Here is a 144,179-nt window from a genome sequence, read left to right on the forward strand (position 1 = left end):
ATTTAGAGTGTATTTCACAACTGAGCAATGACAGAGAAGTACACTGAGAAGAAAAACAGGTTTGGAGTCAGCTATTGATTACAAAAAATTAAGGACAAATTTGTGAAAAATCATGTGTGCTGCCCTAAATTTTAGATGATTTAATTGCTTTTGTGTTGCTCATGACAATAGATAAAACATGCCTAAAAATTCACACTTATAAGACATTTAATTTTAATTATTTGCCCTGTTATAGGAATATTAGGACTGAAAAGCACTCTGATTTTGCCCATTCATCTCAAATGAGCACTGATAAGACAATAAGCAGTTAATTTCCTTCATCTTGTAGACTACACATTACGTTTGGAAATTAAATGCTTGATAAGATGACATATCTTGTTACATAATTTATTTTCTGAAATAATAGATACTTCAGCCCCAAAACTACTAGGAAAATGTGTGGTAAATAGAATATTTTAACTGAAAATTTCAAAAGTAAAGAAGAGTTTGCTTAGCCCTCAAACATGCTTAATTTATTACAAGGGTTTAGGGTTCACACTTGGAATATCTGACTCTGTTTACACCTGCAGAGTGTGACTTTTTGTAGACACTTCATTTCAAAGAAGCAGCTGCATAATTCCCTGGATTTGGGGGTAGAAGGAGAGATCTGCTTGCAAAAATTACATTCTACCTATGACCAGAAACTTTAGGAAGCTGTTTTAGAGTATAATATGGCACCCAAGTTATTTCTCCCCAAAATAGAACGTGTATATGTCTGTATGCGTGCATCCACTTGTGTGAGTTCTGTAAAAAAGTAAAATAGAAAATAAAGTACATATAGTTTACATATACACAGACTTATAAGGTAACGATTATTTTTCATTTGGTGTATTTGTGTATATTAGTGCATTTTATCTTTATATGATCTCTTTGAAGTAAGTTTTATTATTCAAAATCTCCCTCACCTTTGAGTTCCTCTGTTCCCTTTAAAAAAAATAAAAAGCAAACAAAAACACCCTCAAAAGCAAAAAATAAAAAATTGCTTCACACTTACTCTTCAAACAGCTTCTCTACTAGCTGTTACTTCATCATCTCTAAAGTTAAGTCAACTTTTTGTGACATGCAAAGCAAAAGCCAATATGTTACTGTATCAGTTAGTTTTTGCTGTGTAACAAATTGCTTCAAATTTTAGTGGCTTTAAACAATATTTATTAGGACACAATTCTATGGGTCACCAATTTAAGCCAGGTTTGGCCAAGCTGAGCTTCACCAAGGCTCACTCCTGAGGCTGTAGTCAACTAGCAGGTCAGTTAGAAATTGGTTATTTAAAAATGGCTTCGCTTGCATCACATACATGTCTGGCAGTGGGGTCTTTCTGGCTAGCAGTTTTTAATAGCTAGCCAGACCAACTGGTTATCAGCTGAAATAATGGGCTTAACACGTCTACAACAAGCTAGCCTGGTCTTAGCCTCCTGGTGATGGTCTCAAGGTATCCAGCATGAGCAAGAGGTGAAGCCTCAATGCATGAGTTCTTTCCAAGCCTCTGCTTGTATGGTTGCTAATAGCCAAGTTCAGAGGCAAGATAGGTGGGTATTACCAAAAGCATGGATGGAAGATGCATGAATCATTAGGGACCAATACTATACCAATCTACAGCAATCACCCTGTGTATATCCTCAAAATGTTCTTGAATCACTCCATTCTTTTCTATCTTCACCGTCATAGCCTAATCCAAGTCTTCGTTTTATCACTTGGTCTTTCTAACTTTCCTCCTCCACAATCCACTTACTTTTTATTATATTTTTCTTCCTAGTACCCCTCAGTGATTTGTTATTGTCCGTGTGATAAAGTTGTACACATTTCTTAGCTTGATCAAGCCCTCTCAAGATCTGACCTTAACTCATGGTCTTTCATGTCTCATGATGATCCTTTTCTGTAACTGGACCCAAATACCAACTCCTCCAACCAGCTGTACTCTTTATTGTCGCTGTGCCTCTGTACATTCTATTCCCTCTGTGTGGAATGTATTTTCCCCACAATTCCACCTGTGAATGCAAACAAATCCTTCAAGGCTGATTAAATGTTGCATTCTCCGTGAAGCCTTCTGCCTGCCCTTCATGGACCCTTGCTTCTGTATTCCTAGAGCATTTTGTACATACCACCATGTTGTATTCTAATATATCAGCCTCCTCCATTAGACTGAGTATTGAAAATGAAATAAAATGTCTTATTTATATTTGAATCACCAGGTCATGATAAACTATTTTTGGTTGATGAAAGTAAGGATGAAGGATGCCACCAATTTCCATTCACTTTTGTAACAAATATTTAATAGGTGTCCACTATGTGCCAGCTGCTGTTTAATATATACATTTAATATTAAATTTGAGTTGCAACTTATATTTTTGCCATTTACTATGTGTGCTTATTACAATAGTATGTAAGGAGCAGTTCTTAAATACACATAGAGCAATAAATTATTTACTTTTGTACACTGACTAATATAATCTATTTTCTTTCTTCACTATTGCAAACAAACAAGTAGTCTTACATTAATCTAAAAAAGAGCATTAGACTATCTTTTATTGGAAATGGAAAGAAATGTAAGTTGTTTATATGTGAAGAACAAAGGTTCCTGAAGATACTGGATGTTAAGGCTTAACAAAATAACTTTCAATAAAAAATAGAGTAATTTACATTAATTTAACTAAAGAAGTGAACATTGAAATATTTTAAATGTATTTTCTCTACATTTTAACTGTAACATTATAATAAACATACATTTCCCAAGCTTTAACATATTTTAAGATTATATTTGCATTCCTAGAATTATATAAATATCTTCTATTTACAAACAACCATAGGTTAACTTTTACTAACAATTAAAAAAAACTCAGCTTAAAAATTTTTATTTTGAAATAACTTTCTTAAAAAGAGAGTAATGTAACGTTCCCTTTCCTGTGTCCAAGTGTTCTCTGTTACCTGCACGTTGTGCACATGTACCCTAGAACTTAAAGTATAATAAAAAATATATATATATTAAAAAAAGAGAGTAATGTAATAAGATCCTTTATACTCTCTATCCTGACACTTTTACTTTTCAAAATCACATATCAAATAAGAAATGAGCCTATTTGAATCCATCACTCATTAGGGTTTATTGTATGAAGAGGTACAAGGGAAGAAGAATATCTCATCACAGCCCTAAGGAAAATCAAAGGAAACATTTACACACCTAAATGGGTTTCAACAGCACACATTGTCATTAAAGACACTTCTGGTTCAGGGTTAAATTGCCAGCTCTGGGCCCCAATTCAAGCTGAAGTTCCTGTCTTGGGCTTAAAAGACATGTCTATCTTTAGAATGATGGAGATAGAAGACATAGTTGTTCAGGAAATTGTCTGACAATTGTGATTGTCAGTGATGATAGTGAGTTCTGGTATAAAGTCAAAACAACCAACTGAGAAATTAATTACATAGAAAGTACTTTTTATTTTTCTTGATACTTCCTAAAAATTGCAATCTAGGAAATAACTTTTTCTTTCCATGCAAGACCTCCGCATTTGTCGCCAGGCTATACTGATTCTTCCTTTCAATAACATTAGTACCTGTCACTCTCCCCATTTCCAACCACATACTACCTTCCTGACTCCGATCCCTGACCAACTGGGATTCCTTTCCTGGATTTTCCCCAAATTAATTTGTCTTTTACATTGGTGTGCAGTTATGGAAAAAAGAATGGTTCTGCTCACACAGAAACTGGACCCATCAACTTGGTCTCCTAAATCATAACTAACTGAATATATTTTATTTATCTTTCTCTCTTTTTTAATTGACTCCCTCAATCCTCTCAGCCATTTATTGATCCTTCCTTTTCTTCATCTCTCCTCTTCATTTTCCATTTCCCCCGTTACTTCTCTATTATCCTACATGCAATAAGGAAAAACATATGGCACAACAAAGATCGAAGGAGGAGGAAATTAGACTTGAAGAAGGAATGCAGACCTAATCTGTTGATGTTTATAGGATAACAGGAAAACTGATAGTTCATATTTTAAGAACAAGCCTGGGAAATTTGTCGAAATTTTATAAATTTCTTCCACAGCAAAGTTTTGGACTAAGTAGTAATTCTTACCTGGTAAGAATATAGCAGATCCTTAATTTTTAAAAATAATCTGGTTGGGTGCAGTGGCTCACGCCTGTAATCCCAGCACTTTGGGAGGCCAAGTGGGGGTGGATAACTTGAGGTCAGGAGGTCAAGACCAGCCTGGCCAACATGGTGAAACCCCATCCTACTAAAAATACAAAATTAGCCGGGTGTGGGAGTGTGTGCCTGTAGTCTCAGCTACTCGGGAGGCTGAAGCAGGAGAATTGCTTGAACCCAGGAAGCAGAGGTTGCAGTGAGCCGAGATCTCACCACTGCACTCCAGCTTGGGCAGCAGAGCAAGACTCCATTGCAAAAAAATCTGACCTTTCTTATTTAAAAAAAATTTACTTTATTGAGGCAAAATTCACACAGAAGTCATCATTATAACCGTCTTGAAGTGTACAACTCAGTGGCTTCTAGTATAGTGATAATATTGTACAACCATCATCACTATCCAAAACATTTTTGTCATACAAAAAAGAAACCCCATACACATTAGGGAGTCACACCTCATTTCCCCTACTTCTAACCCCTAGCAAACCCATTACTCTACTTTCTGTCTCTATGGATGTCCTTATTCCGGACATTACATGTAAATGGATCACACAATATGTAGCCTTTTATATCTGGCTTATTTCACTTGACATGATGTTTTTAAGGTTCATACATATTGAAACATGTATCATTGCTTCACTGTTTTGTTTCGTTTTATTTTTTTGAAACAAAGTCTTGCTCTGTTGCCCAGGCTAGAGTGCAGTGGCTGCAATCTCAGCTCAGCCACCTGAGTAGCTGGGATTACAGGCATGCACCACCATGCCCAGCTAATTTTTGTATTTTTCAGTAGAGATGGGGTTTTCACATGTTGCCCAGGCTGGTCTCAAACTCCTGAGCTCAAGCAATCTGTCAGCGTCAGCTTCATTGTTTTTTAATGACTGCATAATATTCCCTTGTATGGATATACCACATTGTGTTTATGTATAGAACAGCTGATGAACATTTTGGTTGTGTTGACTTTTTAACTTTTATGCATAATGTTGCTATAAACATTTTTATACACGCTTTGTGTATGAATTTATGTTTCAATTCTCTTGAGGATCTACCTAGGAACAGAATTACTGGATCATATGTTTAACTTTTTGAGGAACTGTGAAACTATTTTCCACAGTGGTGGTATCATTTTACATTCCTACCAGCAAGGTATGAAGGTCCCAATTTCTCCACAACCTCAATATCATTTTTAAAAAATTATAGTGGGTGTGAAGTGATATCTTATTGTGGTTTTGATTTGCGTTTTCCTAATGAAAATGATATTGAGCATTTTATGTGCTTATTAGCCATTTATCTATCTTATCTGGAGAAATGTCTATTTAAATCTTTTACATGTTTTTAAATTGGGCTATTGTCTTTTGATTGTTGAGTTGTAAGAGTTCTTTATATATTCTGATGGACAATTTTAAAATATTTGTCCATTGTGTGTTGTCTTTTCATTTTCTTGATAGTGTTTTTTGATGCACGCATTTTGGTGGAGTTCAGTTTATCTACCTTTTTTCTTTTATTGCTTGTACTTTTTGTATCACATTCAATAAACCTTTGCCTAATCCCAGGTGATAAAGACTTAAGGCAAGGTTTTAGTCCAAGAGTTGTACAGTTTTAGCTCTTATATTTAGGTCTTTGAACCATTTTTATTTTTGTATATAGTGTGAAGTAGGGTTCCAAACTCATTCTTTTAGATATGGTTATATAATTGAAAAGGCTATATATCTTTTCCCGCTGAATGGTGTTAGTACCTTTATCAAAAAACGGTATTTATTGCTTTGTGTATTTTGGGGCTCTGTTGTTAGGTTCATAACCTCACTTTACTTTTATTTGAAAGAAACAAAATGAAATTCATTAACAGAAAGCAAAGTACTTGCTGTATTTATAAAATAATTTTGGTGAACAGAAAAACAAATTAGGAGAGACATGAACTTTCACAGAAGAAAATTTCATAGTATATGATCACTCCAGATAATACTATGCCCAGAAATAATCTAGGCAAGGAGGATGTTCCTCAAAATTCTTCTGCAATGAAAGAGAGAAATTTTTTTTCCTTGCTTATGTGAACTAAAAAAGATCTAAAGTTTCAGAATAAAAAGATTAGATATGTTTTATTGAAGGCTTACTCTGTTTCAGGCACTGGACTAGTTTCTTCTTTATAATGTTTCATTTGATGCTTATATCAACTCTATAATGTGATGTCTTATGTCAGCAGGACTTGAGTCAAGTATTTTTCTACAAAAGCAATTTAAAGAAAGTGTTGCCAGGAGAAACAGGAAAGGGAGTAGGGGTAGCAGGACAGAGGAGGGCAAGAAGCCAACACGGATGGGATTTTAGGAATGGTCTAGTGGGAGATGGTTTCAGCCCGATCCCATAGAGGAGCTCCGGGTTGTAAGTTGTACCTCAGATGTATCCAACATGAGATCAAGGTTCTCAACCATCAGTCATTGGCTAAGTGCTACTCAGGGGAACCTAGGCTCTATCTGCCTATGGGCAATGGTGGTCTGGTAGCTAAGGGCAGTTCCTCCAAAGAAAAGTCCCAGGAGCTCTCAGGTGGTGGTCTTGGGGCTGGTATTGGAAACCAAAGGAGGCAAAAACGGGGTGAGGGGTGCTCAGAAAATGTGGAAGAAATCCAAGGGGATCTGAGCAGAACACCCACAAAATCTACTATAGCTATGTACTATTTTTTTCCAATTTTGAGAGAAGGAAACAGGCACAGAAAGGTTAAATGCCCAGAAGCACAAAGAGAATGAGTGCAAATGTACCTGACTCCAAATTCCTTTTCCTTTCCCCTTTACTCTTTTGCCTCCAGTCATGAAGACACTGTAATTTGGGAACTTCAAAGAATCTTCTTTCAGACATCATGTGTTTTTTTTTTTTTTTTCCTTAAAACAGAATAAACTTTTTCAGGTTTTTTTACTTACAGTCTGTTAAACCGTAAGCAGAAATTTTTACATTAGCATATTCATGGGCATTTTTCCCCCTAGGAGACAGTTGATAGCTTACAAAAATTTCTTAAAGAGTATGTAAAAAATAAAAATCTTACAAATCACTATTTTAAAAGATCATTCTCCATTTTTACCTATTTTCCTGCCTAGAGCTGCTTTTCTAAAACACTAGTCTCATGAGCTCAGATTAGTTATAATAATTACAAATAGCAAATTTAGAATATTGACAGCTTTTCCCCTCCTCTGCTTTCACCACATACCATACGTTTGAGAAGAACTGGCATTTATTCTTCTTTAAACGTTTGGTATAAATCACTCATGAAGCTATCTCGTCTTGTGCTTTCTTTATGTCGGAAGTTTTTTTATTACTGATTAAATTTATTTACTTGCTATAGGCCTATTTAGACTTCCTATTTTTGAATAGAAGCACAAATAACTTTCACATTATTTTGTTAGGCAAACAGATTTACTTAAAATTAAGGCAAAAAGTTCACTTAGGGCCTTAACTGATCGTGGTTTTTGTTTCCAATGATCTGTTCAATTGGATAATTGCCAGATTTTCACGTAGTGTCTGTATGACTTACACACACACACACACACACACAAACACATTATCATATGGTATTTTAAAAAAGAAATTCCAGTAATTTTCCTGAACATTTTTCTTCTTATCATTTCATATAAGTAGACACAGTTAATCACTGGGACTCCCTTTACAGAATGAATCTGAGGGTATCTCTGTAAAGAGGCAACATTCTAAACTTTAGTACTGTACATACAGCTAAGCCCTCTGGTCTGAGCAGGCTCTGAGGCTTTCGGAGGACTGGGTAGAGAAAACTGGCAAAGTTGTCCTGAGGCAGTGGAGGGGTATACCCACTTTAGGAGTGTGGAGGGGTGGGAAGTCCCATCCTGGATCTAGCTGCTGGAGGTACCAGATAAGGTGAAAACCTTTGACAAAGAGTTGCTGCCTTTCCCAACAAGTGGTACTAAAAATGGGGAGATTCAAATCCACTCATAATTTTAGCTGCTTTTGCTGTATTACTTAGACTGTATCGCTCCTTCCCATAATTCACCCTTCAGCCACCCACCACCTTGGATCCCATTCTGTTTGTTCTATGTTAAATTTCAATGTAATGTAGTTTAATATTGTCAAAGTCGAAGGCTGATTTCTCTCTCTAATGCTGCAAGAGAAGATGACATGCTGTAGATTGTGATGAGGCAATGTGATCCAAAGCAGAATCCTTGCTTTTGTTGGAGAGCACTGGACATATAAAGACACTGGGCGTATTTGTCAAAAGAACAGAAGGTGGAAGGAAAGGAAGATGATCTGGCAGTCAGGTAACACCAATCCCAAGTCTCCACTAACCGCTCCCATCTAAAGAGAGCACAGATTATAGTTTGCCCCCATGAGATTGCCATTTTGGGTTGGAAGATGGTCGCAATTTCATTTTTCACTTAAGCAAACGTCCGTTGCCGTACTGCTAGGTATGAGATGAGTAATCGTCAGGGACGCGTTTAAATTACAAAATAACGGTAAATGGGAGAGAAAGAATCTTTCCTCGGGGTTGAGGCCAGATCCTCTAGGGCTGGGAGACCCAGGAGTGCGGGCCACTGTGCACCCTCGAGCAAAGCAGTGTGTGACGAGATGGGATGTTCCCTCAAATGCTGAGAAGAGCCCTCGCCAATCCCTCGGAAGGTTCCCAGAATAAAAAGCCCGGTCCCTGCTGTGCAAAGACTGAGCGGTACTCCGGCGTACTTTTTCCCTGTCCCAGGCGTGCAGAGTCCACGCCGCGCGGCCAGATGCCCCAATAGTGTACCTGAAAGTAGGGATGGGGCCAGTTACAGCTGCACTTTCCCTGCAGAAGACAGTGAGCCTTCCCGGGATCTTTCTGGGAGCTCTGAGTGTGAAAACGGTCCTCCGGCCAGCGCAGGTTGAGAGAACGGGAGGGAGGGGGAAGCTGTGGGCGCCCAGGGCGTGACGGGCGCAGGTGAGAAAGTGAGTTTCGCGGAAGCATCTGCCGGAACCGCAGACGGGGAGAAACGCAGTCCCACCGCGGCTCCCGGGCGGCCTGGGCTGTACCTGTGCGCGGCGTCCTTTCTCCGCTGAGCCAGGGCAACCCGGAGCCTACGGCCTCCTTCCCCGCCCCTGCGGCCCGCGGTCCCAGCCCCGCCCCGCCCCGCCCCGGGCTGGGGCTCCGCTGGGGAACCGGCCGAGCGGCGCGCGCGGAGGTGTCCGGCGGCCAGGAGGATGGCCAAGATCCCGGAGCTGGAAGACACCTTCCTGCAGGCGCAGCCTGCGCCCCAACTGTCCCCGGGGATCCAGGAAGACTGCTGTGTGCAGCTCCTGGGCAAGGGCTTGCTAGTCTATCCGGAAGAAACAGTGTACCTGGCGGCCGAAGGGCAGCCCGGGGGCGAGCAGGGCGGCGGGGAGAAAGGCGAAGACCCGGAGCTGCCGGGGGCAGTGAAATCAGGTGAGTGCTCTGCCGCATCCGGAGCTGGGAAGGGGACGGGGACGTATTCTAAGAAGGGCACCCAATAATAATAATGCATCCCGAACAAACATAAGGCAGATGTAGAATGTTCTGTCCAAATCTTTGTATTTCCTCAGTAAAATGTCAAGTAGAGACTTGACATTTTGCATAGCCCCCCTTTCCTCCCCTCCGCCCCCACCCCAGTAGGCTACTACTTTGAAGTTAAGGTACACTTAAAGGCGACTTAGTTGATTTTATATTCTGTTCTTCTTTATCATCCCTTCAACTGGCAATCAGAAATGCACTTAAACAATGGTAACTTTTCCTCTGAAGAAGAGGATGCCGACAACCACGACAGCAAAACCAAAGCAGCGGATCAATACCTGTCTCAGAAGAAAACCATCACGCAGATTGTGAAGGATAAAAAGAAGCAGACACAGCTCACGCTGCAGTGGTGAGACTCGCCCGCAGGGTACACTGAAGCACCTGTTGACGTTTTAACATCCAGCGTCTTCAGGATCTTTGATTTTCACAATTTACTTCTTCCTCAAACTTTTTGGGAAAGTTTAAAAAACCAATTAGAATTTAACCCAGAATTTTTTTCACTGAGTTTTTAGTATAGAGACGTATACAAGTACTGATGAAGGATTTGCAATACAAATGAAAACCACATTACGTTGTTCCTTATTGACTAAAACCATATTTTCTTCAAATGTAAGCATTAATGAACGTTTTTATGACTTACTGGCTTAATATGCAATCAGTTCAGTCCTTACATATTTGTTGTTTGATAGTTTTTGAGATTATAAAATATGATTCTTAAAAACAACTTAAAATGAGGAAGGATCTTAACACTGCCTTTATTCAAAAGAGGGCAAATTAAAAATAGTGTATACTCTATAAGATGAAATGTGTTTGAAGTAGAAGACATAGAAAAAATCGGTTAAGATATCTGTACTAAAATAGAAGTTCAACTATTTTTATAGCATCTATCATATATGATTTATAATAATAAAATATTACAAATTGGATTTTGTGGAAAATCTTTTAAAACCAAGAATTTATCAGTAGGATTTCCACATAGAGTGAACATTTTGTAATATCTATCTAAAAGAAAGACGGCTCTAAAGTAAAAGCATTATATTAAACTTTCCTACATAGTAGGAAGAAATAGGAGCATAAATTTCCTCACGAATTCCAAGTAAAAAACAAACTAATAAAAAGGACTGTATATTTACTGATTAGTTACATAACCTAATTTTATGTAAAGTATGATCTAAGGAGCCTTAGAAAAATACAAGATAAAGAACTAGTAAATTTTATTTTTATTATTTATTTAAAGATTAAATTACAATTTACATATAGTAGTTTTTTTGTGATTATATGCTTGAACCCTTTCAAATATTTGAAATATAAGCCAAATATTCATCTAAAGTTGGAGTTTAACTATTGAAGTTGATGTCGTGGTTACTAGTTAAGAATATACTAGAGCAGTTAAGTAATTGAGTTAAATATCTGGGATATTTAGGATACAACTATTTGCAGCAGGATAACTGGGGCAAAAGTGTTTTAATTTCAGATATATTATTGAGCTGTTTCGAATGATTACTCCATTTTTTCCATTTAAATTGAGTGTGTGGAAATATATGTTTCTTTTACGAATAAATGTATACATAAATATATATAAGTTAAGATCAAAGAAAAACTTGTACCCCAAATGAACATCATACTTATGTCTAGGATGATTCAATATTTTGAAGACAAAGACAATGCCAACTACAACAGTATCAAAATAGCAAGATGAAATGTGAACATTGTGTACATGTAATTAAAATATAATTTTTAAATAGATAAACTAGAACTGAAAATCAAAGTGAAAAAGCTGGCTGATTAATTCCAGTTTTCACTATCAACTAGTATGTCAACTGATTTTATGTATATATATTGATTTCATATTTTGAAACACTAGATCTTAGTTTTTGGTCTTTTTTTGTTCTTCATTAAAAAAATGAGTGATATTTTACCTGTTCAGGGAATACTTTCTTTAGCCTTTATCTTGTACACATTAGGATATTTTAAATCAAATCTTCGAAGGGTTTCATCCAATTTTAATCTGCAGACTCTATATTGCATCGTTTCTGCATTATAATAAATATTATCTTACTATACATAAAATTGGTATAAGTAAATTTTAGTCAAAATCACCTACTGAACTGTTAGGAAAACTGGGAATGGAATCTAAAAGTTTAATTTCTACATTGCTGTTTAGAAAGTTGTAACACAAATATGTATTTATTACATTTATATAAGTTATGCTTAGTTACAAATTAAATGGAATTACTCCAAATTTTCAAAGGTTATATAGTTATTTTTATAATATAAAGTTGAAGGTATATATGTTATGTTTGGAGATATCTATAGGGAATTACATTATCTTTTAAGTGTATAGGATGTTTTAGATAATTATAGTACTGATGACAGTAGTAAAAAGCATAGGAATAGAAATATATCAGTGTCATTTCAGACTTAAGTAAAATGAGTTTATCCTCATGTGTTTTGCAAATAAATGCATCATTGTCCTTCCCTAATTATTCAGGGCTGAGAAATAGGTTTTGAATGAAAGTGAGAGAATGTAAGCATTTGCCAACCTGAAGCTTGACAGCCCTTTAGTACTAAGAATGTTTTAAAAAATACCCATCATCTTCAATTTCACCATTCATATTTATATGTCACAGAGCAAATCATGATGAACCATGAGGTTTATATAGAAGACCTAATATTTGTGATGTGGACCAGGCATGGTTTTATGTTAGCTATGATATTTTAACTGTACTAGCAGATTTTTCACTGGGGTTTTGTACTTCTAACATTAATCCTTATAATTTGATTTTTAAAAAATATCCAGAATAAACGAAGTCTACTTATGTCTACTCATTACCTCATTTATAGAGTCCATATTCAAAATGGGTAATAAGTCAATGAGAAAGTTGAAGGAAAAGGAAATAAAATATTTGACTTAATTTTTGTTCCTTTTTCTTAGGCTTGAAGAGAATTACATTGTATGTGAAGGAGTTTGCTTACCACGGTGCATTCTTTATGCACACTACTTAGATTTCTGTAGGAAAGAGAAATTAGAGCCAGCCTGTGCAGCCACCTTTGGAAAGGTAAATGACACATATTGGCTATAGTGACTTATAACTAAAGTCATGTCAGGCAGATAGCATGAAAACGAATTCATCTGTGCAAGTTCTCTTAGAGAATATTGAGACATTTGTTTTGCAGGCATAAATTGTCTTAAGGACTCTGTTTGGAATTGCTATATGTTTATAACTTGATTTTGAATATTAGAACCCTAACTATTAGAAGATCTAATGTGAATTTAAAGCAAGCTTTGTTTAAGCAGTAGCATTTGCCTTCAAAGAGGGATGCATTAAAGTGTATAGTATGGCCTGTGTTAAGAAGCAAAATTAAGTGGAGGTGACAAGTCTCTTGCTAATGCAATTAGTGGTTAGTGGTTATCCATACTATTTAGCTAGTCCAAATATATGAGTTTTTAATAGGTTTTAAAATGTATTAAAAGTTCTCCTAATTCTCCATTTCACTCTATGTTTACATTCCAAATCCCGAGATTTTATGATGGGATGGGTTAGAATTCTCTCATTTAAAAATATTTCTTTCTACCCAACCTGTGTGGTTAGGATGGGAATCTATATAACTGACATTATTATGCTTATATATATAGAGAGAGACATCACTTTGAGAATCAATATGAATCTCTTAAGAAAGCCTTGTTCTTTAAGATTCATGTCATGCTGTGTTTGAGAACCTAGGATTTCCCAGAAAAACTTTAGGAAGCTCGGGTCTCAAATATTGTATCTTATACAAATTGAAATCCAGATTCTAACCTGTAGAGGGACTCATTGTCCAGAAAATAATGAATACTATAGTCCAGCTTCTCATTTAAAAAATAATGTTATTTATTTCAAAAACCTATCTATTTACAGAGAGAGTGTGATATTATACATTGTAATCAGGTAACCTAGGTTCTAGCCTAGACTGGACTAATTTATTGTGAGACCTTCTGAAAAGCACTTAATCTCTTTAAAAATCTGTTTACTCATTCTATTAAATGAGGAGTTTGGATAAGACAACTTCTAATATCCATATTAACATTACCATTTTGTGAGTCTACCTTATGGGAATAATTCTTAACTGCTTGGCAGTCATGAAGCACCTTGAAAACCTGGTAAAACTATAGAGCCAGCCTCCAAGAAATTAATACATACATAGTTTGCCATGGAGCTCTTTAAAGTTCATGTATGGATCTTCAAAGATTGAGGTTAAAATTGTTTTATGTAGAAGACTTTTTAAAAAATGTGTAATCAGATCCTAATTTTAGCAAATTTAGAGAAAGGAACATACAAAACAAAAAATTTATAACATTATAATGGAGATACAGTAAGGCAGAGAAAGTTTTATATGTCCTTTGGGGTTGGGAATAGATTTTTAATTGTGGGTAAATCTCTGTATGGAATTATATGAAGAGACCCAAATCTTCTCACTCCATACATAAATAAAGTAATAATTGCTTTGGTAGTACCATCAAGCAAAAGCAGATATTGGTATGATCTGCCTTAGAAATCAAGACAAGGTCAGTAGAGCACTTCAATCAAAAAAGTACCTCCCTGCCTCTGCTGATGTATTGCTTATCAATATGTGTAAGTTATTACTTTTTCCAGACTAAGTATTCACTCACAGTTCATTCAGAGTTCAACATTTACTTTCCCCAAGTAATTGGCTATGAGTGGCTTGCATTAGGACCGTATACTTTCTAAAGCCTAAAGTAATCATCTTTCTTTTTAGACAATTCGCCAGAAGTTTCCCCTCCTAACAACAAGGCGGCTTGGAACAAGAGGCCATTCAAAGTAAGATACCAGTGAACATATTCAGGTTCTGCTCTTGTGCATGAAGATTGACACAGATGTAAAATAAGTATTGTCTTTGTCAGTACAAAGAGAACCAGGTATTCTCTTGATGAAGCAGACTTTTATCAACTGTGAGAACTGAAAAAAAAAAGTAGATTTTAGAATAATGTTTAAAAAGCAAATTTTACATATGAAAATAATAATGTATTATTATTTCTGCTGAAATAATTTAAATGAGTCATTTTCATAATCTTAAAGCTGTTACTGAAGGCACCAGTGTTATGAGGAGGAATGCAACGCTCCCAAAGAGCAAAGGCCCAAACCAGGGGGTAAAGAGCTTTGAGTAGGAAGGAAGTGCCTTAGCATGCTTCAGGTTCTTCCTCTAGTTTTCTTTCTGAGACAATAATTTCTTGATATCTCCTTCTTTTCTCTTTAAGACAAATGACATGCACAGATGACCTGTTTGGTCATCTCTTAAGGTAAATATAAACATAAACTAAGCTGTCACACATTCCCCCTCTTTATGTCTTTAAATTTTCCTCTCTGTTGTGGCAGTCTCTGGAGAACTCCCAGGTACAGTTTCTCATTCAACAGCTATTTTCTATGCGTACTGTGTTTTCAGTTTCTCCTTTCCTTCTGCCTATGAGCATGTCCAGATCTCCTTTATGCTGAGAAAGAAAAAAGTTCCAGCCTTCATGATTGCTCTAGTATTTCCCCCTTTGAGTTGTTGCTTCCCTTACCACTGATCACATCCCTCTGACCTAGTCCATTTCTCTACCTGGGCAAAAATCCAATGGCTGGTTTTTACTGTTACTCATCTTCCTTGGCTCCTGCTTAGCATTTGAACCAACTGATAATGCCCTCTTAAAATAAACACAGAAAACTACCTCTATAGCTTCTCTGTCATAGTACTATCTAGGCCCTCTTCCCTCTTCTACCACTCCTTTTCTGGCTTGTCCACTGCCTCCTTCTGCCCTGGCATCACATCCAGCACTGATCAATGAAAGTATAATGTGGCCACATATTTAATTCAAAAATTTCTGGAAGCCACGTTTAAAAAGTAAAAAGGAACAAGTGAAATTAATTTTAATGTTTTATGTAATCCAATTTATCCAAAACATTATTATCTCACTATGGAATCAATATAAAAATTATTAATTGGATATTTTACATTCTTCTTTTCATACTACGTTTTTGAAATCTAGTGTGTATTTTACACTTACATCACATCTCAGTTTAGACTAGCCACATTTCCTGTGCTTACCCCCACATACGGCCAGTGGCTTTATTGCTTTATTGGATAGCTCAGCTTTAGACACTTGCAAAAACATAAGTCCTACTTTTTGAATTCTTTTGAATATGACTCTCCTCATTGCTACTTTCATAGCCTGGCCTTGACTCTGTCTTTCTTGTCCATTCATGCAGTTTTTCCAAACTGACCTTTTAAAGTTGAGATTCAATCATATCTCTTCCATGTTCAAAACCTCCACTGGCTCATAATTTCTACTATTAACAACAAACTTTCCTCAACTTGACATTCAAGGTCCATCATGATTTAGTCCAAGTTCATTTTACTATGTCACCTATTTCTTACTTTCTAGCATGTAGTCTATGTGCTCACCAAATAATCATCCCAGTAACCTTTGATTCACTCCAACTGCCAGTCTTCTGTTTAAGTTTATGCTGTCTTCCCCTGGAGAATGCCTTTTCCCATATATGTGTGTTGAAATTTTACCCATTTGAAAGAATGTCTCTTGAACTTCTTCCTTTAGATCTTTTTTTAGTCCATTGATTTATTGTAGGCTCCTTCTCTGCACCCTGTGGCAGTTTGCTGGTACCTATCTTAATGTGAAATTAACTTATCTCCTCCTCTAAACAGATAATACATATTTTGAGGACAGAAACTTTGTCTCATTCACTTTTATATTCTTTCTGTTGGTCGATATATAATAGATTATCAATTAATACTTATTTAATTGATTGCAATTAATGTTAACATTATTGTGGCCTGGAAAGAATAAATAAAGTGCCAGATTCAAAAAGGCAAAATAGGTCCCTTCCTTCTAACCAAGTCAACTTTATTTCAAAGTTTGATCAGTTTAACTGACTGATTTCTACTGAATTTGATTCCTACTGAATTGTGTAGGTTGAGGAAAGATAATGTTTAAAGTAAATAGATAGGGGGAAAAGAGGCAGAGCAATGAAGAGAAACCCTCTTGACAGGATCTACAAGAGGGTGGGCTGGCAGGCTGCAGGGAAAGTCAATTAATCTTTGAAGGAGCCTTTAGGAATCGGGATGAATCATTAACCCTGTCCATTGTGTCACAGTGGGGCTCTAGTACTTAGGTTGATGTAACAACATGGGGTGACTTCGGGCAATTTATTTGAATCCAAGAGCCATAGATGTGCCCAATAGCAAGGCATTAACAATTTGAATTTTTTTCTGCTGTGCTGATATGCCATTTGATTTTTGTGACATGACTTTTTTGATATGTTTATATCATAGAGAAAAATTAATTTTCCATATTTAAACTACGTATGGTAAAAAATATAGCAAAATGTAGTTTGTATATCTTGTAAATAGTAATTTTTTTGACATAATTATTCTTAGCTAGGTATGTTTCTGCCTTTATTTCCAAGAAATATCCTTAGCTTTTATCTTGGAAGATAGAATATCAAAAGGCATTATAGCCTAATGGTTAGGGACATAGGCTTTAAAGTTGGACAACTTTAAACATGAATCTGATGTTTCCATGTATAGCTGTGTGACACCAGCTTTCCAGCTAGTGATTTGTTGTAAGGTTATTCAGCTTTTCACCAGTAAAGTGGGTATACAATATCTTATAGGATTGTTGTGAGAGTTAAATGAGATAAAGTATAGGAATGAATATAGTAGTGAATATGCTTTCAACCCCACTATCCTTAATAATAAAAAATTAATGACTCAATATAAAATATCTGCAATACAATTAAAAGTTATTTACTGAGTATTATACACACACACAGATACATGCACTCATCTCTAATCCTTGCAATAATGATAGAAGATAGGAATTACTGTATTACAAATGAGGAAATTGCATTTCAAAGGTTATTGGCTTGCCCAAGGCCACATAGATAATACATAATAACAATCCTGGCATTTGAATCGAAGTATATCTGACTCTAAAGTTTATGTTTTATCTGCTAGTAAAAGTAGGGAAGCCTACTACTTTTTTTCCAATATCAATCGTATCAACAAATAATTGTTCAATTGAATGTTTGATTTTTGACATATAAGTTTTATTAAGTTTTTTTTAACAGATCTAACAGTTCTTAAACTTTATTAACATATTAGATTCTTCTTCAGAGAACAAACAACACTTTACCATGCCACAATTGTAAGGCATTTAATTTAGAGGTATTTGTGTTTTATATAACAGCAAATTTGTAGCACAAACACAATTTTATTTTCTGCCTTTTAATTTTAGTCCTAAACATGTCTCTGTTATATATTATCTTTGCAAACATTTCTAATGGCTATTATTTCATAAACTTACATTTTATAAAAATATTTTTATGTTTCTATGGAAATATGAACAACTGAATGAAAGACAGAAATATAAAGTAAGTATACCTTAGAAAATCAGGGAATCATAATTTCTCCCAATTTTACTAGTAATTTTGCAAAACATATTTTATTGTTATTGTAGTGTTTAATACAGTACTTTTAGCATAGTATTACTAAATATTTATTGAATTATTTAAAAAATATAAATAAATGTGATATTTATTTTAACTTCCTTGGATTGCATACTAATACATACAAACATTGTGAAACTGTTCTGATGATGATTACTTAAAAAATGAGTTCTCAGTTTGGCCAAATTATTATAGGATAGCTAGAGTATGTCCAGTCATCTCACTGGGGACTATCAGAATTTATTTTAGATTATGATTGACTCAAAAGGTTCTCCTGTACTCTGGGCATGAGATAGCACCCTCTTTTTAAAAATTGTTCTTAGATGTCTTTGAGGTTCATGAAGCAATGTCACTCTCTAAATTTTACTGGTCCCTATATAAAACCCAAAGTTTGGAAAACACTAATCTATGTGACAAAGAGATGACTAGTAGGGCCTAAAAATCATGAATGAATGTGATGTCTATTTTCAAGTTCTATTTTCCTAAGTTTTGAAATAACTGGCTATTAATTACAGTAATGTCTTCACAGCTCTCACATTTGTGCATGTGCTACTTCTTTCCCTCACTGAAGAGTGAAAGATGAAAAAGTTTGACTGTATAAAATGAGCCCAAAATTTATTCAATTAAATGGAAGAGATAAAATATTTAAAACAGATATATTAAAACAAAAAAAAATAGGCTGGATGTGGTGGGTCACACCTGTAATCCCAGCACTTTGGGAGGCTGAGACAGGAGGATCATGAGGTCAAGAGATTGAGACCATCCTGGCCGACATGGTGAAACCCTGTCTTTACTAAAAATACAAAAATTAGCTGGGCGTGGTGGTGTGCACCTGTAGTCCCAGCTACTCAGGAAGCTGAGGCAGGAGAATCACTTGAACCTGAGAGGCGGAGGTTGCAGTGAGCTGAGATCGCACCACTGCACTCCAGCCTGGTGACCGAGCGAGACTCCATCTTAAAACATAACAAAACAAAACAAAAATAAAAAAATAACCAAAAAAAAAATCTAAACAGACAGGATCACTGTGTAGGGCCAGATATCATCCACTGTCAAAATTAGGAACAATTAAAAATGGAATAATTTATTTTCAGTGGCAAGTTCAACATTCCACATGAGAGGCCACTGCTGCTGATGGTTATGGAAAAAAAAAAATCTCTAAAGATGAACATGAGGGGTCAGGAAGCATCACTCTAGGGCACCTAACAAGTGTGCTTTGGGGACAAAGCCAGTCAATTTGCAGGTCCATTAGCAGCTCAGCTCTCTATCCAGTTCCTTCACGCTTACCATCCCCTGCCAGCCAAGAAAACCAGCAACCCCAACGGCAGACACTGTACATTCCCAATACCAAGATAAAAATTGACTTTACTTTCATGTTTCTTCTTTTCTTCCCTTTAGTTTTACTACCAATTCCAAAAGTATACACCTGGTTTTATTATCTGTGATATTTTTTAATTGAGGTTTTGAATAAATAAAAAATGAAACAAAGTTCTATAAGGATAATAATGAAGAATAATTCTTGCATATTTTATGGTTATGAATACGTTGAGAATAATCAGTCCATTCCTACTGACATGGATGTACAAAGCGTGATGCTAAAGAGTTTTTGAGATGCAAAGAATTGTAAAACAGGGTACCTGCTGGCAAAGAACTTTCGCTATTCATCTTAATTATTTAATAAGCATTTTATTGAGGGTCCTATTGCTAACTAGGCCCTCGGATACAATGATAAGCAAAAACCTTGTATCCTACCCTTGCTCAGAATGGCTTGGCTAAGTAAAGGAGAACATAATTGAGCCCACAAATAGATTTTACACACATGGTAGACTGTTTGATTTTAAGTTACATTTTAATTTTTTGTAGACTTTGATCAGCCAAATCTTGGTTTTCAGACGTGATGGACAAAAGCTATTATCTTATTTATTAGTAGTGATTTAGTGGGTTAATAAAACTGATATGGCAGCTGCTCTTATCATAGCAAGTTATTGCAAGTCCCTGAACAGCTTAATCCCATCATTTCCTTATCAGTTATCATTTGTGTAGTGTAAACTAACATCAGGGCTACTAGCTCAGTGGGAACATATGTTTCAGGAATTCTATATAAAGACTGAAATGGAAAAGAAGAAATATAGATGCAAGTACAAATTGCTCAGCAAATGAAGAAAAGTATTAGGCACAAAGTAAATATTTTAGTAGTAAAAAAGAACAGCAATAATTTCATTTGTCATATTAAAAGTCTGTTATATTTTATAACATGTTCACATTAAAATGTGGTTACAAGCATTAATTATTCTTCTTTTTTCATAAATTTTAAATCAGATCTGTCATTTGACATAAGACTGAGGAAAGTTGCTAATAAATGAACACAATTTTCTTAGCTAATCATAGAAGGTGCTTTCATGACACATTTTCTTGAAGAGATTAGCTAATCATCCCCAGGATTTTTGAGCATTTATCATATATCTTCTTTAATAGAAATGGATAATAATCATATAGGGAGAAGGAACTGTGAAATGTTTGGGAACCTTTATTCAGAGTAACCTACAGGATAAGCATCAGGTAGTGTTATATAAATTTAAACAACTATTTCTTCCACAGTGAGACAAACATCACTTTTTATTTAACATACACCAGCATATCTTCTTGTTATATTACAGTATGCATGGTAAATACTCCCTAGCAAGATTTATTTTAGGGTCATCTATTAACCACAAAATAATGCTATAAAATATTGCAAGTGAGATGAAAAATTTATGTACACTTTGCATGAACTCTCTCTCCCCAGTTTTATGAGGTTTATCTTTAGTGACTGGGAAGACAGAAAGCTGCTCATTTATTATCTCTTCTCTGTTCTCAGAGACACTAAATCACTCAGATGACAACATGTACCTAGTTAGACTAAAAGGAAGATTAAAGGGGAAAGGTTATTTTGTTGGCTCCAGAAGAAACTGGGTATGAAATGTGCTAAAGCATTACAGTGGTCATTGCAAAATACTGAGGTTTGTATTGCTAGCAACAGTCTTTCCACCAAAGTACACCAATTTCATGCCCTTTATATATATTGTTTACGTATGCAACTTTTGTTCAATCTCAGTGTTTTACTGATGACCTGGAAATGCAGTGTCAGAAGGTGGTTATTGAAAACTATCAGCTTTAAGAAAATTTGTTTTATTGTTTTCTAAATTCCTAGAAGAACACATTGATTTAACCAGTAAATATATGAGGATTTTTCTTCGTACTAATTTTTAATGAGGAATACAGTGAAGGGAAAGATAAAATTCTCATCCTCGAAATCTTAGGGTTTAGTATGGGAGGTAAGCCATGTATACAAATGCCAGTGATACAAGGACAAAGCTTTATAGGGTAAATGACCAAGGGAGGAGTTCAGGGGAGTTCAGGAGTTTTGCCTGAGATATCAGGCAAAGCTTCATGTGTTAAAATATGCCTTAAACTATGATTAAGAAACGAGGACCTGATGGAAGAAGGGTATTCCCAATGGAGAGTTCAAAAAACCAAAGGTACCACCATGGCTATGGCAAGCTATTTATGAAGAGCAAGTCATCCTGATAGTAATAGTCAAGTTTCTACAGTTCCTGTGATAGGGTTAAAGGAGTTAGTAGACTTCCTTACATCATGTTAGATAAGAGATTCTTTAATTTCTACCAAATTTTAAATTGTGGTGATATGTTTAAGTATATGATATTATATGAAATCTCTTAACTGGCAAATTTTTTTATGGTTTTGTGACACATTGTTATTTTTAATTTTTCAAGTTATTCATTCATTTATCTAATAAATGTTTATTAATTTCCTATTACAGGGAGCTTACATTCTGGGAGTTTATATATGAAATGTCAAATATGAAACATCCAGATCAGTGGTGTGGGTCTTAATAATTCATGTTAGTTATCTATGCTTACATTACTCCTGCCAAACAAGAATAAAGAGTGTGTGTGTGTGAATGCAGACATATTTGAACTGTATTTCACTAGAACTTTCTAATTGTAAATAAAATTGCGATACAAAAGAGAGATATCTTTTGCATCTTGAGTGTGGAGGCAATATGGTTTGTGGAATCATGGGTTTAAATTTTGCCTTCAAACCCATAACATTTTTAAACAAATCACATAATTTTTGAATGTCTGTTTTGGAATGGGGATAATGCTCTACTTGCCGGCTGCTGTGAAAATTTGAGATCATGTACACATATAATTCTTTGCATGTAATAGATGCTCAAAAATGGTAATTATTTCTATCATGACTCACTATCACCTGCTTCAATGGTAGCAAATATTAATTTGATATTACAATTCTCTGTTTGCATTATTTGTTCCCTCACAAGACTGTTAACTCCTCCAGAGACTCTCCTCTACCTCTCTTTCAATCCTCAGCACATGGCACACAGTGAGCACTGAATACATGTAGGAAAAAAAAGAGTGTACTCTTTCACTGGTTCTGTATCTCCTGGCATGTATATAAGATTGTATGATAGAATATGCTCAGCTACATCAACATATCTAAAATCTAAGGCATTGCTAATAAGAAAAGGACATGCCATTTCTCTCTTGTAGAGCTGAATGTAGCTGACCAAGTAATTTTCTTCAGGTGTCAGTTTGTGTATGGGTTTATAGTGTTATTTACATTTGACTTATGCATAAAATACATACATTAATTAAAAAGCACGTTTTTTTGAGTATATATAAAATAGTTACTTTTGGAATGTAAATATTTTGGATGTAGGTAGAGGCATTAAATATTTCTATTTGTAAAGATATTCTGTCCTAATGACTGGGGACGGGAATAAGGGGGCCAAATAATATAATCATTTATAACAATAAGAAACAAATAAATTGCATAATAAAACATTCTATCCTTAAAAGTCGTAAGAAAAAAGTTACACATCTGTATTAGTTAGAATTTATTTAGTCTTAAAATGTAGCAATTTTTTAAAAATGTGAATATCAAATGGTTTTAAAAACTGCAAGTAAAATGTACCTCGGTGCTGGTCAGTGTAGTCACTTTTCCATGACAGCAGGCATCAGAAGGCCATAGACTATAGAGGAATTTGGAAACATGGATATTCCTGATCAGATTTTCAATGTCTGTTTTGTTCATCATTGTACTGACAACTAGCACAGTGGTCAGGGCACAGTATCTGCTCTAATATTTTTTGAACTAATGGTCATCCCTTTGACTTGTCTTGTGATTTTTGTGTACCACCTGTGAAGACAATGTAGTTTGTTCTCAACCTGCATGGCAAACCATTTTACCACACTGAAAAGAGGATTAGAGTTGAGAAACAAGAAAATTGAAGTTATAATAAAAGAAGTTTATCAATTTTTAAGCCAACGTTTAACATGTATTGCTTTAGCAAGTGGCTAAAATGTAGTATTTAAACTATAAAGCTTATGGAACAAACAGCAAGCTTTGCAAAAAGAACATGAAATTACAACATCTTTCCATTCTAATGGATCTCTGTTTTCAAACATTATTTGATTTATTTCTTCTAATATATAAACATTTCTTTTGGTATCTTAGTTCTAAAATCTAACAAATGAAATATTAGTAATTATTTCAGACTCTGGCTTATTAACTAATTCTACTAATATATGTGACTATCATCTAAATCTGCTAATTTTTTCACAGTTTTAAATATTTCTCTTACCTATATCTATTAATATAGCTCCTTTGGTAAAGTCTTTATGACTTAAGTAAGCTTCTTTCTTTTCGTTTCTAATTAGAGACATACTCAGTTTAGTATTTTGAAGTTTCCATTAAGTTTTCCATTTTCTTCATTTCTCCCTTTGTTCCATTATACCTTAGAGGTTCTTTTTTTAATCTACCATAGGATTTCTTTTTCTGTACTGTAAAAATGAGCAGTTATGATGGTCCTTTTTTCAGGTTAACAGACTATAATTGTATGTTTACCAAAATTGAGGACTTGAAAACATCTTCCCAGTCTTCCAGAATCATAAAATAGCTTCATTTACCTTGACCACCATATATTATTGTTTCCCAAATATGACAACTCTTTCTGAAAACATTAGTTATAATGTTTGTTGCTGCTGTTGTTGTTTTGATGTTTAAAAATCCTTTTTCCTTCATCTCAAATGACCTTGAATCAGTAGAGGCAAGTTTGCTGCCACAGTCCTGCCCTTAGCACCTGAGAAGAGAGAAGCCATTTCTGGGCCTCCCACTTTGGGGGGCTCATTCTGGCTGTCATCCAACTGCTGTCCTCCCATGAGGCAGGGAGTCCATAGCCTGAGTGAATGTGTCCATCCAAAAACCACATCCCACTTCTGGGTCCCTGGGGCCCTGGGGCCCTGGAATTCCCTGTTCAAACTCCCCCAGGCCCACTTCTTGGGCCTGTATTGGGCATGTCCCAAGTCCATCCTCAGAAGGCCACATTGCTTCACTGGTGTTCATAACCCTAGACTGAGGTGTGGTCAGTGGGTAGCTGTTAGTAGGTGATGCAGATGCAGCTGGATCTTGGATGTGCAGTCCAGTTCCCTCACAGTGAACAAAGGAGCCAGAGCTGAAAAATGGGGTGAAAGTGGGTCTTTCCCCACCACCATGTTCCCGTATGGAACTCCAGGAGTCTAAGAATGCTAAATTCATATTTACCTACTAGATCATTATGGAGGTAACTTGTCAATGTAAGAGGACAGGAATATTTTTGTTAGCTGTTCATTAGCTCGATTTATAGTTTTCAAATAGCTATTCATATGGTAGGTAGGCTTCCATTTGTACTCCTGTCCTGGATCCTGAAAATGCTTAGGAGTGGAACTTCTTGGCCGAGTAGTTCTTTATTGCTGAGGCCAGAGATAGGGCCCTTGATGGATGAACGGAAGATTCATCCATTCAACCAGATGGATGAACTGAGGATTCAGATGGTGGCTCCTCAGTTTAAAGGATCCACTTTAAACTCAGATGGTGGTGCTCGGAAACAACGTTTTAAAATATAATTAGGCTGAAGTCCACTGGAAATCCCCTCATTCTCTTTTTTTCATTTCTTTCCTGATCCTAGATGAATGCAAATTGAAGGAGTTGGTAAACAGTAGGTAGTGGTGCTTCATGGGGGATGGATGGTGGAGAGTGGAGACTGACCACAGAAAGCAGATGCTAGAGGACTCTGACTATCCTCACTAAATGCCCACTATTCCACTAGCATGTGTATAATATTTGTAGTGTTTGTATATGGATGTGTAATATGTCAAGAGTTTGTGGCGTAGGAGAATAAGCTATAATTTGAGAATCAGTGAGTTGCTATACTTGTATTGTGTCTCATGATCCACTGGCATATTTAAAACAAATTATGTACGGCACTGTTACTTTCCACATGTCATTTTCATTGATTTGCAACATAGCCTTCTCCCCATTGTTGCATGAAATTTTGAAGTGAAAATAGTAGTGAATTGGACTTTTGATTACTCATGAGGAAAATAATGTGTAAAGGGTCACATGCTTCATACATATTCCCATGTGTGAGATTGGTCTTCCCTACAGATATGGTAAAGAAAACCATAGCATTTTCTTGTCCAATTGACTAAATTCATGTTGAATCACTCAATTTGTAAACACATACAGTACATATACTTAGAGCCAAAGCCTACATTTATACATTCTTGGGATTTGGAACCTAATGTTTTAGGGGATGTAAGAGGATTGTCAGTAGGTAATTCTCCTATCTTTTTCAAGCCTAGAGTCAGAAATAACAACAATAAGTAGGAGTAGTGACTATCAAAGAGGGATATAGCACATTAAGATGCTGCCTACCTGAAAAATGTCAGCAAGGAAAGGTCATCAGGGTTTGCAGTTCTTATTCATGGTTACGTCAGTTATACCTTAGTCTCTTTTTCCCCTCCAAAAATCTCCTTCATTAACACAGAGCTGGTTCCTGTCTTTGCTCTAGGTATCATTACTATGGGATTGGCATCAAAGAGAGCAGTGCATATTACCACTCCGTTTATTCTGGAAAGGGCTTGACAAGGTAGAGTTACACCATCTTCAAGACAAATTCTCTGTGTTTCTTTAAATATGCATGATACCTATTGAATAAAATGATTTCTTAATTTTGCTTATCAAGATGTTTCCATTTAAGCATCAGACCTTAATGTCCACTTTGTATGGATGATTATATAATCTAGATTACTGGGAAAATATATAACTTGTCATAATTATTGAGAAATTAATTGTGAACTAGTGTTCCAGAGAGATGAAGAGGAGAAATCAAGGAAGCAGAATTGCTTTTAAATTAGTATTTACTAATAAAGCAAAGTCTATTTTCAGGTTGGATTCCATAAAATAAAGGCAGTAAATGTAAATGTAACTTTTTTCTGAGACAACCTGTTTTAAAGATCTATGTGCTTGACTAGTACCTTACCAAGATAGAAAGTTTATTGTAATAATCTCTAATCACATATACTTTGACCATCATCTTACCTTATGAAGGTGAAATTACTGACCTGTTTGGGTTTCTATGAAAGGTAAAACATGAATGAAAATAAACAGCACATTGCTCTAAGCCACTGTTAACTATCATGGGGATATTAGTAAGTGAGGTTACATCTAATGAAACCAGTGATAACACATCATTCATTTTTTAAACTGAAACTCTGAATAATTAGATGTGTATCTGAGATTGCTTTATGGTACGATTTACCAAGAATTGCTCTTAGCTCTTAAAAGAAGAAATTATTTTTAAAAGTAAAGTATCTTGTGGAAAAAAAAAGTTTAGTCACTGAGTCATACTAAGATAAATTTAGATATTACAAGGAACATAAGGCTGCTTACTAGCCACCACCCCACTATAAAATGTAAATATAGGCTGGAACACACACAAATGTTTAATAGTGAGTGTCCTTTACTTGTCTCAAATCTCACCTGACTTTTAAAAATATTATTCATTTACTTTTTTTCTAAAGAACTTATTTTGTTTTAGTAAGTTGAGAAAGATGCTTGATTTCTTTAAAAAAAGCAAATTTCTCCAGCTTATTTCTCTAATCATGGTATGAAATTACTGCTTCTTTAGGTTGTCTACATATCATTGAATGCTATAGCTGTAATTTTGTTTGAACTAATGGAAAATGTACTAATTTTTTAAGGTTTTCTGGAAGCAAGCTAAAGAATGAGGTAAGAATTCTTTTCATCTCTATTTTACATCTGCTATGATATGTCTTACAAGCTGAGCAATACATGTTAATTGTTCCCTTTGGCAAATGTAGAAATAAATGTTATTTATTAGGAATTCCTTGACAAAGGACTTCAGATACAGCTCAATTAGATTTGGGACAACAAATGAATCTTTGCATGGATCTACCAAACAACTTTCAGTTAACCCAGGAGAGATACATTTTAAGTTATCTTTACCTAATATCAGATACTTACAAGACTGTAAAAAAAAACACTATCATTTATCCAAAAAGTTTTCACTTAAATATAAACAAAAAGCTTAAGCTGAGGATATGGAAAGAATTGGTCTTTGGACTGTACCCATTTAGACAAAACATTTATTAGTTATCAAGGAACCCAAATGCTATGCTACACTATGGTTTGTTTTACTACTTTGTGTACACACACACACACACACACACACACACACACGTATACAGTCTTTCTCCCTAGGCTTCCTCTCCACCCCCTTCTTCAAGAACAGACTTTATCTAAATGAGTTAGACTACCATTAGGGACTGCATGGCTAATTAGACACATGATAAGGCCTTCATTATTCTCAAGTTAACTAATCATTAAGAAGAGGTGCTGCCAAGCTAAGGGCACATGACAATGTGTTGTGTAGTAAATCTGGACCTGAGGTAAAGTGTAACTCCATTAGTTTGGTGAAATGATGCAAGCATATTTTAAGAAATAATATAAGGCCCCCAACCCACTAAATGGCCAATTTCTTTCCACCAGTGCTTTTAATACAGTTAATGGCTAATTACATAATATAAATCCTCCAGATTGCCCTTTTTATCAATGAAATAATAGCTCTTTATTAGATAAACAATTGTGAAACTGCAAAAATATTGACTTAGAGATACACTTTGGTTGAGTAAAGTTTATGTCAATAGGGAATTTAAGTAATTTCTCTCAGGTGTTCTTTCTACTAGTTTGATGAGGCTGGTGGTATTAGCAAGCCCTCTGCTGATAAATGGCAAGCCTTGTTTCATGGAATAAAAGAAAAATATTTCTCAAGTCTACTTTTTCCTCCTTAGAAGAGGACACTACAAATACTGTTGTAGATTTTGTTACTAAAATTAAAATATTCTGATTAAGCTCTATAGCCTAACCATTTTCTGTGGATACCTGAAGGCAATAATAGTGTACCATTACTTTGATGATTATAGAAATTAACACAACTAAGAGCTTTCTAAAGGCTCAGAACTACTCTAAATAAGTTTAAAATGATAATAAAATATTTTTATAACACAATTGAAATTTTAAAAAATTATTTTATTTGGGAGGCTGAGGTGGGTGGATCACTTGAGCCCAGGAGTTCAAGACCAGCCTGGCCAACATAGCAAAACCTTGTCTCTACTAAAAATACAAAAAATTAGTTGGGCATGGTGGTGTATACCTGTAATCCCAGCTACTCTGGAGGCTGAGGCAGCAGAATCACTTGAGCCCTAGAGGCTCGGAGGTTGCAGTGAGCCATGATTGTGCCACTGTACTCTAGCCTAAGCAACAGTGTGAGACCCTATCTCAAAAAAAAAATTGTATTTAGGGCGACCAACCATCGTTGGTGTGCTCAGACATGACTTTCAGTGCAAATCTTCATATACATCAGTTCATTTGAACATTCATAACTGTGAGGTATGGTGTCAGCATATTTACAGCTAAGAAAAATGAGGCTGAGAGATGTATTTGCTTTTTTAAGAGGTCAGAGAAAGATTCTATTTTTTTAAAGCCATGGTCAAGATATTAATTAACAGGTGTATTACATCACAGGTACTAGGAGACAAAATGGTGAATGAAGAGATTTGGTCCTGCCCTTCCAGAGCTTTACAGTATAGCAGGAAAGCATATCTTGAACAAGTAATTATAAGAAATTCTAGAGGGTGTCATGGGAGTAACTAGGTTTAGGGAGTTAAGGACATTTTACACAGGAAGTGATATTAAGGAAATAACTGAGAATATAGTGGTAGTTTGGAGGAGGAGTGGAGTAGGGGAAGAGGGAAGAAGAGTGGTTAAGACAGATGGAATAGCATAGGCCAGGGTTTCTCAGCCTCCATACTATGGAAATTGTGGTTCAGATAATAATGTTTATGGAAGATATCAAGTATATTGTAGGATGCTTAGTAGTATCACAGCATCTCTGGCCTCTACCCATTACATTCCAGTAGCAGACCCCCACTCCCTTGTCGTGACAACCAAAAACGTCTCTGACATTGCCAAATGTCAACTACTGGCATATGTGAAGGCAAGCAAGAGGTGTATCATGTTGTAGAAAAAAATAAAAAAAATTCTGCGTAGCTATAGTGTAGAATGAGGTAGAGAGTAATATAATAGGTAGAGGCTGGATTGTGTGTAGTCTCATTAGGTTAAGAATTCTGTAATGGGAAGCCACTAAAGGGGAATTATGCCATCAGACTTGTGTTTTATAAAACTCATTCTGACCATGACATGGAGAATATATTAGAAGAGTGTAAGGCAGGAAGCCAGTAGATCCATTGGAGGCTGTCTGGATAGTCTGTGTAAGAGAAGATCTGGACCAGAATAATAGCCCAAGGGATGGAGAGAAGTAACTGATTTTAGTTGGGAAATATTGAAGGAGAAGCAGTAAGAAAGAGTAAAAAGATAAGGGGTTTAATTTGGGACTTGTCATATTTGATGTGTTTGTGAAACATTTAACACAAATCTTAAGTGGGAAGTTGGATATATGTGATTGGAAAGGAGGACTTCAAGATTTAGTTTTATGGTGATTGAAGCCATGGTAATGGATAAAAATGCTTAGGGAAAAAATGAATGAGAAGACAAGAGGTTACCAAAAAAAAGTTGTGAAAAGTGAGAGAGAGGAAGAGTCGGTGAGATAACAGAGGAGAGTCTAGAGTGGTAGGAAGAGAAGGAGGAGAATACAGTGTCACAGGATTCAGGAGGAAAAAATGCTTCCTACAGAAGGGAATGCTCAGATGGTGCTGAAAAGTCATCAAGATAAGGAGTGGAAAGGATCCATGGAATTAGTTAAGTGGAGATAACTAATGATTTCAGGGAGAGCCTTTTCAGTGGTGAGCTGGGGTTTGGTTTGTGAAACGAGTGGGAAGTAGCATTGAATGTAGAACATTTAGTCAAGTTCAGGGTGATAATTGGAAAGGACTTGGGATTTGGGATTTTTTGTTTTTGTTTTTGAGACAGGGTCTCACTCTGTCACCCAGGCTGGTGTGCAGTGGCACAATCTTGACTCACTGCAGCCTCAACCTCCTGGGCTCAAGTGATCCTCCCACCTCAGCTTCCCAAGTAGCTGGGACTACAGGCACACACCACCACACCCAGCTAATTTTTTGGAATTTAGTTTTGAAGGATGATTAGACTAATGTCTAATGCTAATAAAACAGAAACAGTAAAGAATGAAGACTGAAAATATTAAAGAAAGGAAAGTTGAGAGCACAAGGTCACTGAGGAGGTCAGTGTAGAGGAATTGGCCCTAGAGAGGAGGAGCAGTTCTTCCACTAAAACTAGAAAGAGAAAGGGTAAGTTCGGATGCAAGTAGATTCATAGATTTTTGTGGCAGAAAGTTGAGGTAGCTTCTGTTTGGTAGTTTTGCATTTCTCTCAGGAATGGTAGTGTAGGTCATGTGCTGTGGCAAAAATCATGGAAAGAAAGTAGGAGTTTGAGGAACTTAAAAGAAAGTCCGAGCTATTCTCAACCAGGTTTTCTAGAGAGAATATAGCCCTAATGCCCTAAGACACCCACTGAATATAAGGAATAAACTCTGTCGTGCATGACGGTTTAGAATGGTATTGATTAAGCACCATCCTTGAGAGAATTGAAAAATGGTTGTTCAAATCATTTTCTGTAGGACTTAATTTTCTCACAGATTTATTGAGATGGTAGCAACAGTCTTTGTGGAAGACAAGAAAGTGAGAAGATTGTAAAATTTAAATGGCATGAGCCAGAAGAAATGCAAAATATTCAGGAAGAGTTATAATAAGAGAAGCATACTGCCTATTTGGAAAAAAAAAATACAGGCATAAAAGAAAACTACAAGTGAAATGACATACCATGTGCCTGGATTAGGAATGCTAGATATTATAAATATTCCAATTCTTCCTAAATTAATTTAGACATTTTATATTATAATGAAAATTTGAGTGGGTAATTAATTTTTGGAGATGGATATGTTACGAGCTTAATCTAGAATAATATACAGGAAGTAATAGTTAAGAGAAATATAAACAAGAAGAGTGAAAAGGGGATTTGTCTGCCACATATCAAAATATTATGACATGATACTGAGTCAACTGTAGATAGAACAAATCTGCAGCGGAGATTAGGTACCTGACAAAAGACCCTAGTATTTATAAGGTTTTAGTATATGACCAAACAGAAATTACAACAAATGGAGGAAGAAAATATTTTTCCATGTCCTTTTTGGAGAAAGGTGGAGTACTATATAAATAAAATTATTCAGGAGATGTTAGAAAAATTGACCATTTTGCAAAATAATTTCTATACCTCACAACTTATGTGAATTTCATATAAACAATTAAATATAAAAATAATACTTAGGAGGAAATATATGTCTACCCCACTTCTGGAAGGAGTTATTCACTTTCTAAGCATAAAAGCAGTTTAAGACATTTCATAGGAAAAAGAAAAACACAGACACTGGAAACTTCTTCATATCAAAAGCATCATATGCAAAATTTGAAGTCAAAGGAAAAACTGGGGGAAATATTTTCAGCAAACATGACAATAAAATTATATCCATAGTACATAAAAAATCCTATACAAATATGAAGACCACAATAAGTAGTAGAAGATGCGAATAGATGATTCACAGTAGAAAGAAAAAGCTAATAAACGCATGAAGAAAGGAGTACCAAATAAACAAAAATTAAGATAACATTTTACAATATGAAACTATGAAGTATTTAAAAATTATTGGGAAGTTGGTGAAGGTAGGATGAGATAAACTCTTTCATATCTTGCTGAAGGCAGAATGAATTTTTGGAAAATGTTTGGAAGATCTGCACCAAGTCTTTAAAGTATTTATATCCTTTCCTGCTAATTCTACTTTTGTATGGATTTTGTATGAATCTTTTTTTTTCTTTTTTTTTGAGATGGAGTCTTGCTCTGTCACCCAGGTCGGAGTGCAGTGGCGTGATATGGCTCATTGCAACCTGCGTCTCCAGTGTTCAAGTGATTCTCCTGCCTCAGCTTCCCGAGTAGCTGTGATTACAGGCATGCGCTGCCACACCTGGCTAATTTTTGTATTTTTAGTAGAGTCGGGGTTTTGTCATGTTGGCCAGGTTGGTCTCGAACTCCTGACCTCAGGTGATCTGCCTACCTCGGCCTTCCAAAGTGTTGGGATTACAGGCGTGAGCCACCGTGCCCGGCCTTGAATCTATTTTTATTTCATAGTGAAATAAATCTATTTTTATTTCATAGTGAAATAAATCTATTTTTATTTAAAAAAATTTTTACTTCACTATGAAATAAAAATAGAAATAAAAATAAAATAGGTAAATTTCATAGTGAAATAAAATAGAAAATGCAGACAGAAAATTATGCACAAAATTTTTATTGATTATAGCTGGAAACTATATGTAACCTAAATGACTAATATCAAAGAAATGGTTACATAATTTATTGTACTTTTGTGTGGCTGAATATTATTTATTAAAAGGCTCTTTTAATGATATAGAGAAATGTTAATTATGAAAGAAAGGACCCAAAAGCAAATATATGTGAAATATGTAAAGCATAACTGGGTATTTATAAATTATATACAGTTGGTCCCTGGCTTAAAATGGTTTGACTTACAATTTTTCGACTTTGTGATGGTGTGAAAGGGATGTGCATTCAGTAGAAACTGTACTTTGAGTACCCATACAGCCATTCCACTTCTCACTTTCAATACAGTATTTAATAAATTATGAGTTATTTAACACTTCATTATAAAATAAGCTTTGTGTTAGATGATTTTGCCCTACTGTAACCTAATGTAAATGTTCCAAGCACGTTTAAGGTAGGCTAGGCTAAGTTATAATGTTCAGTAAGTTGGGTATATTAAATGCATTTTTGACTTAAAATATTTTCCAATTGTAATGGTTTTACTGGGATGTAACCCCATTGTAAATTGAGAGGCACTGTATGACAGAGAATTAATATCTGTTACTATGTTGTAAAATATTGTAGCTGCTAGCCACATGTGACTATTAATTAAGTAAAGCAAAAAATTTAGTTGCTCAGTCACGTTAGCTACATTTCAAGTGCTTACTGTATTGGACAGGAAAGATACAGAACATTTCCATAATAACAGAAAGCTCTATTGGACAGCACTGTTCTAGAATATGTATAGAATTCAAGTCAATAATGAAAAGACAACCCAACAGAATTATAGCAAAGTATATGAAGAGGCAATTAATTCAGGATAAACAAAGAATGACTAACAGTGCTAGTTGGCATTCTGGTTGACCAGTGTCCATAACGTATGTTGAATACCACCCCTTGCCAATAAAAAAGTGCTCAATCTAAATATTAATCAGGGAAATGAAAATTAAAACCCTAATGTGTGATTGTCTCACATATATTACATTAGCAATAACTAAAATGTCTAAAGACACACTGTTGACAGGAATATGGACCAAAGGAACTCTCAAATAGAGTAGAAGGGACAATATCTAGTGAAGTTGAAGATTTACACACTTTATGACTGCATTCCTAAAGAAACCTTCACATTGTGCACAAGGAGGTGTGTATGAGGATGTTCACTGGGACATGGTTTATAATTGCAGAATACTCGAAAATAATCTAAGTGTTCATTATGATATAATGGGAAATAAGTTTTTATACATTTATACAATGGAGTGCTATACTGCTTTGGGTATGAGCGAATGAATGATAGTTATAATAATCAAATTAGGGTCATCTCAAAAACCTAAAGTTGTGTGAAAAAAGCACATTGAAAATACAAGGATACATAGTGTATAGTACTAGTTTTAAAGAACAGTATAATATTAAGAACATTTACATACTAGGTAAATTTTTTAATGTTTGAGTAGAAATGATCTAAACCAAGCCCAGAACACTATTTCTTGTGGGAGAAGAAGGGAATGAAATTAGGCAAGGCTGCTTTAGTATTGGAAATGTCTCATGTCTTAATCAGGATGGTAAGTGGGTATTTATTATTTTTTTCTCTATATCTTTTAAAAAGTTTTAGATAGTTCAAAATATAAAAGCAAACAACAACAACAAAAAACAACAAAAACAAAATAAAAAACAGGAAAAAGATGGTAAGAGCGTTACTATTTAGTATTAATAATTGTTACTGTTTTAAAATTTTTATTCATAAATGGAGTGGTTTAAATTTCAGAAATGTCTTAGAGATTGTCTCAGAATCTGTTAATTCACAGGAATAAAACGAATGAACAAAACTTAATTATAATATTTTCTCCCCATCAAAGAAAGCTTTTCTTTTCCTGTGGGTCTTCTAATGTGGGCCAAATTTTTGTTTCAAGCAGCTAGTGAAGTTGACATGATTTCTTAGGGAATGGGTCCATTGATTTCATACATTTCTACCAGGAAGTTTCCTTGATAGCCTGAGTTTTCTTCTCCTTAACATCAACCATTCACAGCCAGTTGAACAACTTTGTACCAAGATAAATATCAAATCCTCCCTCCTTGGTATATGCTTTTCAAATATTTGTAGACTGTTATCATACTCTCCTTTGTCATCACTTAGCCAAGCCATGCAGCTTAAGTCCTTTAATCTTTCCTCATAAATCAGACCCTCTTGCCTTCTAGTCATATTTGTTTCTTTTCTGTAGGGTCCTTCTTGTTTTCTTTTAGAAATACGATTCTTAATAGTTCACCCAAGAGTACCAAAGTTATCAATTGAGAAAGGAAAAAACAAAACAAACCCAGACCTCTGTAGCTGGCCTATGATCTGGCACCTCTTTTAGTACGATTGTAATAGCAAATATATTAGTGGAATTAGAATGAACATATTTTACTATTTTAAAGATGATCACTCTTCTCTTTTTGTGTTACACTTACTGGATATTATTCAATTTATGCAATTTATATCATCTTTGTATCCAGTTGTTAACATCCAAAACAAAATTAATTTTAAGGTTTTTTGGGGCCCTTTTGCCCCTTCTTGATGTTGCACATATTGCTAGCTTTGATTACACAAAATTATTATTTACCAATATGAGAGTTTTTAAAAGTATTAGAATTAAAGTTACATACTTTATTTCTTAATATGTGTTTCTTTAGCATGCTAACATTTTTTATTGGGAAATGTGTTATTCACAGCACCCACCCAAACACACAAACACATGCATAGAATTTTTAAAATAATCATAGTATGAAAACTCAAGCCCTTTCTCATAACTTAAAAGAGAGAAGTCCTCTGTGCACCCACTTCAATCACTTTTTCCTTCCTACTCATCAGAAGTTACCACTCTCCAGAATATGGTGTTACTGTTTGTTTTTCTGTAAAGTTTGCCACTTACAAATAGATCTCTCAACAACATATTGTTTATTATTTGCCCAGTTGTATCCTACATAAAAATAGGCTCCTTGTTTTCCCTGTGACTTTCTGTTTTCATTCAGTGCTAGGTTTTGTGATTCTTTAATGCTGATATATGAAGTTCTAATTTATTTGTACTGCTGTATAATATTCCATTGTAGGAAACTATCCCAATGCGTTTATTCATTCCATTGTGGATGGGAATTTTTTTTTTTGCCTGAAAAACAATATTGACGCAAACAATTCTCCAGGTAGACATCTATAGGAGTTGAATTCCAGGTCCTAAGATATACTCATCTTTAACTTTACTAGTAAAGGTGAAATTATTTTCCAGAGTGGTTGTATCAACTTCTGTCTCTCCAGCTGTGTGTGATCATTACTTTTGTACCTTATTCTTATGCTTGGTATTAAATGACATTTTAGTTTTTGCCAGTCTTGTGGGTGTAAAATCATGTCTGTGTTTTTTATTTGGAAATTGTTTTTAACAACTGATGAGCTAGAATATATTTTTGGATTTTTATTGGTCAATTATTTTCTGTGAAATGTTTGTTCAGATCATATCGTTTTTTATTTTGAAATTTTAATCTTAAGAGTTCTTTATATGTTCTGGATACTAATATCCTGTAAGTTATGTGTTGTAAATAACTTCTTCCTGTTAGTAGCATGACTCAATATTCTATTGTATCTTTTGATGAAGATTTTTATTTTATGGTTAGTACTTTTTATATCTTGTTTTTAAAAAATTTGTGTATATTCCAAGATTATAACAATATTCTCTATAAATTACTTTGAAAGCATAAAGTTGCTCTGAACATTTATTTCATTTGTAATTGGTTTTTGTTCCTATTTTTATTGTGGTAAACTACATATAAAATATACTATCTCAGCCATTTTTGAGTGTACAGTTTTGTGGTATTAAGTACATTGGTATCATTGTGTAACCATCACCACCATCCACCTTCAGAACTCTTTCATCTTGCAAGACTGAAACTCTCTACTCATTGAACAATAACTCCCATCTTCCCTCTACCATGTCCCTGGCCACTACCATTCTACTTTCTGTCTCTATGATTTTTACTACTCTAGAATCCTCTTTAAGTAGAGCCATACAGTATTTGTCTTCTGGTGACTGACTTATTTTACTTACCATAATGTCCTCAAGGTTCATCCATGTTGTAGCATATGTCAGAACATCATTCCCTTTTAAAGATGAATGATATTTCATTGTATGTATATACAGTACCACATTTTGCTAATCCATTCATCTGTCGATGGACATGTGGGTTGCTTCCACATTTAAGCTATAGTGACTAATGCTGCTATGAATGTGGATGTACAAATATCTCTTTGAGATCCTGCTATAATTGTTTTGGGTATATACCCAGAAGCGGAATTACTGGGTCATATAATAATTCTATTTTTAATTTTGGGGGGAACTACCAAACTGTTTTACATAGCAGCTGTACTATTTTACATTCTCACCAACAATGCACAAGGATTCCAATTTTTTCACATCCTTGACAACACTTGTTATTTTTGCTGTGTGTGTTTGTGTGTGTTTTTGTGTTTATAGTAGCCATCCCAGTGGGTGTGATGTGGTATCTCATTGAGGGTTTGATTTGCATTTCCCTAATGATTGTAACATTGAGCATATTTTAATGTATGTACTAGTCATTCATATATCTTCTCTAGAGAAGTGTATATCAAGTCCTTTGCCCATTATGAATCATTTTGTTTACTTTTATGTTGTTAAGTTTTAGGAGTTCTCAATATATTCTGTATATTAATCCCTTATGAAACATGATTTGCAAATATTTTCTCTCATTCCATACATTGCCTTTCTACTGTGATCATAGTGTCATGTACAGTTATATGCATAACTTTTATGAACAAAAGTGTTTCTTTTTTTTTTTTTGAGATGGAGTCTCACTCTGTCACCAGGCTGGAGTGCAGTGGTGCAGTCTCGGCTCACTGCAACCTCTGCCTCCCGGGTTCAAGCATTCTCTTGCCTTAGCCTCCCAAGGAGCTGGGACTGCAGGTGTGTGCCACCATGCCCAGCTAATTTTTGTATTTTTAGTAGAGACAGAGTTTCACCATGTTGACCAGGATGTTCTCAATCTCTTGACCTCATGATCCACCCACCTCAGCCTCCCAAAGTGCTGGGATTATAAATAGTTCATGAAGAACTACTTTTTTTTATGAAATACAATTTGTGTATTTTTTGTTGTTACCTGTGTTTTAGTGTCCTATATAAAAATTTTTTTCCAAATCACGTTTCCTTCTAAACATGTTTCCTATGTTTCCTTCTAAAATTTTTATAGTTTTAGCTCCTACATTTAGATATTTGATTCATTTTTGGTTAATTTTTGTATATGATGTATGAGGTAAAGGTCTGACTTTATTCCTTTGAATGTGGACATCCAGTTTTCCGAGCACACTTTGTTGATAGAACTGTCCTTTCCCCATAGAATGGTTTTGGCACCTCTATCAAAAATTATTTTACCATATATGTGAGGATTTGTTACTGACCTCTCTGTTCTATTCCATTGGTTTATGTGTCTGTCTTCATGACAGTACCATATTGTTTTGATTACTGTAACTTTATAGTACGTTTGAAATCAGAAGTCTTCTCTGACTTTGTTCTTCTTTTTCAAGATTTTTGGCTACCCAGGGTCCCTTGAGATTCCATAGATATTTTTAGGATGGATTTTTCTTTTTCTGAAAAAACTGTCACTAGGATTGCATTGAATCATTGAATCTATATCTCACTCTAGGCAGTATTGCTATCTTAAATATTAATTCTTCTAATCCATGAACATAGAATGTCTTTTTATTTATTTATGTCTTCTTTAATTTCTTTCAGCTCTTTTATGTAGTTTGTATTGTACAAGTCTTTCACTTCCTTGGTTAAATTAGTTTTTAAGTATTTTATTCTTTTTGATGCTATTGTAGATGAAATTGTTTTCTTAATTTTCTTTTCAGGCTGTTCATTATTAGTGAATATAAATGCAACTAGTTTTTGCATGCTGACTTTGAATCCTGCTACTTTGTTGAACCCATTTATGAGTTGTGTGTGTGTGTGTGTAATTTTTAGGGGTTTCTACATATAAGATTATATCATCTGTGAACAGAGATTTTATACTTCTTCCTTTTCAATTTGGATGCCTTGTGTTTTTTTTTGCCTAACTACTCTAGCTAAGACTTCTAGTACCATGTTGAGTAGAAGTGATGAAAGCAGACTTGCTTTGTTCCTGATCTTTGAGGAAAAGCTTTCAGTCTTTCACCATTACATATGATGTTTTCTATAGGTTTTTCATAAACAACTTTTATTATGTTGAGGTGGTTTTCCTATATGGCTGGTTTGTTGAGTATTGTTATCATGAAAGGATATGGAATTTTTTCAAATACTTTTTCTGTACCTAATGAGATTATCATTTTTTTATTCCATTAATGTGAAGTAACACATTTATTGATTTTTATATATTGAACCATCCTTGCATTCCAGAAATAAATCTCACTTATTTATGGTGTGTAATCCTGTTAATATGCTGTGGAATTTGGCTTACTAATATTTTGTGGAGAGTTTTTGCATCAAAGTTCATAAGGGATATTGGTCTGCAGTTTTTTTGCCTTGCAATGTCTTTGTCAGGCTTTGGTATCAGGGCAATATTGGCCTCATAGAATAAGTTAAAAAGTACTCCTTCCTCTTCAATTCCTTGGAAAACTTTGAGATGTATTGATATTAGTTCCTCTTTAAATGTTTGGTAGAATTCACTGCTGAAGCCAACTCTGGGGCTTTTCTTTGAGTGTGTTGGTTAACTACTACAAATTTGTAAATTTTCCAGTTTTCTGCTATTATTTATTTCCAAGTTCATCCCATGTTGGTTGAAGAAGGTACATTGTATGACATCTATCTTTTCGAATTCACTGAGACTTAGTTTGTAGCCTAACATATGGTCTATCCTGGAAGATGTCCCATGTGCTCTTGAAAATAATGTGTATTCTATTGTTGTTGGGTAGATTGTTCTGTATATGTTTGTTCAATATAGTTGGTTTATTTATTGTGCTGTCACATCCTCTATACTCTTACTTAACTTCTGTCTGTTTGTTCTGTCCATTATTGAGAATGAGGTGTTAAAGTCTCCAACAATTATTGTAAAACTGTTCATTTCTCCCTTTAATTTTGTCAATTTTTCTTCATATATTTTGATTATCTGTTATTATCTGTTATCTGTACATACCTGTTATTAGGTACATGTACATAAAGGGTTATGATTATTAGATCTTTTTTGCCTTATCAAAATTTTGTTAATGTATAATATCCTTGTCTGTTACACACCTTTTAAAATTTAGAGTCTATTTTGTCTAACTTCATTCTGCCAATATCTGTCTTCCAATTGGAGAGATTGATTCATTTACATTTAAAGTAATTACCATTAATCAACTCCTCATTATCCTCCATTACCCACTACACTTTCTAGCATCTTGTAACCACTATTCTATTCTCTAAGTTCATGTGATCAAATTTTTTATCTCCCATGTACGAGTGAGAACACGTGATATTTGTCTTTCTGTGCCTGGCTTATTTCACTTGCCATAATATTTTCCAGTTTCATCCATGTTGTTGCAATTGACTTTTAAATTGATCTTGTATTCAGCAACTTTGCTAAAAAAACTTTATTGTTAACCATAATTTTTGTGTAATTTGTTTTAGTTTTTCAATGAAATCAATTACTCCAGTAGCAAATAATGCTAATATTGTCTCTTCCTTTTTGGTACTTAATCTGTCATTACTTTTTTGAGTTCATTATTATTCTGGCTACAAACTCTGGTATAGTGTTGAGTGAAAAAGGTGAGAGCAGGCAACTTTACCTTGTTTGTGATTTTCAAGGGTATTTTACCACTAAGTAAGACATTTGCTGTGGGCTTCTGATAGATATTCTTTGTATAATAATTAAGTTTTCCTCTATTTCTAGCATACACACACACACACACACACACACACACACACACACACAGAGGGATTGAGAGAGAGAGAGAGAGGCTAATGAATGTTAGTGGATTTTAAACAAACTTTTTCCTGCATCAGTTGAGATGATTATATAATATACAGCATTCTCCTCTGTTTGTTGTTAATATGATGAATTTAAACCTAACTTGAGTATGATTGTACCTATATACTACTGAATTTTGTTTAATATTTTGTTTAATACTGTCTTAAGTATAGTAATAAGTGAGATTGAAATATAATTTTTCTTTTTCTGTTCTTGTCTAGTTTTGACATGTACGTTTTCAAGTGAATTGGGAAGTTATCCTTTTTTCTATTGTCAGAAAAAAATCTAGTAAGCTTAAAATTGTCTGTTTCCTGAATGCTTGATAAAAGGTCACCTGTTAAAATCTTTTGAGTCTATTTTTTTCTTTGTAAAAGGATTTTTGATTACTAATTATATTTCTTTAGTGGAAATAAGAGTATTCCTTTATTCCTAACTTCAGTTTAATATCATACTGTGTATTATCATTTTGGGAGTTTATATTTCTCTGTTTCTCTTTTCCTATATCACCAAATCACATATTGAGATGAATAAACATGACTTTCCACACAAGAGAAAAAATATATGAAAAGTGCAAACCTTTCTAAAATTAAGATTTAGGTAAATTTTTGTTATGCTTATCCAACAAATGTTAGTTTTCTATTTTGTCATATAACTTCCTTCCTTTAAGGATTAAGTTATTTATTTTCTTGTTTCCTATATTATTTTTCCCTATTTATTGACAGTAACATTCCTTGACAGTGCAGTGATAATTGGTGCTCATAAATGGAAAATCCAAGCATTGAAAGTCTTTGAAGCATTTCTAAAATTAAGATCGATTAATAAATAGAGTGGATTGGGATTAACTGTGTTATTATATCAGTTTATGATCATTATTAAATAATAGTTATTAATTAAAAAATTAAGAATAACTATACTTGAAAAGAGATTAATAAAGTAAAAATTAAACATAATTTTTAAAAATGAATTTCTATATTATTTTAAATATAAAGCTCATTTAAATCTTTTTTTTTTTTTTCTTTTTTTTGAGACAGAGCCTTGCTCTGTCACCCAGGCTGGAGTGCAGTGGCGCGATCTTGGCTCACTGCAAGCTCTGCCTCCAGCTTATTTAAATCTTATATCAAATAAGTCAACAAGAAATCAGGGCTTCTAAAATATCTGGTGTTAAAGGACTCAAAAGTACTCCCAGTTCCTTTGGCTCTACCATTATAAGTTCTAGAAAGACAGGATGGGAACCCAACCTGTCTATGACAGTAATTAAGTTTTTGTCTACTAAACATCTTCAATATGACAGAGATAAACAAAGAAATGCAGTCTAGAAATAAATGTGAGAAAATTATGAGAAAGAACAAAATTTTGTCCTTGCCAGGGACACTTTATGTCCTTTATTATATTCATAATTTCATTATTTCCCCAAACTTTTGATCACAATCTGGTTTGTTAAAATTTTGTTTGGGGAGGAGGAACAATCAGTTATGGCCTGGGAGACTGATTTGCTGAGGCTCCAGTTCTGTCATGAATATGCGTTTGTTCTTCCTGTGTGGGTTTCTTGTAAGTATACCAGCACAGTAGCATTATAAGTTATTTGTCACTTTTCTAATTTTCTGAAAATAGCGCAAGTATGCTTTCCCCAAGAGATGTGAAAGAACAACACATGCCTGAATTTAGGGTAGAAGAAACTTACTGTGGGAGAGTCCAGTGCACTAACTTGAGAATCAAAAGTTAGACTCCAATAAAAATTTTTCTAGTAATTACCTCTGAGACTGAATAAATTATTTTACATTCAATCATCTCATTTACTTAATTTGTAAAAAGGAAGGTTGGATTTGACAATTCCTGATCCTCTTATAGTTAAAATAATTTCAATAGTTCCAAAGGCAGATCTTCCTAAACTTATGCCATTAGCAAATGTGTACTTAAATTTCTAAAAGTTGTGAAAACTGACAAATATTCAAAACTAAAATTTGAAGTGATAGGAAAAATATTCTAACTATGAAACTATTGAAGGTTTGAAAACCATTTGGCTGACATGTCTCATTTATTCAGTTACACAATCTAAACAGTCTACTCAAATCTCGTAAGTTCTCATGGTTTGCAGGATGAAGAAGGATGAAATTTTATGGATTTGTATTTTACTAGAATAGTACTTTGGAAGCATATAGTTGATAATGATGTATTTGTTTTCATTTTTCTAAATTATAGGGTGGCTTCACTCGTAAATATTCGCTTAGCTCAAAAACTGGAACACTTCTTCCAGAATTCCCCAGCGCTCAACACCTTGTATACCAAGGATGCATTTCTAAGGACAAGGTATCAATTACAGATACTTCTCTATTGATTTTCTGATATGTTGGCTCCATATGTCAATTTGCTGGGAATTTCATGGCACTGCAGGAAGCAATCAGAAATCTGCATAATCAAACATAATTGACTGATTTATAGGAGAGGCAAACTTTTGTTAACATTGATTAACACTTCCAATTAATTATTTACCATCTCCATGATAGTGTGTAATCAGAAGGTGGTAAAATAAACCTTAAAAGACTAAACATTATTTTTTATTTAAAGCTCCATTGAAGAAGAAAATACTAGAATGTGTCTGTCACATACACTTTCTTCAATTAAAAGTTTTATGTTTTCAATTATCTCCATTTTATTTCAGTAAATTGTCATCAAGCATTTCTCTAGGACAGAATCTGTCCCTAGCACTGAGGGACATGCTAGATGAATGCAAGAACTATGCTAGATGAGCATGAACTTTCCTTACTTCTAAAATTCTGTGTTCTCTTATATTTGCATTTTTTAAAGTTAAGAAAGAATCATTTTCATTGGGATTCAGTTTATAAATAATTCTCAATATGACTTTTCAATGTTTATGTAATAGCGTGTAAACTAAATCTTCGATTTCTGTACTTCTAAAGTCATTTGTCGGGGATCTGTTGGCTGTTTAGTAGCAGAGACCATTATTAAATTAGAGCATAATTATTTCTACATTTTTGTTTCAACCAAAGTACATGTTTCATTAGCATTTGAAGAAGACATCTCTTATAGTATATTGAGTTAGTTCGTATTTCTGAGGTACAAAGATAGAGGAATACGATTAATGTCCAGATGCTTTACTTTAGTAATGGGCTTTTTGTAGAAATGAGGTAAAGATAGCACATTGATTTAAAAAAAATTTATTGGCATATAAGTAGAGATGCATAGTAACTTACAGGGCTCATTTTGATGACAGCCATACTCTGTTAGTTAAGAATAGGCAAAGTATTCTTTAAAAAGAATGAAAACATGTCTTTTGCAGCAACATGGATGCAGCTGGAGGCCATTAACATAAGCAAATTAATGCAGGAGAAGAAAACTAAATACTACATGTTCTCACTTATAAGTGAGAGCTAAACACTGGGTATTCCTAGTCATAAAATGGCAACAGTAGACACTGGAGACTACTGCTGGGGAAGGGGGAAGAGGGAAATGGGTTGAAAAACTAACTATTGGGTACTATGCTCAGTATCTGGGTAATTGGATCATTCGTATTCCAAACCTCAGCATCTCTTGGTATACTTACGTAACAAACATGCATATGTACCCTCTAAATCTAAAATAAAAGTTGGAAAAAAAAAGTAAAATATACCCTTAAAAAAAGAATAGGCAAATGAAGATAATTATCAAATACCAAATCCAAGGGAGTCTCTCAAACTATGTTCACTTCTGACTGTTCTCTCCCATTACATTTCTCAAGGTTATCACATAATTTTTACCTTATAGATGTAATGTGTGATATGATGACTTCATATTTGAGAATCCCCCAGTAAATGTTAACATGTGGCAGTTTGTGAGGATTCCTGTGGAAATCAGGAGGATCTCAGTCTTCTGAGGGAGGGTATTATTGGGTTACTTTTGTGGAGAGGATTGCTTCCATGCAAACTTATCATGAAGATGTTTATGGTGTAAATATACCTGGTGAGAGAGAGAGGGGGACCAAAAAGGCAAGCAACAAAGAAGAAAGGAGAGGTGAGAAACAGGCTCCAATAGTTTACCTCAATAGTTTGCTGGGAATTTCATGTTTCTCTGCTGGCCTCCAAGGAAGTTCATACCTGCCAATTTGAAAGACTGGTCTGTAGATCATTTCTCAGTTATCAAGGTGCTTTTATAACCCTTGGTTTCTAAGTTCATTCCCAGTGGACTCCATCATGAAAGCCAGGGACTGACACTCATTTTTGAGGACAATTTAGCTCTGTCACCTTCCTTGCCATTAGCCAGGCTCCTCAGGTAACTTATCAGTTCCTAGAAAGTGTGGTGGGGCTAAAATCAAGCACTTAAGGCACCTGCTTCTTTTTCTTTTTTCTTTTGAGACAGAGTCTCGCTCTGTTGCCCAGGCTGGAGTGCAGTGGCGCCATCTCGGCTCACGGCAACCTTTGCCTCCCGGGTTCAGTGATTCTCCTGCCTCAGCTTCTGTAGCTGGGATTACAAGTGCCTGCCAACATGCCTGGCTAACTTTTGTGTTTTTAGTAGAGACGGGATTTCCCCATGCTGGCCAGGCTCGTCTCGAACTCCTGACCTCAAGTAATCCACCTGCCTCAGCCTCCCAAAGCATTGAGATTACAGGCGTAAGCCACCGCGCCCAGCCAGCACTTGCTTCTTTAAGGCTGAAAGAATGGAAACTGCCCAGTGAAAAGCTGACCCCAGTGAGGGTACTGACTGAAGCTGGGGGCCTGCTACTCATAGTGTCTCTCGAGGCAGTTGTGTCCCCCACCACGTGCTCACTGTCTTTAGTGGAGCTAAGCCTTGCCTCTGCTCCTGCCCACTCTAATACAATGTCTATTCTCAGAAAATTGACTAAGATTATGTTTACAAAGAATGCAAAGTACACTGGAATTAAAATTCATTGCGCTAAGACTATGTAAGTATTAAATAAACAAATTAAGTATTATACTAACTGTAAGTTTTAAAAATTTTGATGATTTGTATATAAAGCAATAAATTTTGTAACAAATAGAAATACTTGTGAAGATAAAGGCTTACTTGTACTTTAATAGGTTTCAGGGCTCAAAGGATTAATTTTGAAAGAATTTATTGATACGGAATAGATGTACATATTTTGGGGGCACATGTGATAATATGCTCATATAATTTGTACGGATAAATCAGTGTAATTGGGTTACTGATCACCTTAAATATTTATCTTCTCTCTTTGCTAAAAACATTTGAATTGTTCTCTTCTAGCTACTTTGAATATGCAATCGATTATTGTAAGCTATAATCACCCTACAGATCTATCCAACACCAGATCTTATTTCTTCTATCAAATTGTGTATTTGTACCCATTAATCAACTTCTCATTATTTTCCTCTCCCCCTCCTTTTTCCGACCTCTGGTAACCACGAGTCTACTCGCTACCTTCATGAGATCCACTTGTTTAGGTCCCACATATGAGTGAGATCATGTGATATTTGTCTTTCTCTGTTTGGCTTATTCTACTTAACATAATGCCCTCCAGTTCCATCCATGTTGCTGCATATGACAGGGTTTTATTTTTTATGGATGAATAATATTCCCTTGTGTATATACCACATTTTCTTTATCCATTCATCCATTGATGAGCGCTTAGGTTGATTCCATATGTTGGCTATTGTGAATAGTGCTGCCATAAACATGGGAGAGCAGATATCTCTCTTTGATATATTGATTTCCTTTTTCTGGATATATACAGAAAGCGTTAATTTTTGACAACAGTTATGACTTCCCTTCCATCTTTCGTGTCTTACTCATCCTCATTTTAAACATATGACTTGGAATAATCTGAAAATATAATAGCATTGCCTGAAATATAGAGCAATTCTCATTTGCATTGATGGTAACATATCCTGCTAGAGGTATTCTATAGTCAGCACAGCTCCTTCAGATGGATCAATAATGTTCATGTCATGGTTCTACAGCTCTAAGCTAAACCACAAAGATATGTGTATTGGGTTGTGGGAATAAAGGGAAATGCAAAGGGTTAGGATAGGACACCTCCATCACCACCACCACTCTAGATGCTATTGGAATCAAAATAGCTGACATCCATCAGTTTCTTAATATGTACTATGGATTATTCCAAACACTTTATATTTGTTAATTCATTTAGTCTTCCTAGCAACCCTATTTTATAGCTACTGTTATTATCATGTCAATTTTAGATATGAGGAAATTAAAGCACATAAATATCAAGTAGTGTGCCTAATGTTACATAACTAGTAATAACTAGTAAGTGGCAAATTAGAGCTGCGATTGAAATCCAGGTAATCTAAAGGCAAAGCTCATACATTCAACCTCTAAACATTGCTTTTTTTCACGTAGAGCACATAACTGGCAACAGGTAGGGAAATTTCTAACATGTAAAATAAAAGTTTTAGTTTGAATGTTATTAAGTGGCCAGAATATTATCTAGTTCTAGCCTACTGCAAATTTTAGAATATATTTAAAACTTTTAAACTATGCTATGCAAATATCCATGGTAACTTGAAAATAGAGACTTTTCATAATAGACATTCAATGTTTGAAACTTTTTTTGGAAAATGCATCATTTGATATTATTATTAACTCCGGATAATGTTTAGTAAGGTCTTACTGGGTGCCAGGCACTGTTCCATATGTATCACATCTTATTTTATTTGATTTTCTTAACACCATGTAAGTAATATGTTATTACTACCTACTTAAAAAGCTTGGGGGCTCAGAGACAAAGCCACTTTTGCAGTCATACCTGGTAAGTAGTGCAGTGAAGGTGGGCACCCAAGTTGAGCTGACTCCAGAGACAAAATTTGAAACCATTATGCCATACTGCTCCAAGCATCCACTTCATAAAACTGTGTGAAGATTTGATGTATTTTACTACTTTATGTTTATTTATCCAAATCTTTGTTACTACTTTTACTACTTTATGTTTATTTACCCAAAAATTGATTTTAAAAAAATTAAATTTAAATTAAAAATTAAATTTTAAAATTTAATATTTTAGTAGGCATAAAACTAGGATGTTACTTTGGTCCATAGTACTCTGAAAAATTACCTTTTTCATATTATACTGTAGTTGTCCATTTGTTTGCTTTTCTCCCTTCACAAGGCAGTAAGATCCTTGAAATAAGAATTTTGCCTTAATTTTTGAGTCCTCAACATTGAGCATACTGCTTGGTATGTAATAGGATCTTTTAAAAAATCTGTGTTGAACAAATTAACAAGAAAAGGCAGTGTTAAAAGGATGCTTTGGTTAAGCTTTTTCTTCCTTGAAATAGGTTGATACGCTCATAATGATGTACAAAACTCACTGCCAGTGTATCCTGGACAATGCAATTAATGGAAACTTTGAAGAGGTAAGAATGACAAAGAATGCTTTATTTGACCCTATTATATATACTTTCATGTTCTGTTCTTAATGAGTTCATGTTAAAGAAAAAAATCTTAACATACTTTTTACTCTGCAACTAGATCCAGCATTTTTTATTACACTTTTGGCAAGGAATGCCTGACCATCTCCTTCCCCTGCTCGAAAATCCTGTTATCATTGATATTTTCTGTGTTTGTGACTCAATTCTTTATAAGGTAAGCACTTTGGGATGTCTTAAACATGAGCCATTTATTTCTTTACATAGCATTCTATCTAAATTCTTGCAATATATTTTCAGTAAATATGTTATTTATGGCTGGAGATACACTGTCATTTTTTTTTATGAGAAAGCAAGCAATTTAATAGTGCATGTTTAATAGTGTATGTGTTTTAATTGAAGTTTACATTAAGTAAAACAAACTCAATTTCTTTTTACAGCTAATAATGAGTCTATATGTGACACGCTTATTAATATGTGAAAACTTAGTTAAATTTTATTAACTCTCTAAGGTGTTTTCAGATTAAAATAACACAGTGGATTTTTTTTTCACAATGCCAGTGTTTTGGCAGAAAGCAGAATTAGGCACCCTTATGAGATTAATAACTTGAAAATCTCAAAAACCTCTAACTTTAATGCATTAATGTCTAATTCTCTTCTCAAACCAAATCAGAGTTCCTAAGTGTCTACAGAAGGATCTGGAAGACATCCTAAATAAGGACAAACTGATTGTCCTTCTAGGCAAACATTTAATGGAAGACAGAAAGAGGCTAATTCCTGACAGTCTCTTCCCTGGTGGCTACAAGTTCTAAGCTGATGGATAAAACTATATTGCAATGTGGGTACTTTAAAGTGAGTTTGCCTACATTTGCTTGCTAACTTACCATAAGGAAAAACAAAAGCTTTCCTTTTAAAAAATAATCTGAGTTGGCAAGAAAACCCAAGCTGGATGCTGTTTAACATTTAGGAAATAAAATCCTTCTAAATTAGTTGCCACTATCAGATTCTCAGCTTTGCAGAAAAGTAAAGCAGAAGCTATTTATAGATAAACTAAGTCCAGAAGCCCCTAAGCAGACCAAGAACTAATGAGACAGCTTGAATAAGAGAGCGCATATTTTTATCCTCTGTCCAGTACTTCCTCATCACAGGATAGGAGAAAGGAGGAATAAAGTACAATATATTTTCTGCCTTTAGTTCAAGTTCAAGTTGAAAAAATTTCAAAGGAGAGTAAGGATTGTCTTGGTTTTTTTTTTCTGGATTGAATATGAATGCCATTATTTAGAGAAAAACAGTTTAATTTGCATTAATTGTTTGTAATGCTTAACACTTGACAAGGCTCCCAAAAGGGGAGAGGAGGCAGCTCCGTGAGTGAGTATAAGAAAAGACCTGGGGCTCATGCACACACATTTCCATCAGAGCAAAGCTTTTTGGACTGTCATTCAGTTTGTCCAAGAAATACTTTTAAAACATACTTCTCCCTTTAAGTGATCTATTTTTTTTAGTCTAGTATAAACATCCTGACTTTAAATATCTTTAAATGAACCCGGTTTCTCCTCCTCATGGTGGACCCAGAGAGGCACAGTGAGCTATGTAAGTAGAACAGTGTAAGATGAGCTTCTACAAAAGTCTTCCTCCCACCTCTAGAAAGTGGTCAGCTTTTCATCATAAAACGGTATATGATTACCATGGACCAATCCATTGGTAATTAACATACTGAACATGTACATATACAGTGCTATCTCTTGTTTTTATTGTCATACACACTCACACACAACTCATACATACATTCATTTTGGAGATAAAATTATAACTTTGAGAAAGTAGTTAACATGTTATTCTCTAGGAAGCTAGGAATAAAAAGTAGTTGACCAATAATACGTCTTTCTATAGAAATACTAAGTAAAGATTTGTATTAACCTCTTTTGCTATGATTAAGGTTCTTACAGATGTACTCATTCCTGCAACAATGCAAGAAATGCCTGAAAGGTATGTTCAGTTAATAAAACATGAGCATTCCTAGTATAGGATTTAACTTTATACATTATATTAGAAGAAAACATTAGGTAGTAATTTATTCATTTATCAAGAAGACTATTTTCTACTTTTGTCCCCTTTGTATTTGCTGGAAGAGATGTGTCTTATAGCTGGGCCTCAATAAACAAAATGGGTGAAACAATCCTTCAATCCCTTTAATTTGAGAGCGGCTAAAGTGAAAAATAGATTTAAGCACTGTTGACCTTCGAGAAAGTTTTCAATGGAAACTAGCTGGAGTATGATAAAAAAGATAATTAATGGAAAATAACCACAAGAATAAAAACTATAGGAGAAATTATTGTATTTTATTATTAACTTTTGTCTTAATTACAAAATCAGAAAGTGGCATGATGAAATTACTGCCTTCTTTTAACAAAGGAATAAAATCTCAAATAGTTTATTGAAACAATACCAGAAGATTTTTCAAAAAAAAACCTTTTCAATATAAGAACAATAGAATTCTGAAAAAAAAAGCCAACTTTTTCTCTGAAAACAAAATCTAATGAAATGATAAAATTTATTTTAGTACTTCGGGGGTACAAATTCATATAGGACTGGACATAGTTGGTGCTCCAAAAATAGATGTTGCTTGGTAAAACAAATTTTACTTTTTATTTACCTTTTCCTCCAGATTATTTCATCTATATGATAGTTGGTATTAGCCTGATCAATAATGTCTTTTAATTATCAATTGTAGTCTTTAAATATCTATTCTGTACTCTGAATTGGGTACTTGAAGTGGAGTTTGAAGAGCTTGAGTGTTTTGACCAAGATGATAACAAAACATCTCATGTACCCCATAAATATATACACCTCCTATGCACCCACAAACATTTTAAAAATATAGCATAAGAAAAGATGATAAATGGCTGATCTAGGCTGTCTGACTTCAAAAGTACTGCTTATGAAATCATAGAATAATAGTATACCTCAATTAAAATATGATTGTTTAATGCATTTTTTAACAATGAAGCATTTAACACATAGCCTTCTTTGTAGCTTATTAGCAGACATAAGAAATTTTGCTAAAAATTGGGAACAGTGGGTTGTTTCATCCTTGGAAAACTTGCCAGAAGCTCTAACTGACAAGAAAATACCTATTGTGCGAAGATTTGTATCTTCTCTGAAACGACAAACATCTTTCTTACATCTTGCCCAGGTATGTTGGTTGCTAAGCTGAGAGCATTTGAGTCACCATATAAAAAATGAATCTTCTGATAAGGACAGATTGAGGAACTTTCATAGATTGAAGGGCGCTAAGTAGACAACAACTAAATGCAACGTGAGACCCAAAAGTGAATGCTATGATAGAAAAAGCACATTAGTGGGAAAGCTGGTGAAATTTGAATTATGTCTGTAGTTAATAGTATTGTACCAATGTTAATTTCATATAATATACAATAGTTACAGAAGATGATAAGAAGCTGGATGGAGAGTATATGGAAATATTCTGCACTATGTTTGCAACTTCTCTGTGATTGGAAATTTAAAAAACTTGAATGCAATTAAACATTTATTTGCCATGTGAATCTAATTGGTACAAATTAAGGTTGTGAGAAGTAAGCCTATGTGATACTTAATATTGTGAAACCACAAATGCAACACATTTTAAACTGCCGACTAATCATGGCTCTTTTAAATAGAGCAAAAGTAATTCATAAGTTAAGAATGACGCATTTGTATATTGTTAAAATATATTTCTCTTTCCCCAAAATGATTATCTGCTTTATGAAGGTTTCTTGCCTTCTAAATTTTAAAAGACAAGCTTGAGATGATTTCAGATAGGAAATGTAACATTTAAAAATTCTTATTTTGTGATCATGGACAAAGAGAATCCATTTATATTTTCTTTTTTAAATTTTTTATTATACTTTAAGTTTTAGGGTACATGTGCACAACGTGCAGGTTTGTTACATATGTATACATGTGCCCTGTTGGTGTGCTGAACCCATTAACTCATCATTTACATTAGGTGTATCTCCTATAATTTTCAGACTTTTAACAGAGATGATCATGAGTCTCAGCTACTGCTTTTGTCTTTAAAATAAGAAAAAAGTTATTTATGATACTTTTATCTCAAGGAACTATTTTTCTGATAGCTAAAAATTTCTTCTAGATACATTAGAAATGATATAGTGTAGTGTCTTCTTTACTTTCTCTATGCAGATTGCCAGACCAGCTCTCTTTGACCAGCATGTCGTTAATTCTATGGTATCTGATATTGAAAGGGTTGATTTGAACAGCATTGGCTCTCAAGCCCTTCTTACCATTTCAGGCAGCACAGACACTGAATCTGGTATCTACACTGAACGTAAGTCCATTCTCTTTGTTTAGAACAAGGTTTTCCAAGCTCAGAAAATTGACATCTTGAGCTGGGTAACTCTGTTGGAGGAGCCTGTCCAGTGTGTTGTAGGATGTTTAGCAGCATCCCTGACCTTTACCCGTTAGATGACAGTAGCAGCCTCCCCCAAGCTGAGACAACCAAAAATGTTTCCCCACATTGTCAAAGGTGTTCTGGGCTGAAAAATCACATCTGATTGAAAAAAAAAAACCTGGTTTATAAAAATACTTTTAATTTAAAAAATTTATCTTCTAATAAAAAAGTTATAATTACTCACCATGGAAAAGATAGAAAATATTTTTTGAAGGAAAATTTGTATTATTTTAATTATTTTTATGTACAGAAAACTCAACAGTGTACATTTAACCCAGTTTAGTGGCAAGTTCTTTAGCCTTTGCCTTTTCGAGCTTGGCGATACGAGCCACAGACTTAGGACCCAGGACATTGCCACCCCAGTGACGGCGGATTTCATCGTATCTGTCATTGTAATTGGTCCTGATAGCTTCCACCAGCTTAGCCAAAGCGCCTTTGTCTTCCGAGTTCACCTGTGTGAAGGCGACAGTGGTGCAGGTCTTCCTGTGGACTAGACGTCCCAGTCTTGCCTTCCCCTTGATAATGCAGTAAGGGACCCCCATTTTACGACACAGGGCAGGCAAGAAGACAACCAGCTCAATGGGATCCACGTCTTGTGCAATCACCACCAGCTGAGCTTTCTTGTTCTCCACCAAGGTGGTGACGGTGTTAACTCCTGCTCGAAGGACAGGTGGTCTCTTGGTCGGGACGTCCCCTTTGCCAGCAGCTTTCTTCTCGGCCCGGGCCAACAGTCTCTGCTTCTTCTCTTGCTTTGTCTCTTGTCTGTACTTGTGGGTCAGCTTAAGCAGCTGAGTAGCTGTTTGGCGGTCCAGGGCCTGGGTGAACTGGTTAATCGCAGGAGACACTTTCAGCCGCTTATAGAGGATGGCTCTCTGCCGCTGCAACCTAATATAGCGGGGCCATTTCACAAAGCGGGTGAGGTCTCTTTTGGGCTGGATGTCCTGTCCAATGCCAAAATTCTTAGGCCTTTTCTCAAACTGGGGATTCACCACTTTCTTAGCCTCCTGCTTCTTCACGACAGCTGGGGCCGGAGCCACCTTCTTTCCCTTGGCCTTCTTTCCTTTCAGCATCTTGGGTGGCGGGAGGAGACAAAGAAAATATTGAGGAAAATAAAAGTCATCTGTAATTTCATTACCTAGAAATAAATGAAATGGAAATAATCTGAAAATAATCAAAATGGTTTTGAGTTTTGTAAGTTTTCTTTCAGTTTTACATTACATGTATAGAAATTTGCATGTGTTTTATAGTCTTGTCATCCTGTGGTGTGTGATAAATATCAAAATGGTACCTCAGCACAATACTGCTTTTCAAAGCAGACTCTCTACTCAGGTTTGGACCATCTGACAGAGCTTACCAAGCCAATATGCATGGCTAGACAACTAGGCTTGAATTTCAAGGGATAACAGCCACTATTTTTTCCTCCCTCTGCCTTTGAAAAGACAAAACCTGCAGCCTCCTATACACTGGAGCACAAACTATGGACTGCTCTCTGGGGCCCAATCTCAACTCCACTTTTTATTTCCTAACATAAAATAGTATTACCTTTTGAGATTCAGTAAACCTTAAACCTTTTAATAAAAGGATAGTCTTAAACTGCCCTTTTAAATATTACATGATAAAACGTTATTCAGGTAAATGGCTCAATTCTGCCGAGAAGAACTTAACTTTTACTAAAGATAAAAGATATTTTGGAAAGCAGGAAATCACCAAGCTTAGGTTCATTCATTTGCTTTTAACTAATCTGTTCCATTTAATGAAAACACTAGACTCAAAATGAATATTTAACTACATAAACAACTTAATCTTCCCTAGTATATGAATACATATGTAAGATTTAAACCTATATTTCAATATATACCAAGATATAGACACTTATTAAAATTTTGGGCACACTTCAAGAGGCTGAGGTGGGAAGATTGCTTGATCCCAGGAGTTCAAGGCCAGCCTGGGCAACACAACAAGACCTTGCCCTATAATTTTTTTTTTTTTTAATTTAGCCAGGCTTGTTGGTGCGTGCCTGGGGTCCCAACTGCTTGGGAGGCTGAGGCAGGAGGGTCACTTGAGCCCAGGAGTTTGAGGCTGCAGTAAGCCATGATCACGTCATTGCACTCCAGCCTGGGCAACAAAGCAAGATCCTGTCTCTCTCTCTCTCTCACACACACCATTGAAGAGTACAGTACTAAGGATTTTTTTGTTACTGTTTTCAAGATATGATATTAATTCTTTTCACACATTTATCTGTCTTTCCCTTTCATGCTATCAAAGTATTGATGATTCCAAGTTTTAGGTTTTCTCTTGGATTCCAAGTAGAGTACAATATTCTGTTTTCTTTTCTTTCTTTTTTTTTTTTTTCCTGGGTAGATGACTCTATCACTGTGTTCCAAGAACTGAAGGATCTCCTTAAGAAGAATGCCACCGTGGAGGCTTTTATTGAATGGTTGGATACTGTGGTAGAACAGAGAGTTATTAAGGTACTTTTTAATGACAGATTCAGAAAATAAGTTCCTTGTAAAGAGTAAATGCTAAACTGGCTATAATTTTTTGTCTGGGGGGAGAGGGGTGGAAGGCTGTGTGTGTAAAGGCCTTGAAAAGCTTTTGATGCTCTACGAATAAGGCAGGCCAAATACTGAAATTAGGAATATGTCAAGATTTGAGAGCATTGGGCATGGATTCCATTATATTTCTCCTTTCTTGCCAAAAGACTACAAGATGCTCTGCCTTCCCTATCAGTCAATAACATTACAGCTGAGTAACATCAGCAGAGAAAGATAAACTTAGAAACTGGAATGATCTGGCCCGTTTCTAAAAAGCAAGATTTCATAAATGCTGATGGAAAACATGGTTCTAAGCATTTGCGTTTCTGAATTCCAAAAGCTCAATATTTTGTGTTTTCTCTGTGGTTTCTTCACCTTCTTTGGTTAACCTAGTCACCCGTTGTGAAACAAGCAATAAGAACAAATATATCCATCACTAGTTGGTGTTGGCCATTCCATATCAAGGAAACTAGTTATAGTTTGGAGACTTTTTTCCTTTTGTAAGGAAAATAGATTATCATTCAGTACCAAAGAAGTCAGAGTTAATCATTCACAAAAATATATAGCCCTTCCTTCACACCTCACCTTCTGTTCTTTTTAAAGCTCTGTCAAAGAAAAATTAAAAAATAAAAATATTTTGAAAATTGTTTCATTTTGTTGTCTAATTCTATTAGGAAACAAAGCCATATTGAATAAAGACTTATTACCCTTAAAACATCAGCAAAGACAGGCTAACATTAAATTCCCTGGACAGATAGTTTTATTTGACGAAATAAATGCCATGCCATCTGTCCATTTGTTAGACAGTCTATTTACTTCTTGATCTAACACAGGATGCATGTAGTACTGAGAGGACAGATTTTATAGTTTCATTTTGTTCCTTTACTTTTAGACCAGCAAACAAAATGGAAGGTCATTAAAGAAGAGAGCTCAAGACTTTCTGTTAAAGTGGAGTTTTTTTGGTGCTCGAGTAATGCATAATCTCACCTTGAACAATGCATCCAGTTTTGGTAACATGTGCATTATAAAACTGTTCTTACATGAATTATATAATTTGTTCCTCAGTCACAGTTCCTGTCAATTTTTAAACATGTTACATCATCACTTCTTAAACTGTATCTGAATATGGAGCTATGAGAAAATGGTATTTATGAGCCTGGGTTTTGGAGTCAGACCATAAGCAGGATTAAATCCTAACAATGATTCTCTCTGGCTATGGGCCAATCTGCTCATTGAAGAAGGGGAAGAATATTCTCTTCAAAGGGTTGTGTAGGTACTTTGGTGAGATGATGTATATAAAAACAAATTGCCTAGCACTCAGGAAGTGCTTAATGCATAGCAGCTATTATCTTTACATTCCATCAGTGCTTGGATAAATTTTCTTTGTTAAACAAATGATAATTAAGACATTATTTTCCAAAGTTATTATTCATTGCAATATGGCAAATTTCTGCAGCTTTTCTGAGCACCCATATAGCTGCACTCCAGGAATCAAAAAACAGCTTAGAAGACACACTCTCATGTTTCTGACCCATCTTTCCTGTTCTATATGACTTGGGAGACAAATAGGGTTAAGTTAGCTTTTTATAAAATTGAATGCCTTCTTTTTCCTTAGAATTCCTGAGACTCCTATTTTATAGTTATAATGTTAAACTCATGAGTAGTAACTCTGCATTTGGTAGCTGCATTTCAGGAAATCTTCACATTATGAAAGAGATTACAATTAACTAAATTGTTTTTATTTAATGTTCTATAGAATTAAATAAAATCAGTGAATTTGTATTGAAGAATAAACAAAACACATTGTCTATTATTTGAAATAGACTTCCCATATTTAAAGTTTTATAAAATATACAGCATTGAAGCCTGGCCTTACTACGAAAAATACTTTTGTTGGAAAATCTATTGAATAGTTAAAAGAAGTTTTAGTTTTCCAGAACATATTTCACTTGAAAATTACTCTTTTAGTTTTTGCCAAATCTAAGAATGTTTTGTTTCAGGCTAGAAAGACATCTCTTTACTTGCCTTTTTTCAGACCATGTTGGCCATTGTCTAATTATTTAGTACAAAGTAAACAGAAATAGAGCAGAGTAGAGCTCATTCTCCCCAAGTTGAAGCTTATCACACTCCAATGTGTGCCCTCTTAAAGCATAAAGCATGTCTCACTTTCATCCGTATTTTCCTTTGATGTAATTAGTGGCCAAAGAGCTGGCAGGACAGTACACACAGTGAGCAGGGCAGGCAATACACAGAAAGATTAGAGATCCACGTTAAGCATGTTGGTCTTAGCAGGTCATTTAAAGTCCAACAAGTATTTGTTTATTTCAGTTGCTCCTTGTAAAGTGTTGCGAGATGGTCACAAAGATAACTGACTTCTCTTTCCCTTTCCTTCTCTTTCTCTCCCCTTTTTACATTTCACACTGTCCTCTCCTCATTCTCCATCCATAAACAAGGTTCTTTTCATTTGATTCGAATGCTTCTCGATGAATACATTCTCCTGGCCATGGAGACCCAGTTTAATAATGACAAAGAGCAGGAGTTACAGAATTTGTTGGACAAGTATATGAAGAATTCAGGTAACTTAAAATAACTGTTTTGTTTTGCATATTTCTTTGTTTTAATCTTAAGTTCAAGAATTTATAAGTTCAGATATTAAGTGGGTTTATCATAATCTCAGAGTTTTTCTCCAAACATATCATTACTAATTCTCACCATACAGTCACACTATTGGAGCACTACTTTTCTTTCATTCATTGCTATGTAGTCAAAAGTACTTTACTGGAAACTCTGAAGTATACAAAATTGGTGATCTTAATTTCTGGGAATTAAGGTGAAGCTGGAGAAGTGACTATAATACAAAAAATAACTGTAATTCAAGACACATGTGGTATACTACATATGTAAGTGGTGTAAAAATAAGTTCTATAGGAGTTTAGAGAAGGAAGGAAACACATCTATTCAGGATAGGGCAACTTGCATTTTGAAGACTTCACTCCAAACTGGATTATTTAGTGCTCCTTATCTACATCCACATCCACAAATATGCAGCTAAAAAAAACCTAGCATCACTGTCAAGAGCAAAGGTCTGCCAGCCTCACTTCCCACGGGAAACATTGCTTAGTAGTTTCCAGATTAAATACTCAACAATGAAACATTTTCATTTTCTTTTACTTGGGTTTATCTACGAGGAATATGAGAAAAAATCTCAAATTTCCCATTTTAAAAACTCTTTCCAGATGCGAGTAAAGCTGCTTTCACTGCTTCTCCGAGTTCATGCTTTCTGGCCAACCGTAATAAAGGGAGCATGGTTTCCAGCGACGCTGTGAAGAATGAAAGCCATGTGGAGACAACCTATCTCCCTCTGCCATCCAGTCAACCTGGAGGCCTAGGCCCTGCTCTGCACCAGTTCCCTGCTGGGAACACAGACAACATGCCGCTCACAGGTACGCTAAAGAGAACTGCTTAGGCTCCAGCACATCTCAGAGAAGCCTGTTGCTTCATTTTTCTTAAAACTCATAACCTCCAGTCCAGGAATTCCAACAATAAAAAAGGATGATCTTAACTGAGTTTTAATAAAGATTTATAATATTTTTGTGATTTTCAGCAATGGTAATAATACTGTTATTAACACAGGTATCATGTCTTGACACACTCCATAAATTATATTAGAAGTATGAATAATTAGTTAATTTAGTGGAAGAAATAATTAGATGAGGTATACATAAAATTCTTAAGATGCTTTGAAGATCAAAAAAATGGGTTGCTTATTTCTGGATTTTGAGGAGACTTTATTTCTCCTCCCTTAAAAAGTAGTTTCGGGCTGGGTATGGTGGCTCATGCCTGTAATCTCAGCATTTTGGGAGGCCGAGGCGAGTGGATCACCTGAGGTCAGGAGTTTGAGACCAGCCTGCCCAACATGGCAAAACCCCGTCTCTACTAAACATACAAAAAATTAGCCGGGCTTGGTGGCAGGCGCCTGTACTCTCTCTTGAACCCAGGAGGCGGACCTTGCAGTGAGCTGAGATCAGGCCACTGCACTCCAGCTGGGTGACGAGAGTGAAGCTCCATATCAAAAAAGCAAACAAACAAACAAAAAAACTGGATTCGGCCATTTTAGGATAATCGTTACAATAATTCTCCCTTTTGGTCTAAGGTTCTCTTTGTGTCAGCATGAATGTTTGGTGGCTTGAACTAGCTACTCGGGAGTATTTTAAATCTGCTTATTGCCTTGTGTCTTTTTTGAAATCTTTTTATATACATTACTTCATTTGATATACAGAATTTTAAACCTAGAAGAGCCTTATAGTTCAGGGGTCCATTTCTACCAATGGAACATTGGCGGCCCAGAGAGTTGGTGGCATTCATAAATCACATTACTTATAAGAGGTGTTTGCATGACATTTTGAATTGACTGCTTTGAAGCCATGGCCATTTTGACATTAGTGACTTTTTCTTTTTACCCTAAAAATCAAACAGTTTAACAATCAGCTAACTTTTTAATTATGGGGAAATATGAGCAGCAGACACCCATGTCCTCCCCATGCTATCTGTGGAGAAACCATGAAGCCATCGCAGACTTTCCTCTATAGTCACCAAATCCACATCTCCACTGTTGTGATATATACATGTGTTGTGATTATATTTTTTAAGTTCTGGATTTTTGGTGCTTTTCAGTTTAGTTATTTTTGGAGGGCCGGAATGAAGCAAGCTGGAAAACAATACATTAATAAATCTTTTGAATATTTTTTAAAGATGTGAGCTCATCTACTTTGACACTAAAGGAATGTTCTGGTGATTTTTTCCAGGTCAAATGGAGCTTTCACAGAATGCTGGTCATCTGATGACACCACCCATTTCTCCAGCCATGGCAAGCCGAGGAAGTGTCATTAACCAAGGACCAATGGCAGGGAGGCCCCCAAGTGTGGGCCCAGTACTGTCAGCTCCATCACACTGCTCCACATACCCAGAGCCCATTTATCCCACTCTCCCTCAAGCCAATCATGACTTTTATAGCACCAGCTCTAACTACCAGACTGTGTTTAGGGCACAGCCCCACTCCACATCAGGACTCTATCCTCATCACACCGAGCATGGTCGATGCATGGCTTGGACTGAACAGCAGCTTTCAAGAGACTTCTTCAGTGGCAGCTGTGCGGGGTCTCCATATAACTCCCGGCCACCGTCTAGCTATGGCCCATCCCTGCAAGCCCAGGATTCACACAATATGCAGTTTTTAAATACAGGAAGCTTCAATTTCTTGAGCAACACAGGAGCTGCCAGCTGCCAAGGAGCAACACTGCCTCCTAATTCACCAAATGGTATTGATATTTAAAAGAATTTTTCTTGGTTTTTGAGATGGCAATGAGGCAAAATCAGACACTGCGTTCCACCTCTGCTGACTAGCATGTCCTTTCATTTAAGGCTTCCAAAGATCATGGAATCTTAGACATTTGGAGCTGATTTCTGTCACATACATATATATTTCCTAATTTTTGTGGCTTTCCTAAAGTTGCCCTTCTTCCTTTTTTTTTTTTTTTTTTTTTTTTTGAGACAGGGTCTTACGCTGTAGCCCAGGCTGGAGTGCTTGGCAGGATCATGATTCACTGCAGCCTCAAACCCCTAGCTCAAGCAATCCTCCTATCTCAGCTTCCCAAGTAGCTGGGACTACAGGCATGCATCACCATCCCTGTCTATATTTTAAATTTTTTCTAGAGACAAAGTCTCGCTATGTTTGCCCAGGCTGGTCTCAAACTACCAACTTTAAGCAATCCTCTCTCCTTGGCTTCCCAAAATGCTGAGGTGCCTCCCAAAGGTGTGAGCCACCACCCCTGGCCTAAAGCTGTCCTCCTAAATACCGCATATGTTAAAAAAAAAAAAAAAAAAGGATAGTTAAATCATATGTTTGAGACCTACCTTAATAGCCCCAAAGAAGAATGTTCTGTCTTTCGAAAACATTTTTAGTGGATAATATTTCTTCCTGATAACTAAAAGCAGATTTTAAAGATTGGGACCAAAACAGACGAATAAAAATAGGAAGTTAAGGGAATTAGAGAGACCTGTGACCTTGAGTCACCAAAATAGGCTTTGTGTGTAGGCTTCTTTGGTGTCTTTCTCCTAAGTGTAGGCCAGTCTTTGTCTTCCCTAAACATGCATCTATACATGAAAGTAGTATTTTTTGACAGGTGATAGTGCTTTTTTTTCTTCAAAGGTAGATCTTGTTAATTTAGATAAGGGAACTCTGACAGAAGTGTAATCTGGTCTTAAAGTTAATACAATTCTTATGTCTTAAATTATGTATTATGCTATAATTATTGTATTAAATTATGCATGATGCTACAATTCTTATGTGTTAAAAAACACAAAAAACAGCACAGTAAACCTTATCCATGTACAAGCACAAATCCAGTTCTGTAGCATGTATAGATACACATGTAATACTTACAGTTTGATATCTTTAGGACGTCACCTCATTACTTTGTCACTTTTTTCCTTCCTGAAAGTTCTTTGTAGTAAGTTAACAGCAAATTCTCAACATTTTCTGTTACAGGATACTATGGAAGCAACATAAACTACCCAGAGTCTCACAGGCTCGGATCAATGGTGAATCAGCACGTTTCTGTCATCAGCAGCATTCGTTCACTGCCCTCCTACAGTGACATCCATGATCCACTTAACATTTTAGATGACAGTGGTAGAAAACAGACCAGCTCGTTTTACACAGACACATCATCTCCAGTTGCATGTCGAACTCCAGTCCTAGGTAAATTATTTTAGTAGTTCTTGAAAACATTTTAAGAAGTTGTTAACCTCAGGTATGCAACATTACTTGAGGGAGATATGCTGAGGTGAACTGAGCAAGCATGTTTCCACGGTTGATTTATTACCTTGGATCTAAAGTTATATTTTTTGTATCTGACTACACAGTTAGTAACAGTTTTTCATTTCTTATTCTGTATATCTCTATTATGCAACCTACTGCTAGATCTGTTACTTTTTACAAAAAAAAATAGCTGGTATCTATTAAGTATGCAAAAAATTAATATGACCTGTCAAATGCAGTCTAAAACTGTAAGTTTTAAAAGGGCAGTAATAATATCCTTTTCTCACTCTTGATTAGTGTTGGACCCAGTTGTAGTGCCAAGAGATATCTTTAGGCCTCATGATCTCCATCAGTATCCAAAAATCACTCCAAGATTAAAAAAAACTGGTGTCCTGTGATGGGTGCTACTAGCATTTTCTCATTCTTATGTAAAATGTGATTCAACACCTCTGTAGAAAATGTTGCTATTTTTATTGCTCTCTAACATATCATGTAAGTAAAAATAAGAAAAACGTGTGCTTGCCGTGAAGCCTCCTGGAATCTTCTCCCAACCAGGTTACATTTCTTAATCCTCATCTATGAAGAAATTCTGCAATAATAATTAGTATGTTATTAGTAATAACATAGATTTAGTCACTATAGATTTAGTTTCTAAAAATACTAATAAGATTTCACAGGGCAAGTATATATTCACTAAGTATCAAAGCAGAGTGTTAATATTTATATGAGATGGTTAAAGTCTTCCAATGAGATTGATTTCAGACTAGCATAAGTAGAGGGCATTGACACGCAACCAGAGCATAAGGGAAAATGAAATCAATTTCATCTCTCCTCACTCAGTGTACCTTCCCAATAATTCAATAGGAAGTACTCCTTCTCCTCCTGTCACTGTCACACATGCTCCCTGAGCAGAATCTAGCAGCTCATCTTCTGCTATCTGCAAATGGTCATTGCTTCTAGGTTACTCTAATGAAGCAGAAAATTCCACTTCAGGACGTTTTCTCACCATGAGACTAAAATGTACTGTGTTGCTATTGTTACTATTAGTTCTGTTTACTTGAAGAGATAGTGGAAGCTTTGACGAAACATAGGTTAAGAGTAGGGTGGAGTCTAAGCTTTAGTTTATCAGAGCTGGCTTACAAGTAGATTGCAAAGTGTGCTGCAGGGTAAAATGAGGGGATAGAATAAGTGGATAAGTAGTGCAAGGAGAATTGAGCTCAACTATTTCTTAAGTATAAAGCCTTGTTCTTAGACAGAGAGCATGTCATGTCAGCAATAAGAAGGCAGCAACCATATATGAGGGAAATACAGGGCTAGTGAGCCAGTTAATGAATTTTATTGAGAACCGACTAGGAGCCAGACCCCATTCTAGATGTGAGGATATGGTGGTGATCAGGCCATAGTTCTTGCCTGTAAGAAGTTTACATTCTAGTAGAGGGACAGTAAGGCAATAAATACATGAGCAAATGCATTAAAAAGATAATGTCAAGTACTCTGAACCTGATTAAATAGAGTAAAATGACAGATAGTAAAGGAGGAGCTGCTTTCGGTAGGACAGCTGAGAAAGGAATCCTGAGGCAGAAACATTTGAGTTGAAAGCTGAGTGATGAGAAGGAGGCAAAGATGTGAAGATCTGAGGGAGGAGTTCCAGGCAGAAGAAACAGTGAATGCAGAACCGCTGAAATCAGAATAAGTTTGAAAAAATCAATGGGCAGAGAGCAGGCCAGTGTATCTTAAGCATGTTGAATGAAGGAGAGAGTAGAGCAAAATAAATAAAAAATCAGGGGCCCATCTACATAGGGTAAGATGCTTGGTTCATGTTCCAAGGGTATCGGAAGCCACTGTGGCATTTGAGACGAGTGAAAGTTTGATCTACTCTTCAGCAATATCATTCTGTCTGCTCTCGGGAAGGTGAGTGGATGAGACAAAGGTGGAGATCATGGGACCAGTCAGGAGGCTGCTGTGTTGGTCCAGGAGAGAAAAGATGGTGGTTTGAACTACAACCGTGAAAGTGCAGATGGAAAGAGGAGGTTGATTGGGGGATATATTTTGGTGGTAGCACTTAAGTTGAAATGGAGTTTTCTTTGTGAAATATGTAGAGGAAATAATTTCTGGGAGACTAGCAAGTGGGAACAAATGGAAGAAAAGATGATTGCTCTGGTAAGCCATACAGACTCAAATTTAAAATAGGTATGTGTGCTAAGTGCAAAAATAAATACAGGGTATTAAAATGAGTGGCATTTGCAGAGAAAAGAAAATGTCAATCAATTTTCAATTGCTGATTATATTTTCCCTTACAGCTTCCAGTTTGCAAACCCCAATTCCTTCTTCCTCATCCCAATGTATGTATGGAACTTCCAACCAGTATCCAGCTCAAGAAACCCTGGACTCCCATGGAACAAGCAGTAGAGAAATGGTGTCCTCTTTACCACCTATCAACACTGTGTTCATGGGAACAGCAGCTGGAGGCACTTAAACCACCAATGTGGGAGGGGGTGCTAAAACTTTAAAAAAAATCTCTACTGTGCAAATATCATTATTCACTCAGACTTCCATAAGAGTAAAGAAAAATGAATATGCAGTGGCTGACATTGTTTTAAAGTCACTGGTACTATGGACAACTCCATAGTGAATGGAGATACTTGCAGAGTTTGTCATGCACACTAAGAGTTTAAAATGTGAGCTCATTATTAATCATAGTTTCAAAATTATCAAATAAAACCAGTGAAGATCTGAAGATGCAAACATTTCAACTATGAAGATTTACATTTCACTTGCTAATTTATTAAACATCTGTGTGTCTTTTTATCTTTGGTTTCTTTTAAAAAGTATATTTAATGCCTTTACAATACCTTTAATTTATTAGGATCTCAGAATCATTGTTTACTATCCCTTATTTGACAAAAAGTCAAATGTGTATGTTCTACCTCCAACGGAAATGTTTACAAGGTCAAGACTTAATTCAATTCAGCCAAGACCAAAGTTGCTTGACTTCAATTCCTGTGCATTAGTGTGATGATTTCTGTCACATAGCAGCATTCCGATTCTATGTAACTGAATGGAGATGATAAGAGCTTTCCCCTCTTTATTTAAAAAAGATTAAAAGGAATAAAAGAAATAATGTATGGAAATATTTTTAAAGGCTTGGTGCTCTTGGGGCTGGTACTGTTTCTGAAGAATGCTGGGGATTTACTCTTTAATCTCAGCTCCTTTGGAAATGAGATTAAGGAGTCAAGTAGTTTGGTTAAACACTATAATTTAAAAACATTTGCGTATCATATCCATGCCTATACATATAAAGAAATTGTGAATTGTAGACTATTTGAACCTTTTCAGATTCAGAAGCAGTCTTTTACCAAGTACTTTCTTATACATTGAAAGTAAATGAGTGTTCAGGGATTAGCTAGATGCAAAGCCTAATTCAGAAGTGAAGGAATCATTACATATAAATTAATACAATTTGATAACACTATCTATCTTTCTACCTCTGTTTCTTTTTCTTTTCCATATGTCTTCACTGAAAGGTCTGTTGTAAAGTTCCTGGCCTGTGGTAGGAGACTTCCATAAACTTTACAGGCTTCTCCTATAGTCTTATGACAAGCCTCATATTATTTGTATTAAGGATTAGGTTACACTATAAACCCCAGGTACATCATAAAAGGATCTATAAGCCCCAGATACTCATTATACATCATGATGGAATTTGGTAAAACAAACTGTGGAATTTTTTTCAGCAAGCAATAAACAATTATCTGTGGACCTGTCAGAGTATTGCTACCATTTGCTTAGTTGTATGTTCAACAGTATGCAGTTTATAATCTAATTAATTGAACAGAAAAAGATTATAGCAGTAACAAATCACGAAGAATAGCAAATGTTCTATTCTTTGATCTAGAAATATTGTAGAAATACAGAGGAGAAAATTAATAAAGACTTGGAATTAAGTAGTAAACAAAACAGCTTTAAAAAGCGTTTGGCCATAAGTCTTGAAAGTTAACCAAAATTTTAATGTATACTAATTAAATACATGTTCAGCCTCTATGTGTCAGACACTTCATTATATAACAACATGGAAGATACAAAGATGGGAAAGACACTGTCATACCTTATACATTTTTGTGTAACAATGAAGGGGTAATGTGATAGAAAATAGAAGCTCCTAGAGGATTTTTGAGTAGAAAAGCAACGTGGGGAAAGTGATGTTTAGGGAATATCTAACACTAGTTGGAGAGAGGGGCTGAATTGGATAGCGGAGAAATTAGTCTGAAAAGGGGGCTATTTGGAGGTTGTTTCTCTCATCTAGATGTCCAGTGGATAAACACAGAGAATACTTGGAAGCAGAGGGAATGAGATCAGGGAGAGAGAAAGAAGCATCATTTCAAAAGAATGTATTTAAGGATTTTCTCTAACCCTGTTTGCAAAGGATTTCCCTACCCTATTTGTAAAGCATTGCAGTGTAAATAATTTGCCATATATTGATGCCCTTTTTGTAAATGAGAGAAAATGACCCAGAGCAGGGAGAAGCTTACAAGACATGTGAACAGCATCTCTGGGTCTCATTTGCACCTGGCTGATAACAAGGTGCTCAATCTTGACGTCAAGAGACAGATGACTAACTTGCTCTTTTTGCCAGGCAGTGGGACTTGAGTTTATCTCTGTTTCTGTTAAATGCATAACAGTGTTTCTCCATGCAGGCACTATTGGCTTTCAGGCAGGACAGTTCTTTTATCTCACTGTTCTGTATATTGCACAAGATTTATATCCCTGGCTCTCAAACACTAAATCTCAATAGAACTCCCTTTCCCAGTCACTGTGACAACCAAAAACACCTCACATTTTTTCAAATGCCTCTGGAGAGGCAGTGCTAGTTCTCCATGAATTAAAGGTGACAACATCTTTAATTTTACCTAGAAGGAGCATGAGACAATATAATACCTCTCTGCCCTTCAGTTACACTCATCATTTAAAAATGGTTTCCTTCATGGATCTAAGCCTGGGTGCTCAAGGCATTTTCTGATATTCTTGTTAATTTTAATAGGTTAAAGGATCTTGCCTAGTGTTTTAGTGTTTCTGTTTCCAAAAGCAAGTATATTATCCCTCAAGTAGTTTTTAGAATTTGTGAAGTATCAATTATAAAGTGGCCTGTTTCAGCTAATGCTTATGTGAAATGCAAAATTAAGGTTAGAAATCAGAATTCAAAAAAATGCTTGCTTTACAATTCAATTATTTTATTTTCTTTTTCAATTTTTTAACTTTTTGTAGAGATGGGGGTCTCTCTATGTTACCCAGATGGGTCCTGAACTTCTGGGCTCAAGTGATCCTCCTGCCTCACAAAGTGCTGGGATGACAGGCATAAGCCACCGTACGAGACCTATAACTCAGTCCTCAAGTAGTATTTTTCAAATGTTACGTTACGGTGTGGTGTCTGCTATAGATAAAAGACCTATTGACAAATGAATGCTCCAATTAACTCAGTAGATTTTTTTTTTTTTTTTTTTTAGACAGGGTCTCACTGTCTCCCAGCTCGAGTGCAGTGGGCGATCACAGCTCACTGCAACCTAGGCTTTCTAGGCTCAAGTGATCCTCCCAAAACTCCTGAGTTCAAGTGACCCCCTGCCTCAGCCTCCTGAAGTTCTGGGATTACAGGAATGAGCCACTTCAATCCTGGCTTCAGTAAATTCTTAATAGAATTTAGAGACCAAGAACCTGTTTTACAACAACTTAAAACCCAGCTATGTCATTAACATAGAATCACATATCACAACGGACCTGGTTTATTTTCCTCTCTGCAGGTAGTGTTGCACTAAGAAAAATTAGAACTCTCATCAGTTATATGTTCCCAAGCATGCTTTCAGGTCAGAATATTTAAACAAAAATTTAAGCTAAATTCCCATTATAGTTGTGATGTAAAAGCCTTTCTCTTTGTTCCCCTTTCAAAGAAGAATCCAGGAGACCCTCAAGGTCTAACATGCCCAGAGCCTATTTTGGAAATGGAGGGGGGATGATTATCACAACGCCGAAACAGGGAAGGCACACTGGCATTTAGTGCCAGGACCATGCATGTGAATGTCCTGCAATGTGTGGGTCAGATTTGCACAATGAGGAATTGTCTTACTTCAAAAGCCAATAATGCTTCTATAAGGAAATGAAGGCAGACCAGTAGGCTATGAGGTGGTTGTCACAAAGCTTTGCCCAATAATGACTCTTCATATTATCTAACATCTAACTAATCCAATCAGATAATCTCAGATGCTGGTGAGGTTGCAGAGAAATAGCAACACTTTTATATTGTTGGGAAATTAGCTCGACCATTGTGGAAGACAGTGTGGCAATTCCTCAGAGACTTAGAACCAGAAATACCATTTGAGCCAGCAATCCTATTACTGGGTATATACCCAAAGGAATATAAATCATTCTATTATAAAGATACATGCATATGTTCATTGCAGCACTATTCACAATAGCAAAGATATGGAATCAACCCAAATGCCCATCAATGAAAGATTGGATAAAGAAAATGTGGTACATATACACCATGGAATACTGTGCAGCCATAAAAAGGAATGAGATCATGTCCTTTGCAGGGACATGGATGAAGCTGGAAGCCATTATACTTAGCAAACTAATGCAGGAAGAGAAAACCAAACACTGCATGTTATCATGTATAAGTGGGAGCTGAACAATGAGAACACATGGACACAGGGAAGGGAACAACACTTTCTGGGGTCTGTTGGGGAAGGGCAAGGAGGGGAGAGCATTAGGGAAAAGAGCTAATGCATGCTGGGCTTAATACCTAGGTGATGGGTTGATAAGTGCAGCAAACCACCATGGCACACGTTTACCTATGTAACAAAACTGCACGTCCTGCAAATGTACCCTGGAACTTAAAAAAAAATTTATAAAAAAAAACATCCTCAGGAACTGTGACTGCAAAACTCACACATAGCCTAGAGAAAAAAACAGGCAGAAGAGTAAGGCTGGGAGAGGGAGACAGAGAAAAGCAGAGGTAGAGAGAAGCTGAGTTGTGAGTAGGGCCCTGGGCAGCAATGGTTGGCCCCCTTTGGTTGGCCTCCTCTAATGGGACACTGAAATGGCAGCTTCCCAGACCTGCAGTAGAAACCAGAGCTGCAGCTGTGCCATCTTGACCAATGATAAACAATGCCCAGTTCTCTTCTGCCCACTTACTTGAGTTTGCCCTTGGAAACGTAAATGGACGTGGTCTTTGTATAGTCACTCAAAGTACAGCTGCTTTAACTATACTACCAGGTATACTACAGTATGTTTCCTCTTGTAGAAAATTTTGATAAATAATACATTAGTGGTTCACTGATTTTATTTTTCAACAAATAAATCTCTTCTCATACAAATGCAGTCCATTAAAATTGGACAAAAAATACTGTCAGTTCTTGAAGGTCAGCCTAGGTAATGCATTTTCCTTCCTTACCCCTCCAAAAAGGAGACAAGAGAAGAGAGAGAGAGAGAGAGAGAGAGAAAGAGAAGAGGCAAGAGAAGGAGGGGAGGGGAATGAAAAGGAGGGGAGTGGAGGGGAGGGGGTAGGGGAGGAAAACCTTTGAGATACATCTTGTGAAACCCAAACCCGAAGTTCTAACTTTTTAAAAAAGCAGGACGCAAATGAGAGTGATATGTCTGAACTCCCTGGAAAGGGATATTACAGGGACTTCGGTTTCTTTATAACGGAGTGAAATTAATTGCCATACAAATGTTACAATAGCAGCTATGAGCTCTTGTAAGGCCTGGAGTAGTAAACTGTTCACGCTGTATTTTGAGGATGGATTTACAATCCAGGGTGAGATATAGAAATTTATACAAAAACCTTCCAGAAAAGTAAACAGTAGTGATTATGGCATACAGGACATTTTGTTCTTTGGGAAAGATAAGAAATGATGAATTTATATAAAAGGTTATTATACCATCTCATTCAATTATTGAATTTTAAATTAAATCCTTGAGTTGAGTTTGTAAATGGCAGAGAACACAACCTGTCCGTTTCAAAAGCACACTGATTAAATGAAAAGAAAATAAATTGTAGTTATTCCTTGATTATAGGCATTAGCAATGACTGGAAAAGATTGGTAGTTGTAAGCAGACTCTGAGGAATGATCTATTCACTAATTTTGAGACATTTAACCATAAAATAAGGTCTCTGTGTTCTTACTGATAAAAGGCTTTAATTAGTTCTCTAATATCAAAACCTTATAAATACAGTTTGCTTTTCACTGATCTTGGCTATATAATACCATCATAGAAATGTTTTCTATTATAAAAACAATTTATTTTCCACAACAAGCAACATCAGTTTTTACTTAGTTTTTTAAAGAATCTAATCCAGCTGGAGAGGTCTCTGATTTTTCCCAAATCTCTCTTTAAAAATCTATATTTTCAAAAATATTCATGTGAAGTTTATGAGGATAAGATTGACCCCTTGTTAGTTTGACCCTTTTACTTGTCATATGATGAGGCTGTAGTAGAAGACTCTGTCCATCCAATGGCATGGGAAGCTTTGGATATATAAACGTAAAATAACTCGATTCTTGTTCCTATTAAAAACATTATCTCACTATTTACAAATATTTCATTTGATATCAATGTTTAAAATCTATCCGTTGCTTGAGTATCATTTTCTTTCTTTCTTTCTTTCTTTTTTTTTTTGAGATGGAGTCTCACTCTGTCGCCCAGGCTGGAGTGCAGTGGTGTGATCTAGGCTCACTGCAAGCTCTGCCTCCCGGGTTCACGCCATTCTCCTGCCTCAGCCTTCCGCGTAGCTGGGACTACAGGCGCCCGCCACCACGCCTGGCTAATTTTTTTGTATTTTTGGTAGAGATGACGGGGTTTTACCGTGTTAGCCAGGATGGTCTCGATCTCCTGACCTCGTGATCCACCCGCCTCGGCCTCCCAAAGTTCTGGGATTACAGGCGTGAGCCACCGCGCCCAGCCTATTTTCTTTCTTTTTAAAAAACGGAATTAGGCTGGACACAGTGGCTCATGCCTGTAATCCTATCATATTGTGAGGCTGAGGCAGGAGGATTGCTTGAGGCCAGGAGTTTGAGACCAGCCTGGGCAACATAGTGAGACCTTGTCTCTACAAAAAATAAAAAAAGTCAGCCACATGCATACCTGTAGTTGAGCTACTCAGGAGGATGAAGCAGGATGATCACTTGAGCCCAGGAGGTCAAGGCTGCAGTGAGCCAACATTATGCCACTGCACTCCAGCCTGGGTGACAGAGCAAGACCCCCTCTCAAAACTAGACAAATAGCCGGGTGTGGTGGTTCACACCTGTAATCCCAGCACTTTGGAAGGCTGAAGCAGGCGAATGAATCACTTGAGGTTAGGGGTTCAAGACCAGCCTGGCAAACATGGTGAAACATGGTCCCTACTAAAAATACAAAAATTAGCCGGCCCTGGTGGCGCCTGCAATCCCAGCTACTTGGGAGACTGAGGTGGGAGGGTCGCTTCAGCCCAGGAGGCAGAGATCGCAGTGAGTGAGAATTGCACCACTTCACTCCAGCCTCGGCTTCAGAGTGAGACTGCCTCAAAAAATAATAAATAAATAACAGAATTAGAAAAGCCAATGCATGAATATTGTAATGAGATAACGTTGTAGTGATCTCAGGTTGGTTAAGTTTTAAGAAATGAATGTGTTGAAAGTTCCAAGAAATAGTCCCTTTTATCCCACATTTTAATGAATATGTCTGCTCACACTGGTGATAACAAGAACAGACAAGATTTCTTCCCTCATGAAGCTAATAGTTATGAGGGAGGGCAGACAATAAGCTAAACATTTACACAATTAATTACAATTAAGAAATAATTAATTGAAAATGTGAAAAGTGAAGGCTGCTGAGAGAAATGATAACAAGAGTTAGGCTCATGCAGGTGTGTGCAGGACAAGGTATAGGGCGGGGATGGCTGGTCAGGGAAGCTTCTTGGAAGAAGCAACGTCTAATCTGAGACCTGAAGCATGAGTAGGAAGTGGGTGGTGATGGGGAGAAACTTTCTGGTGGAGAGAGAGTGGTGGCGAGCAGCAGAACCGCTTGTTCAGGACAAGAATCCAACATGTGAGGAACTAAAGAGTGGTCATCAAAGTTGAAGAGATGTGGCAGATCACAGAGAGCTAGGGAGAGCGGCCAGAACGAGTCGGGAGAGCGACTACTGAGGCTTTCAAACTGTAATGGTGATCTTAGCGATTTATTGTTAAATGTGAGAAACTTGTGTGATTGTGAAGATCTATAAAGAATTAGAAGAGGCTGGTAAGAATGCCTAACTGAGATTTTTATAAACTGAAATGCTGAAACATTTTCATGATGAGAACAGCCTTGCTCTCCTAGATTTCACACTTAAAAATTATTTAATAGGCTGTAAGTCCCTTTTATGTGTCCAAAGTCAACACTTAATCAAGAAAATTAATCTCATGAGTTTTTTTGTGGAGGTTTCAAATTGGATCTCTTTTAAAAATGATTTCAGCCAATATAAACAAGTTTAGTAGAATTTTCTATTCTTTTCCCCCACAAACTTAATCCCAGACATCCTTTCTTGAAAAACACACTTAGATAACAAGAAAAGGAAAAAGTATGTGAATTCTTTTAAATGGTGTTTTCCTTTATTTCTGGCATGATTGATTTTAACCCTAAAATTGAAGAGAACTAAAGGTGAAGAGGTCAAAACCAAGATTTTTCAGTGTGATGTGGTGACTTGACCTCCTTTCTCAAAATAGATGTAGAGCCTCCAAGTAAGATTCGGGTGAGAAACACACTTACAAAAGTGAAAAATTAACTACCCAATATGATACCTGCTCTAAAGTAAAGAGAAACCATTGTTTTTATTAGTTAAAAACAAGTGTGGAGTTCTTACCAATCAATAGTCAGAATAAGGGTCAGAGATTTACAGCCTTCAAGCATCTTTAAACACACTGAGGCAAATATGAGCTTTGTGGGCAGTTTGTTAATCAAGCTTTGTCATTTGGCTTTGTGTACTTTAGCTTATTAATGCTTTACACATGACCTCTATGAAAAAATAAAACTTTTCATGTTTTTTCATATAATATTTTTATATTAAAAATGGCAACATTTCTTGCCTGTGAATTTCAGGGGTAATATATTTGTACTATCTGCTACCCCTCCCTGCCACACACATGCTGTTTTCCACGCGTTTCTTATTGTCTGGACCCCGTATTGTGCCCATTTTGACTTTCTACTCCCCAAAGGAAGACTCACCTAGAAGATGTGCCTGAAGGTGACACCTGATGTCAGCATTTTTACAGGAAGCGGGATATTCAGTTGTCTGGGGAATTTGAGACACTTGGACATCAAGCCAGCAGAACAAAGTCTTCCGGGGGAACACTGAACCTTGGATGAAAGATAACACCTTAGCATATCAGTGGTTCTCTTACATACTGATGTTCCCCAGGGAGTATATGGGAACAGTGGCCAAGAACTAACTAATTAATCCTAGAAACCAGAAAGAATTGCTTGTCTTTGGTCCATGCTTCAGTGCTAGATGGCTTGACCTAGTGAAAGTCCAGTATAGCTTTTCTTGGGCTCCTTGATTTGAGAGTCAGATGGGGGTGCAGCAGGCACTAAGATGTGTCAGGATGATGTAGGCAAGTCTCAAGCTTTCCCAGGAAAGACATCTCTTCAAGATTCCCATACTCATCTCTGTGTCATAGCATTGAAGTGGCTATTCAAGTTTCTATTAAAATATAATATTAAAATATAAAGACAGAATTAGCTAAAATATGAGTTTAAGGTAGAGACCAAATATGTATAATTTTAAAACTCTTACCACAGAGTCAGATGGATCTGTGTTTTTAATCACATTATTTGTGTGATGATTTAGATAACTTCTCAGAGAACCATTTTTCTCAACTGTAAAATGGGTTTAATAATAGTATTTATCAAAGAAGGTTTTTGTGATAATTAATTAAGCCATATAGCATGATGGTTCTTGACACATTGTACAGGCTCAATAAATAGCAATGGTTGCTAATTATCATTATTATTCTTCAAATCCCATGAAATCAGTAGCAGTAGTAAAAGCAATGCAGACTGTTCTTTTATGTCTTTATGTGTAACATGAACTGCTCTATTGCTAGAGTTGTCTAGTAAGATAACGTAGGCCAGTGCCAATTAAATAAGAATTTATTATGTAAAAGTAAAGGGAAAAAAGCAAAATGTAGTAAATCATTAACTACTCCAATGTGGTTTCATAGAGGTGATACTCACGGGGTAACAATATGGTCTGAATTGTTAGATATGAAAATAAGATTACAAGCAATATTTTAAAACAATTTGTTTTTATACATATATTACTGGTTTCATATAATCATACAAATTCTTTCTCTATTAATCAGTAATTCTAGCAGGAGAATTGTCAATGTTTATTTCAGTCTAATTGTATTTGTTTTCACAGACCTGCAATAAAGTCATAAAAACATGAAATTTGTCTGTGAAAATTTCTATTATAAATAGTATTTTTCATGGATTAATTTTTCTTCCTTAAAAGTCATTTAAATTAATAGTTCTACAAGCACATGTGATTAAATTTATAACAAAAAATTATTAATGAATTGGACATTTCTAATGTCTTCATAACTGCTTAGGGACAAGGTGCTTTCTGATCTCTTCCTTATTATTATAAGGAAGACCTTCACGCTAGTCAAAAGGCCAGTCTCCCAGGCCACTAAGCTGTACATCCAACTGTCAATTGAAAATCTCCCCCAAAATGTCCCCCAGGCCCGTGAAGTTCGGTGTGTACAGACTTGGAGCCATTTGCTTCATTCTTGTTGTATTCTGACCATGTATTTCTCTCCTTGTTATAGCGCCACAAAAGCCAGAAACCTGGGAATTATCCTAAATGCTCCCTCATTGCCCCCTCTTCTGGTCAGTCTTTTCCTTCTAATTATCTTCTTGAGCCCTCTCATTCTCTTTATCTTCATGTACAACCCAGTGCAAACTCTTCTTGTCAGGACTGTGATATTAGCCCAATTCAATCAGTTTCTCCATCGTATCTGGAGAGATCTTTCTTAAATACAAACTACACCTCTGCTCAAGATTCCTCACCTGCTCCTCTTTGACCTCGGAACGAGGCCCACTCTCGTCTGTATGAGTCTAAGGTTTTTTCACTTTTCCTGCCTGGAGCTAGTATTGATCATTATAATGTATATGGTTTTGAGGACTTCATCTGCAATTGGAAGGCTTATAGAATTTTTAGATGGCAAAAATAATCACTGTAGGTACTGGGATTTCCTTTGTGTTTTGTTGTCAGAGTAGAAAGTGTAGGAATATAATGATAAAGGATCAATAGAGATGAAATTGCTTATAAAAATCAATAGCTTTAATGGCTTTAAATATTTCAGGACATTAGCATTTGACACAAACAACGTTGAAAGAAACCGTATTTAATGGACGTTTCTGGCTCAATTCTCAGTCTCTTTAATTTGTAACAAAGTGATATTGAAAAGCTGAGGAAATACCTTGATAGACCCCCATGACATAAAGGCATATCGAGACCTAATTGAGGCAAAGGCTGAGATAAGAAAATTAATACACAGGAATTTAATAAACTCTCTCTTCTGCCCCTCTTGTGCTTGGCTGATTTTTTAATCTTCCGGTATAGGTGTCTTGTTCCCAAAGAAGTCTCTCCTGAAACTCTAAACTCCAGGTTAGTGTTCCTCCCATAAGCTCCCATTAGGTCCTTCCCCAACATGGCACTTATGCTATGTTATTTTTCTGTATCCTGAACTAGACTATATACTCTGGGATGGCTGAGGCAATTTTCAGGTTTATTGATATAATCCTGCAATAAATACATGATTAATTAAAATTGCAAGTAAACACCTTTAAACTCAGAATAAGAGTAGTCACCTTTGGGTTCATCACTCAAGATGCTGTGCACCAAATAACATCTTGAGGCCAGAGACAGTCTGGATAACAATCATTGTCATCTAATGGGACTAGAATTGCACAAAGTATAGAAACTTAACGGAGGCTGGACTTGCCATGGCATAATTACCAATGTAAAACTTTCCTTGGGGAAGAAAGTTGTGTTATATATGCACATAAATTTTGTCTACTTACTTTTTGTCTTTAGATTTGATTTTATTTTGAATCAACGGCAGGGTTGAAACACAAGGGGGTTCTAAGAACTAATGTCTAGTTATTTATTTTCATAGACTAGGCTCTCAGCAAATATTGATTAATGCACCAATTGATTGATTGATTGATTGATTGATTGGGGAGAACTGGAAGATGCCTTTGTAAGTCACGAAACCCAAGTGTACATCCTAAATAAATGATTGTACTTTTGCTCAAGGAGACAGATGATAGGATGTTCACTGTAGCATTATTTCTCAAAGCAAAAAATTAGAACATCTTAAATGACCATCAACGGATGGATTTTCAAAATGATTAAGTGTTCATCCAATGGAATACTATACTTGAGGCAAAATTAATGAAATCTCTACATATTAGGAATAAATTTTGAAAAGATCATGTTGAGTGGAAGTCAAGTTCAAAAGATTAAAGTCCAGTATTTATATAAATTTAAAAATAAAATCATAAAATAAAACTATTGTTTATAAACATACATATGTGATGAAAATATAAATATGTGATTGGGAGGTATGTATAGTTATATGTATTATTTTCAGTACATGATTACCTTTGGGAAAGGAGGCAGGGGGATGAGATTGGATGAGGGTCCATTTGTATGTGAAAGACTTGGTTTCATTTTTAAAAAGATGCAAAGCAAATATAACAAAATGTTACATACTTGTTCAAGTACAATGATGGATACATTGATATCTATTATATTTTTCTGTGTATTTTTGGTAACTTAAAATATTTCATAATGATTTACTAAGGTAAAATAAAAATAAGCCATAAGAAAAGAGATCCTATTCAGTTTCAAATATTCAAACATAATTTACCCATTGATATTAGTTGAACAGTACAGCAGTAAGTGGAGTAAAATATATGCTATTGAAGTTAAGGGGTTATTTAAGTCTCATTAGCAAACGTTTATATCTCCAGGGAGGCTAATTAGGCAGTAATAAATGTTTTGTTAGAGAAGATGGAGAAGACTGTTTTTCCTTTGACAAAATAAATATTTTTTCTAACTATAATACAGAAGCAAAAGATGCTCAGAAATGCATAAACTGACCTCTCATAAGTAAAAACTATAAAACATAATTTTACACACATACACATATAAGCCTATGTGCACATATGATTTAACAACATGATTCTATGCATATTGGTTTACACTTATGTATTACATGTGAACCTTTTTTTCTATATTAACTAGCTTCTTCGACAGAAAATTTTGGTAGCTGTGTAGAGTTTCTAAATATGGATATTTATAACTTACTTAACCAATTCCCTACTGTTGGATATTTAAGTGGTTTCTAGACTTAAAAATATATAAATGTAGTGATTTCCTGGTTCATTGGAAATAATATGGTTTAGAAGATCCTTCAATCCCCACATTTTATTTATTGAGCCCCAACATATAAATATACAGAGTTGATTTTTTTTAACATAAGGAGTCATCCAGGTGATGAGCTAAATTTTTTTATGTATTTTCAGCATGTCTTATGTCCAGGAGACAAAACCACTATAACACCCTGGCCACCAATTAGCATGTCTGGAAGTTGGCATCCCTAGGGTAGGACTACATCCCCACAGTGATTTTTATCTGCCTACTTTGGAGATAGGGAAAAGGGTTGCCACACTAAAACTGTTCAAAGTGAAATTCTTAGGGGATAATTAAATTGTTTAAATATTCTTAAATGGGAATTCTTTCCAAAATATTAATAATATTGATCAATGGATGTATTCCTCTAGTCCTCACAACAACTCTATTAATATATTTCTAATCATGATGAATGTCAGGAGAACCTGCTTTTTGATAGTTTTAGGGTAGACATAGAAAAATAACCTCATTGGCCTAAATTCACCGCCCCCCTCCCAAAAAAAAGACCTTTTGAAAGATGAACATCCATTTGCACTCAAATTAACTATGGGCATATCTTTGGAGACAGGTAGATGTTTGAGAATATGGCAACAGTCTAGGTAAGAGAGGATGAACACAATGCACAATGGAGAATATGAGCAAGTAAAATTTAAGTGAGGGGAAATAGCATTAAGCAACCATGCTTAGTGAAATTCAGGCACTATGGAGGTCGTGATTTGATCCACTATCAAGGGCAATGTCACAATTCATTATTTCAAGTTCAGTTAATATTGATGAGGTATAAACACATGGCTTCCTCCCTTGCAATTATTTCTCCATGTAAACACACCTCTCAATAGCCTAGCAACTTGTCTGCCTTCTGCTTTCAAAGCTAGATTTATCACGCATTCCCTTAGATAAAAGGAATAGTTCAGACACATCTTCAACATCCCTTCCCAAGGTATAAAATCCAAATTTCCGCTCACGGTCAGTGCAAATAACCTCCAACAAGCAAATACTTTTCTAAGTTATATTAAGGAGAAAACCTACAGAAAAACCAACTTGAACTGGTTTTTCTGAGGCAGGTCTTGTGTTTGTGTTCTTCGGTGAAGTACAAATAACTCATGGGAGGAAACCCTATGTGACACATAAAATCGGTATGTATTGCCTGGAATCCCTTAGGCTATTGTAATTTTTATAATAGGTGAAGATGATACTGCAATACTGCAGGTAAAAGATGGTTAAGGCTTCAACTCTTGTGATGAATTTGATAGGTTTAAAATACTTAATAATTCAATGCTGGGGAGGGAAATGGTAGTAAGAGAGACAGGAGAGAAAAGAGCTGATCTGGAGACTAGGTATGTGGTGAGGCCGATAATTGAGTAAGAACTATAGGAAGTGTAGTCCTTCTGTCGGAGACATTCTGGTGAAGAGCAACGAAAGACATAATGATTTCACACAGTTTTGTGGCTTCTTTGAGGTCATGCCTGGACTGGCTTATTTCCAGTCTGGAACTCAGGGGAACTATAAAGGTTGAAAGTATGCACTTGATGGTCATTAAGATAAGGTGTTAGTTAAAACTGTAAGTAGTAAAGTTCTTTGCCTAGGGAGAGTACATAGACTGGCCAGAGTGGTGAACCAAAAGAAGATCCCTGAGAAACTTTTCTCTTTAAAGAGGAGACACAGAGAAGGCATCCTTATAGAGACTGAGGGCCAGAACTGGGAGAAGAAAAAGAGGACAGTTGTAACTTGAAGTCAAGGATGTGGAGAGTTTCAAAAATATGTGCTTGTCAATAGTGGTAAACAAAACATAGATGCTCCATAAAAGGTTTGAAAAATATCTATTAGGCTTGGCAATATAAAGATTGATGGGCTTTGCTAGGGCAGTTTGAGCAAAAGCCAGTTTGTATGAGTTTAGATTACTCAATCCAAATGTATGCAAATTTAAATGTAAATAGGAAGTGAGAAAAGGTAGACAAATGAGTATAGAACACTCGTTAAAAACTTTTTCTGAACTTCTTGCACTTGAGAACATGGGATACAGGGTTAAGAGAGGGATGTTTTATTTTGTTTTTTGACTGGAAGAAATTTAAGCATGCTTATGAACTACAGAGAAACAACTGGCAGAGGAAGGCACTGAAGGTATAAGAGAGACAGAGGTAGTGGATGGAGTGGCAGACAGGAAGCAGTATCCTTGGTTGCATCAGCAGGACTTGCTAATATTTTTCTTCTCACTGCCTTCACATGGCACTCTCTATTCACATGCTATTCACCATCTATTCCATCAGATTCCTTGGTAGCATCTGCAACATTACTTATCCATTTATGAGCATTATTCTTCCAAGCCCTCCCGCAAAATCCTTGAAGAAGAAAAATGGGATAGCCTTGGTGATTGGTGAGTGAAAGCAGAATCTACACCAGAAGTATTTCTCTATTTGGTTGTGTGCTTTTTAATTGCTATATCGGCAATCAAGTGACCTAATCAGTTGTGTATCCCCCCTAATGATTTGGTATTCCTTGTCCAAAAGCAAGCCCTGTTATTAAAGTGAAACAGCCACAAAAATCTTCATAAGGTGGAGATTTCTACAAAATTCAAGTTATGCACACATCTCATAAAACTTTCTGACTGCCTGCATTGAATTAGGGTAGGATTAAGGCCACTGTACTATACACATGTATACAGAGAACACACAAAGATATATTACTTTTCTGGTGAAGCAGGAAGTTCTGATACAGCAATAAGGCACAGACACATTTAGGCTAGTCTAAAGGTAGATCTTACATTTTTGGCTTTTTAATTACCTAGTGAAATGCACAGTAGATACGCTTCCTCCATTGCTAACCCCCAGCCCACTTCTCAGATTCACTCATATACCCCCAGGAGTAACCTGGAGGACTGAGTGAGGTTTAGAAATGCATGAAGGTGTCCAGCTATTACATGATCATTTTTATAAGCTGAAAGTTTAGTGCTTTGTCATTTTAATTTCATTAATGTATGTGAAATTTAAAATGGTCACAATGTGAAAATTGCATGAAAGCAGCCTTGTCAGAAGGACACGTGACTTCCTTAGATTACTCAGTTCTAGCTTTTCCTCATTCTTCAAATAATCATACTTTCTATCAATGACCATCTCCTTTTTTTTCTTTTCCCATCTTTGCCTCTTGAAGTTTATGGCTGATATGACAATTCTTTATCCTCTGCCCCTACTCCATGGCCAACTATCACGACCTTTCAGCAGTCATTCTAGAAGCCTTTTCTGAAATGATCCATCAAAATACCAACCAACAAGTATTGCTAAGCACTAGGGACTATTATTCTGAGGGGTGGGAACATAGTTTATAGAGCCAACAGTCACTAGCAGCTTTGCTTCATTTTATTTTCTGGCACTTTTCTGTACAGAGAACGTTACTAACATTTAAAATCTGAGTTCTGAGCCTCAGAAACAGTGCAAAGAATGAGACATGGGCAAGAAAGGTGCCTGTAGCATCAAAATGACCTGGAAGTTCATTGTTGTTTACAGTTTTTCACATCAGAAACTTGGATCTGATGTATTAACATCATTTGAATGACTTTTATTTGAAAAATAGGATTTGTAGAGACTCTAAGACACTATAAAAATTTTCTTCAAGTGCAGAAAGAAGCATATTAGTAGAGCAAACACCTATGGAAACCTGAAATGAATTTCCTCTCTTGTCATTTTTCTTCACAAATGAAGAACCTTTGTCCTGGAAACGATGATTAGCATATATCTACTGCAAAGTATATATGCATGTTTTGGAGTTTCTTGGCATAAAATTGAGATTTGTGTCCTCTCTTAAAATTTAAAGAAAAAAAAGGAGAGATAAAATGACAAAAATAATGTAGTAGGACAAGAAAATAAAAAATAAAATAAGCAAACAAACAGCAAAAAGACACGCTATGGCTCTTTAGATGAAAAGAAATCAGCTAAGCACACATTTCCATTCACAGAATGGCAGTTCCTACACATGCATATTCAAAGCAACTTTAAATGTTCAGTTCCTATTGTAGCTACTCCCTTTATTTCTGTAGATTTTTTTTTCTTGATGGTGGCACAGATGGACTCACAATTGGAGAGAATGTAAAAAGATTCTATTTAGCAGGTGAACTAGGAAAGCTGACCTACCTTCCTCTGGCTTGGTTGATCATTACCTTTGATCAAATAAAAGACCACATGTTCCAGCTGCCCTTATGCCCTGCTTACTGCAGTGAGAGAAAGAAGGGAGAGAAAGACAGAAAAATAGAAAGAAGACTTAGACAAGATAGATATTATGTAAGTTTGCATATCATCTGAAGGCAAGCATGTTTCATGTGTCCACATTCTTCATTAAAAAAACAATTAGATGAGTTGAAAACAGCTCACAATACATTTGTTTACTCTTACTGTAGAGTAAATGATAATCTCTTGTAACAAATTCAAACTTCTAAAATTAAAAATGTCATGCAATATGTTCATAAAAAAAAAATCTGGATGCTAAGATAGGCGTAAGGAAGAAAAGAGTGAGGGGTGAAAAGAATGGATGTAGAAAGAGAGCCAGAGAACAATTATTCTTCATGACTTCATATTGAAACCTTGAGGATTCAGATATGCAGAGATCCATACAACCACCTCTGCCATCTGGCCATGTGTAGTAATGATAGAATTCGTGGATTTCTTGATGTACTTTGTGACTTTGGAAAATGCTATGCTTTAAGGAGCATTAGATACTCAACAATATGTTCTTGTTTTCCATTTGAGCTTACTACAATTGGTAGATATTTGGATTTAGACAAGATATTACTAAAAGGGAACAATCAAAAAATGAGTTTTTTGTTTTCCCAAAATGAATTTTAGAACTTAGTTCTCTTCTGAAACACACAGAAAGATACCTAAATGTGATAGAATATGAGGAGACAGATAACAAATTAGAATACATATCACATTTTTCTTAAAAATACTGTATGTAGTTTTTTTTCTTGTTATAGGTATAAATAAGAATATGTTGAGAGGGGTAATTTGGTATCAAATTGTTGATAATGATTTTCCAGGGTGGGAAAATTACAGGGAACTTTCTGTGTAATGATTTCCTGTAATCATTAAATTTTGTTGACTACTATTTTTAATTAGAAAAAATCTAAAACATTTTGTCTTATAAGTTGTATTAGGAGTTGGTAATTAAAGTATAATTACAGTGGCTATCCTAGTCAATGCTGGATAATTTGCTAGTGACTAGGGGCTAATCTGCATTTTCTGGAGAATTCTGCTACTGAATAGGCCCTCTGAACTTGATGGCCTGTTTGAAGTTGATGAATCACATTTGAGAACAGAGCTAACCGAATACTTGCCTTGTTTTTAAGGAACTTCTTTGAATTATCCCATTTTATTGGTTTTATATCAAGCAGGAAATGATAGGCATATATTGAATGGTGACAGATATGCACTCAGTAAATTTAAGAGTTTTTGTTGTAATTGGCCAAAGCAAAATGAAAGTCAAAATACAGTAGACTATTCGTACTTTTCCAAACCAGAATTAAAACCATAGCTGTTTAATTTGAACAAGAAAAGGGTTTTGGAGACTGTATCTAATGGAGGTAAATAAATAAACTTGGAATGTGGGAAGCTCTCAAGTCTGAATGACAAAAGGAGTGTTTGGAATGATGAAAGGTCATGAGAAGCCTGAAGACAGCCCTAGAATGATGTCACTCTGAGTATGAGATTGTCTGGGTCTCAAAGATAAGTATATCTTCTTTCAGTTTTTAAAGGAAAGTAAAGCTAAGTAAGAGATTTCATTTTATTCATTAACTTTAAGAGACAAAGACTAAGATTTTCAAGTCGAAGCCTGAAAAAAATGTGACTAGACAGAGATGTCATTTTATTTGATGTTTCCAGGGCTGCTGAGACAGAGAGACTTGACCAGTGTGCAGTGTCCCGATAGAAACATGAGGATAAAACTCAAAGTCTATTCTTCTGACATCAACAAAGTCATTTGCTGAATTCTGATAGTATAATTTCAAATTGTAAAGAGAAGAACTTTGTACCTCATGGTAACCTGAAACCATATGTATCTAGTAGTAAAGATTACTTTAAGCTAAATTTGTTAAAATGGAATTTAATGGCCATAGGTATTCACAAAAGTGAAATCAGAATCTCTTTCCTAAGTCACAGGGATAACAAAGATCAAAATGTGTTTTTAAGATTTGTATCGCATCCTTGAAAGTTAACAGTGTGATTATATTATTGCTGCTCACTTTCAAAAGCTGAAAGTGTTCTGGGGGAAAGTGGAGAATATTTGGCTGCTGCAATGCATCATTAGTCTCTCCAGCTACACCTAAAAAAATGAATCAATAAGACTTTCACATCATATACAATTGTTACTTAGCTGTTGCTGATAAATTTCGTCTTTCTCAGGGAGATTTTGTAACTTGGATAAATAGATGCCTTTCATTCATTCCACAGTTGCCTCATTTCTGTGACTTCTTGAAAGAAGCATATCCCATGTATACACTGAGATAGCTTTCAGTGTATACATGGCTAGACGATAGCATTTCTTTCGCATGGTATTGTCTGTAATCTGCTGTCTCCATGAAAAGCATCTGCAACTGGCTTTGTCAAACAGTCAGACTGATATCAAAGCTGGGGCCTTTGTGAGCCAGCAGACTGGCAAGATGAGCACAGCCAGAGGAGAACAATCGGTGGCTGAGGCACAGATGATGGGTTCCCGTGCTTTCTCTCACATCTGATTTACTTCATCTTATCAATGCTGATAAGAGCAAGACAACTATCTGAACTGGACAAAGGCAAATAATAGAATATTATTAATGCATTCACATAAACATCTAAAAGAATACTTAGAACTTTGTGAGCAATATCAGGTTGATCTTTTAACTATGAATTGTGTTGGCCACAGTTTTTCCTCTTGAGGGATTTTAAGACTTTTCCACCTCCCATGTCACTGATTATGGAATGCGAAGTAGGATTTTTAAAATTACTATTTTAGTAGAATCGGGGTCTTACTATGTTACTCAAGCTGGTCTTGAACTCCTGGACTCAAGCAACCTTCTTGCCTTAGCCTTCCCAGTAGCTAGGATTACAGGCATGAGCCACAGCACCCAGCAGAATTCTTTACTGTATAGAATGTGTAGGCAGTGAATAGGAATACCTACATTGCCAAAATAATTTTCATTTCTTTGGAATTCTTTTTCTCATGTTAGCTTTAGTTCCTTTTCAAACCTACATATTTTACATTTTTCATGATTTTCTATAAATTTTCTACCAATTAGGATAGTTATATATCCTAATTTGCCCCTAATTTGTGAGTTTATATGATGATTTTTATACAGAATTTTTATAAACACTTATAAATGCATTGTATTAAAAATTATATATATATATATATAGTTTTCCTAAACATAAATAGGACACAATTTTATGAAGTTTTTGTTTGTCTTTTCATATCAATTTAATAAGAACCACTGCATACATATTCTGTCACATCCATGGTTTCAGGATAACATACATCACTGATGCAACTCAACTGCATGCATACATTTTTAGTAATTTGTATGTGCCCAGCAGTGTGCTTTTAAAGGTAAATTACTCCTCATCTTCCATCACAGGATAAAAGTGATTGTTTACCTATTGGTTTCCTGGCATAAACATGGTTTTAATAATAGTTTCTATTAATATGGTCATAGTAACTCCATAAAAAAAAATAAAAAACCCTTGAGTTTGTCAGAGGATCAGTAAGCTCACAGGAGACACTGGATGCTTTTAACTACTTTTTTTTTTGAGACAGAGTCTCCCTCTGTCACCCGGGCTGGAATGCTGTGGTGGGATTTCGGCTCACTGCAACTTCCGCCTCCCAGGTTCAAGTGATTCTCCAGTCTCAGCTTCCCCAGTAGTTGGGACTACAAGCACGTGCCACCATGCCTGGCTAATTTTTGTATTTTTAGTAGAGAGTAATTTTTGTAATTTTAGTAGCACAAAAAAACTTTGTATTTTTCACCATGTCAGCCAGGCTGGTCTCGAACTCCTGATCTCAGGTGATCTGCCTACCTTGGCCTCCCAAAGTGCTGGGATTACAGGCCTGAGCCACCACGCCTGGCCCCTTTTAACTATTTCTGTACCTTCATAACATCAATTAGCAACTCTCCTCTCTTGAATTCCAATATACAATAAGCAGTCATCACATATTAATTATAGCACTCTTTTAATAAATAATACATCTACATGTGTCTGCTATGTGCCAGGCACTGTGCTGACTGTGTTATACACATGACTTGAGTAAATCTTCCCATCAGCCTTATGAGTTAAGTGCTATTGCTATCTCCATTTTACAGATGACAAAACTGTGTACGGAAGACAGGCAGGTTTCCCCAGACTCTATAGCTATTAGGTAGTGGAAGCTAGAAGTTAAAGCTAGGCACCTTGAATAAAGGTTTCATTCTGAGCTATGACAATTCTGCCTTAGATGGGCACTGTGGTCTCTCTACTCCTCACTCCCATCACATCCCTATCCAAGATTTATGGTCAGTTATTGTTGGCTTGGCACGAGCTATTTCAGAGGAATCTCTCAATTTCACCTTTTGCTCAAAGTCTTCAAATTATTTTTTAAAAAGGAAAGGAAGGAAGGAAGAAGGAAAAGAGAGACAGAAAGAAAGAAAGAGAAAGGAAGAAAGGAAAAGTCTTAACTAATAATGAATTCTGTGATAGTCGGCAATTATTTCCCAGTTTTTTTCCTCTCCCTGAATAGACATAATATAATATGACAGATGTCAGCCAAAGAGAATGAGGAAGTTGATTTAAGTCCACTATTAAACCACATATTCACTTATTTTTTATTGATGAACTACATTGGATTTAAAGGTAAAATGCCTCAAGAATTTGTTTTCAGATAGAGCAACTGATTGTGATAGAAGTAAAAATTTTATTATACTTCTTAACTGTACCAGGTACTTTAATACATCATCTCCTAAGGACCACACAGCAACCCTGTTATGGAAGTAATTTTATTTTCACTACCTTATAGATGACGGGACCTCAGCTTATGAAGATTAAGTGACTCCCCCAAGTCCATGAACTAAAAAGTGGCAGGGCCATGACTTGGGCCCTGGTATGACTCCAAAGTTTATATTATCAAACTCTTTTTGCTGCACCTCCCAAATGGCAAAAGGTGCAATTTATGGTAGTTCAGACATTCTCAGGTCCACAGCGTGGGGATGGGTGATGGGACTGATTCTATGCCCTTTAAGAAGGTTTAACAGGTGCAAATTTGGCAACTCTTCTGCCTCTTCTTTCTGGGAATGAAAGACAGGGCCTACAGTTTTTACATCAATGCAAGTCAATATATTTCATAAGCCACTTATTTTAAAAATATTTTACCTTTCCCCGAATATTCTACTTGTGCTCTGTGAGCCCTCTCTATGATACCCACTATAGTACTCTTAGATTCCTGACAATATCATGACAAGTTAGCAAGAAAAGTTTCCAATACTATGCATCATATTAAAACTTGTCTTTTTAAAAAATAAATTCTAAAAACTGTGGGTACATACTAGGTATATGTATTTATGGAGAACATGAGATATTTTGATATAGGCATGCAATGCATAGTAATCACATTATGGAAATGGAGTATCCACCCCCTCAAGCATTTATCCTCCATGTTATAAACCATCCAATTATACTCTTTATTTTTAAATGTACAATTAAACTATCTTGACTATAGTCTCTCTGTTGTGCTATCAAATACTGGGTCGTATTAATTCTTTCAAACTATTTTTTTGTACCCATTAACCATCTCCACCTCCCCTTCACCACTCCCCACTACCCTTCCCAGCCTCTGGTAACCCTCCTTCTACTCTCTATCTCCATGAGTTCAGTTGTATAATAAAAACCCATCTTTACCCAGTGCTGACTAAAGAGACCTCTGCTAGGCAGTGTCTGGGAAATAATGTTCTTTTTAAAAAAAGATGGGTGAAGAGAGGACCTATCCTTCCCTTCCTTCCTTCTTGGTATGTCTGATGTCAGGACACACCACATGGGACTGCTGCAGCTATTTTGGGACCATGAAGAAGAGGCCAAGAGAACTCTAGAAAAGGCAACCCAGTTATCTAGCTGCATTGAACTTCTGAACCAGCCTGGGGATGCACATTTCCAACCTTCCTGTTATGTAAGCAGTAAAATATCCGTTTTGACCAAAACACACACACAAAAACCAAAACTTGCCTTTAACATCACATTCATTCTCTAATCCATTAATAATAACTCTCCATGTACGAGAGGAAACAAAACACCTTTGAAAAACAGCAGCAGGTAAGAAGATACTTTCACCTCCATATATTTTGAATTCTATGACAGTCTTTCTTTTCCATCTCTCAGAGATAAATTTTTTCCTTTTTTTTTAAACTGATATGTTAAGCAAATCAATGCCCTAAAATCAGAACTCTGACGTTTAAGAAAAAAAAAAAAAAGCCCTGTAGTTTTTTTTTTCTGTACTTTGAGGGGAAAAATAGTTTACCTTCTCACTACAACAGATGGTTTTAAATGCAGTGATTACAAAATTCTGAAGGTAAAATGGTTTAATTACAAAGTCAATACTGCCTCTAACCTGGGCTGAGTCTTTAGCGTAAAAACAACAGACGGAGCAGTGCAAACGCTGGGACAATGTTTAACCAGAACTTTGCATAGCTACTGCAGTAGGGCTTTCCATGGGGCTTTAGTAAACCACAGAGCTCACGATTCTGGGTTTCTATTCACTGAATTACCTCAAGGTGAAGAATCATAAATGTGTGTATATATTTCACTATGCAATATAGGCATGCACACACGCAAGTCTGATGGGGTCTACTCCTGGAACCTGAACCCCAATAGTATGAGATAGGGTTCAATTTCAGCAAAAATGAGTGATAAGAAAAAATTAAGGATACATAGAAAAAGGAGTTTGTCACAGGGATAAATTTTCAGTTCATTTAAAAAGGACATTATTCTGAAATTATATGTTAGTAAACCTGATTTCTAAACATTAAATTGTCAGTTTTTGCTTAAAATCCAGAGGAAAATTAATGACATAGTAGAAAATGATTCAATTGCTAGATGTTTGTAAAGATGTTTTAAAAACACACAAGAAAGCTAAGTTTGCTTTTTAAATAAAAATTATCATCTTCTTCCAAATAGAAAGATGGGTGGATACAAAAATTATTCATGGATTAAACCCTAATTCTTATTAAACTTGTAATACTGAAAAATCACTTTGAGTGCCCCTTGAAAACTTCCTTACATGCTGAATTACAATATACTTTTATATCAAGTGACTCGGTTAGTGATTTCTTTTTTCATCTTATCCATTAAATAGAATGAGAACCATTCATGAAAACTGATGTAAAAGAAAAGTGCACGCGTTCTCCCTAAGGTGGCATATTCTTGCCTCACATCCACTAAGCATTTAATACAGGCCATTACAAGATAGTTTGGGTCATTGGACTAAGCAGATGTGGGAGGTACTAAATAGTTAAGTAAAATAAACATTTCAGATGGTCTTATCTCTGAGTCTTCTGATCTTAATAAATGTCACCAGAATAATCTAAAACAACTCTTTAGCAACTCGGCAGGGAATTAAAATCAGAAACATTTTGCGATTTCTAATCTGTTTAGGTTGCTCTGAAAGGAAAAAATGCCTCATTCCAGCAGGCAGTGTATGGAATTATATTCAACAAAACTTGGAAAGGTTGGTGTTGAGGTTAAAATGTGAAGAAAAGTAAAAAGAAATAAACAGTACATTCTAAAAATAAAATAAAAATGCCTTAAAAAGTGCAATTTTTAAAACATTACATTAAGGCAAAGTAAGTCAACTGAATCATAATGACCACACCTTAATATCTCTTTTGGAGAAGTGTTAAAATTTAATCGCCCAAATTCTTAGTTACAGGACATAGCTAACTGCTTGCCTAATTTCATTCTCTGCTACATGTTTTCTAAAAAGTCCTGAAGCAAAGGATGAACTATCTTAGCTTTTAAAACTCACTTAGAATTAAGGAATTCTTTGGTATTTCTCAGTGAGAAATTCTTGAAAACCATTCATTTGAAATTCATTTAATTACTCTTTCGTTTCCCACTCTCACGCCCCACTTAATAGGCAACCATTCTAATGTATTTAATGTACAGCTTTTTACATTTTGCACTGAATTAGAAATAGAGACAATTCTAGGTATACACCTAGAATTGAGTGCATAGAATTCACTGAGTGTATACCTAGGATAAGTAGGTATTCGTGAAAATTCACAGAGTGTATACCTAGGATAAGTAGGTATACTGTGCAACTAGTCCCAAGATCAAGAGGCAGACATTGCCAACACCCCACAAATTTTTTGTGTGTCCCTTTCAAGTCACTATCAGCTCAGAGAAACCACTATCCTGACTTTTGGCAGAGATGATTGACTTTACTTATTTAGTACATTATATCAACGGGACCATGCCATTTGCACACTTATATGTCTGGCTTCCTTAGCTCAACATTGTGTTTTTAAGATACATCCATGTTTTTGTGTTCAGCTGGAGATTGTTCTTTCTTACTGCTGTATAATATCTCATTTTGTGAATATACCACTATTTATTGCCCTTAATTTTTGATAAACACATGACCATATTTCTGTCAGGCATATGCCTGGGAATGGCAAAGTTAAGTTATAATGTGTACAATATGTTCACCCTTAGTTAATATGGCCAAAGCTGGATGACAAACTGAATGTGCTGAGCCCTTTGTTTCTATGTTCTTATACAAGATGAATTCTCATTTGGTATACACACAACTTTACATATATTAATGGTTTTATGTTATTCATCTCGTTCTGCTTTCCATGTTTTTTTCATTCAGGATTATAGATTTAAGATCCATGCACGTGGCTATGTGAACATCAAGTCTGTGACTTCTAATTGCACATCATTATAGAATGAATAGTGACGTTTTTGAAATAATGTTTTGAAATAATGTAATGTTTAACGACAGAGGAATGGTTTCATTCAACAACAAATTACTATAGGCCCATTTAAAACAAGTTTTTAAAGACTTTATGAAAATAATATTTTGGAAAAAGAAGGATGTAAAACTGTTTACAAGGTATAATCTAAATTTTATTTGTAAATATATAGTCTGCAAGGGAATATACCAAACATAAGTAATATGTACTATAGTATAAGATTTGTCGCGCTTTTTTCTTCTTTATGTTTTTGATATTTTCCAAGGATATTATGATCAAGAAAAGCTAAACAACAAAAAGGTAACCTATGAACTACAAAACAGAGTACTGTGTTTACATGAGCTAATATGTGTTATAAAACATTCTTTTAAATATTTTTATCATGTGCTTTCCCACTGTTTCACATCACTTTTTTCATAGTCATTATTTGCACTTTGTGTTAAGTCATTAGTTTCGTCCCTCAAATACAACCTTGTTTTAATGTCTTCACCTTTCTTCTACTTTAGTCTCTTCAATTTTGCCTCATTATTCATTATAGAGGCCTGCTAGAAGTCAGCACGTCCCTCTCTTCTCAATGGAGCAGCTCTCTCTCCCCTCAAAGCTAACAGTTGATATTTTTCATATTGTTGAGTGTTATGGAAAACCCACATCCTGTAATTGTGTGTTAAGATGCCTTTCCTCTTCTCAAGTTCATTTCTTAATTACCTCAATTATTATATCTAACCCACATTGATTATCCTATAAGTGGTAATTGTTAACATTACTAAGTAGAAATAGGATCTCACATTAAATAGAGCTTTTCTGTGATTTTAATCTTTGTTAGGGCAAAAACGTTTGTTCCTCAATTTTGCTTCTCCTTTAACCTGTTCTTTGTCCTTGACTACAAACAGAAATAGAAGTAGGCATTCCCTCAAGCAAGACCCAAACCAAACTCTTCGAATGAGAGCACATTTTTTTACAGTTTAGAAAGGAAAGTAGAAAGGAGAGATCATCTCATTCTAATGATGAAGGCTGAGTGACCTTTCCAACCTTTCATAACTGGATAAAGCCTCATCAGAAATAACTGGAGGTAGTATCTTGACTTCTTTTCCAATGCTTTTCAACCACCATATACTCTTCCATCTCAATGTAACCTTAGAGATGAAACTATTCCTTCTCTGGTTGTTGTTGACATCTAACTTAAAGTGTGTTATTATAGGAGATCCACGTGCTATTCTTATGTTTATTTCTCAATTAACCAAATTATAATATGTAACCTACAATCAGAATACCTTCAATCATAGAACAGATGAAGATTTGTCAAATGGGAATGCATAAGCAGGGCTGCATCATGACTTTCACTGGCCCCAGGCACTTTTCTCTGTATGGGTTCCTTCCACCATATAAAAATATTAAAAATTTGTAAAGTTTTACAATTTAGTAGGATGGAGAAAAGCAATAAAGAAAATGAAATGGGGAGGGTGATGAGAACTATGACAAGAACTATCTGGCCACGTAGCTGGCTGGGTAGGATACTCCTCTCCCGGCTGGTCCACATTTATTCACTACCTCCCTTGTTTCATCCCCTTGGAGTTGCTCTAGGGAGCCCTTAGAAGACCACTGCCACCACGCTCCCAAACTATCCTGCCTGCTTACCTTTCTCTCTCACAGAACATTTTCTGTCATGCAGCTTGTCCTCTCAGTCCCCTATTCTCTGTTATGTAGCAACCCAGAGGGTGGATCATCATATAAATAAATGTCCCAATGTGTTCACTGGAGAACGTGCTGCTCCAAGTGGGAGTCACCTCTTCATTCTGTTTCCCATTATAGTGAAAAACATGCCCTGATGTTTACTGGTGGCCTGATGTTTACAAGGTGGTCATCTGACTTGATGAACTGACTTGCAGAATTAGAAACTCTGGACAGAAAGCATGGTCTCTTACTGGCAGGCCAGCACCCTTTTCACAGCCAGCCTCCTGTGCATCCAAGCCTAAAACATCACTGCATAGCATCTCTGTATTCCTGTTCTATGGAAAAATAATTTCAAAGCAGTATGCAATCCAAGGGTAAATAAAGCAGAAAATCCATACATTTTTAAGCCTTTTCTTGGTTAACGACTTTTACTAATGATGGCAACAAAATTATTGAAGCCTGCAATAAGCCATCCAGTGGTCAAATAGGTCACCTTATGACTAGTATTAAGATTTAAATATCCTTTAAAATTAAACAGTTTGGGGTTATTAATGTTTCCTTTCCTCTCAAAATTTTTGTGTTGAGAGGAGGTATGGGAGGAAATGTATTAGCAACAGTAGGATGTGAAGAATAACTCTAAGTACATTAAACATCTGTTGATGGAGCCATTAGCACAGGTTGTAGATACCGCCACCTGGCCCTTATTCCATTTTGCTCGAACTTTAGTACCTGAAAATATACTGTAGTAATTTTGTTCCACTTCTTTTAAATCTTTTACTACTGCATTAAGTGGAACATAAGCACTAATTAGTTCTCAGTGAGACAAAAAGACCTGCTTATGGCAAAAATCAAAAGCCAATAAGAAAGTGGCAAGGGTTAAAGCATCACTTAGCATCTCGAGCTGGTGGTGTTACTGCCTGTATGAGAGGAAGTCCTTAAAACAGCAAATGGAGGTGAAGGCAGCTGTAGTTTATATAATCATGTTATTCAGTGAGAGAATTTCAGCTCCTTCCTCTATCATTTCTATAGGTTATTTTTAAGTGTAAGATTAGATTTTTCATGGTCAAGGCACTAAATAAAATAGGATCTTTAAAAAATAAGTCTCCATATTCCCCAAATGCTAAGCCTAAACTGCTTTTTTTTTTTTTTAGGAAAGTCATGTGAACAAGTGCTTGTTCTGAATTTTCATCAGATTTACAAAGCTCAATTAAAGGCATTAAGCCTTCTCCTGAAAGGACGGTTGACTTTCTTGATTTATAGCCCATTCATTCAGTCTTCTGTAAAACATGGTCCCCAAGCTACAGAAGCACTGTGTCTGACTCAATCACAAAATCAGGCTTCCCTGTGTGCTGGCACATGGGCTCCTTCTATATTAACGTTTTCTTCACATACAAAGAAACCCTACTAAAGAGATTCATCAAGTTTTGCCGAGATGCTGTAAGAGAACTAAGCAATCAGAGTTCCATTTTTCAACTCCTCTATGAAGTGTCCCCATTTCCAGCTTGGCCATTTGAGATTTGAGGCTTCAATCTATTAATGTTAATGTCATGAATGGATGAGTTCCATAGTTCCACACACCATAGATCTGCAGTGTTCCTTGAAATTGTTCTTAGCTCTAAATAATGTTATCTCTCTGTTCTTTATATAGATACACTGTATTATCCATTAGATGCTGTGGAACTCTGTGGCTGGACATCAGTCCCAATATCATGGCTAAAAAGATGTATCTTGGACCTAGGTTTGATGTAGTTGCCCTGGGTTACCAATTATAATTATATCAAAGGCATCTGCTTTCCATTCTTAACTGCAAATTGATGGAGTGAGTTGTGATAACATTTAAGTTTCACGTATTCTTTGACAATTCAATCTAGTTACTGTATTCACTTTCATACAATTTGTATTGAATAACTTGTATTGAACAACTTGTGCTTTAGTTTCCTTCTCTTCAAAATGATGAAAATGATTCCTGGGCTATATATTTAATGGATTACAGGTATAAAATGAAAGCACACATGTATCTTGAAGCATGGATGTAAAGAATAGCTATTGATAGCATAACATTGTTTCTGACCTTTTCTTCTCCTTCCCATCCCCAGTGTCACTCTTCTAGTTTAGAAACTTCGTATGCCTCACCTATTACTTCAGTGTAGTCATTCTGGAAAAAACAACTTTCCTTCTTCTGGCTGAAATACTACTGATTCCTGAAGACTCAACTGACCTACTTTTTTCTCCCTAGAGACTTCCCAGTTCTTTCAGGCCTTTTCTCACAGAATTAATTGCTTACTTACCATGTCTTATGTAGCATTGTTGGTTTTGGTTTTTTGTTTGTTTGCTTGTTTTTTGAGACAGGGTCCCCTCTGTCACCCAGGCTGGAATGTGCAGTGGAAATCATAGCTCACTGCAGCCTTGAACTCCTGGGCTCACACAAACCTCCCACCTCAGCCTCCCAAGTAGCTGGGACTGCAGATGCACCACCACACCTGGGTAATGATTTTTTAAAAATAACATTCGGTGGAGATGGAGTATCACTATGTTGCCCAGGCTGGTCTTGAATTTTTAGCCTCAAGCAATCCTCCTACCTTGGCCTCCCAAATTGCTGGGATACAGGTGTGAACCACCACATATGACCCATTGTTGGCTTTTGGTCAGTTTATTTCTTCAATTAAGTTGTAAGTTCTTTGAGGGAAGAAATCCTGGTTTGGTCACATTTTCATCCCCTAAAGTACCAAGCACAGTGTCTTAAGTCTTCTTGAATTGAACGGAATTGAATTGAATAAGGCTAATGAAGAAACCTGGCAATGAACTTTCTATTAATACCAAAGTAAAATTATTGATATATTGCCAAATTCAGTGGCCAGTTCTTTTTATCTTCATATTTAGGACGTCTTGCAGCATTTGACACAGCAGATAACTCTCCTTCTTGAAGCACTTTTCCTGTAGGTTTTTGAGACATGACACTCTCCTTTTTTTCCTCCCATTTTACTGACTACTCCTTAATCTTATATTCTGACTCCGCTTCCTCTGCTTACCTGCAAATGCTAAAATATCCCAGGCCTCTGTCTTTAACCCCCAACCCATTGATATAGTTTGGAGGTTTGTCCCCTCCAAATCTGATGTTACAATGTAATCCAACATTTCAATATCAATGTTGAAGGTGGGGCCCAGTGGGGAGGTGATTGGGTCATGGGGGCAGATCCCATGTAAGTGGCTTGGTACCCTTCCCTTTGTGATGAGTGGGTTCTTGCTTGGTTAGTTCATAGGAGCGCTGGTTGTTTAGAAGAAACCGGCATGTCTCTTGCTCCCTCTCTCACCATGTGACACCCTGCTCCCCCTTCACCATTTTCCATGAATAAAAGCTTCCTGAGGCCTCACAAGAAGCCAAGCAGATGTTGGTGCCGTGCTTGTATAGCCTGCAGAAACATAAGCCAAATAAACCTCTCTTCTTAATAAATTCCCCAGCCTCAAGTATTCCTTTATAGTAAGACAAAATAAACTAACACACCCAAAAACTAACTCTTCCTACATAATATCATCTTGTCTGCTGGCATTAAATACCACTGATATGCCACCAATCCCATGTTTGTATCTCCAGCTCAAAGTGCTCCCCTGAATTCTGGGCTCATATATCCATTTGCCTTTAGATTTCCACCCACATATCCATTTACCTTTCAGGATGACCAATTTTCAACTTGAATTTAACATGTCTAATGTAAAATTCTAGATTTCCTTCTATTCCTTCCCAAATCTGGATACTCTCCCAATTTTCTCAGCAAATTGATAAAGTCAAATATCTAGAAGTCATTTTCCATTTCTCCCAATCCCTTGTATTCTGAACTCTGCCTGAAAAATGTATCTCACATCTGACCTCTTCTCTCCATCTCCACCACTACAATGCTAGTCAAAGCTGCCATCGCTTCTGGCCTAGACCGAGTGGTCTTCGAGATTCCAGCCTTTCTCCCACAGCCTTTTCTCCACACTGCTATCAAATGAAACTACTGAAGAGCATAAGTCCAATCATGTCAGTTAAACTCTTCCAAAGCCTTCCCATTGGATTAGAATATAATCTAAATTTTCTTCCCATATCGTGCAAGGCTCTGGGTTCTGCCTGAGTCTCCCAGTTTGTCTCCTGCACATTCTTTCTCATACATTCCACCCCTGCAGGGCATTCTCAAGGGCTTCTCCCTCTGCTGCCTAAACACTCTTCCCTCCTCATCCTTTAGATCTCAGCTCAATATCCCTCTTCAAGAGGGCCTTCCCTTACTGCTCCAGCTAAGGTAGTCTTGCCTCTTACCCTATGACCCTCTGTTCCATTATTTTATTTTATTATTTGAAATTATAGCTGTCAGAAAGTATTCATTTATTTTTACATTTAGTGTCTGCCTCCTCCAACCCCTCTTTGAATCAGATACTTTTCATATTCATTGTATGTGACTATCATTTAGGACAATCCCTGGCCAATAGTAGGCACTCAACAAATATCTGTTGCATGAATTGATTTTCTACTTTATTCATTTAACAATCACTGAGAATGATTTACGTATAGGCTATGTATACGTGCTTATTATATAACCTGATAAAATATGGTTTCTATTTTCAGGGCATTCACAATGTAGCAGAGGAGACAGCAAAATAAACAGAAGTAGAGCACAGTGGGCTGTCCTTGTTGAGGAGCATGCAGGAGCTATGGGCAGCATGGAGCTGGGACATGAAACATAGACCTGGGTTGGATATAGGAAGTTTGGGAAAAGGCTTTCTGAAAGGGGGTGTCTATTAATGCCAAAACAAATTACTACAAATTAAGCACCTTAAAACAACATCCATTTATTATCTCATAGGTCTGCTGGTCAGAACTCCCTCCGGGCTCAGCTGATTCTCAGCTTAGAGTCTCGTGGGTCAAAATCAAGATATCAGCAACACAGTGTTCCTTTCTGGGCTCTGGGTTTAAATTGCATTTAAGCTCATTCAGAGTGTTGGCAGAGTTCAGTTTCTTGCCATTGTAGGACTGAGGTTCTCATTCCTTGCAGGCTGTCATCCAGAGGCTGATCTTTATTGCTAGAGACTACTCACATTTTTTTTGTCCCACTTTCCATGTAGCTTTCCAGGAATGGGGGATAAATTCTCTCTCGTGCTTCAAGTTTCTGCAACTTCCCCTTCTGCCTCATCTCTCTTCTGCCTCTGGTCAGAGAAACTTCTCTGCTTTTAAGAGTCCATGCAGTTTACATTGGGCCCACCTGGAAAATCTGGGATAATTTTCCCATTGTATGGTCTACGATGTAAATTGTATCTGTAAAGTCCCTTTTATCAAGTAACATAAGATATTCACAGGTTCCAGCGATTAGAACATGGACATCTTGAGAGAATGTTATTCTACCTACCATAGAAAAGATACCTCACCTAGGTCTTTCAGATTAATTAGGAGTTAACTAGGCAAGAAATGTGAAAAAGAATATTCCAGGAAATAGGAAAAAACAGAGAACATAAAATCCTTGCCAGTCTTTCCACATGGATGTCTGTGTATGTGGAAAGGGTGTGGGGCCAGGTCTAAGGGTTGTAAGATGAACAGAAGCCAGATGTTGAAGGACCTTGTGCACCACAGGGAGGAGTTTGGAATTCATTGTGAAGTCAACTGAGAGTCATCCCATAGGCTGGGAGCTCATGATAGGATTGTGGAGAATAGCAACCCAGGTAGGGCAGGGTTTGCTGCAAGAGCAGAGGAACTTGTACCTAGGACTGTCTGAATACTTCTGTGATCCAACAAGTGAAAAAACTCGAAGCAGCAGATTGTGCAAAAACCTGTGTAAGATGCTCCAGATAGGCTGGGAAGACTCAGGTGCCATGATTTCCTACTTCCTACCAGGACCACGAAAGGATCCCCAACCCCAAATTATCTTACTTGTTGATGTCTGAAGATCTTAATTTAGTTTTAATATTCAAAATTCTCCCAGATAGAGATCAGTGTTCACTAAATACATCCTTCTTTTCTAAAAAATATGCTTTCCCTCCCATCATGGTTCAGCTTATTAAATTGGTAATTCATTCAACAAAAAATACATTGAAGGACTAGTTTAAGTAGTGTGGAGCAGCCATTCACACATATGAATTAGTATTACCACATTTATATCTTCATGGTCTTCATTTTTCTACCCTCTCTAAGGACAAATAAAGCTTTGTCAGTTTTGATCTTGCTCTTAAGACTGGCTTTTATGAATCACCCACTGGCTAATATCTTTCAGTGTTTTATATTGCTGCTTTTTTCAAACTTGTAATTTCAGTCATGGTTTCAAGTTTCAGCAAGTTTTTTATTACATATATATGTATATATAAATACATTTGTACATAAAATATTTACATATGCAGATACATAAAATATACATATATGTAAGCATACATATACATATGTACTATAATGACATATATTTTTTATAAATATCTTTGAAAGATAATAGAAAATTATTCTAAAACCTGTCCACTTCCTAGTCAAGATTGTCTGATTCAATTTTCTTTTCTTTTTTTTTTGAGACGGAGTCTCGCTCTGTCTCCCAGGCTGGAGTGCAGTGGCGCGATGTCGGCTCACTGCAAGCTCCGCCTCCCGGGTTCACGCCATTCTCCTGCCTCAGCCTCCCGAGTAGCTGGGACTACAGGCGCCCACCACCATGCCCGGCTAATTTTTTGTATTTTTAGTAGAGACGGGGTTTCACCGTGTTAGCCAGGATGGTCTTGATCTCCTGACCTCGTGATCCGCCCACCTCGGCCTCCCAAAGTGCTGGGATTACAGGCGTGAGCCACCACGCCCGGCCGTCTGATTCAATTTTCTTAAATATTGATTACATTCACTGTGAGGACCCGCCCCGCTCAAGAACCCACACCCCAACAGTCACCATCACTGCATGTTCCTAATAGACACTTGGTTTTAGCAAAACAAAACCATCTGTCACGTTAAATTAAATGTTAATATGAATGGGTTGGTTTTTTAGTTTGGTTTATACAAAAATTGAAATTTCATTTTGTTTAATAAGGTTTGTATCTAGTTTTGTGGCCCTATGTATATAAGTAACATTATTTTAAGATCAAGTTCATACTTTGGGGGAGTTCTTGACAATATTTTTTATTCCTAATTTAAGTTTCAGAAACGCATCTCTATTGTTTTAATTATTTGCTTGCTACCCTTCACAAGACAGGTGGTTATATTCCAGTGATATAATTGAGGGGAAGGCAGGGGAAAAGTGGGGTTACTTAGAGAACTATAGTATCAAAACATCTCTGAATTTGAAGGAAAGAGAGATTATGTAGTTTCACAGGGTCTCTATTCTGAAAATCTCTATACTACAAGCATGCATATTTCTCTTTATTGCATTATACATTAATTGCATTCTATATAGAAATTAAGACGCATTATAATAATTTTTCTTTACAATGAAAAATCAATACCTGATTTTCTGTTGAAGTTCTTGTGTAAAGTAGAACTTTAAGAATAAAAAAAAAAACCTGTTAAATCCAACTCCATCCCACATACATCTATATTAACAGATTTAAAACGACAACAACAAAGCCTGGAGAACTTGAATGGCTTATCATACAACTTGTTGGTAGCTTAATCAGAACCTACCTTTTCTATATCTTAGACTCAGACTGAGACAGGCCTGCTTATGACCTGTGCCTAGGGCACTTTACACTTCTCCTTCATCAACTCAGAGTCACTAAAATGACCAGTATTTGCCTTCCCCCACTGGACTCAGAGCTCTGTCAAGACAGGAACCTCTTATGCCGGATTCCTGATGTAGCCCAGTGTTGAGCACATATCTGGTGAGTAAGAGAGTGGGTACAGGGAAGGGCAAAGAAATGAAATGAATACAAGGAAGGAAGGAAGGAGGGAAGGAAGGAAGGGAGGCAAGGAAGGAAGGGAGGGAGGGAGGGAAGAAAAAAGGGAGAGATAGGTCAGGTCTCTAAACCTCGAATCTACTCTTTCTACTATAGCATGCTCCATGCAAAACCTTAAATCTACTGCGTTTTTTTGGGATTTTCACATGAGATTATAATGCTGTCATACCAAAAGGGCCATAAGAATTGAAGCTAGTTTAACATGATACCATAACTGAAGAAAACTTTATGAAGGTAAGACTATGCATATTTCACTAAAACTATATATCTAAGCCAAGCACAATGCCTAGCATGTAGCATGGGCTGAAAACATATTTATTGGATAAGTGTATACAGGCATTTTGAGAAGACGAGGGAAAAGTGTCACAGCCCACTCATACAAATCTGTGACGTCTTCAGCCAAGCAATTCATTTGTTTAGAAAATGAATCACAAGAAAATCAAACACATCCTCAGCAAATGGATTACAGGAAAACTATCTTTAATCCAATATTGCAAGATTAAAATTTACATTTATAAAGGATAATACAAATAGAGGGAAATAGAACGTGAATAAAATGAAATTAAATGCCTTAGTAAAACACTACAGAAAGAAACCTGTTTCCTCTAAAATAAAGATTGGACAGTTGGTAAACTCAAAAGGTACAATGATCTCTCCCAACTGAACCAAGTACAGAGAAACTGCCCTAAGAATGAATGACCACTCTTAACCACTTGTATTGCAGAAAATCATATGCAGATGTTGCAAACTAAGCAAAAGCAATGAAAAATAAATCAGTGGGAAGAGCAAGCAATGGGTGAGTCTGGGGAAGCAGTCAGGGAATGTTGTGGTGGGTTAGTGGTAGGATGAAAGATCTCAGTTATGGTAGCATGGAGTGGTAAAGAGAGAGTCCAGGCTTTGCAGCTGAATAGATTTGGATGGAACATTTCCCAGCTATGTGATTTTGGATAAATTATCTTCTTTGAGCTTTAGTTTTTTATGCATAAATTGAGAACTATGATAATTGCATTAGAGTTATTATATAAATAGTTGCTGACTATTTACATAGTCATATGTATTGCATGTGACTAATGCAATAAGCACTCATCAACGGTATTTTATTATTATCATTATTATTTTACTATTACTATTTTTCTATTATTTTTATTATTATTTTACTATTATGATTATGATTGCCTCAGCATCAGGGATCTTTGAACATAAAGGGGAAAAATGGTAGCACTATTTCACTTTGATATTTCTAGCAAGCTCCTAGGTGATGCTGATGGGGCTAATCCATGGACCACACTTTGAAAAGCCAGGTTGAGCCCTTTTGGAATCTCTGGCCGTCCTCCATAACCACAGTTCAACAAGATCTCCAAGTGAGTCCTATGTAAACCAAAGTGTAAGAAGCACTAATGCAGGGTACAGATTTTCTGATGCAAGAATTCTTTCTACAAGAGAGACTGTGAGGACAAGTTTACTTTGTGCTAAACAATAACAATTATGTTAATGGAGGTACATCGTTTTGAGTTTTCTTATCCTTGTGTCCTGCAGGAAGAAGGATCAGTTGAGGAGGCAGCTGATGCTACAGAAGAGCTGACCCTCACTCACTCTCACTGAGGCAGCTAAGCTTGACTCCCTTGCTTTTTATAGAATGAGGATTTGAAAACAGCTGGGCTGCTGTGTTCTTAGAGTGTTACTAGCTAGGCCAAAGTGGATCAGCTGTTACTAGGGTCCCTTTAAGCCTTTCTTGTTGTGGCTTGGTTCATTTTCAAAGGCAGCAAGTAGAAAAGGTGCCTAGTGCTTCTCCCTGTCCAATGCAGCTAATTGCCCCTCAGTTCTGAGCAAAAGGCATCCCTTGTGCTTTGATGCCTGAATGTATGGGAAGGTGCAACTGGTTTACTTGTCTGGGGCCTCTCTGGGAGAGATTTGTAGTCCCAAATTTATCATGGGGGTATGTAAAGGGACATGGGTTGGAAACAGCAGAGACTATTTTCCCGTCTGAATCTCTGTCCTTAATCGAAAGTAGAATGGCTTCTACCTCACTATTGGTCAGGCTTTGAGGAAACAGAAATGGAGAAGTGGGAAAAGCTATGGGAGAATTAAATAAGAGGAGAAAATTCAAAGGAATTTTCTAGCTCTGAAGAGAAATTTAGACCACAAAAAGGAGAATCTTGGATTCATGCCCCCTGGCTCCATATTATCAGAATAATCTTTGTATTACAGTGGGGTAAGAACAAAACAGGTCTGCTATAGATACTCACTTATCAATCAGGAGCCAGAGTCTATAAAATAGAGGTGAAGTAAGAAACAGGTTAATAAGAGAACAGTATATCTACAATCTGTCTGGTTCAAATAGCCTCATCCTCCTTTGAGAAGCCAAATCTACGCTCACTACTCCCCCTGCTGGATCTACAAGAGTAGATTCCCAGATTCATAAACTCCAAATCATTCATTTAACCTGCTCTCTATGAATTAAGCACTTGCACTGAAGTACGCAATGCCATTTTGATGGAATGGGGACAACAAGGCCAACTCTTATATTTCTGACTGTTTATATTGCTAGATAAAAAAGAAAATCCAGCATAACTTATTTTCCATAGGAAAGAAAAATAAAAGCAAAAGGCCCCAGATGTAGACATCTTGATAGCATTGATATGTAAGTATTCCTAGAAATAATGAATAAGTATTCTCCATGTACTACAGCAGCAAGACTTGTGCAACTTCTCCTCCCCTTTCTCTTTCTGTAAATCTCACAGCAAGGACAGTGAGTGCTTCCTTCTTTCTCATTGCAAATGGAAATGCTCTCGGCATGCTGGCTTCAATGGCAAATATTGCATTATTTTAAAAACTTTCAGAGAAAAACAGTAAGAATGATTGAACAGCTCACCACGGGCAAGCAAAATCTATTAAAAGCATTTTTATTCTTTATTTCTAAAATAGTTTGTCATAAACATCCCTCCTTAATTCCTCTTTCCATCTTAATCAGGAAGCTTTTATCATGGGATCATTTTAAAAATTTTATTGTGGATAATTTCAAACCTATACAAAAGTGAAAAAGATAGTACCACCCTCCACACACTCATCCACCCAGCTTCAACAGTTATTGACACGGGTCCAATCCTCAGTGTCTAACTTTCTCCTGTAGCATTATTTTCAAGTATATATCACACATATTATTTCATTAATAAATGTTCTAGTATGTATTCTAAAACATACTAGAATATTATTCATTAATTATATACAGATTTATATATTTATATATACTGTTATTGTATATTTATATATTATATATTAATATATAATATATTTTATATTAATATATTATAATATTAATATATAATATCTATTATATATAGTTCACTATATAGAATGAACATAACTATAATATTATTATTATACTTAAAATTAACATTTCTTAATATAGAATATCCAGTAAGTGTTCAAATTCTAATGCCCTATGAATCATTGATTTTTCATATTTTGTTTGAATTAATTTCAAAGTAAGGTTCACAAGTTGTGCCTCATTGATAAGCATTTTAAGACATTTTAATCTACACATTTCTTCTCCAACTCTCTTTTCTTTGCAATTATTTTTGAGGAAGCCAGATTGTTTGTCCCATAGAATTTCCTTCTTCTGGATTTTACTGATTGCACCTCTGTATATTTTAATAAGTTTTTTTTTGTCCTCTGTATATTGATATTTGAGCCTAGAGGCTTGCCAAATAAGTTGAATTTTTTAAGCAAGATTACTTTACAGGTAGTGGTGTGTTCGTCTATCAAGAGGTATCAAGAGTCTGATGATTACTCCTTTGTCCTGTTAGCAGCTGTTGATGCTCAATGCTTAAACAATTAATTCATTCATTGTGGGTTGGAAGATAATGATAGTAATGATACGCTAATTCAATAATTTCTTATGTACTTAATAACTGGACTATTCTATAGAAAAATACTTATGTTTGGTTACCCAGTGATATAGTTTGTGTAGGAAAGACAAGTTACTAATTTTTACCTTTTATTTACTAGTTATCAAAATAATGAGGTGGTTCCCTAAAACCCTCCAAAAGTGACTAATTAATTTTGTTTCTAATCACGTGTCTTTAAATGACCTTTAAGGTCAGTCTTGGAATAGTTGGGTTTTGACACAATTCACAGGTTTCTACCAATTAATTATAAATTTGCTTTTCCATTATTCTTATTCCATTTTTTCCCTTTTTTACAGTGATATGTATTTTCAACCTTTCATTTGGATAGGTCTCTTATTTCCTTCAGTGGGAAGTTACCTGTTCCTTCTCCCAAAGCCTTAAATATTTATTTCTATTTTTTTCTCTCTCTCACCCAGTCTCAAACATAAACCTACTCATTCATGCATTCATTCATTTATTTGTTCATCCATTAAACAATGCCTGTGAGTGCTAACTATGTGCCAGGCATTGTCCTGAAACAGACAAAAATTCCTTTATTATTAAAATTATATTGCAATGGGGAGGGCAGGAAACATACACAAGATAAAAAAGACCTCCCACTTCTGTTTTTAATGCCATCCTCCCATTTTTGTTCCCCTTTCTTCCCAACAGCATTGTCATCAGTTTTAAAGCCTTCTGAATTATAATAATGAATGAAGCTATTTTTTTTTTTTGGAAGTTGGCAAGAAGTTGAGATGCAGGGGAATTGGAAGGAAAAGTTTTTTGTTTTTTTTTCTGCAGTTGTGAATGTATAATACTGTGTTTCTTTATGTCGGTATGTTTATACCTAGTTGTGCCTATGTAATAACTTGGCCAATGGCTAATCAGGGAGTTTGGGGGGTCAGAAGCCAGGTCCCTGAAAATGGTATTGCAGAACAGAAAGAGACCGGTGATCACTGGTGTGCTAAATACTCTGGGGACTGGGATACAATTTTTTTGGTATTGTTAATATTTTGTTTCTCTGCCCAAACTAGCATTTCTTAAAATGATGCATATTTGAATTTCCAGGAAAGCATAAGAACTACTAATGCCCAGGACACAGATGAATACATCGAAGTTTCTGGGGGATGGGAATGGAGACTGTTCTAAAAGGTCCCCAGGTGATTCTAATGTGTAACCAGAAATGAAATGTGAGGCTAAACTTTCTGTTAAGTAATGACCAAATAAAGCAAATTCTTCAATACTGTCATTAGAGGGCAGCACTGCCCCAAAAATTCAAAAATCTGACCTGTCATCCATGTCTCATTGCACTAGTTTGATAGACTTTTTTTTGCATTTTAAATTAAATATTCTACTTTTATAAAACTGTGCTTGGGTTCCAGAATTATCTAAGCTTTAATTGTATTTTATAATTCTATAAATTTTAAAGTAATAAAAATTTAAACTTTTAAAGTAGTTCTGATTATAACAGCAATTTCAACAAATTCAGATCATTTCAAACTACATTAAAATTTATTTCAGTATTTATTTATTTTAACTGATACATATCATTGCACATATTTATGGAGTACAGTATGATGTTTTGATACATGTATATATTGTGTAATGGTCAAATCAGGGTTTTCAGCATACTCATATATTTGTCATTTTTGTGTGGTTAGAATATTTGAATTCATCTCTTATAGCTATTTTGAAATACAAAATATTTAACTACATTATTTTAAGCCAACATTATTTGAAACTACAGATGAACAACTCAAAAAACGTTACCATAATAAATAACATTTCATTTTTGATGAAAATTGGGAGAAATATTTCAAGATTTGGCAAATAGTATTAATTTTTTAAAAAATAACATGAGTTGTCAGCATGATTGATTTCCAATCCTAGAGGCTCAAAGTGTACAAAGTTGGACAAGATCAGGAAATAATAGAAAGGAATGTATTTCATAAACCTGTGTCAGTGTCTGAGAATAATTTGAAGATGTTTGCTGTACTGATTCGATTCGGCAGATGGGAGAATTCTTGAGTCAATAATCCAGCCTGATTTTATACAAAGATTCTCACTTCCTGAAAACTTATGAAAGGACATTATATATTTTTAAAGGCTTTACCTCCAGTCTGCATTATATATGAGTGGGGTTCCTATCATAAGATGGCAGAGAATGTAGTTGATCTAATAAAGATTAGGTTGATAAAGTGATTATTCCCTAAATCTTTTCAGGGTGGAGAGAGTATGGGTGTCAACTTGGTGGAGTGCTGTTTGAGAAGTAGCATTAGGTTTACTTAAGCATGGATTTTATGGCACCATATGGATCAGATCTTTCTTCCCTCTACTTTCACTTGTTGTCAATACATACGTTTAAAAAGTAAGAACTCTTCTAAGAACTGAAAAGTCCCACAACAGAAGTCTATTTATCAAGGGCCTCATTTTACAATGAAACTTATCTGTCTCATTGTTCTGAGTACTGTATAAATCTAGTTATTTAAAGACTCAATGCAGCAAACCCAGAAATAGTAACTTTTTTATATTCATATATGTATAGTCATTTGGATATAGAAACCAACTTTATACACACACGTAAACATACACACATACCCTCACCAATGGACTTTGGGCTTTAATAACATGATGTTTCTATTAAAATTTAAGTTCCATCCACACACTATGCCAAAAAGTCTCATTAATGTAAAAATGATCATTCAACAACATAGCCTCAAAATTCACAAACTTTGCAGCTTTTTACTCCAGAGGTCCTTATATACATGGGCAAGACTTCTCTTCACTGCAGATATTCCACTGCATCCTTGTAAGACTTAAACTAGACATATATAAGATTATAAACTAGTTATACCCACATTTATGTAGTAGAAATTTGTTTAAAGCACAGTGAGAAAGGCAGCAAAGACCAAAGACACCTCCCCTCTTATAAATAATATTTCTCTTCTTAGGTAAAATAGATTTGTACCTGATCTTTCTAGTGAAAATACTTTTCATCTCTAAAGATGCCAAACTGCCTGTGTTGTGCTCATTCTTCAGCGTGTATGAATGAAAACAAGATAAAACATGGTGTTAACAGACAGCAGAAGAGGCTTGCTCGTAATGGTGCAAGGACAATGAGCATTCCTAATCCCATGCTTGGAACACTCTGCTGCCCCCACATCTGCTGGTCTCCTTTCCTATAGTCACGGGAGCTATTTGGCCATTTTGCTTAAGCACACACAAGTCAACTGATTCCCCAGTCCCTTTGCCACAGGCCTGCAAGCGTAGGATGGAAAACAATTTCAACATTCGCTGCTTGGACTGCCGCCCTTAGAAGCACATTTGTTGTTCATACATGGTCTTTTGGCTGCCTTCTTTCCCAGCCATCTGTTAAAGGAGACATTGTGCCTGCTCTGATGGGATGGTGCCACTATTTCTAAGAGACTCACAAAGTGTATGTGTCTTAACTACCTGGGCTTTACAAATTTCAAAGCACATTTACTGATTGGTATTGAATTTTAAAAGCAATGCATAATATTTGTTGGTTTGAAAAAAATCATTATTAAAGACTATTTCTTAAAGCAGTTTTAGGTTAGCAGTAAATTGTGAGGAAGGTTCCCAGATATGCCAAATATCCCTTCCCCTACACATACATTTTAAAACTCTGTAGAGCTGAGAAATAAGTAAGGGCTACATTCTGTGTCCAGATAACTTGTGAAATTCCCAAAAGAACTATCCAGATCTCCTTTTAGTGGGGGCAGACAATGATATTGAATGCTGCTTTTTCCATGATTGAATGCAGGATATAAATACAGCTGTATGCATCACTGCTTTCTCCTTTCATGTGACCAGCTCTGAGAAAACAGTGACTATACACATGTTATCCTCTTATCCTCAGGGCTACACATGTCTCATCAATTCACAGAGATCGTTTATACACTCGGAATATTTGATTTGTGTATAATTGATTATGGTTCAGTCCATGAGAGCCAAATTTTCATTGGCAAGCCATATTAGCACTGAGAGTTCATGTATGTGGTAATAGATTTGCTCTATGACATTCCCAAGGACTGGGATTGCCTTTCCAAAGGCAGTTGGGTTGAGCTTTTTGTAGCTTTCAGCTTGTACATTTTTGAAGTTTGCCATTTCCCTTTTCAAGTTTCCGATGTGCTTTTCCCCAGATTCCTAAGCATTCCCGGGCAGAGTCTGAGCCTGTCCCCAGGTCTCTGTCAGGTTTCATCTTTCCACTGGATAGGTCATCATGTTTTGCAGCCAGCTTGTGTATCCTTCTGCACTTGGCTGATGACCATTTCACATATTGACATCTGGATCGGAAAGCAAAGCTAATTTGGGAAGCAAGACTAACAAAGCCAGCCAAATACCACCTGAATGAACTCTAGCACTGACTCAAACAATAAAAATTGTTATTGTGTGTGATTACCACCAAATTTTATCATTTCTAAGTCTTGTTCCTCCAAAATTCCAGTTAAAGTAATAATTTCTTAACTGAGACTAACACATTAAAAGAATAATCTAAAACCATGTATTTTTTTTGTAAAGGATTACCAAATTTATAGTATTATGTTCATGCTCAGGACTAGATGATTATTATTTATCTTATATAGAAAGTAGAATCTATCATCTTTTTAACAAAGAGATGTGGTAAGTGATGAAGATACATTATCTCACTTCATCCAGGGGGATTTTGTTCAGGTGATGGGTAGCTGTAAGTGAAGTGGTTGCATATTGTGTGAAGAGCAGTCCTCATGCAGAGTGCCAGGCTAGCCAGGGAAGATCTAGAAGAGGAGTAAATGGGTGGAAAGGGCAAACAGCAGAGGGAAGTTCTCATGAGCTGAACAGTGGTAATGGGATAGCAAGCAGTGAAATGAGCTCACTGACCAGTTCAGGAGAGTGTAATAGGCGCCTTGTAACTGAGGATGAGCAATCTGATCTCAGAGCTCCATGCAACAGGAAGCTATGACTGGTTCTGTGTACTGGGCTAGGGTGTGGTAATCCAGACTAGTTATGATCTGTTTGTGTTCCCCCCAAACTAATATGTTAAAGCCCAATCCCCAGTGTAATGGTATTAAGAAGTGGGGCCTAATCAGGTAATTAGGTCACAAAGAGAGAGCCCTCATGAATGAAATTAATTCCCTTGTAAAAGAGCCCCCAGAGAGGTCACTGTAACTTTTTACCATAACTTCACATGTCCCTTCTGCCATGTGAAGTTACAGTGAAAAGACTGCCATTTATGAATCAGGAAATGGGTCCTCACCAGACACTGAGTCTGCCAGTGCCTTTATCTTGGACTTACCAGTATCCAGAACTGTGAGGAGGAGTAAGTGTTTGTTGTTTCTAATCCACCCAGTTTACGGCATTTTGTTATAGCAGTTTGAATGGATTAAGACACGAATTAAGGCTTAGGCTGAATGTAGCCTAAAAAATTACATCACAGTGGGACAGAGCCTAGGAAGGCTTACAGCTGATTGCAAACCTGAGGTGTTCTAGCCTACAAACGGGTAGTTAACTGCCTCTGACAGTGAGCTCTGAGAGAGAAGCACCATGTATATCTTTCTTGTACATCATTACATTTCCAGGGTTGAACACAGAACCTAGCACAGTCATATACTGCATAGTGATGTTTTGGTGAACTATGGACCACATAAACAAAGGACTATGGACCAAATAACATTATAAAAAAGCTGAAAAATTGCTATCGCTTAGTGATGTTGTAGCCATTGTAATATCATAGTACAATGCATCACTCACATGTTTATGGTATGCTGGTGTAAATAAACTTCCTGTGCTGACTTTTTAATAGTTATTTTACAGTGTACCCCTATTTATTAAAAAAAAAAGTTAACTGTAAAACAGCCTCAGGCAGGTCCTTCAGGAGATATCCCAGAAGGCATAATTGTCTTAGGAGATGACAGCTCTAGGCATGTTTTTGTCCTTGAAGATCTTCCAGAGGGACAGGATGTGGAGGTGGAAGACAATAATATTGATTATCCTGACCCTGTGTAGGCCTAGGCTAATGTATGTGTGTGTGCCTTAGTTTTAACACAAAAAGTTTAGAAAGTTAAAAAAAATTAATAAAAAACTTATAAAGTTTTAAAGAAAGGAAATGTGTGTTTTAAGCTAAATGTTATTACAAAAAAGTCAAAAAGGTAAATTGAAAAGTTTATAAAGTAAAAGTCACAGTAAGCTAAGGCATATTTATTATTATTTTTTAAATCTAGTGTAGCCTAAGCATACAATGTTTATAAAGTCTACAATGATGTACAATAACGTCTTTCACATTCACTCACCTCTCACTCACTGACTCACTCAAAGCAACTTCCAGTCCTGCAAGCTTCATTCATGGAAAGTGGCCTATACAGGTGTTCCTTTTTCATCTTTTAAGGTAAGATAATTTTACTGTACCTTTTCTATGTTTAGTTATGTTTAGGTACACAAATACTTCCCATTGTGTTACAATTGTCTACAGTATTTAGTACAGTAACATGTTGTACAGATTTGTAGCCTAGGAGCAACATGCTATGTAGCCTCAGTGTGTAGTAGGCTATAGTATCTAGGTTTGCATTAGTGCATTCTATGATGTTTGCAAAATGATGAAATTGCCTAATGATGCATTTCTTCTGAGAAATGCATATCCCCATTGCTAATCAGCTCATGACTGTATATAGTAGGTGCTCCATCAATATGGTTGAACAAGTGAGGGAGTAAGAGAAAAGAGTTTTGTGTGATGGTTTGAAGAAAAGAACACTAAGAATTGCAATGGAATGGCTTTTTTGTGTGAATGGCAGTTATTATTCCAAAATTCCTTGGGTTAGGACCAGAGGTAAATTTGCCACAGCTTCAAAAACTTAAACTTCAGGGACCCTTGCTTGTACAGTCACTCGTTAGGATCGTGGTAGTGACTTACTAACAAGCACATGTGTCTTCTGTTCTTGTAAAATTAATAGAAAAGAAAGACATTTTAACAACAAGCAATAAGACTACTGTCTTTTTCTACTCTTAATTTGTCTGGCTCATGCTTACCTTCAAGTCGTAGTATTGAAGTAGCTGGGATCCTTTTTTGAATCTGGCTACAAGGAAGTTACATTGAGGCTATATTTAGTTTTGGTTTAGCGATTTTCAGTAATTTTTTAACTGTAGTTAAGTTACAGGGATACTTATGCCCACTGTTACAATTCACCTAGTGTTGTGACAGAAAAGGCCAGGAGCAGAGGAACTCTCAGACAAAACCACCTACTTCCAGAGACAATGTTAAGTGTCTTACTGTGCTAGTACCCAAAGAATGTGTGGCAGAGGTGAAACAAGTTTTGAATTGTTTAGAGCTAAAATCTAGTTCCGTGAAATTGTTTTTCTCTTATATCATGTGTAGATTTAGAAGCCAGGTTTACAGTTCTCACTAACACCTAATCAAAGTGAATTTATTCCCCTTGAGAATGTACTCAGTAATGCAGTATAGAACATTGCAAATTCCAATTCACTACATGGTTTTTGTTTTTGTTTTTTTTCTTTAAGAGACAAGAACTGGGCACAGTGGCTCATGTCTTAATCCCAGCACTTTGGGAGGCTAAGGCAGGAAGATCGCTTGAGGCCAGGGGTTCGAGACCACCCTAGGTAACATAGGGAGACCCTGTCTCAAAACAAGGAGAGAGACAGGGTCTTGCCTTGTTGCCCAGGCTGGAGTGTAGTAGCGTAATCATGGCTCACTGCATCCTCAGCCTCCAAAATGACGCAATTCTCCTCGCTCAGCATCCTGAGTAGCTGAGACTACAGTGAGTGCCACCATGCCCAAAGAATTTTTTAAAATTTTTGTAGAGACCAGCAGTTTGAGACTAGCCTATGCTGCCTAGGCTGGTCTCGAACTCCTGGCCTTAAGCAATCCTCCTACCTCAGCCTTCCAAAGTGCCGGGATTACAGGCATGAGCCACCACACCCAACCCATATTTTTTTCCTTTTTGACAAAAGTTTTATAAAATATAATTTATCAGTAGTTTTATATCACTAGGTCATAACCTTTTGCCAAGTTACAAATAGGAATATGACTGTGCATTAAGTCACATATTTTATGCATCCCAATTATTGACATTAAAAAATAAATTTATATAATTCATGGTAGAAGAGAGAATTACCTTTCTATTCTGTCTATAAAATATTTTTAGAATTACTGTAATATAATTAGGTGATAAAAATATGCAGACAAAAATGTAGGAAAGAAGGTATATTAAGTTATATCAGGCAACATACTAAAAATTGTATGTTGTTTTTCTTGGCTTTTATAGTATTTGTGATATGTGTCAGCTTTTAGAAATTATAATGGTTAGAATTGCTTTTTTCATGTTGCATATTTGTTTAATTTTATATTCATAATTTTCTATTCTTTCTCTCTTAAGAGCCCCTCTCCCTAAATTATATAAACTTCGGGATCCACAAAATCTAATTAAAACAGAGGTGGTGAAACTGACATGGAGAGTTTCAAAGAAAGATAAAGAGAAATGTTTCCATGTATGAGAATAGAAATAATCAGTTCAAGATATTGGATGAGCATATTTAGGAGTAGAATGTAGCAGAGAGATTGAGGACAGACCGTGTAAAATTGTGTCTCATTTGCATGCAGGGGAGCCATGACATTGAGGGATTTAAAAAATTAAATTGAATAGATTATAGTGACATTAGTAGAAAGAAATACTGGTAGATACAGACACAAGTCCGAACCTGAAAGACTTCTATTTCCAGTGGACATTAGCAAGATGTAATCCTAAAGGTGAGATTATCAAGGTAGAATGTAAAAGTAAATTCCTGGAACCTGGGATAGGAAAAAATAATACTGAAAAGAGCTACAGAATATATAAATGAGTTATACATACATTACCTGCTGATAAGACACTTTAAAGTGAAAGTAATTTTTTTCTTTAACATTTGTTAATATCAGTACTACTAACCTCCATAATAATAATAATAATAATAATAATAATAATAAAAATAATATCTATTCAGAGGATTTTTTAGGACTCAGATATACATTGAAAGTACTTAGCATAGTGTCTGGCCTAGAATAAATGCAAAAATTATACATTTCAACTATGTATTATTAAAGTAAAAATGAAACCAGTTGAAGTCCGCAAGACATAAAGAAAAAAACTTCATGATAGAGCAGGCTTAGTGGATGTTTACAACCTCACTGGTTATAAATCACCATGCAAGGTAAATATGTGAACATGTATTTAATATTTTATCACTATGAAAAGGTTCATCCTCAAGGAAAGTTTTAAGAGACTGGAAGGAATACAAATTTAATAAAAGAATTGGCTTAATTGTTATTACCTGTTTGAAACAGCAAAGCTTTATATCCACTAATAAGATACCACTTAGTGGCATATGATAAAGCTCAAGGAAATTTCACAAAGCCTAGACTGATCTTCCTGATCTTCCTGATCTTTTTCACTCCTAGACAGTATCTTAAATATATCAAGGACAAACCGTGATACAAAGACTATAGAATGGCCATAGAAAACCTCATACACACAGACAACTTTCAAAAGCTTCCCAACATGTCTTTTCAATATGCTAAAGTTATAGTTAACAGAGTCTGCAGAGAGGTAGTTTCCAGTTTTTCTTCATCCTGGTTTTTCATATCAGAAAATCTGAAATATAAGAGAGCTCTAAGACAATCTCTAATACCTTAACAACTAGATAACCAGGCAGCATTACCAAGTTTTTACGGCTTAATTATAACTGTTTCTCATAAACTTTATTTCCAGCCCCTAATTCAACTGAAGGAATCTCCATATTTATCTTTTATCATGTGGCTTTAAATTTCCTGCTGAAATAATATTTTATTCAGAGTTGCAATACATCAAGAGACACCTACAGATTTGAAGAAAATGCAAATTGAAATGACAGTGAGATGCCCCTGCAAACCTATTAAAATGGCTAATACTAAAAAGAATGACCTAGGAATTATTGGAGAGAATGTGAAACAATTGGAAACCTCATACATTGCTGGTGGGAATATAAAATGATATAATCAGTTTGGAAAAGATTCTCAATTTTTAAAAAAGTTGAACAATCACCTACTATATGCCCCAGCCTATCCACTTCTAAGTATTCATCCAAGAGAAATGAAAACTTATGACCATATGAAGGCTTGTATGACACAAATATCTATAGCAGTTTTATTTGTTAAAAATTGCTAATTTATTTGCCAAAAATTAAAAACTACCCAAATGTTTTTGTATTTTTAGTAGAGACAGGGTTTCACCGTGTTAGCCAAGCTGGTCTCGAACTCCTGACCTCGTGATCTGCCTGTGTGTGGTGGCATGCGCCTGTAGTCCCAACTACTCAGGAGGCTGAGGCAGGAGAATCACTTGAACCTGGGAGGCGGAGGTTGCAGTGAACCAAGATCTTGCCACTGCACTCCAGTCTGGGCAACAACGTGAGACTCCACCTCAAAAACAAAAAACAAAAAACAAAACAAAACAAAACAAAAAACTACCCAAATGTCCATCAACAGGTGAATGGATACTTCTCCACACAAAAAAGTGAACTCTTCATACACACAACAATATGAATAAATCTTGAAATAATTATACTGAGTGAAAGAAGTCATAAAATAAAGAATACTTATCATAATTATTTTATTTATATAAAATTCTTAAAAATATGGACTAATCTACTGTAATAAAAAGCAAATCAATTGTTGCATGGGGATGAGGGGATAGGGAGGAGCAGGAGAAAGAAATTACAAAGGTGTGAAGAACATGTTGGGGATAATAGACATGTTCATTATCTTGATTTTGATGGTAGCTTCATGAGTATATGCATATATCAAAGCCTATCAAATTGTATACTTTAAATATATGCAACTTATTGAGTGTCAATTATAACTCACCAAAGCTGTTAAAAATAATTAAATAAAATTAAATATTCATTATTAAATATCAACCAGAAATGGATGAGACTTTCTATTTAAAATCACTCCAGAAAACTACCAGCTGAAAGGGCCATTCCTAAATAACATTTCTAAATTATAAAATGGAGCTTAAAAGCCTTATTAAAACATTTTTTGTTTTAAACAGTAACTGAAAATCATGAGATGAGCAATGTTAAACAACAAAATTACAACATAGCCTTTGAAAACAGAAATAATAGAAAGAAAAACAATGTAACAGTGTGTCATGTTTTTGAGTATAGAAATTAAAATGTTTTGGGCTTTCAAAGAAAGAAAGGACAGATTTTTCAAACTTGTGTAAAATTAACTTGGTAATGATAATGTGATAGCAAAGCATTTTATAAGAATGAAAGGGAGTAAAATATAATTTTCTTAGGGCTTCATTTGCTCGTCTTTGCCTTGTTTCTTAAGATAAAAGCTGAGGTCATTTATGTAAGACCTTTCCTTTTTACTAATACAGGTTTTTAGTACTTTATAATTTCTTCTAAATACTATCTTAAATGTATCCCACAAATTTTGATGTGCTGTGTTTTTATTTTCATTAAATTCAAAATACTTTTTAATTTCTCTCATTTTTTTTTTGAAAAACATCTGGGTTGTCTAGAAGCATGTTATTTAGTCTCCAAGTATTTGAAGATTTTTCCAGATATAATTCTATTGTTGATTTTTAAAATTTATTTTCACTGTAATTAGGAAACATACTTTGTGTGACTTGACTCCTTTTAAATTTATTGAGACTGGTTTTATGGCCCAATAAAATATGATCTCTCCTGATAAATTTCATGTAAACATTTTTAAAAGCTTTGTGCCCTGCTATTTTTGTGTGGATTGTTCTATAAATGTTCATTAGGTCAAGTAGATTGAAAGTGTTGTTCAGGTTTTATATTCTTTATAGTGATATCAATTATATTAATTATTGAGAGATAACTGCTTAAATCTTCAACAATTGTGGGTTTATCTGTCTCTCCTTGCAGTTATGTCAGTATTTGCTTTATGTGTTTTAAATCTCTGTTCAAAAGTACATCAGCAATTAGATTTGTTATGTTCTTTTATTGAATCTTTATGAAATGACTTCCTTTACCTCTGATAACATTCTTTTGCTCAGAAATCTACTTCATCTCATATTAATGGGGCCATTCCAGCTCTTTTTTTTCTAGAATAGTATATCTTCTTCCATCCTTTTACTTTAACATATTTGTCTCTTAATTTTTAAATTATATTTCTTATAAATATGTATAGTTGAACTTGCTTTTTTATCTAATATTCACAAAAGCAAAGCATGGAATCAATGTAAGTGCCCATCAGTGGTAGGCTGGATAAAGAAAATGTGGTACACATACACGATGGAATACTATTCAGCCATAAAAAGAATGATATCATATTCTTTGCAGCAACAAAGATGGAACTGGAGGCCATTATCCTAAGCTAACTAACACAGGGGCAGAAAACCAAATCTGCATGTTCTCACTATAAGTGAGAGCTTAACATTGTACACATGGACACAAAGAAGAGAACCACAGATACTAGGGTCTATTTGAGGGTGGAGAATGGGAGAAGGGGCAAGATCAAAAAACTACCTTTCAGATACTATGCTTGTTACCTGTACACCAAAACTCACAACACACGTTACCTATGCAACAAACCTTGCACATGTACCCCTGAAACTAAAAGTTATAAAAAATACATGTCAATCACATCTAAAAAATTAAAAATAAATAAATAAAATTGCCAGCACATAAAAAAACTTTGCCATTTAACTGTAGTGTTTGGATCATTTACATTTAATGTGATTATTGTTATAGTAGGGTTTAACTCTACAATCTTGCTAGCTGTTTTCTGTTTATATCATTTTTGTTTTTCCTTCCTTTTATGCCTCTTTTGTATAAATTCATTATTTTTGTGATTCCATTTTATCTCCCCTTTTTAGATTATTAGTTATGAGTCTTTGTCATGCTATTTTGGTAGCAATTTTGGGGGTATATAGTATACATATTTAACTTATCACAGTCTTTCTTCAATATTATACCTGTTCGTATATGGCATAAGAACCTTACAACAGTGTACTGTTGTTTCTTTCCACTCAACCTTTGTGGTACTTTTGTCATACATTTTATTTCTTTGTATATACTAAACTCCATATATATTGTTATTTATTTTTTATTGTAAACATTCATCACCTTTTAAAGAAAATTAAGAAAAAAGTCTCTCTTTTTACCCATGTAGTTACCTTTTTCTCGTGCTCTTCATTCATTTACATAGATGTAAGAGTCCCTTTATTATGAATTTTCTTCTTCTTAAAATATTTTAATATTTTTTGTAAAGCATATCTGCTGATGATTTCTCTCTCAGCTTTTGTAGGTTGATATGGTTTGGCTATTTCCCCACCCAAATTTCATCTTGAATTCCCACATGTTATGGGAGGGACCAACCCCATGGGATTTAATTGAATCATGGGGTCAGGTCTTTCCCAAGCTGTTCTGGTGATAGTGAATAAGTCTCATAAAATCTGATGGTTTTATAAAGGGGATTTCCCTGCATAAACTCTCCTCTTGTGTACCACCATGTGAGGCATGTCTTTCACCTTCTGCCGTGATCATGAGGCCTCCCAAGCCATGTGAAACTATGAATCCATTAAACCTCTTTCTTTTGTAAATTTCCAAGTCTTGAGTATGTCTTTATCAGCAGCATGAAAACAGACTAATACATAGGTCATATAGTCTTATTTTACCTTCAATTCTGAAAAATATTTTCACTGGGTAAGGAATTGTAGGCTGACAATTTTTTTTGTTTGTTTCAATTCTGTAGAAAACTGCTCCAGAAGAGTACTTCTAGAATGAGATAGTAAAGACCCCTGAAACCCACTCTTTCATAAAATCAATGATATCACTAGCATAAAAAATATAAGAATAAAAATTTCAGAACACTGAAAATTAACCAAAAACTTGCATTAATCTGAGGAGTGCTTATTCAAGGAATAAGACTGAATATCTGGGAAAACTGCAAGCTTTGTGGTAATTTAATTTGCCACATCCTCATCCTCCTCTAATAAGTTCTTTGGAAGCCTTGAAAATCACCAGCAATGTAATCATGGTAACCATGAAAACCAGCAATTTATTAGCCACTGTAGGGGATGGAATGAGTTTGGAGTTCTAAAAAGCTGCCCTATCGCCACAGGATTGTCATTATCTGATAGTTCCCTGAATACTTCCACTCACAGAACATGTTTTTATTTTATCTGACTTTAAGATCCTTCAGTGTGAACATATTTTTCCATGGGCTATTTGTCAGAAGCAACTAGCAACAACTGTTGAATATTGCAGCTATCTCAAGTGGTGATAATAGTTAGGGCAAACAATTTAGCCAAAGAGCTGTAGTGGCTATACTAATACCAGACAAAACAGACTTTAGGAATTGTTACTAAAGAAAAAGAAAGACATTTTGTAATGATAAAAGGGTCAATCCATCAAGGAAGCATAACAGTTATTAACAAATATGCACCTAACACTAGGACTTGGAAAAGGAAGCAAAAAAGCAGACAGAATTGAAAAGAGAAACAATTCAATGACAATTGTTAGGTACTTCATTACTCTAGTTTCAATAATCAATAGCACAACTAGACAGAAGATCAACAAAGAATTAAAAGATTTGATTACAACTATAAACCAACTAGACCTACATACATCTATATAACATACATCTATATAACACTTCACCCAACAATAGTAGAATATTTATGCTTCTCAAGGGTACATGCAATGTTCTCTAAAATAGAGCATATGTTAGGCCATAAAACAGCCTCAGTAAATTTAAAAGGACTGAAATAATTCAAAGTATGTTCTATGACCACAATTAGATGAAATTAGAAATCTTACTTTAAAACTAGGTCAGACTTAAATGTAATAACTAAAGCTGTACAAGTCTTAGATGAAAACATAGTTGTAAATGACCATTATCATGTATACGGCAATGTTTTCTTAGAAATGACCAAAAGCCATGAGTGACAAAGGAAAAAATACATACATTAAACTTAAAATATATCAAGTTTAAATTAATTAAAAAACTCTGGTGCTCCAAAAGATAATATGAAAGTCCATACACAAACTATAAAATGGGAGAAAATGTTTGCAAATAATATATCTGAGAAAGAACTTGTATCCAGAATATACACAGAACTTTCAAAACTCAACAACAGAAAGACAATCCAATGTTAAAATGTGCAAAGTATTTGAATAGACATGTCTCCAAAGAAGATATTCAAGAGGCCAATATACACAGGAAAAAATTATCAAAATCATCTGTCATTAGGGAAATGCAACTCAAAACCACAACAAAGTATTGTTTTCTATACATTAGGAGGGCTATAATCAGTAAGATGAACAATAACAAATGTTGATGAGGATGTGGAGAAATTGGAACCTTCATATATTGCTGTTGGGAATGCAAAATTATGTAGCTTCTGTGAGAAAGAGTTTGGAAATTTCTCAAAAGTTTAAACAGAGTTACTATTATGGCCAAGAAATTATACTCTTAGTTCTTTACCCAAGAGAAATTAAAATATATACTACACCACACAAAAAGTTGTGCACAGATATAATTATTCATAATAGCCAAAAAGTGGAAACAAGTCAAATATCTGTCAACTGATGAATGAATAAACAAAATGTAGTATATCAATATAATAAAATATTTAGCCATAAGAAGGAATAAAGTACTAATACAGGCTATAAAATACATGAACCATGGAAACATTATGGCGAGTGAAAGAAGCCAGACATAAAAGATAACATACTGCGTGATTTCACTCATATGACATTTTAAAAATAGGTGAATCCATAGAGACAGGAAGATTAGTAGTTGCCAGGGCCAGGGTTGGGAAATGGGGACTGACTGCTAATAGGAACAGGGCTTCTTTTGGGGATAAAGTGTTCTGGAATTAAATAGTGGTTATAGTTGCACAGATTGTGAATATACTAAAAATTATTGAACTGTACAATTTTAAAAGGTGAATTTTATGGTATATGAATTATAACATGATTTTTTAAAAGGTTCTCTAAGAAAGGTTGCTACACTGTTTTCTAGTTTGCATTATTTCTGACCAGAAGTCTGCTGTCGTCTTATTTTGGTTCTTCCAAGTACAATGTGTCTTTGTGTTCCTCTGGCTGATTTTAAGATTGCCTTCTTTTCACTGGTGTTATGCAAGTTCATTGTTATGTACTTTGGTCTAACTCTTTCAGGTTTCTTGTGCTTACACTTTATTGAGATTCTTGAATCTGTGAGTTTATTGCTTTTATTGTGAACTCTGGAAACTTTTATGTACTATTTGTTCAAAACTTTTTTTTTCTGTGCCTCTCCCTAACATTTTGGGCATGTTGATTACATATGTGTATGAGGCTGTTGGACGTTTCCCCAAAGCTCACTGAAGCTGTAGGGAATTTTTCCCCCCTTTTATTCATTCTTTTTTCTGTTTTTAAATTTATTAATCTTCTGCTGTGTCTAATCTGCTATTCATTTAATCCAGTGTATTTTTCATTTCAGCTACTGTAGTTTCCATTTTAGAAGTTCAAATTGGTCTTTTAAAAAAAAAACCTTTCATGCTCTCCTTAACATGCTCATGCTTTCCTCTTCCTTCTTGAATATCTGAACTATGTTAATGCTAACCATTCTAGTGTCCTTATTTACTAATTCTACCATGTGTGACCTTTCTGGATTTATTTATTGATTGGCTTTTCTTAATTTATGGGTCTTATTTCCTATTTCTTTGCATGCCGGTATTTTATATTGGATACTAGGTGTGAATTTCATCTTGTTAAATGTTGGGTATTTTTATATTTTGTATTCCTTTAAATATATTTCATTCCAATTCTGATATGCAGTTAGGTGACCTGGAAACCATTTGTCCTTTTTAAGCTTTGCTTTTAAGCCTTGTTAAACAGAATTAGAGCGGCCTGTAGACTCAAGCTAATTTTTCTATATTACTGAGACAATGCCCTTCAGAGTACTCTACCCAATATTACATACATTACATGGTTTCTGCTCTCTGTCTATTGTAGCATATGCTATTCCCAGTGAGAGCTCTTAGGGTTGTTCCGCCTGCTCCTTTGGGGATGTTTTCCTCCAAGCTTCAGGTAATTTCCTTTCAAGCATGTGCTAATCAGTACCCAGGCATCCGTAGTGTGGAGGGAAGACGTTCTACTCATCTCCTGGGGTCCCTCTCTGGGCAGCTGTCTCCTCTCCAGTATTTTGTCCTGCAAACTCTAACTACCTTGGTATCCTTGAGCTCCCAGCTTTATCTGTTTGACTCTGGAAAACTACCAGAACTTGCCTGGGTTCCTCCACAAGGTGGCCTGAAAACTCTCCAGGCATTAAGTTGGATTATTGTAGGATATCTAGTTTGTTTCTCGTCTCTCAAGAATTGCTGCCCTCTACTTCCTGCTGTCCAGTGTCTGAAAACAATTGTTTTCTATATTTCATCTGCTTTCTAGTGGCTTAAGGTAGGAAGTTAAGTCCAGTCCCTGTTACTCTATCTTGGCCCAGAGTGGAGATCAGGTTATGTATTTTTTATATCCCCAAATTTATTTCACTCTGAGTATAGGAAGTTATAACATTAAATTGTCTCCCAACTATTCCTGGGAGTTTCTCAGGTGATTCCTCTCCTATGCTTCAGAACACATTTCTCGGGTTGTTCATTCATTTATTTATTCATATAATAGGTATTTATCGAGTGCTTATGATATCCAGGCACTGTTATAGGTGCTTGGGACACAACGAAAGACAAGAAAGACAAGCTTTCTGCTTCTGACAATTTACATTTTGTTGGGGACAGCCAAATTGAACAGGCAAATATCAGAAAGCAGCAAATGCCACGTAGAAAACAAGTCAGATGCTGTAATAGAGAGTGAATAGAGGGAAGGATGGTAATTAACCTTAGGAGTTACCGAGAAGGTGACACTTGATCTGAGACCTGAATGATAAGAAAGTATCACCAATAAAAAATTGGGGAAAGAGAATTCCAAGAAGAGGAACTAGCAAACACAAACGTCTTAAAATGAAAATGAGGGATAGAAAGAACAACGTGGTCCAAATTTAGAGAATGATGATGAAAGTAGGAGGAGATAGGAGAGAAAGGCATGGACTTGTATTCTCAGTGCAAAGACAACGTAAGTGAGACATGCACCAGCTACTGCTTATTCCTACCAATACTGGTCTCTGTTCTCCCTTGTAGGCCTAGCCAATTCTGTTCTGCGTTTAATCCTACCCCTGAACAAATGCTAATTACTCTAAACCAATCAAGGTAATCCTGTGTATCTGGCTAGTGACTGGTTTTGAAAAAGGTGAGTGACAGAGACCTGGAAAATGAGACCTGAGAGGCAGTTTTTTTAGGAAAGATTCCCTTATTTATGAAAAGAGACCCACAGAAGGAGGTGGCCTCTGCTCTTTCATTAGACCAATGATTATCAACTGGGGACAAATTTGTACCCCAGGAGATATTTGGCAGTATTTGGAGATGTTTTTGTTTGTCACATCTGGGAGTATGTTACTGGTATCTACTAAGTACGGGCTAGGGATACTGCTAACCATTTTACAATGCATAGGACAGCCCACATAGCAAGGCAAGGAGTTATCCAGCCCCAAATATCAATATTTCTAAGGTTAAGAAAGCCTACACTAGACACTCTTGAGTCTAAATGTGATTGCTACAACTGTTGTGGCCATCTTGCAACCAGGAATATTAGCTGATATGCTAAAGATGAAAAAGTGAAAAATAGAAAGACCCTAGGGATGTGATGTCTTTGAGCTGCTAAATAAACCAACTTATAACCATATCAGAACTTCTTGTTGTATGAACTATTACCTATGCTTATAGTTTGGACTATTTTGAGTTAAGCAGTTCCATATGGGAATCTAGAGTCCACAGGAGAGATGACATATTATTTGGGAGTCACCAACAAATAAATGAAACTTGAAGCCTTGGGACTGGAAGAGGGCATGGGTAGAGAACCAACATCAGGTAATGCCAACATTTATAGACTGGGTTGAGTCAGCACAGAAGACTAGGAGTCAGGAACAGCTAATAATAATATCTAATGCTTTTTATAGTGATTACTCCATGCCAAGCATTTTTCTAAATTCTTTGTAAATATTAACTCATTTAATCCTTATAAAAACTTTATGAGGTGGGGTTACTATTATCATCCCATTTTACATACAAGGAAAGTGAGTCATAGATCAATTAAAGCCAATTTTTCCAAGGTTACAAAATTAGTAAATGTATAAGTTGGGATTCAAATCCAGGCAGTCTGGCACTATTGCTTCAATGTGTCCCCTCCTAAATTCAGATGTTGCCAATGAGATAGCATTAGGAGGTAGGGACTTTAAGTGGCGATTAGACTATGAGTGCTCCTCCCTGGTGTACGGGATTAGGTACCCTTATAAAAGGACTTGATGGAGGGCTTTTGTCCCTTCTTGCCCTTTTGCCTTCTGCCATAGGAGGATATAGTGTTCTTCCCCTCCAGAGGACTCTGCTTTCAGGGAACCACCTTGGAAGCAGAAGGAAGGATGCTAATTCAGGTTAGGAGTCACTGAGGAGGTGACACTTGATCTGAGGCCTGAATGACAAGAAAGTAAGACCAATAAAAATGGAGTAAAGAGAATTCCAAGAAGAGGAATTAGCAAACACAAAAGTCTTAAAATAGAAATGGAAAATGTGTATTTGAAGGATAGAAAGAACAGTGTAGCCAGAATATAGAGAATAATGATGAAACTAGGAAGAGATAGAAAGTGGTAGGAGGTGAGGGAACCTCACTTAAGGGAACCCTCACTCGATAATGAACCTGCCAGTCTTAATTTAAAACTTCTCAGCCTCCAGAACTATGAAAATTAAATTTTTGGTTTTTTAAAATAAACTAAACAGTCTCAAATATTTTCTTACAGCAGCACACATAGACTATGAAAGGCACCAAAGTCTAAACTATCTTGTTATACAACATTTCTAGCATCAGAAACGTGGTTTCATAGATGGTAAGAAAGGTAAGTGCTTAAGAAAAGAGGAAATAGTCAGCTGTGTTGAATGCTATTAATAAATCAACTAAGAGCACAGAGAGGTGTCAGTTGGATTTGGCAACATGAAGAACATTGATGACCTTGACATGAGCAGTTTTCAGCTCCTTAGATAAAAAATAAGCGTATACATGTGGATTCAGAAGTGAATAGGGGATGAGAATTCTAGATTTAAAGTTTAGAATTTTATTTAATTGTTATCTGTTTAATTGTTGTGTGAAAATATAGGAATGAAATAATATTGTAGACTTTAAGTAACTAAGACCTAAAATACATAATATAGACAAGACAATTATGGTCAAATTAGCCAGATATGAATTAGAATACTTCATTTGTAACTTGAAATAATTATAAAATAGGTATGTGATTGATTTTGCCACCTGCCAAACATTATCAATGAATTTTTCATTTCATTTCTTCTCTAAATATTCTTTTCTCTTATTTTTACCCTCTCATTTTGCATGCTTTGAAGTAGAGACCTGTGCCTCCAGAAGGAACACAATCATGTCTATCAAATTATGGCCTTGACTATCACTGAGGCATTAAATTCCACAAGTACGTGCCTCTTAACCTCTAATGAGCAGCAGGTTACTGTAATTCTGTGTGTGAATTTCTGGGACAGACATTACAGGCGTTTCTCTCATTGTGATAAATATCTAGGGAATCTTGCTGCAATGTTGGCATAGTAAATCTTAAATTTGAGTATATCCTAGCGTCAAATTATGGTGTACTACACAGGTGATAAAAACAAACTAGATAAACATTTTTGTTTGCATCTGCTGGCTTTAAGAGGCTATCTTATGGTACCAATGTGTTCTTTAGAGAATTGGCTGGTCATGTAATATTCTTCTATATCTCTATAATTAAAGTGGTTTGTAGCTCAAACTCTTAAGCTGGACTTTAAGCAAAATGGCCATGAAATGCCACTATTAGTAATAATAAAATGATTTCTAGGGATTAAAAAGAATGATCCAAATTGGGATACATAAATAAAGTATATTGTCTTGATTATTATTTAATCTGAATATTTTCTCTATGGAAACAGTCATGGCCATAATTCCGCAGAAGTAGCATTGTGATATGGTGTCAACTGTGTATTAAAACCTGTGTTCACAGAGGTGAAATTATTATATTTCTATATTTTAAAAAGTCATCATCAAACATCAAGCTGTTGACTTTTCCTTTGCTAGGTTTCATTTTAATAATCACAGAGAAAGAAAACACTAGGTTGCTAATATAGAGCCCAGAAGGAATGTTTGCAACTAACTAGTGGCACAATTTTAGCTAGTTATTTAACCCATATGAGTCTCGATTTTCTTATGTGTAAACTGGGAACAATAGTGTCTATTTGGCATGTAATAAGTTATCAGTAAATGTTATCTAATTCCAACTCTAGTGGGCTGGTAGCATCATATTTACGTACAAAAGTCAGGACATGATCAATGTGACGATTCCCATGATTCAAATGGAATATGACAATCAGGGTAATTGTGGCCTAGGAAACCATTAAACATACAGAAGATACTCATTTATTCAGATGCCAATGCAAATCTAGCCCTAAATTAAAGAGGCCGTATTAGATAACTTATCAGAGACATTCATCCTCCAAACTGAAACAAAAGATAAACATCTATGTTTTGCCTAAACAAATAGAAAGAATCTGTGATGCAAATTGGGATAAAACTGTAGAAATTGCCTGATCATTTTAGTTCTGGAGTGTCCCTCACATCAGTCAACATGGCATGACTCCTTGGCTTTGATTTTTGGCACTAATTGTGATCTTTAAAAAAAACCTCATAAATTCATTTGATTGAGTATCTGTGGCACAGATCAAGTTTGTACTGGTAGAGCCAAGTCATGAACTTTCCCTCTGCTTTTCCTTGGCTCACTCTCCAAAGTTCTTGCTGCTCTTCCTGCAAAGGACAGTGACTTGCTTGGCTGCCAGCTGCCACGGAGCAAGAGTCTGGACTCAGATTTTTGTCTCTAACAAAACCAATGAAAGTCTGCATTCAGGTTTTGTCTGTAACAAAACCAATGTTTGGAAATGAAGACACTCAGTTTATCACTCTCTTAGGTGACAGAAAACAACTGGTTTGACTAATGTTTTCATTTCATTAGCAGGTGATTAATGCCCTGAATGTAATACATATTGAGGTTTAATAGAAATACAGGCTTAGGGATCAGAAAGACTGGGCCTAAAGTCAAGACTTTAAAGCACCTCTTTGATTTTTAGGTTCTTTATGTATAGAATGGTTGTAATCAAGCCTGTGCCATAACATTTTGGTGAGGAATAAATGAGGCGGCATAGTGTAAACTGCTTGGGTTTAAGGAAAGGTAGCTAAAAGTGGTATGAAAGAGGAGAAGAGAATGGGAAAGGAGGCCCAGTTAGGTGATAATAGTAATATATAGGTAAGAAATGATAAGCGTGTAACAATAGTAGTGGTGAGAGATTAAACACACACACACAAACACACAATGCTTCTGGGATCTATTTTAGATGAAGGAGTAGATGTAGCTGGAGGGTAACAGAGATATAAAATGTAAGACCGTGGGAGAAGCAGACCTTCAAGGAACCAAGATGGCTCTAGTTTTGCACATGTCAAGTTTAAGATGCCCACTGGACATCCAAGCAGAGTTCAGGGAAGGGGTGCAGGCTGAAAATGCAAACACAAGAATCACCAACATATGGATAATATTTAAAGCCATGAGGCCAAATGAGATCACCAAAGAAACACACGCAGAAAGAAAAGAGCAGAAGATCAAGGGTTGAGCATTGAATGGAGCCTTGAGAACAACAATGTCCAGAGGTGAGACTGATGAGGATGTGCCAGAAGAGGAGATCAACTAAGATGATCTTCTTTTCTGAATTCATTTACATTTTCAATATGTTTGAACACCTTTGTGATTTTCCATAGTAAATAGGAATTTTCTTAACATTCTTCCAGAAAAATCTAGAAAAGGAATAGTTGTTATAAATTATAGTGTTATAAATCCAAGGTGTAAAGAATACATGTGTAATAAAGCTGCATGTTCTGCACATGTATCTTGTTTTTTTACAAGAAATAAAAATAAAAGAAATTCATTGATTTTAGACTTTTAAATATGTATGCAATTTCTATAAACATAAAGGGAATATTAAAAAAAATACATGTGTACATGTGATTTCATGGTATTCCAATTTGTTTCCGTTTGTGTAAAAGGTTTAATTTATACTGTAGTTCAAAGGTACAAAGAATAAATCCTCAACATGTGTTTTCATTTCATATCTCAGTTTCTGTACCCTATTATTTACAGCAAAAGATAAATGAAGGCAAAAAGTTCACCTCAGAATTTGTCCTCCATGGTAGCTTAAAAACACAAAGGTTTGAACTAGTGTTTTGAAAGACAGGTTCTGTTTCAACAATTTCCATTTTTCTAAGAATGATCATTCAAAAAATCATATGGTGTACAAGGAAGACTTTATGTAAGATGTTATTCTGTAGCAGGGTTTTGGCTTTCTCCTTTTTGATTCCCTTATTGTCAACTATTCATAACACAAATGCTTTTGTCCTTTTCTCCCTCTCCCTGCCACAATAGACCAAGTAATTAACCAAGTGAAGAGGCTGTCAATTAAACACTGATACTAATCTAGGCATAAAAGGTTCTTTAGGGAACATTGGTTTTGAACATATTTTCAGCATTATCAGCATTGATTTTATTCAATCCAATTCTCATACAATCGAGTGCTCCAAATATTTACATGCCATCCAGGCAACACTTGCAACATGGATGACCCACAATGTAGAAACAGCGTTCACAAAGAATGTACGGAGAATAAGCTATTGTGCCTCCAAGGCCTGTTTTCCCGGGAATAGATGTTCCATCATTAATTAATGTCCCACATCTTTAATGATAAGATTGTCAAGGACAATTAGGGAAATGATTACAAGTGTCCTTGGCAACTGGAATGCCCCGCAGATTTTAGCTTACTTTCCCTAAGTGTTGCTGAAACGTCATTTCTTTGAAGTGTGAGGACTTAACCATGCCTTGCATTGGTGGCATTGTGTTCAAATGTTATACAAAAAGAAGACATGTTTTTAGCCTGATTTCTTTGGCACAAATAAGATATTTAAAAATAATTATATTGTTGTGTCATTGCTTTAGCAATTAACTCTCTGGTAGTAAATTCACTATCTAATAGTAAATTTTCTTGGGAATTAGTAGGGTTTATTATTACCTGTCTTGCTAATCTATTTGATAAATTTATATAAACATGCTATTCCTTAAAATAAATCCATTTTTAGCTATCACTAGCTATCAATGATTTTTCTCCTATCTCTTACTTTCACTTCGGTCTGTTGATACATTTATCCAAAGATACAGCTTTGTCTAAGCAGTCCCTGTAAGACATTTGGGCTTCAAGAATAGCCTCCTTCTCCAAACCATTGTCAAAAACTGTGGAGAGTCTGCACTGTTACTCTATATTCAGGCTAATGAGTTGGCCTGCCACAGCCTCATCGATGCTGGCAGAAGACAGGAGCCCTGGGTCAGTACTCAGAACTTTATTCCTCAAGGCACTGCAAACAGCAGGAGTATCATGTTCGTCGCCATTCTTCTTGCCTCTCAAGTCCCACAGAGGTAACAAAACAGGCCCAAGTGGATGCTGCACATACAGAGAATCACAGCTGAAGAAGCTTAAGTTTAGAGACCTCTGATCTTTTATAATAGGCAGTAAGCAAACCTGTGTGACCTTTGCTCCAGAGAAGGAAATTATCTTTAACATGCTGGACAGGAAGCAAACCGGCTTGCTGCTTCAGTGGAAGACACTTTATTGCCTAAGGCTGTTTGCTATATGAACATCCTTGTGAAGATAAAGGTAAGGAGTGCCTCTGTTTGGAGGACATGCAGAAACATGAGAGACCCATGGAGAGTTGTCTCCCAAATCCTTTTTCTAGAAGTAAGACATTAATCATGAAAGAATGTTGAGATGTTTCAACTATAATTACCTTTGGAAGGAGGAGTTCAAACTACGCATGTCCCATCCCCCTAACATTTTAATAACCCATTTTAATAACCTTTCCCAACCCACTCCTAGCCCTTTCCCCAAGCATATTATTTCCTTCCTGATAGTAAAATACCTGTGACACTTTCAATGTTTTTTCTTTTGTACTAGCCACAGACATATGAGTCAAGTCCAATGCTCAATCCCATAAAATTATGGCAATGCATATCAATAGTTTATTTATGTCTTCCTTTTTTCTTAGCCCCGATTTTTAATTTACTTTTTATAATATATTGCACATGTTCTGTATTATAAACTGCTTTAAATTATTTTGGGAAAGAAGCTGCTACATATATTTTAAATAAATGCCAAATAATGAAAAGATTGGATAGGCCAAAATAGTTGACTACATAAAAAAGTTTCAAAAACAGATAAATCACAAATAATCTCTCTAGAGGCAGTACAAAGCATTTTTTCATATTTATTCATTACATAGTTATTTGCCACACTTCTTTAAAATATTGGAAAGGTAAGAATAGACAACATCATAACAACGCATATAATTTAAAATTTCATATTATTTACTGGTAATAATAGCAATGTGTTTATTATATTTAAAAATATGAGAAATTTAAAGAAGAAAAATTAAATTATCCACAGCACCCCACCAGCCAGATATAAAACAAGGCTAACTTTTAAATGTAGTTCCATGCAATTTTTATATATAAATATATACATTACATAATCAAAATTGTGTATGTACAGATTACTTACTGTTTTTTGTTTTATGAGGGTATTCAAACTATGCTGATATTATTTAAAAATGTAAGTTTTGAAATGGCCTCATATTTTTTTCATCATATGGCCAAACTATAATTTACTAAACATTTTCCTATGGTTTACTATTTGTTTATAATTTTCCCAGTAAAAATTCTGTAGCATATTACCTTATACACAAATAGTTGTCCATATTTGTGATTATGTTCTTGGGACAGAGTGATGGTTAATTTTAGGTGTCAACTTGACTGAATTAAGGGATACCCAGAGAGTTGGTAAAGTAGCACTAATTGTCAATTCTTGCATTAAGTATCCTCAATGCTTCAGTAGGCTCTGAGCCCATCCCCCTCTGCTGAAAGGGGAAACCAGGTGGTTTGGCATTTGATTAGAACATTAAGGCTGTCGCAGGTGTGTCTCTGAAGGCATTTCTGGAGGAGATTTCTGGAGGAGATTGCTATGTGAGTCAGTGGACTGAGCTGGGGAAGATTTGCCCACAACGTGGGTGGGCACCATCCAGTCAGCTGGGGTCCTGGATGGAACAAAAAGGTGGAGGAAGGGAGAATTCTCGCTCTCTAGAGTCGGGACACTCTTCTTCTCCTGTCTTTTGATATCAGAACTCCAGGTTCTTCTTTGGGTTTTACACTCTGGGACTCACATTAGTGGCCCCCAAGGGCTCTCAGACCTTGGGCCTCAGACTGACAGTTATACCAATGGCTTCCCTGGTTCTGAGGCCTTTGGACTTGGAGTAAGCCATGCACTGGCTTCCCTGGTTCTCCAGCTTGCAGACAGCTTATCACGGGACTTCTCAGGCTCCATAATCAAATGAGCCAATTTCCCTAATAAATAGTTTCTCCTCTCTCTCTCTCTCTGTCTCTCTCTGTCTCTGTCTCTCTGTCTCTCTCTCTCTCTCTCTCTCGTGAAAGGAAAATAAAATCTAGGGACCCCGATTCACTATGCTGAAAGAAAAAAAATTAAGCCGAAAGCTGAGTCATGCAAGAAACTGCTAATCGGGAATTCTCTTGTTCCTAAGCTACAGATAAAACCTGCAGATAAAAGGCCAGATACCTCCACAGGTACTACTCTATCTTCACCTTATCTTATGTGAAGTGCTGGTTTACTGACCACGAGATGAATACATAATTGGCTCTTTCCGTACTTGCTCCTTTTCTCTTGTAACATGTGGATTCAGTAATATGACCATCACCTACCTCCCTCTTTCCCCTCCAGCCTTCTTTTCTCCTTTTAAATAATGAAGCCCTCAAAATTATCACTGGAGAAAGGCAAACACCACAGATTGTTTCTGTGATTTCTGTGTTCCTTTATCCAGGCATGTCCTTAAACCTTGGCAAAATGAACTTCTAAATTGATTGAGACCTGTCTCAGACACTTTTTGGTTTATACTACATTTATCTATCTATCTGTCTATCTATCTATCTATCTCTCTATCTTATTGGTTGTGTCTCTGGAGAACCCTGACTAAAACAGACTCCTAGAAATGCAATAACTAGGTCAAATAACTAGGTTTGGACCTTTGAGGCACATTGGCAAGCTACTTTCTAGAAAAGTTGAATCAATTTACAATTCTGCCAACCACAAATAAGAGTGCCTGTTTTACCACAACCTGACCAGCATTGAGAATTATTTTTTATCTTGGATTAATAAATTAAAAATAAAATGTCAATGTTTTAATCATGTTTCTTTGTTATGAATGGGATTATTTTCAAATGCATTTTTTGGTCCTCTGTGGTGAACCATTTCATTGTTGATTTAGCCCCTTTGTTTTCCTATAAAGAATCATGGTTTTCTTATTGATTATATGAGATTATTATTCTTAAGCACATTTTGACTGTTACAGTTACGATTAACACTTCTTTTTAAAACAAAGTTTTCATTTTCTTTTGAAGTTTAATTTTTTATGCTCAGAAATATGAGATGTATGCAGTCAAATGTCTTACTACTTGTTGCATCGCTTTTATGATTTTAAATTTCTTGTCAATTCTGAAATCCCTTAAGTATTTTCCAGTATACTCTTCTAGTTTTGTGGGAGTTTTATAGTTAAATCTTTAATGCGTCCTAGGGCTAGACTCCAAAATGTTAAAACAGCAATGAATTATTTAACCAAACTCCCGGAACAGTACAGTAGAACCCAGCACTAGGAGGGCTGCAAAAAACTAATTGGGAATTCAAGTTCCTTTTTGCCCAGCACTGACTTCCACAGATATGAGCTTGACTTCTCCAGCTAGACCCTCATCTGTCTCTGATGTTTAAGCATTATATCATCTAGAGTTTAAAAACTGCATTTGGTGGTAGGGCAGCACATGTGAATTGTGGTTTGGCCAAACATTCTCCAGTTATGTATCTAAATTTTGTCTTCTAACCATGTTTTCAGCCCCACTCCCAGTCTTCAACTTACGCATAGCTAGAGGGACTGTCCCCTTGCCCTCTCTTAGAGACAGCTCCTCCCCACCATGTTCTTTACTGAGGAATCTGCATCATGAGTAGTAGACTTCTCTACTAAATTTCTTATAGGTAGGTTGTGAGGACACTGCATTAGCACGCCTACTGTTGACTCCAGAGCCAAATTGGCTGGGCTTGAATTACATTTCCCTAATGCTGGAACTGTGTAAACTTGGGCAAGTACATTGATCTTTCATCTGATTATTGAGAGTTCTTCTGCAATGGGAATTCCACAAGGGAGACAAATATCACATGTCCTAGATCCATCCAAAGAGGTTCATCCACGAAACTTTTCACTAGACCGCCTTGTCACCAATCTGCAGATCCCGCTGTTGCCATAAATCTTCCTTATAATGCATCTAAATCATTAGCTATTGCTCATTAATTCGTACAGATTTGTACTTTAGTCCAATTTTCCTTCCAGAAAAGTGAATACCCAGATATACAGTCATCTTCCAAAGTACCTAGGCTTGTGTGTGTTGGGGTGGGGGGAGGTTATTTTTTTTTTATTTTTAGAAATAGTCCCACTCTGACTCCCAGGCTGGAGGGCAGTGGCATGATCAGAGCTCATTGCAGCCTCAAACTCCTTGGCTCAAGCCATTCTCCTGCTGCAGCCTTAACAAGTAGCTGGGACGACAGACATGTGCCACCATGACTGGCTAAGTTTTAATTTTGTCTTTTTTTGCAGAGACAGGGTTTCACTATGTTGCCCAGGCTAGTCTCAAACTCCCAGCCTCAAAGTGTTGGGATTACAGGCATGAGCCACCGTGCCCGACGTAGGGTTGTGTTTCCAAAACTTTGATGTGCATACAGATCAGTTGAGATCTTGTTAAAATTAAGACTGATTCAGTAGCCGTTGGGATTCTACAATCCCACATTTCTTAAACATTTCCAGGCGATGCTGCTGTTGTTGCTGCTGGTCTAAGACCGGTATTTTGAGCAGAAAGGGTCAAAGTTGCCCTTTCTTGTTCATCAGGTTCTTTCACCATGATGTCTTCTGGGATGGCAGGATTATCAAAGTCCCTCAGTCTTAACTAATAGAGCCAGAGAACTGACATAGCCCTGAAGCAATATGATGAAAGTATAAGGATATCCCTGCCTAAAAGTTAAATGAGTTAAAATTCATAGTATTATTTTGGGATTATAATTAGAATTATTTTAGGCTTATTGGTATGGGAAAGATACAGTCATCATATTAATAGCTATTTATCATGTACTGGAGTCTTCAATGCAACAGCAGCTACAACTGAATTCACAGCCTGATTAAACATGTGATAACACAGCTCTTCTCTAAGTTCCACCAAATATTTGACAAGGTACTGTCACCTGATGTCCTCAAGATTAAGTATTGCTTTTGGTTTGCTATTTTGTTAACTAATGGGAACCTAAGGGACTTCTACTTCATACTTTCTCTCACGTACTGACATGCTAATCCATATGTCAGAGAAATAGACAGGAATTTTATCAGATGTTGAAAAAAGTGTATTTTATACATAAAGGAACAGATAAACATAGAATAGCTTCATGGACTCACTTACTGTAAGATAAACTTGGGCCAAAACTTCACTTACTGTCTGAATTCCATAAGCCTCCACTGTGAAGGGTATATTACAAGCAGCATTTTGAACTCACAGCAAATAGCTCCAAACCAGTGTTCCATAATCCTCCAAAAATATATATCCTTAACTAATCCTAACCCTAACCCTCTATATATTCTGATCCTGGAAGCAGTTGCAGATCCCTTTATGGATGACTAGGTGGAAGATTTACTGAAGTCTCTGTCAATTGACAAAGGTCTGAAGCCATAATTCAAGTCATAATAACTCAAGTCTGGCTTTTGTGCATCAGCCCTAGATTTCTTTTGGTTACACAGACTAAGACCTCGGAAGGCTATCCATCCATTTCAGTTCTAATAATCAGTCAGCCACCACAAGAGGCCTGCTGCGTATTAGAGTAACCACATCTACCTGATCCTTGAGGTTAAGGATCAACATCATTGATCTCATCATTCCCACCGAAAATAGGGACCATATTTCAATGACAGCATCTCCTTTCATTCTAGCCTCAGAGAGCAGCACTACAGCACTTTTCTAAGCAACTGGCATTCCCCTTATCTAACATACCTGTCCATGTCTTGATGAAGAGTGTGTCTCCTGAGTCCTACTGGGGGACAGGATTGGAGGAGGACATAGTTATACATGATAAATCTACCCCATCTTCCTTGTCCTTAAAACACCTAAACATTTGTAGTTGTTATTTACATTAAAGTGAATAATGTCTGGTATCTCATGTTGATTCAGCTTAAGCCACTGTTGAGTTCACTTTTGGTTTACCAGCTGAACAAGCAATTAAAATAATTTCTAGATCCTGAAACTTGAACACTAAATCCAAGATTCCTGGGAACTGTATTTACGTTCCACCTTATCTCATCAAGAATTCCCAGAAGCCATTCATACATGCTGCCTGGGCTTCATCCAATGTAAGTTAGAAAAAATGTTTCAGTCCTTTTATAATGTAAACCTTTTCCTTCTAGGTTTGTTTGTTGTTATTAGCTCTTTGGAATATGCTGCTATTTAGCTCTCACTATTTAACTGAGGATAAAGAGGGGCAGTAAAGTTAGATCATGTGAAAACTTGGCATTCTCTTCCAGGCTAACTACCTTGAGTGAAGTCATAATAGAGGCCCTAAGCAAGGCAAGACTAGCCTCTCAAACAGCGGCTACTTTTATTAGGATAGGAAACTCAGAGGGACTCTGGGGTCTGAGATGCTCCGACTTACTGAAATCCTTTAAAATTTGGCCATCTCAAATCTCAGTGTCTCATTTTTTCCCAACCAAAGCCTTTATTTTTACATGAGACCTAACACGACGGTAACATCAACCAACCTTATAATTCATCAACTGCGGGGTCAGACACTGTGGCTACAAGAAGTAACAGTCTCATTTAGGGCCAATATAAAAACTTCCTAGCTGTTTTTTACTTTGTCTTTGGCTCAGAATTAAAAATCCTCAGACAATTATTTTTTTCCCTTAAAGGTCTCCAGTACAATTATTAGTATAGGTGAACTTAAAACCTCACTGTAGTTTTTTTCGCAATTATGCTCCTGCACCAAAACTTCAGTATGATGTTTCCATTCTATTGTTCTGTATTTTTTTTTCTATTGATCCAAGTAGTTTATTTCTTTTCTGTTTTTCCCAGTCTTTTTTTTTTTTTTTTTGAGATGGAGTTTCACTCTTATTGCCCAGGTTGGAGTGCAATGGCACAATCTCGGCTCACTGCAACCTCCGCCTCCTGGATTCAAAGGATTCTCCTGCCTCAGTCTCCCAATAGCTGGGATTACAGGCGCACACCACCATGCCCAGCTAATTTTTGTATTTTTAGTAGAGATGGGGTTTCACCATGTTGGCCAGGCTGGTCTCAAACTCACGACCTCAGGTGATCTGCCCACCTCGACCTCCCAAAGTGCTGGGATTACCGGCACAAGCCAGCGTGCCCAGCCCTTTCTCCAGTCTTTAATTATGTTTGAATGCAGAGAAATCGATCTGGACTTAGATTTGCCAATAAATAGAGCACATGAATTCCCCCTTAGTTCTCACTCTGTATGTGGAATTTGATAAACCTAACTTCTCAGATGTATAGTTAGAAAGCAGATGTAATCCATAGCTTCAACTTCACTTCCCATTGAATAGCAGTGTTTTATGTCATACAGCTCTTACTATCAGCCTACCTTGTTCTCTATCATGCTGCAATGATGCTATACATTAAAAACTGCCATTTTCAACATATTCACTGCCATCAGGCCTCTTTCCTTGTTACCCATTGTATTTGTTCTCATGCTGATAATAAAGACATACCCAAGACTGGGTAATTTATAAAGGAAAGAGATTTAATTGACTCACAGTTCCACATGGCTGGGGAGGCCTTAGAGAACTTACAATCATGGCGGAAGGGGAAGCAAACACGTTCTTTTTCACATGGTGGCAGAAAGGAGAAGTCCTTGGCAAAAGGGGAAAAGGCCCTTATAAAACCATCAGATAGCCTGAGAACTCACTTACTATCACGAGAACAGCAGCATGGGGGTAACTGTCCCCATGATTCAATGACCTCCTACCATGTCCCTCCCACAATACATGGGGATTATGGGAATTATAATTCCAGATGAGATTTGAGTGGAAACACAGCCAAACCATACCACCCTTTTATACAAACTTTCTGTAACAACCTGTAGTTAATCACCACCCCTACTCCACTTCCAATTTCTGCCATGTTTTCTTGGACTAAGTCACTCACTACATGAGCAAATAAAAGTAAATAAAATACTTTTTTTTTTTTAACCCATGTAGTAGAAATAAAATATTCCAGCCACTTCAAACAGAAACTCCACCAAGCTGGCCAGTTTTACAGTTAGTATGGAATATGGTTCTCTCAGCCATGCTATAGATCAGCACTGTCCATATAGAATGTGAGCCACAAATGCAAGCCACATATGTAGTTTTAAATTTTCTGGTAGCCACATTTAAAATGTGCTCAATAGTCACATGTGACTGGTGGCTGCAGTATTAGACTGCAGGTCCTGACAGTCAGGGAGGGACATAAAAGTCTCCATTCCTGTGTTCATCTACGGGTGACTCTTTTTGGTGGGTGAAGCATAAGTGAACTGCCAACTGTTTTTCCTAATTCTGTGCCTTCTCCCTTATGGTTACTAAAATTTCTGCCCATCCTCTGGAAATGGGTTTGATTATCCATTTAATTTTCTGTGGTGATATTATGTGTTATCTTCATCTGTATAGTTATAAGTGTTTTGTTGAAGATTGGGAGATGCATACCCAGACATAATTTTAAACCCTGTTAGATAAATTTTAAGCTTTTTTCCATTAGCATATCAGCAGCTGAGAAAAAATCTACTCTGTATAATAAGTTCAAAGTCTAATGCATGATAAGGATTCATAGTAGCAAGAAATCTCTTCCATAACTTTTGTGTTTATAACAAATGTGTGTGTGTGGACAGGTTTCTAAGTAGTTGCTCTCATTTTTATTTTCTCTTTGTAGAGACAATGCACAGTCATGCATCTGAAGGTTTTGCAGGAAGCTGAAAAATGTTCCCATTCTCTGCAGTTGTTTACCAAACACTCTGCTTCACAGAAAACTAAACAATCCTGAAGTTTCTGTTTCAAAAAGTGGCTATTTTTCAAGAATGTGAATAGCTTAGAAAGACAAATCCTGTTTTTTTAAATGTTCAAGACTAAATAACCCTTCTTTACATTAAGTGGACAAAATTCATCCTTGAAATTTCCATTTTATTTGAAGTTGACACCTTCCTTTTTAAGAGACAAAATCAATAATTTTTTTCAGTTATAAGAATTTCTATTAAAATGAGCAAAATCTCAAAATGCAGAGAACTTGTGATATAATTAAAATAGGAATGTCAAAACCCGAGATTCTTGCAATGTAAAAATCCATTAATTCCTAATATTGTAATTATTATAAAAAATTCAAACTATAAAATTCCAATAGTTATAGCCTTACTATGAATTAATTGAAAACTACTAACACCAACTAAACATATATTTAACATTTTAACAACTCAGTTTAGTGTTCTTTTGAAAATAGATTTAATAGATTAAACAAAGTTAGCTGAATTGACTACATTATTGGTAGCCCATACATAAATCGACATAGATATTATACATAAAAAAAACTTATTTTTTAAAGTGAAAAACCATTAGTAACATTAAAATATGGTTATATTGTATACTTGCTTCATCCAGATGTAAAGCCAAAAAAGGACCTTGATTATTTGGGGGAGGAGAAAACTTTGAAAAAAACTATTTATTTTTTAAGTTTTTAACAACACCATGCTAAAACTTCATATGGGACAGATATACAGAATATAGTCAATGTCTTCCATTAATTTAGTGAGCTTGACTTTAATTTTGTAAGCAATTAGACATGTAAACCAAAAAATAGTGTTAGCTGTAGTTTAAAATCTACTAGTAGTAGCCAACATTTATGATCCAACATAATTGTTGGATCTAGTTGTTGGCTACTAGATCCAACTACTAGTAGTTGGCTACTAGTAGTAGCCAACATTTGTGAGCTATAGGAAGTATTCTAAATCGTTTTCATACATGTATTAATTTCTCAATAACCTTATTCCAAGCACACCTATTAGTCCTATTTTACAGAGGAAGAAACTGAGAGTTTATGTAATAAAAGAAGTTAGGTGAACTGACACCTGACACTGAATGAAAGCATCCTTCCTATTAAATAATATTTAATCAGAAAATGGTTATTATAAATGATCAATAGCTAGAAATAAAGACAAAATGTATGTGTTCTCAAAGAGTAGATATACTAATAAATTAAACGGAGGTTGTGAATTAAGCAATTACTTCTGATGAGTACAATCAGTAATAACAAACCAGGCAAATCTTATGAAAGTCTTATGAAAAGTTTGCAGGGAAGCAGCCTGCAGTTTTTCCTTTAACTTACGAAAGCCAAAAGTCAGTGGTGGGAAACATCTGGAACCAAACAAAAGACCTAACCTTTCTGTATGCAAGGGGCTTAATTTTTCATGAGAAACGATCTATTGTGAATAGAGGCAGCCTAGAAAGAACCTAAGATCTTGCCACTGGTACAAGAGTCCCTATACTGAAGAAATGTTTAATGGCTCTTTCATTCCTTTTCTCTTTTATAAGTGTTCCTTCGGCACTTGATTTTGTCATGAATGTGGATTTGTCTATAATGTTGTTTGTTTTAAATTGCTCCAATTGTTATATACTATTCAGTTTGGACTTCTTGGAATTCTAAATATGTAAATTGCATTCCAAACAAACAGCAATACATCATTCACAGAGTAAAATCTCTACATGGAGAATGAGATTAACTCATTTTAGTGAGAGATAAGTTCATTAGGACACTTTGAAGGTTGTGGAATGTCTGGAGTTAAATGTATTTTCAAGTATTTTGAATTCAACAATTTAATTTAACTAGTGCATATTTATTGAATAACTCCTATAAACAAGACATTCTGAGGATACATATAGTTACAAGTCACAAACATTAAGAAATTCAAGACTACAAAGTAGATGTGTCTGTTATTAAGTATAACAGAAGAAATAATGTAGTTAGTTCTCTGAACATAGAGGAGGGATAAATCAATTAGTATTAGGGGACTGAAGGGAGTTCATGCTTGGAACTGCAGCATCCATTTTGTGACTGCAAAGGAGATATTACTGGCACACTTGAGAATAGCAGAGCAGAAGGTAAGCAAGGGCCTGTGGGTCTTTGAAGACATCCTTGAGCTGCTAACCAATCCAGCAACTGCCTACCCCTGAATTTCTTGATTAGGAAGATGAAAAACTTGATTAAGATAATGCCATTTTTAGTCCATCATTCAGTTCTTGCAGCTGAAATCACCCTACCTTTGGTGTTAGGGATCTGTTGGCTGGGCTATAACAATGGGTTGAACAAAGCTTGGAGGTTGTAATAAGAATAGAAAGGTGGGACCAAATGCAAAAAGAATAGAGAGGAATCTGCAACTCCAAACATTGTGGTTTGGAGAGAAGGAAGAGACAAACACATCTGAGTTTTAAGGTCTGATTGATTGTATGCATGACTGATATCAATAGGAATATGAGAAAAGGAATAGGTTTGGGAGCAGAAAGTAATAAATATAGTTTTGATGTTGAGATACAAAACAAAAAAGTCTCTTATTATAATTTTGCTAAATACTTTTGAAATAAATCATACAGTAGTTTATGATGAAATAAAATGGTAATATTTCCAATGGAGTTAAGTATGCCTTATTTACTCCATACTGAAGTGAAATTTATCCAAAGTTGAGTTTGACAGTGCAAAGAAAACACTGGCTACTTCTTATTGGCTGAAAAAAAAGTAGATTGAATAAACATATTACTCTCTGTTTTCTCCTGAAACTTGATTAAATTGAGAGCAAAGCACAAACAAGCATCTAAATCTACAAGGGCAAAGAGAATGGACACCCTCTCTCAGTAGGCTACTGGAGCATGTTAACCAACACAATAAGGAAATGGCTCAGGAGGACGATGTGGGGCTCTGGAATCAGGGAACTGGACACAGGAAAGGGGTGAAGGAAATTCCTAGAATGGTGATGAAGGAAGCCCTAGGATGACAACAACCAGCCTAACGAGCAGCAGCCGGTACCACCTGGAACAAAAGGTGCCAAGCAGGAGAAACTTATCTGAGGAAAAAGAGATCTTGTTAAAAAGGTAGATTTATCTGTCCTCTCATTTTCTGCTCACATGACTAGCTCTTTCTTGATCCCAATCTAACTTCTGAGGAGGCTAGGAGTCTTCCCATGTACCCAGGAAGAAGAGAAGAGCTAATGTGGTAAGCACCAGTAATCTTTACCAGAGTTTCCATAGCTGAATAATCAAGTTACAGCCTTATGAGCTTAGATGGAAATATGGAGGTAGCTAGCAGGAGAGTAAGCCAGGAGTTGAAGGAGATTGGTCTGGGGCCTTGGAATCAGCAGTAGGGAAAAAAGAAACCAGAAATTTCCGTAGAATTTATTGTAATAGCCTACCAAAGTGATGTGATCTTTTAAACGCATAATGTTACAGCAGTCACCTCTGCTGAAACCTGTATTCAATAAATTCTAACTCTCCACTCAGCTGCCACTAAGTCTAGTGATTCAGCTTAAATGCTGATCTTCCCTCCCTGGGCTAAATCTTAGTAAAGTAGACTAAACAATGGAGAACACAGCTCAGGGATACAGGAAGGATTTGCTCTCTGAAAACAGCTCAGCCACAGTCTCCCTTGGTGTGGTGACAAAAAACCACTCTAAGCACTTTAAATCTCTATTCAAAACTATCACTTACCTATTTTATCACAGTATTCCGGCCGGTGTAAATATGCCTGGAAAGCAAATCAGCACCAGTTTGAGTTGGATGATACTCTACTAAGTCATTGCTAGATTCTTGGGAATAGAAGAAAACCAAATTTTACACAATTAAATGTTAAATTACACATGAACAAAGTCTGTTTGACTTTTTAAAAGAAATAAATAACACTTGGAAAGTTGTTTTCATCTGTGAAAGTATATTAAAAGGCTGTCAAAAAGAAAAATGGAGGATTTCAAATATAAATATTATCTACTGATACTATTTTGCCAAATAGATATTGAAAATTATAGAGGTAGAATGCACCTGAAGAGTCAACCAGTCCAACTCTCTTGATTTATAGATCAAGAGGCCTGTTTGAAACACAAAACTATTTATGGAAAAGCAGGGAAGAAAACCCAGGCTACCTGTCAATCGATTGTCAATCTGCATGAAATGCTGGCTGCAGTGGCCCAACCTATATGCTATTGCTGAGCTGGAGAATAGGACTCCTGACAAAAAGGGCTCACAAAGGTGGACATTTCAACCAGGCAGCAGGTGAAGTGCAGAACAAGTGCTGCGTTAATGCACCGCATACAATGCAACTGGGACTTGTGTGTCAGGAGGAAACTTCACAGGGTTTTCAAAAGGAGTAAAGTGCTTGGGAGCTTGTTTTAAAGGGTCAGAAAGCTCCTGCCTATTTTCTGTTCCTTTCATGTGCACAGTAAAAGAACAGAAGTATTCTATTTCCGCTGTAGGTTTTTCAGTGTGAGACCAAGAAAGCTATTGATGCGAAACTGCTCTTTGGTGACATCGTGCTTCAACAAGTCATCCCCAGTGCAACCCAGGATGATGGCCATTTGCACTTCCTTTTTAGGCATCTGACATCAGCTTCAAGAAGTCTCTCCCCATATGTAAGTTTCAAGTGTTGCCTGTAGACAGGTTTTAATAAAGGAAGTCAGCAGTTACAATGTATGTGTATATTTCACACTCCTTTTCCAACATACCCACTTCAAGCCTAACTCTAGACCTTGGATTTCTCCCTCCCTCTGTGTCCTAAAGCATAGGAAAAAAAAAAAAAAAAAAGCATTCATCTTTGTTATGTATCAGAAGGTTCGTTGCCCTTGTCTACCAATTTCCTTTTCACTCAATAAATAATTGTGTGTTCTGATATTTGCCTTAAATTTCCTGGGTTTTGGGAATGTTTCATTGTTAAGGGTTTTCCTTCACTTCCGAGGCAAATGAGCTTACCTTAGTCCATTAAGATTGTCATTTTGTCTAAGGACCATGGGCAAAGTCTGACAGGTAGTGTTTCAGTCTTATCTCTGTCTGATCAGAAGAGGAAGTCTTGCTAGTCCCTCTTTAGTCTGAAACTGATTATTGTCCTCACAGCTACACAAAAGGAGCTGCAGTTCTTTCCACACCTGAAGGCATTTGAAGTGCAATCTGCATGGTACTTACAAATTCTGCTAAAAGGAACGGTTGACTGTTTTCCTAATCTGCCTGTTTGCATTCATAGGCATTAAGAATGCACAGTAAACAAGCTAAAGTGCAGACGCTTTCACAGGTTTCTGTTGGACAATAACAACCACCGGTAACAAAGAGGACAAAAATCTGTTTACAAATGTGTATTTCATCAGGCAACACCTGCTCTAAAATGGCCAGAGCCTGCCATTTCCACAAATGTGGACTAAAATGAACATACCTGAAAAAAAGATTTTTCACCTTCTAATATAAAATATTCTGTCTTCATTTCAAAGGTGTAATGTATAGTATACAAATATAAGGTGGTAATAATCTTAAAGTGACCGATGGTTAGAGAAATTGGTTAACGGACTTCTATTGGATTTATAAAAGGGAAAGAGTTTTGCCTCTCTCTGATGCTTAGTTGGTGTTTCCACTTGAAATCTGAGATGAATTAGAGTTGAATGAATTTCCCTTCAGCACTATGATTTTATTATTGTACACATTTCTGTTTTAGATATGTTTAAATATAAACATTAAATATAAACATAGTTCTGTTTAAATATAAAAATTTGTGGAATCCTTAATTAGAATCTCAGTAGATAAAGCCTGAGAATCAATGTTTATATCATGCTGCACAGGTGACTGTGATTCATAGCTTCTGAATACTCCAACATTCATCACTGGTTATGTGCCACACCCTTGATGGTTTGAGATGGTTAAGTGCTTGCAAGAAAGATGTTCTGCTACTCACTGAACATAGATCGGAAGCTTTTAGAGTCCAGGTAAATTTTTTAAAAGTTGAAATTTTGTAATGGAAACAAATTAGCCTGAATTATATCTTTGTTATAGAAGCAGTTACAGAATGGACCAAACATTTTCTAAGGAATATTTCTTTAGGGATTTCCTCAAATATTTAAGCAAACATTCCAAAGTTATGTACCAGAAAGCATAGAACAATTTACCTTGGCCTGGAAAACCTTTATGGCTATGGTAACCAATCATGTAACTCCAATATAAAAAGCTTTGATAAGGTTCCTATAAACAGCTTAAATTTTGTGTAGGAATATGCTTAAAAGATGAAATAGCATGTTGAATAAAGTTGTTTAGAATTGTCATACAAATACTAAATTATAGCTTCTTAAAACAATTATTTAGATTTTATAGTTTTTACATTAAAATCTTACTTCTAAAATAAATTAATAAAAGAAATAATCTATCATGTTCAGTTTCCTCTTCAGGGCTCTTTATAATATTGTCACACTGACAGGTTAGAGGAAGATTTATATCTCTGGTGTGCTAATGGCTGGAGGACTTTTATTCAATACTTCTCATTGACTTTTTCATAAGTTCAACAAAAATGTATTGTGAACCTTCTATGTGCCAAACTGTTAAATGTTCTGGGATTGCAGTAAGTAAATACAACCAATATCACCTGTGCTTCCCTTAGTGCGCTGGAAGAATTGAATATATCTGACTTGGATTTCCAGATTCTAGGATCAAAGGTTGTTTTCTCAAAAGTTTATTTATATTAATTTCTTACAAACATATTACAAAAAAGGCTTTGAAGGAGTCTTAAAATAATGAAATCTATTAAACTCAATCTATATATGGCTCCTCTCTGAGGAGGTGGTGTCTCACAAT

At 35.8% G+C, this 144,179-nt stretch overlaps 2 protein-coding genes across 4 annotated transcripts; one reads left to right on the plus strand and one right to left on the minus strand.

Moving 5' to 3' along the window:
* Positions 1-9,290: 9,290 nt before the first annotated feature.
* On the plus strand, positions 9,291-65,883 carry RFX6 (regulatory factor X6). Of its 3 annotated transcripts, XM_031012205.3 has the most exons (19): positions 9,291-9,581; positions 9,879-10,035; positions 12,622-12,745; positions 14,445-14,506; positions 26,097-26,174; positions 27,289-27,316; positions 43,133-43,240; positions 48,205-48,282; positions 48,398-48,511; positions 50,231-50,280; positions 51,328-51,487; positions 52,495-52,639; positions 55,124-55,233; positions 56,189-56,306; positions 57,750-57,872; positions 58,533-58,739; positions 60,102-60,614; positions 61,844-62,056; positions 64,417-65,883. In XM_031012205.3, exons 1-19 carry the CDS (start codon positions 9,359-9,361, stop codon positions 64,590-64,592), a joined length of 2,787 nt encoding a protein of 928 aa, XP_030868065.1. In that variant the 5' UTR covers positions 9,291-9,358; the 3' UTR covers positions 64,593-65,883. The 3 variants fall into 3 exon arrangements, with proteins under 3 accessions (XP_030868065.1, XP_055247755.1, XP_063563884.1); XM_055391780.2 differs by lacking the exon at positions 43,133-43,240 and having other exon boundaries at positions 9,318-9,581; XM_063707814.1 differs by lacking the exon at positions 9,291-9,581 and having other exon boundaries at positions 9,990-10,295.
* Positions 52,967-53,845, minus strand: LOC101132879 (large ribosomal subunit protein eL8-like). Its single transcript, XM_055391781.2, has one exon. It carries the CDS (start codon positions 53,830-53,832, stop codon positions 53,032-53,034), a length of 801 nt encoding a protein of 266 aa, XP_055247756.1. The 5' UTR covers positions 53,833-53,845; the 3' UTR covers positions 52,967-53,031.
* Positions 65,884-144,179: the final 78,296 nt, after the last annotated feature.

This window comes from Gorilla gorilla, chromosome 5 (assembly GCF_029281585.2).
Source record: "Gorilla gorilla gorilla isolate KB3781 chromosome 5, NHGRI_mGorGor1-v2.1_pri, whole genome shotgun sequence".
Classification (NCBI taxonomy): Eukaryota; Metazoa; Chordata; class Mammalia; order Primates; family Hominidae; genus Gorilla; species Gorilla gorilla.

Bases quoted from the DNA above. Each gene is read 5' to 3' on its own strand.
- RFX6 (XM_031012205.3), top strand. From the start codon at position 9,359: ATGGCCAAGATCCCGGAGCTGGAAGACACCTTCCTGCAGGCGCAGCCT. The intron at 48,283-48,397 runs GTAAGAATGACA...CTCTGCAACTAG, and splicing joins TTAATGGAAACTTTGAAGAG to ATCCAGCATTTTTTATTACA. The intron at 57,873-58,532 runs GTAACTTAAAAT...AACTCTTTCCAG, and splicing joins CAAGTATATGAAGAATTCAG to ATGCGAGTAAAGCTGCTTTC.
- LOC101132879 (XM_055391781.2), bottom strand. From the start codon at position 53,832: ATGCTGAAAGGAAAGAAGGCCAAGGGAAAGAAGGTGGCTCCGGCCCCA.